Source organism: Arvicola amphibius, chromosome 6 (genome assembly GCF_903992535.2).
Source record: "Arvicola amphibius chromosome 6, mArvAmp1.2, whole genome shotgun sequence".
Taxonomy (NCBI): Eukaryota; Metazoa; Chordata; class Mammalia; order Rodentia; family Cricetidae; genus Arvicola; species Arvicola amphibius.
In genome coordinates this window covers 107547068-107678546 of record NC_052052.2, presented here as the reverse complement: position 1 = coordinate 107678546, position 131479 = coordinate 107547068, and the positions used below count along the sequence as shown (strand labels likewise).

The 131479-nt window shown below is 46.7% G+C and overlaps 1 protein-coding gene across 3 annotated transcripts; it reads left to right on the top strand.

Moving 5' to 3' along the window:
• Window positions 1-17387: 17387 nt before the first annotated feature.
• Pfkfb3 (6-phosphofructo-2-kinase/fructose-2,6-biphosphatase 3) lies at window positions 17388-102638 on the top strand. Of its 3 annotated transcripts, none has more exons than XM_038332997.1 (16): window positions 17388-17512; window positions 83310-83435; window positions 84776-84872; window positions 87201-87267; window positions 87724-87798; window positions 88628-88684; window positions 89838-89962; window positions 91510-91717; window positions 92067-92213; window positions 92370-92474; window positions 93843-93972; window positions 94295-94357; window positions 94469-94533; window positions 95095-95181; window positions 96059-96232; window positions 101737-102638. In XM_038332997.1, exons 1-16 carry the CDS (start codon window positions 17497-17499, stop codon window positions 101782-101784), a joined length of 1590 nt encoding a protein of 529 aa, XP_038188925.1. In that variant the 5' UTR covers window positions 17388-17496; the 3' UTR covers window positions 101785-102638. The 3 variants fall into 3 exon arrangements, with proteins under 3 accessions (XP_038188925.1, XP_038188924.1, XP_038188926.1); XM_038332996.1 differs by lacking the exon at window positions 17388-17512 and adding an exon at window positions 76035-76466; XM_038332998.1 differs by lacking the exons at window positions 17388-17512; window positions 95095-95181 and adding an exon at window positions 76035-76466 and having other exon boundaries at window positions 101737-102637.
• Window positions 102639-131479: the final 28841 nt, after the last annotated feature.

Below are 131479 nucleotides of genomic sequence, written 5' to 3'. Positions count from 1 at the left end.
ATTTAAAATATATAACAGGGTAGCTGATGCAGACTTTCGATAAAGCTGGAGAGTTCAGATCAACAGTATGGAAAAATGAGTTAAAATTCCCTGTAAATATTTAAGAATGCTTTGAGAAAAAAGTATTTTTAAAAATTAATTTTATAAGTGTTGTTTAAATTTTTATTTTATTTTTTATATGTATTTATTTATTATATATACAATATTCTGTCTGTGTATATGCCTGCAGGCCAGAAGAGGGCACCAAACCTCATTACAGATGGTTGTTAGCCACCATGCGGTTGCTGGGAATTGAACTCAGGACCTTTGGAAGATCAGGCAATGCTCTTAACCGCTGAGCCATCTCTCCAGACCCTTGTTTAAAATTTTAAAGGAAGTTTGTAGACTATGTGTTTTTTTAGCCCAATCTTATATAAACTTGCTTTGTAGGTGAGGATGACCTTGAACTCCTGATCCTCCCGAGTGCCGAGGGCTCCTCTCCCACTTTTCTTCTCTCTTTCCCTCCTTTTCCTGTTCTTGTTCGTGAGAAAGGCTCTTCTGTAGCCCAGGCTGGTGTGAACCTGCAGTGTAGCCGAGGCTGACCCTGAACTCCTGATCTTCCTGCTGTCATTGTCCATGAGCTGGGACCCGGGCCTGCGCTGCTCCATAGGACTAGACTGCTGCATTTCTGCATAGTGCCAGTCACCAATGTCTCTCTCGGTAGTGACTCAGTTGTTTTTAATGTCCTGGGGGTGGAGCTTACGAAGTATACTACCTCTGAGAGATATCCCTAACCCTAAAATTCTTCCTTTTTTCTAATCAAGTTAGTTCTAATCAAGGTAGAAATGTGGAGTTTAAGTCAGATCTAAAGGCTTAAAATGATCACTGCATTGAATCTGAATAAAGTGAACAGTAAACTGGGCGAACTCACCCTGAGCAGTCTTGTCTCCATGAAGGCCACCCTCCACTATGATGAAAATTACAATTAACCTGTTTAGTGTTTTAAAAATAACCTGCTCACGACTCGTGGCCAGCGACAAGTATTCTTTGCGTCTTACGGGGAAATAAACACTGGCAAGTTTAGGAAGAAGTGACCACAGCAGAAGTTCCAGCAATACCCCCCTAGGACAGTGGTTCTCAACCTTCTTAATGCTACCACCCTTTAGTACAATTCCTTATGTTGTGGTGACCCCCACATAAAATTGGTTTCATTACTACTTCATAGCTGTGGTTTTGCTACTGTTATGAATTATGATGTAGGTTTATGTGTTTTCTGATGATCTAACGCAACCTCCATGAAAGGGTCAGCTGATCCCAAAGGGCTTATTACACACAGGTTGAAAAATGCTGCCCTAAGGCATACTGATCTTTTTTTAATATTTATTTATTTATTATGTAAACAATATTCTGTCTGTGTGTAGGCCAGAAGAGGGCACCAGACCTCATTACAGATGGTTGTGAGCCACCATGTGGTTGCTGGGAATTGAACTCAGGACCTTTGGAAGAGCAGGCAATGCTCTTAACCACTGAGCCATCTCTCCAGCCTGGGCATACTGATCTTATCAGCAGAATGGACTTGGTCACAGTCTTAGTCTTCCCCCCCGCCCCCACTGGCTTGGTTCTCTTGTTTACTTTCTGTTTGGTTTTGGACAATTTTCATGTCACACAGGTTAGTCCTGAACTCCCGATCCTCCGGATTCTACCTGCTGAGTCTTGGAATGACAGACATAAGCCAGGTTTCTATCTGTCAGCTAGATTGGTCACTGAAGTGTCCTTATTACAGGTGGGCTGAAGCTTCACAATCAAGAAATGTCTTTTCCTCATGGAAGTGATGAGGTGATAAAGTGCAGCCTCCAGAGCTGTTTTCCTCCCCTTCCAGAAGGCAGCCATTCTAGGAAGCCACAAAGCAGAGAGGAGCAGCCTCTCCAGCCCAGAGATGGCGAGCCTAATTTCTGGGAAAAAGGCAGCCGGGCTCCTTAGCTGTAAATAGGTCATTAAGACTCAATTTGCTAAGCCTGAAGGCTCTGGGCTCCCAGGGGAACTAACCCCAAAGGACTGTTGACGTCTTTACCTTGGCATGTGGCTGGAGGAGAGGACAAGGTGCCCCAGAGAAGGATGCTGTGGTAACAGCAAGTGAACAGAGAGATGTGGGACTCTCCTATGCCCTTGTCTGGCTTAATATCCAGGTCAAGTCTCTCCCCTTGTAGAAGCCAGTTCTGTTGTAAGGGAAAGTCGGATGAAGCCTTGCCTCTGAATCAAAAGTTTGTCGGGACCAGGCCTCATGGGGCAGGCTTGTAATCCTAGGCACTCAAGAGCTGCTGCAGAAGGATCAGGATTTCAAAGCCTGCCTGAGTGACTTAGCACGTGCCTGTCACAAAATTTCAAAAGGAAAAGAATGTAGAGGGTATAGTGTGGGGCTACAGCTCAGTGGGGGAGCCCTTGCCAAAGTTCTGAGGGGTTCTTATCACGGCGAACACACATGCACACACACACATGTACACACACACACAGGCATGCATACATGCACAAACACACACACAGGCATGCACACATGCACATACACACACAGGCATACACACATGCACACACACAGGCACACACATGCACGTGCACGCACACATACACTAATAATTTTTTACAGTTGTTGGGATGCTATAAAAGTAACCCTGTGAAATCTCCCTGTAGTATCACACCGCAAAGAACATGGCCAAGAGTCAAGCTACACAATGAGAGGAAACAGTGCAAATGACATCTCATCAGGAAGTAGGTATCTGAATATATAAAACTCAACAGCAAAAGCAATCCACCCAACAGTAGACAGTAAAACTAAGTAGACACTTCTCAGAAGAGAACAGACAGAGGGCCCACGAATAGATGTTTATTCAACATCACCTTAGGGATGATAAAACTCAAGGCCACTAGGAGGTACCACCTCATCCCAGTCTGAATGGCTGTTCTGTAAGTGCCTGTGAAGATGGGGAGACAGGGGAGCCCTTCTGTGCTGTCAGTGGGCCTGTGAGTTGGCCATAATGGGCAACAGTGTGGAGTGGAGGGGCCTTAAAAACTAATAGACATGCCATCTGGTCCAGTATCCCCACTACCAGGTGTATCTATTCAGTGAAAATGAAAGCGATACGTATGCATCATGTATTATTTTATTTGTTGTTTCTGCTGTGTTAGATAGGGACGCAGCGTGGCCTCAAATTCCTTATGTAACTTTAAGACGACTTTGAACTTCTGATCCTCCTGCCTTTACTTCCCAAATGCTGGCCAGCAGGCCGGTGCTACCATGTTCCATTGATGTGATATTGGGTTTGGGACATGCTAGGTAAGCACTTTACCAACTAAGCTATAGTCAAGACTAACCTCAAACTCTTAGTGATCCTCCTGCATCAGTTTCCAGAGTATTAGGATAATAGGTGTACCAGAGTACCCTGTTGAAATCAGTATTGTTATTTTTTGTCCTTGATGATTTTTTTTTTTTTAAGACAGGATCTCACTCTGTAGCCCTGGCTGGCCTGGAACTCAGTAAGTGGACCAGGTTGGCCTTGAACTCACAGAGATCCACCTGTTTCTACCTCCCAATTGAAAACACATAGCACCACTCCTGGATCTTGGGAATGATTCTGTTTTGTTTTTTGGAATAGGGTCTCAGGTAGCCCAGGCTAGCCTTGAACTCAATAAGCAGCCAAGGATAGTTTCAAACTCCTTATCTTCCTGCCAGGAAAACAATAGTCGGAGCATGAGCTCTGGTCTGTGGTTTCATCAGTACAGTAACAATGACTGCACCTCTCATAAAAGTTTTCATCACAAAGAAGTGGGCACACCAGCCCACGCCTTTGATCCCAGCAAGGAGGCAGAGGCAGGTGGATCTATGTGAATCCCAGGCCAACCTGGTCTACATAGTGAGTTCCAGGCCAACCAACTGTGCATAGTTAGGACCATGTTTTAAAATAACAATAAAGGAAGGAAGGGAGAGATGGGGTGAGGGGGAGAAAGAGAGGCAGTGGGGTGAGGGAAAAGGAAAAGGAGGACCCAGACATAAAAGTGGATGTCTGTAAGCCCAACACACTGAAGGCCAAGGCAGAAGGATGGCCAGCAATTTCGAAACAGCCTGGGCTATATAGTGAAACTTTCTCTCCAAAAAGAAAAATCCCTAAGAACAAGGCAAATAAATGAAAAGGAGGCAGGCACATTCAACCTGGGGTCAGCATCACACACTGCATGTGTGGGTCAAGACATCAGGTGACCCCATTAATGCATGCAATTTTATGTTTTTATATCCCAGTTAAATGTTAATTCATAAATAAGAAAGAAAAAGAGAAAACCTGGGGCCTTCTGACCTAAGGAGGGCTTCCTAAGAGTAGACAAAGGGCAGCCCTGAGTTGTGTGTGCCCTGCCCCTCTCCGTGGCTCCATCCCTACCAGGGCCCCATCCTTCTGTTTGGTGAGATTTCCAAGTGCCTGGTAAGCCCTGTAGAGAGTTCTAAAGAACCTTCTGTAGGCGCTCTTTCTTTCTGAGGCAGGATATTGGTCCAGGGGCACGCATTCCCAGGAGCACGTGGTTAGGCTGCACCTGCAGGATCTTCATTCATTCAGTTCCACCTCCAGTGACCCTCCAGCTGCCAAGGGCTCCAGTGACCCTCCAGCTGCCAAGGGCTCCCTGCATGCATGTGTTGCTCAGAAACTCATGGCAGGCACACATACAAATGCGGAAGTAAATAAATCTTTAAAAAGAATCTGTCTCTAGAGACCAAATCCTGACTTCTGAAACTTCTGCACAGGGGAGAAAGGAAAACTAATTGAATTCTTCCAGTCAGGGATGTACATAAAAATTGATATGGATGGATAGATATAATATGGATGAATTGATTTACTAAGCCAAGAGTCTTGACATGTATCCCAAACAGACCCTGAACTTGCTATGTAGCCCAGGCTGCTCTCAAACTCATGAGCCTCTTGAGTATTACAGATATGTGCCACTACCCCGGGCTCAGGATTTGAATTAACCAGGAGGATTATTTAAGAGAAAAGGGATATGCTTTCTGTGAAGCCAGGTCAGGCTGACTGAGGACGTGGAGAAGCCCACAAGCCACTCACTGCTGCCTAAGGCCCATTTCCTCCCAATGTAAACTAGCTGCCAATTGAGAGCTGACTGTTTTCATAAATCACGATCAGAAGAGGTTAGAATTCTAATAGGAACTCCGCATTTACAGCCCTTGCATCTGTACCTAAATCAGCTAACCTAAAGGGTTTTGCAGATGTAATTAAAGTCAATTAAGGAACAATTGACTTTAAGATTTTCTGAGGCTGAGGGCTAAAGAGTTAAGAGAAAAAAAGGTCTAAGGGTAAACGGGATTACAGCTCAGTTGGTAGAATGTTGGCTTGGAGCGCACAAAGCCCTGGGCTCCATCCCCAGCACCTCATCATGGTATAGTTTGCCCATGCCTGTAACCTCAGCACTTGGGAGGTGGAGGCAAGAAGATCAAAAGTCAACTTCAGTGCAGGAGGCAGAAACGAGTTGGAGGCCAACCTGGGCTAGAGGCTCTGTCTAAAAGGAAAAAAAAATATTGAAGGAAATGCTGAGTCCCTTAAAGCATGTTTTTCTCTAGAAGAATTCAAAATGTAAATTGGATAAACTCAATACCTGACTCTTGGAACCAGAATACCACGTGGCAAGAAAACACAACTTCCCGGGTGGCGCTGGGCTGACAGCACATGAAAGGAAGGGGGAGAGAAGTGAGGTGCTTCTGTTTTGTTCAAACAAATCTCAGGGCTGTGATCTGTTGTGTGGATTAGTATACCCCAGTGAGGGATGCTGTAGAGAGGTGATCAAGAACCTGGGGTTTTCCTCCAGTTCTGTGAGGCCTAGAAACAGCTGTGTCAACAGAACTTCACCAGAAAGCCAGGAATGCAGATTGCTGGGGGGGTGGGGATTCCAGCTACCTTTAGAGAATTAATTTAAAGGTCCACTCAGACTGAGACCCTCTATCCTCAGGACCTTGTGGGAGCTGGGCCTGGTAACTGTGGCCTATAATCCCAGCATTTGGGAGGCTGGAGGAGGATCACAAGTTTGAGGCCAGCCCAGTTTGCATGATAAGGCCCTGTCTTAAAATAACAACAGCGAAAAGAAACAAAATCACTGAAGACTAGAGTTGCAGCGCAATTGGTGGCGAGTTTGCCTCGGCTGTGCAAGCTTAATCCCAACAGCAAGTAAGCAGGGTGTCTGGCACTTGCCTGTAATCCCAGTGTTCAAGAGGTGGAGACAGGAGGATTAGAAATTCAAGGTCATCCTTGTAACAGAGCAAGTTAGAGAAGCCTGGACTAGGTCTCAAAACAAAGAATTATAGCCCTCAGGGCACAAATCATCTCACCCAAGGTGACAATTCTGCAGTGGTAGAAGGAGAAAGGGTGGAGGAAGCCTGGGGCCCAGCCCTGTCTCCTCGAGATCCCTGGCAATTAGGTTAGATTTTTCAAACACTGCTGTGCCGAGCCAGGGTCGCCCAGGGAGCAGCGCAGCCTTCTGATCGATATGCATTAGACTGGGCAGATGTGGCAGTGGCATAATTGACAGTTCAGTGAGTAATGATGAAATTACATTCTCTGACTCATACTATATTGTCAAGGCCTAAGGACATAGTTTCAATTAAAAATGGTTTCGAATCCATTCTCCGTGTCTGAAAATCATCCGAGGCTATGTTCATACCTCTGCTGCCTTCCTCCAATGCTGACCACGCTAACTCTGTCTTTCCACTCTGGAAGGCCCAATAGATTCACCCTTCATTGGCCCATCCCATCATTGGGCGTTTCACTCCCTCCCCCTCTTTCTCTTTTCTTCTCCTTCCTCTGTTTCTTTCTGGCTGTCTCTCATAGCTAGGTTGACCTTGAACTCACTGTATAGCCAAGAATGACCTTCTGTTGTCCTGTTCCTGCCCTTGGAATGCTGGGATTACAGGCATTGAACATCCTGCTTGGGTTGTGGTTGTTTTTTGTTGTTTGTTCATGTGTTTTAAATGAGCTAGGGATCTAACCCCAGGATCTGTGTGTACAGGGCAGGCACTCTTCCAATAGAGCTCCATCCCCAGCCCTCACTGGGTGTTTTCTAAACCAGCCCCTCCTAGCAGGTGTCTTGATACTTTCTTCAAGGACATACCAGAAGCATTCTTTGAGTTATTAAACACTGCCAACGATTTTTATTGGCCAATTTCAATTGGTAGCAAAAGAACAAGTGTTCCCAGGATTTTGTTTGTTTGTTTGTTTGTTTATTAGGTATACAATATTCTGTCTGTGTGTATGCCTGCAGGCCAGAAGAGGGCACCAGACCTCATTACAGATGGTTGTGAGCCACCATGTGGTTGCTGGGAACTGAACTCAGGACCTTTGGAAGAGCAAGCAATGCTCTTAACCACTGAGCCATCTCTTCAGCCCTGTTCCCAGGATTATTTTTTTCTTTTTTCTTTTTCTTTTTCTTTTTTTTTTTCTTTTTGGTTTTTCGAGACAGGGTTTCTCTGCAGCTTTTTTAGAGCCTGTCCTGGAACTAGCTCTTGTAGACCAGGCTGGCCTCGAACTCATAGAGATCCGTCTGCCTCTGCCTCCCGAGTGTGTTCCCAGGATTATTAAACAACAACTAAAATCAGAGGTGCTGCCCGTTATTTGAACATGGAATGGAACAAAGCCAGCTGCCGTGTTCTTTGTCTTCTGTTCCCAACTAAACAAGCAAAGGAGAGAGATGGGGATATATTGGTCTGAACCGTTTTCACTCATAACCCTTCTGATACTAATTGTGTGGGGGTTTCCCTTCCAAGAACTCGGCCTCCAACTCTCCGGATGCCAGGTGGTCATCCTATGATCTTGTCCAATTCTGATGATACTCGAAGTTAGTATCAGAAGCCACGGTTTGAAGGCTGAGCATAAGACCCAAGAAAGTATTAGAGAAAGGGGTGGCCAGAGAGATGGCTCAGAGGTTAAGAGCACTGACTGCTTTTCCAGAGGACCTGAGTCCAACTCCCAGAATCTACATGACAGCTCACAACCATCTATAGTTCAGTCCCAGGAAACTGATGTTTCTCTTCTGGCACTGTACAGACACACATGCAGGTAGAACACCCACATATATAGAATAAAACAATTTAAAGAACTTTAAAGTATTTGGGTTGGGGGCTGAAGAGATGGCTCAGAGGTTAAGAGCATTGCCTGCTCTTCCAAAGGTCCTGAGTTCAATTCCCAGCAACCACATGGTGGCTCACAACCATCTGTAATGAGGTCTGGTGCCCTCTTCTGGCCTGCAGACAGAATATTGTATACACAAGAAAGAAAGAAAGAAAGAAAGAAAGAAAGAAAGAAAGAAAGAAAGAAAGAAAGAAAGAAAGAGGGAGGGAGGGAGGGAGGGAGGGAGGGAGGGAGGGAGGGAGGGAGGGAGGGAGGAAGGAAGGAAGGAAGGAAGGAAGGAAGTATTTGGGGCAGTGATATCTAGCCAGATGACTTGAATTTGATCCTTGGGCCCCCCCCATGTGAAAAGGAGAGAGCCGACTCCCACAAGGTATCCTCTGACCTCCATATGTCTGTGGCAGGTGGGTGCCCACACACATACACACAAACACAAGTGAAATAAATGTAAAAAGAAAAGAAAGAAGAGTGTTGAGTGCCTAGCCTACCCACACTTCTGTCCAAACTGGCTATAAAATTACATGTCTTGCTGGGCGGTGGTGGCGCACGCCTTTAATCCCAGCACTCGGGAGGCAGAGGCAGGCGGATCTCTGTGAGTCTGGTCTATAAGAGCTAGTTCCAGGACAGGATCCTAAGCTACAGAGAAACCCTGTCTCAAAAAATAAAAAAAGAAAAATCAGATGTCCCTCTCTTCTTGATTTCCATGTTCAGTTACCTACTAGAATAACTCAGAACCAGAGATGGCCATTTACTTGTATCACAACTTTTTATTATGAAAGGTTTGAGTCAGGAGTGACCACTGGGAGATGGATAAGGATAGCTAAGTGTGGGAGGGGCAAGGAACTTCTCTGCCCTCTGGGCTTACCAGCTGGGAATCAAATGGGATTTTATCCTAAATTGCTTAAATGGAGGCTTTCTTGCATAGCCATAGTTGATCAAAGCATTCGTCATAGGTGATCAACTGTTCTTGCCACTGGTCCAGGGACTTGGACTGAGGGTACCAATCCCCCACTCATATCTTTCCAGCCACCGGCCATCTCACTGGCTTAGAAGTGACCCTCATCAGTCTGAAGGCCTAGGCTGAAAACTTAGATGAACGACCAAATACTCTCTGTATGCCTTACAATGTGCCCATCAGCAATGTAGCCTATGAATGAATGGGTTCACTGAGGTAGAGGTGCCAACTGGGGGGAATGGTGCATCTCAGGAGACACCAACTCTGGCTCTACTACGGCAACCGGGATGACACACCTGATGTGTGCATTCTGTGTAGCAGGCCCCCAGACCTTAGCACAACTGGCTCCATGATGGAAATGCCATTCAGGCTGTAAAACAAAGCACAGAGACAGCACCACCGCTAAAACAAAACAAAGACCTAATCCATCAAAATCCGTAGTTCTGGGGATGTCTCTAAATGTACTATAGCCTTCCTCTTTTACTTCTGTAGTTCCACCTCTGGCTAATTGTTCTTGTTAACTGAAGTATGTCAATGCAGGACATGCTTTTGTGCTTAAAAGCTCACCCTGAGAAACGCTTGGAGCTACATTAGGATCCTGAACACCCTGTGTGGTTGCTGGTGGGCTAATAAAGACTTTCTGTTGACTTAAACCCTTGTTCGAGCAGTCTTCTCTGGTGGATACCCCACAACAATCCGACTGACATATTCTTTTTAAAAATTTTTTTAATTATATTTATTTATTAAAAATTTCCACCTCTTCCCATCCTCCCATTTTCCTTCCACTCCCCCCACCCGTCCCCTCCTCCTCCCTCTCCAGTCCTAAGAGAAGTCAGGGTGCCCTGCCCTGTGGGAAGTCCAAGGTTCTCCCCGCTCCATCCAGGTCTAGGAAGGTGAGCATCCAAACAGACTAGGCTCCCAAACAGCCAGTACATGCAGTAGGGTCAAAACTCGGTGTCGTTATCATTGGCTTCTCAGTCAGCCCTCATTGTCAGCCACATTCAGAGAGTCCGGTTTGATCACATGCTCGTTCAGTCCCCTGACATACTCTTTTTAAAACATTTGGTGTGTGTGTATGTGTGTATGTGTGTGTGCATGTGAATGTGTGTGTGTGTGTGTAGAAGTCAGTGGAAAACTTGTGAAAGTCAGTCCTCTCCTTCTACCATGGGGCAGACATCCAACCCTAGAAGTCCGGGCTGGCAGCAGGTGCTTTTACCCACTGGGCCATCTTTCCGGTTCTTGACATACTCTTTATCTGGATCAATTGGCCGGAGATGAAGTTGTCGTCAGTGACAACCAAGTCCATGAGGCTAAGTCCACATCCACTTCACAGCAGGGGAAAGGTCAGAGGGAGTAGAGAGTCACTCACAGCATGGAAGCTGGATCTCTCCAATAAACCTCAGCCTCTACTCCAGAGACAGACTGGAGTCCTTGCTTCCAACAACAGTGGTCTGACAGCTCATCTGACCTGTTCTCAGGCAAGATCCCTTTGCTGTTAGCTCAGAAAGTTTCACAGCTGAATACAATGGGTCAAAGCCAAGCACGTAGAAAGAAAAAGTGAGAGCAGAGAAAGATTCATTACCTGCAGTAGGAAGGCAGGTGCAGGCAACTCTTCCTGGAGCAGCATGCTCCTCGAACAAAGCAGGTGGGGAAGCTTTATCCTAGGATCGCACATGTTCAAGAAAGGACTTCATGAGAGGCTCATCCTGAGCATGCTCCTAAAGGTCATAGTTCAATCAGGGAACATCATGGATGCACATTTTTAGCTTACGGTCTAGCACAGATATTTGAAAACCTATTCTGGCAGATAGGAGCACATCTATCTGGTCATGCTTAGCTCACACAGTAAAGATGGCGGACTACACACCCACCGGCATGTGCAACTCAAACCAGAAAGTTCTAGCTGGGAAAAAGTACTTTGAAGGTAAGACTTTGCCCTTAGAGGTGCCTGTCCCATGCAGCTGCTAACAAACCTCCATTTGAGACTCACTCCTCATTCTTGAAGGGATCAGAATAGATGTTTCTCTGAAACAAGGGGAGGGCCCTGTACCTTCATAATTAGCTGAATGTAACTTGTTTTGTTAAAGTTACACATACCTATCTGTATATGTGTAGGTATATGGGCAAGCAAGCCTTGGCACATGTGTGGAAGGCAGAGGACAGCTTTTGGAAATTTGTTTTCTCCGTCTGGAATGTGAGTCCTGGGACTGAATTCAGGTCGTTAGTCTGGAAGCCACCTTTGTCCTAAGATAAGTCTGCTTCCTTGCTGGCTCAGTTTCCACATAGGCATGTGTTTCAGGGCTCGTTCTCTGTGGAAGCATTCTATTGATCTATTTCTTTATCTATTTGTTCGTTTGCTTTGGTTTTTCGAGACAGGGTTTCTCTGTAGCTTTGAAGCCTGTCCTGAAACCAGCTCTTGTAGACCAGGCTGGCCTCGAACTTACAAAGGTCCACCTGCCTCTGCCTCCCGAGTGCTGGGATTAAAGGCAATTAAAGGCATGTGCTACTACCACCCGGCTTGTTTGTTTGTTTTTTCAAGACAAGGTTTCTCTGTGTGACAGCCCTGGCTGTACTGAAATTCACTTTGTAGACCAGGCTGGCCTCGAACTCACAGAGATCTACCTGCTTCTACCTTCCCAGTGCTCAGATTAAAGGTGTGCACCACCACCACCTGGCCCATATAGCATTTTTATTTATTTTTTTTAAATTTATTTATTTATTATGTATACAATATTCTGTCTGTGTGTCTACCTGCAGGCCAGAAGAGGGCATCAGATCTCATTTCAGATGGTTGTGAGCCACCATGTGGTTGCTGGGAATTGAACTCAGGACCTTTGGAAGAGCAGGCAATGCTCTTAACCTCTGAGCCATCTCTCCAGCCCCCATACAGCATTTTTAAAGGGCCAAGCTTGAGTTTCTCTTTTCGGGCAGCTCAGATGCAGACAAGAGCAAGAGGTAGACATTTTAATCAGTTTTTATGAGTTTTTGACACAGTTTGGCCATTGTAACCTTAATTGTTTTGTGGGATGACTGAGTTTCCATGCTGTATGTCACCTCTGTTTTACTCCTGGCATTTGGAAAATTCAACACATAGTCTTTCAAATAAAAGTGGACCCCATTGTCTTTTTTCTTCTTTTTTTTTGGTTTTTCGAGACAGGGTTTCTCTGTAGTTTTTTTAGAGCCTGTCCTGGAACTAGCTCTTGTAGACCAAGCTGGCCTCGAACTCACAGAGATACGCCTGCCTCTGCCTCCCGAGTGCTGGGATTAAAGGCATGCGCCACCACCACCCGGCTTCCCATTGTCTTTTAAAGTCCATTTTTGACTCTTCCTGTTTTTTCTGTCCTGCTTTTATCTAGCCTGTATAAGTATCCACTGGGGCTGGAGGGGTAGCACAGTTGGTAGAAAGCTTGACTAGCATGTAGTGTTGGACCCTGAAGTCCAACTACTAGGAGGAGTCGCCCCCAAGAGACCATCTCTCATACCACAGTTGATGTAAAAGCATGAGGATTTTATTAATTCTGTTGCGACAGGGTCCTTCAGCATTCGAGAAGCCAGAAAGACCCCGAATAGCTGGTACAGGCTACTTTGAAAGCAAAAAGTCACAGAAACAAGGGGGAAATCTGGGGGTTGTTTTTTTTTTAACTATTGGGATTGGCTTATTCAAAGGGCTATTACCAATAGTTGGCAGGAGAGAGGTTGCAAGATCAGGTGAGGTAAGAGGGAACATCTGTGAGTCATCCTAACTGTATCCGAGTAACTGAGTCAATATCCCCTGACCAAGGCCAAGGAACTGAGTCAACATCTAAGGGTTATCTTGCCCCAATTCTAATAACTGAGTTCTGTCTGGAAAACATCCACAAGGACACAGGGAGATGGAAAATCCCCAACCTTCTAGTACATGCATGTGAAGTTGTTAGGTCCTTGGTTCCCAGGGGAGGGGGGAAAGCACTAAGGCTGAGAGGCCTCAGAAATGGCCTCAGAGTTCTATAGTAGGAAGCCCTGGACTTGACTCCCAGCACCACATAGACTAGGCATGGGAGGACATACCTATAATTCCAACACTTGGGAGGTGGAGGCAAGAAGGTCAGAAGTTCAAGATTATCCTCAGTCACATAGGAAGTTGAAGGCTTGCCCGTGCTGGAGATCCTGTCTCAAAAAAGAAAATGGGGAAAAAAAATTCATTAAATCGAAGAGATATTAAATTCTCCTGGGACAGCCGGCATGGCTGTAAACACCGTGTGTCAAGCTCTTTCCAGGCAGCACAGCTTTGACTTGCTTTGTCTTTCCCAGCGGGTACAGGTGGCTCGCTGATATCACTGCTCTAGCAATTTGGATGTGTGAGCTTTACTCTGGTCTTCTTTAAACGTGAAGTCTTTGTTACTCCTAGGAGCTGGCCTACACTGTGTCTTTCTCTGTAAGTTGAACTATAAGCAGATTTAACGATCGCTTAGGCCAACCTTTCTAGCTTATCTTGTTCTTTTTGCCTCCCGATATCTTCTTCTGTGTAGGATGTAGCGGATTTATAGAGAAGCAGAGGTGTACACAAAGGCAGCTGGGGAATTCCGTCAGCCCAAACCGCATGCTTGGTGGCACGATCTCTCAGTATTTACACTTTTGTTTATTTTTTTATATTTATTTATTTATTATGTATACAATATTCTGACTGCATGTGTGCCTGAAGGCCAGAAGAGGGCGCCAGACCTCATTACAGATGATTGTGAGCCACCATGTGGTTGCTGGGAATTGAACTCAGGACCTTTGGAAGAGCAGGCAATGCTCTTAACCACTGAGCCATCTCTCCAGCCCCTTTTGTTTATTCTTGAACAATGAAATATGATCATATCTAGTGTTATTTCCACCCTCCGACTCCCATTTTATCCCCTCTACACATCCTCCTCCCCATCCATCCCTTTTCTTCTTCTGATAACCCACTAAGTCTAGCTAGTGCTGCCCGTGTCTGCACAGGTGTGGGACTATCCCCCCTCCCAGCCTAGGAATCCCACCAGTGACACGCCCCCAGATAGAATGATTCTCCCTCCCCAAGCAACTCTCAGCTGCTAGTAACTCCTCATGAAGGCACAGGGTCTGAGTGTGATGTCATCTCCCCAGCTGGGCTGGGGTTTGGGCTGGCACTTGGGTCCCTGCTGGGCAGGTAACCACAGCTGTTGTGAGTTCCTGAATTTAGGAGCCATGTTGTGCCCTTAAGGCAGCATTTCACAGAGTTCTTCCCACCTCCTCAATGTCCCCCACATTATGACTGGGGGTGTCTTCTCATTTTGAGTCTCCCCTCTGATGCCTTTGCAGCGTCCGGCTGGTACTTTGATGGTTCATTACCACCTGGAGCAGTAAGGACCGCCTTTCCTTACTCAGTTTCTTTCCGATGGCCTTCAGGAAAATCCGCCTCTTTGCAGAATTAACAGGAATCATAAGAAAGTACATCTACATCTGTCTATACAGTTAATGCCCTCTCTTTTCTTAATTTTGGTGCCAAAGTCAGGTCTGTTATCTCAGCTGAACGGAAATTCTGTCAGATCAATATGTGACCAGTTTGACATTTACCATTAGCTGTGGAATTGCCCATGTCAACATACCCTTGGGCTTGAGTATATATAAATTATTAGCTCCAAGCAGTCCTGTATTTGGGACTCTGTCATCGAATACGTACAAGTTTAGAGAATGACTAGATTAGGTGTCTGGCAATGTGCTTAAAGTCAGGTGTAACTGTTCTGGTATTGTAACATTTACCTACTAGATGGTCATTTTGCTTCAGATGATTGGGAACCTGGCCTGGGGTCTAGACTGTCCGTGACCACCCTGTAGTCTAGTAGATCCATGTCTGGGGGTGGGGGTAATGAGACACTTATGAATATATAGAAGTGTGTGAGGACTAAAGGTGCATGAAGACCTGGGTTCAAGTCCTAGCTCTGTGAAGTGACTTTGGTGGTGTAATGCTGTGAGTTCAAGGCCAGCCTGATCTACAGAGAGAATTCCAGGACAGCCAGAGCTACAGAGAGAAACCCCATCTTGAAAAACAAAATACAAAAAATATATTTGACTCTAATAGTTAGTAAAATTCAATATTTCTCTCTAGTTATAATAAAGGTAACCCAATGTTCTTCAAAGGAAATCTAGACTGTACTAAAGGGAGTCAGAGAGGGCATGGAACCTTTAACCCCCAAAACAAATGAAAAAAAAAAGGGACTAAGAGAAAAACAAAATAAAACAAAACAAAAAACAGAGAGAGTAAAGAAAGATTTCTTTCTTTCTATTATTGGTTTCTCAAGACCAGGGTTTCTCTAGGTAGTTCTGGCTGTCCTGGAACTTGCTCAGTAAACCAGGCTGGTCTTGCACTCAGTCAGAGGTCTGCCTGCCTCAGCCTCGCTAGTTCTGGGATTAAAGGCATGTCCCACAACTGCTGGGTGGGAAATATTTCTTACCAGCAGCAGATAAAGAGCACTTAGGGGTCATTTCCAAAGCAATGCCCTCCTTGAACAAAGGAAGCTTGGGGACTTGGGACGGTGGCTCTGACTATCCTCCTGTTTCACCTCCTAAGGGCCGGCTGGGGCTGAGTAGTACATCCTCATATAAGAAGGCTCTTCCAGGGCAAGCACATCCCTGAGCATTCTCAGGTATGGGTTACAGTCTTCAGTACGCTCAGTTTAAGGTTGTTCAAGAAGGAAAGATGGTGGACATATTGGGATGCAAGCTTAATTCAAGTAATGGAGGAGATGTTAGGAGCATTTGGGGGACATAAAGGTGGCAGATGGTAAAGCCTTTGGGGGTGAACAGCTTTCATTGTAAAAGTTTTAGTTGAAAAATGTAGCACAGGACACACATTTGACCCTGATTCACCTACCTTGCAAAGCAGTGAGGTAGACCTCAGGACAGTGACTTCCTTCTCTGTGGCTTTGCCTTTCTTCAAAATGAAGGATGGAGTTTCAGCTAAAACCTGTAAACCACAGCGGACTGAGACACTGATTCTACTAAGAAGAAGAAAGGAAGACAGGAAAGCCATCCCCACACTCATTCCCCCCCACACCCCACACCCCCACACTATTGGAATGTTCAGCTCACCTGGACAGGTCTGTCCATTGCTGGAGAGCCAGCCTCTTGTCATTTGAATGGATGTTTTAAATACTAGAAGTTCCGTGACTCTTGCTTTCTTCAGAGTGCAACATAGAATAATTTGTTCCAGCAAGGCATGGTGGTGCATTCCCGCAATGCTCTCAGGAGTGTGAAACAGGAGGACCAAGAGTTCAAGGCCAAGCCTATGATTTGTGAGGACCGATCTCAAACAAAAACAGGAAAAGGAATGGAGGGAGAAAGGAAGGAAAGAGAAAATATACTGTTGTTTCCTTAGACAGAAATGAACTTTCTAAGGTCTCGGAGTGTCTCACAGGCTGGTTTTGAACTCCTGGACTCAAGCAATTCCCAGCTTTCTATGTGCTTTGACTACAAACTGAGAATTTTTTTTTTTAATTTTTTCTTTTTTTTTTCTTGTTGGTTGGTTTATGAGGTTTGACTGTGTAGGCCAGGCTGGACTAGAAGGGACAGTGGTTCTGCCTCCGGGTCTCAAGTATTAGGATTAATTAATTACCAGCCTGATAACACTATATTAGGCTTGATTAGTTAGTGAAAACCTTAATTAACCAAAAAGAGGATCCTGCTTTGGGACATTTGGATCAACCAACTATCCAGCCTGAAGAAAGGAGCCTGCTGCCTCCTCCTTCTGGTTCCCTAAGCAACACTCTCTGGACAGATTATCAAACTGTGGGTAACGAGCTGTTTCAGACTCTGAGGAAACAAACCATTCACCCCTGTGGATTTAAAGATGAACACGTTCATCAGGTATGCCTTGGTGTAGGTGCTAAACTAGCTTAGCACGAATACTGTTAAGCATGAGTTTTCCTAGGCTGCTCCTCTCAGCCTATATTTAGTGCCTATACAAGTCAGCCAGATTTGAACGCCCCAACTTCATTAAGGCAAAAGAAGATAAAATTACTCCAAGTTCATTCCTTCTCTACACCTCCCGAAGGAGCTGATGGATGAGCTAATTTTCACCCACTTCTAGATGGTTTTCCTCCATGGTTGGCATCTGCACAGGCAGGCGTCACCTCCAAGGCTCTAGGCTCAGGGTGGGACCTGGTCGCCCACCCCGGGCTCCGGGCCGCCGCCTGCAGGCGCTCAGAGCTCACGGGTGACGCGACTCCCGCGCTTCCTGCTCCGCGGCGGGGCCTCCTCCGCGCCGTGACGTGCCAGGCTGTGACCAAATATGTCCCTTTTCCCTCCCTCGCCGGCCCCATCGCCCGCAGGTCGCCCCGAGCCTCGGGGCTGCCACTTGGACGTCCGCCTGCCTAGGTGTCGCGGGCCAGTACCCCGCGCGGCGTCCCCGACGCGATGCCCTTCAGGAAAGGTAGGAGGTCCCCGGGTTCCCCCCCAGGTGCGGAGACCCTTGTCCCCTCGGGGGTTCCGCCTTGCCTCCTCCCATCCCGCACTGGCCATCCTGCCGCGCGTTACGCCCCTTCGCTCTGCGCTGCACCCGCCAGTCCTGCACTGTCCCCCTTCAGTCTCGTAGTATCCGCCGCTACACCACGTGGATGCGGGAACCCCCGCTGGACTGGGAGGCGGATTGCGCATTGCTAGTACTTCTAGCTAACCCAGGAATCCTACTGCGTCCCAGCCCCGGGATGCAGACAGAACACCGAACTGGGAATTTTAGGGTTTGTTTCTGGGAAACTTGGGTCATTCGGTTGGCCTGAGCTCGGCAGCATGGGGCGCATAGGAGGGCGACTGCAGAGCGGGGGAGGCCGCGTCGTATGCACGGCAGATCCAATGCTAGCCCTGCGTCTGCGTTGTCACCCTAGGGAAGTCATTTTTACCCCGCACTTTCAGTTTCCTCCGCGGCAAAATGGGCACAGGAAGAGAGCAGGCTGTGGGAGGACCCGCAGGCGTGTATAAAAGAAGCGAACCGGTGGTCCGCTGAGGTCGGTCTGGCACACATGCAGTGCCCGTCTAGGCTTTGCAGAATCTGCCCACTGCCACTGCTGCATCTGAGCTCTTTCACCTTGGCGTTCTGCCCTGCAGGCGGGCAGATTCCCCACGGCTCACTGCGGGGGTCGTCAGAGTATTTGGTCCCATTTTACAGGCAGGGCTATGAAGGTCTAGTGTCAAGCCACTGCTTAGAGCTGGGCTGGACTCGGGGCACGATGGTCAAGTTAAAACCTTGAATGGAAGTGGGAGCAGCAGAGCTGTAGACTCTGACCTCTACATTCTTTTTTTTTTTTTTTTTTTTTTTTTTTTTTTTTTTTTTTTGGTTTTTCGAAACAGGGTTTTCCTGTAGTTTCTAGAGCCTGTCCTGGAACTAGCTCTTGTAGACCAGGCTGGCCTCGAACTCTTAGATCCGCCTGCCTCTGCCTCCCGAGTGCTGGGATTAAAGGCGTGCAACACCACCGCCTGGCTTGACCTCTACATTTTTGTTTGTGTTGAGAGGTGCTTCAGGAGAGACCCGAGGCTCAGCAGGACTTGGTGGCACGTGCCTGTAATCGGCAGCGCTTGGGCAGGTGGGGGGAGGGATGAAGGCAGGGAGATCAAAAGTTTAAGGCCATTCTAAACTACAAAGCAAGTGGGAGGCTCCTTGGGCCACTGGAGACCTTGCTCAAGACAAACAAAAAACCGCCTAAGGCTTTCCCACTGGGCAGTGGACTTGTGGGTAGAGACCTAAAGAAAGCCTGGCTCTCCAGGTGTTGAGACTGTGGAGTGTGGCTCTCCCAGCTGCCTCTACCCACCTTTCTTGCCAAGCTTCTCTTCTTTCATCATTCAGGTGAATGGGCAGGTTATTTTTGTGGTTGCTGGGAGGCTATGGTGGCCTTTGTCCCTCATAAGCAAGCTAAGGTACCAGAGGGCTGGCTCACAGGCCTCTGCTGCTGGAGATATGCAAATGAGAGAGCTCGGTCAGAAAGCGGGGGTGATATATTCTCTCTGGTCAGCTGACGGTGGACTAAACCCACAGTCACCGTCCTCAGGGTCTCTGTTGTTCCATGGATAATGTGACCACTCTGTCCCTGAACTGTCTGTCCTGAGGGTGTCAGAGTCCCCATCTCACCTCATTAACTGCTGTGTGAAGAGTCATTGATCACAGTTACTTCTCTCATGTTTATGAGCTTATGGTCTCTGGTGGGCAAACTGCAAGAAGGCAAGAGGGTCCGTTAGTCATCACAGTGCTGAGGGATGACAGAATTAGGTTGTTCAATTATTTTATATTTGGCGGGGTGGGAGGGGGTTGGAGGAAGTCGGGGTAGGGTGGTGGGTTGAGATAGGGTCTCACTATGTAGTCCTGGCTGTACAGGAGCTCAATATGTACACCAGGTTGGTCTGAAACTCACTATCCACCTGCTTCTGCCTCCCAAGTGCCAGAATTAAAGGTATGAGCGACCATACCTGACTCTCAGTGACTTTAAAATAAGATTTTGCTTTATAGCTTGCCGTGGTAGTACATGCTCATTTTCCTAGCACTTGAGAGGTCGATACAGATTTTTAAAGATAGGATAGTGTGTTGCTCTGGCTGGCCTCACACTTGATCAGAAGCTGGCCTTGAACTAATCCCTCCCCCACCACCACCACCACCACTCAAGTGCTGGGATTGCAGGCCTGGGCTGTCATTCCCAGCCCATAGTCGTTTATTTATGTTAAAAAGGATTAAGTTATTTAGGGCATTATTTGATTATAAAGGGAAGCTATTTGTCAACCGCCAACCAAATTAGGCTCTACTTTTGTTCCTAGTGTTAATGTGAAGAAGCTTTGCTGAACTGCGTGGAAAGGGTCGTTTTCCCATTTCGTGATTACTTTCTGAAGGTTCTAGCGTGTGAGAAACTGCTCGGAGGCTGTGCTGTCTGGATCTCCCAGATGCTTGGATTTGAGCCAAGGCATAGATTCTGGTGGACTTTGAGTCTGAGGCAGAACTTCCTTGTATGTTAAGTTGTGAGCTTAAAATTTTATTTATTTATTTATTTTGTGTATGTGACTATACACACACACACCGTGGCACACGTGTAGATGTCATCTCAGGAATCAGTTCTCTGTCCACCATGTGAGTCCTGGGGGTTGAACCCAGATTGTCAAGTTTGGCTGCAAGCATCGTTTACCACTGAGCCACCCCGCCGGTCCCAAGTTACAAACTTAGCAGGTTTGTTGGCAGCAACCCAGCCAGTAGGAACTGCTGGAAGCCTAGGTGTGGTTTGTGTTGGCATCCTGATGAGTCATGCTCTGTGACATGGTGAGTTATGAAAGGGACCACTATTTCCCATTCCAATCCTGGGCAGAGGTGGGAGAGCATATGTATACAGATATCTATATATTTTTTTTAATTTTGAGCCATCTGAACATATCAGCTATTCAGAGTATAGTTAAAGTTAAGATATGAAAAAGTCTTTGCTGTTTTCCACCCTAAACCAAGTGCAATCGGATGGATGAAGGAGGCTTTCTCAGTGAGCCAGAGGCCAGGAAGGGCTAGTTGCTAAACCTATCCTTTGATCTACTTCTGTCTTTAGTGTTTATTATTGTTGTGTGTGTTTGTGTCTGATGGGTGTGCATGAATGTGAGTGCATACCGAGGTTAGAGGGCAGCTTTCAGAGCTGGTTCTCCTTCTCCTGTGCGTTCCAGGGATTTAGCTCAGGTCTTCAAGCTTGTGCGGTAAAAGTACTTTTACCTGCCGAGTTATATTCCTGTCCCTCTTCTTATGTCTTGGCAATCGTAAGGCCTGGGACCAGTACTATAGGAACCTGGAGGAAACGCATCAGATAAGCTGAGAAGAGTCCTTTGAAGCTGAAAGATTGGGTAGGACATAGGAAGCCCTCAGAGATTAGCGAGAATGCTGGGTATCTACCTCAGGCCCAAGATGCTGAGGGGGCAGAATGGCTGTCTGACTGAATGGCCTCTGTGGAGGATGCTGGCATGGCATCTGGTGGGCTGCCAAGAGACCCCATTTTCCCGTGTCTCTGTTCTCACGGCATTGGCAGCTATGAAGCCAGGAGCAGGATGGTAATAGATACTGCCCATGCAGATTAACCTGCCTTGCTGTAGTGCAGGGTAGATGTGTTCAGTGGTAGGCAGCAGATTTGTTGGAACCGTACATATCAACTTTAGGTCCTGCCTCACCTTCAGGAAGCACTTGTAACAGCTCCTGAATTCCATTAGGGCAAAGGTGAGCGATTGCATGCCAAGTCATCCATTTATCCTTGAAACCGTGTGCCAGCATTTTCCAGGTATTAAGGAAACAGATATGGGGCTCCCTTCCTGGAGTTCCTCTCCTATGCTATTGAGCGAGTGCCAAGATGAGAAGGTCAGAGGTTGGCACAGGGCTATGATTCTAGGTCTGTTGGTAAAATTCGTGCAGAGCACACACTAGACCCTAGGTCCAAGCTCCAGCAGTACAAAAACTGAGTGGCGGTACACACCTGTAATCCCAGCCCTGGAAAGGTGGAGGACCATACAAAATCATCCTTCCTAGCCTGAGCTGTCTGAAACCCCATAGAAGGAGGAGGAGGAGGAGGAGGAGGAGGAGAAGGAGGAGAAGGAGGAGGAGGAAAATTCTGAACACAAATTGCCGTGTGGTGGCAAATGTCTGTAAGCTCCATTCTTAGGAGGCTGAGGCTGGCAAATCTTTGTGAATTCAAGGCCAGACTGAGTTACATAGCAAGACCCTGTCTCATAGAATCAAAACTGTGCACGGTGGTGCAATCCTACAATTCCAAGCCTTGGGAGGCAAGAGCGAGATTTTAGCAAGTTTGAGGGCAGCCTGGATTACGTGCGGCCCTGTCTCAGAACAAACTAAGAGCAAAGAAAGTAGCAGCATCTTCCTCCTCTACTCTGTCTAACACTGCCTCTAATGTGTACGAAGATCAAATAAGCAAGTAAAATAAGAAGCCTGAGCAGAGAGCCAGTTCTGAGTTTTTGTTTTTAAAGGATAAAAGCCCTCCACTCCCATCCCATGCCTGCTAAGGAAATGAGACTCTGGACAGAAAGAGCTGTGGACAGACAGAGCTGTGGCCTGGCCAGCTGCCATGGGTGAAGACAGCCTCTCACTGGATGTGGTATTGTGGCCTAGTGAGGGCCATCCTACCTTTCTGCTGTGGACTGCAGGGGTAGGGCACTTGTTTTTGGTGTCATTGTTTTTGACATTTGTAATATGGGCAGAGTGGGTGGGAAGGCCAATGCTCCTCATACTCTCTGAGGCCCAGGCAATAAGTGACTGTCAGGAAAGCAGGATGCTTGCATCGATCGACTAGGCATCTTGTCCTTGACTGGTCTTCAGGGTGACCACGGCTGTGGCGAGGGAAGATCTTCGGTCCCAGGGCTGACTGAAGAAGCAGGACCTGGCTTAAGGTTGGCTTGAGTAAGGAGAAGTTAGGAAACATGAGATTTGAGAAAACAGAAAGGGGAACAGGAAACATGTCAGCTAGACCCAAGAGGAAGTCGTGAAAGCTGTGGTTAAGCCAGGGAGCCACTGTGGAGGGAGGTTGAGGTGGGACTTCCACAAGAACTTGGCACCTCGATGCCTGGATCTTCCAGTATGAGGAGGTTGGTTATATGGCTCAGTAGAAGAGTGCTTGTCTCACATGCGAAAAGCTCTGGGTTCTGGGGTTCCATCTTTAGCATCACAGAGAAGGAGAAATGGGGGAGGGGGAGAAAAGGGGGAAAATATCTGAGTCTCATAGGCGACAGAGTGTGGCTTAGTCTAGAGCAGTGGTTTTCAACTTGTGGGTCGTGACCCCTTGGACCACAATCAGATATTTACATTACCATTCATAGCAGTAGCAAAATTCCAGTTATAAAGTAGCAATGAAATAATTTTATGGTTGGGGGTCACCACAACTTGGGGAACTATAGAAAGGCTGCAGTATTTCAATACAACCTGAGAACCACTGGTCTAAATCCTGGGCTCTTGACTAAATTTCTGAGGTTCCTTTCAGGACGAGTGTCCGTCAAACAATAGTGTTTCAAGTGTTCTTGCATGGGCCCATCATCAGAAAGGACAATAAACAGCAGGAGAAAGTTCCAATAGCAATAATGGGCTGGGGACGTAGCTTACTGGTAGGACACTTGCCTGTATGCCTGAGGCTGGAGTTAGAGCCGCAGCATCATAAAAACAAGTCATAAATGCTACACACAGCAGCAGCTCACGGCTATCACGGCTATAGTCACCAGTGCACAGGGGGGCTGGAGGATTCCTGACAAGTTTGAGGTCAATGAGGGCTAATTAGTGAAGTTCAAGGTAAGCCAAAACAGAAAACAAACAATCACAGTCCCTCCCCCCAAATAAAAAGAAAACCCAGAGCCATGGAGATGACGCAGTACATAGGGGTCCTTGCCACACAAGCGTGGCCTGAGTTTGATCTCCAGAACCTGTGTACATAAAGGTAGAAAGAGAAAACCGACTTCAGAAAGCTGTACTGAAATCATTGCACACATACGCATCACACACACACACACACACACACACACACAGAGAGAGAGAGAGAGAGAGAGAGAGAGAGAGACTCACACACTCCGCACACACACACAGTAATTAGAGTTAAGGGCTGGAGAGGTGGCTGGGTCATTAGGAGCATTTACTCCTCTCAGTCAACTGAAGCTCAATCCTTAGCACCCACGCTGTAACTCAAGTCCCAGGTTCTGACGCCTCTCCTGGGCTCTCTGGGCTCCTGCACATGAACTCACACAGACAAGGATGCTAAGTAAATCCTCTTAAAAATTAGAATGCGGGCTGGAGAGATGGCTCAGCGGTTAAGAGCATTGCCTGCTCTTCCAAAGGTCCTGAGTTCAATTCCCAGTTACCACATGGTGGCTCATAACCATCTGTAATGAGGTCTGGTGCCCTCTTCTGGCCTTCAGGCATACACACAGACAGAATATTGTATACATAATAAATAAATAAATATTAAAAAACAATTAGAACACGTCCAGAAATGGCAGATGGCGGTGCAGAGGCAGGCAGATCTCTGTGAGTTCGAGGCCAGCCTGGTCTACATAGTGAGTTCCTGGAAAGCCAGGGATCCAGGGCCCCAGAGAGACCTTGTCTCAAAAGGAAGCGAAGAAGAAAGAGGAGGAGGAGGAACTGTGGCCCACCCCTCGCAAACAAAAACAAAGGTTGGTCATGTGATTTATCCCTGCAGCCCAATACTCCAGAGGAAGAGATCAGGAGTTCAAGATTGTCCTCTGCTGCATATCCAGTTACAGTCTGGGCCATGTAAGAGACCCCCTCTCACAAAGTTTAAAACCAAAAAAAATAAAATAAAATAAAGAAAGAAAAGAAAAGAAGTAGATTTTTAAAACCACAAAAGTAGTCAAGTTCAAACTCCTCCAAAAACAAATAAAAACAAAGTAAACAAAACAATCCTCCCTCCCCGGCCAAATCCTCCCAGCTTCTTTCCAAGTGCTGGGAACTAATTGTAAGGTGCTTTGTGTGAGTTCCCGATCCCTGTGTTCACTCTCAGAGATGCCTGATGTTAGCATGACCGGTTGAGACATAAGTAAAAAGAGGCTGGGAAGGGTTAAGTAACTTGCTTAAAAAAAAGTCTCACACAAATTATGTGAGGAACAGAGCTGGGGCAGAGACCTTTGTAGTCTGCCTTTTCAGCATGGGCCAGAACTGTCACATGTAGTGTGGTGTGGCCTGGCATGGTCTGATCTGGTACGACATGGCATGTATGGTTTGCCATGGCATGGTGTGATGTGCTGTGTCAGGCAGACCCAAGTGATGCACCAAGCCTCCATTAACAATCAAGTTCTCTCTATAGAGAAAAGTAGAGAAACAGCATCAGATGCTGGGTCTCTCTGAACCTGGGAGAGATGTGTGCCAGCCCATGAGAGGTACTCGTGGTCCCAGTTCAGGACCCCTTCTGTCTTCCTAATATGGTACAAAGAGCAAATCTCAAGACATCCTTAAGGAGGGAGGCGCTTTAGCCGTTAATACTCTCATTGGATCCTGGACTCCAGTGAAGCGCATCCATGTAGGGCTCCTTAGGAGGCCACATTCAGGGAACTACTTCTTCAGAGCCTTCTGGGTATGGATTGAGCACCCTAGACTTGTGTATATGTGTGTGTGTGTGCGCACGCGCGTGTGCGCGCTTGTGTGTACGTGTGTGTATACTTGTGTGTGCATGTGTGGGCTTGTGTGCAGGAATGTGTGAAACTGGAGAGCATGCTCAGTGTCCCTCCTCAGGTGCTGACCATCTTCATTTTTGAAATGGTTTCTCAATAGCCTGTAACTGTCCAAGTATGCTATGTCTGGTTGGCCAGTAAGCCCCAGAGATCTGCTTGTCTCTGCTCCCCCAGCCCTAGGGTCACATCTGTCATCTACAAAGTTCACATTTGAGAACCACATAATCAAATTATGAAAATAAATAAACACCACAAGAAATCTCATAATGTTTTAATTTAGTTTATGATTCTGTCCTCAGCTCCATTCATAGCTATCGTTGGCTGCATGGGGAACCTGTGCCACAGGTTGGACACACCACATCTTGGAACTCATTCAAGTAGGTTTTCTTCTTGTAGAGAGTTAAAATTCCAATTGCTCGTGAATCCTTGAGGATTATGGGTTTGAAATTTCCAAGCTGCTGTAAACTGAGTCTTCGTTTCACTGTTCCAAGCCACCAGAACACCCTAGGGGTGAGCCCCTTCTTCCTCTCCATCCCAGCACTCGGCACAACTACCCACAGTCTCACCGTTGCTTCAGTGTCTGCCATGGATGCCTCTCACTCTGTATCTTCCTGTCCTCCTCCATATTTATAGGGGCTGGGGAGATGGCTCAGTGGGCAGTAGTACTTGCCATCAAACCTAACAACCTGATTTTGATCCTTGGGATCCACAGGAAGATTGCCTGCACAATTTGTCCTCTGACTTCCACGCATGCATCATGGTACAGGGGATGTAGTTCAGTTGAAACAGTACTCACAGCGCATGCATGAAACCCTGGGTTTATCCCCAGACCACATAAACCAGTGTCTATAATTCTAGCACTCGGAAAATGAAAACAGGGGAATCAGAAGTTCAATGTTATCCTTGACTATACATCAAGTTCAAGACCAGCCTGGGGTACGTGAGACTGCCCCCAAAATTAACAGCGGGGGAAAGAAATCTCAAACAATCACAGATGTCATACAAGAAGAGCAAGAGCAGAAGCAGGCAGGCGAAGACTCTCTTCTTGCTTGCCATTCTACAGGAGCTGTGTGGTCTGAGGGAACGCAGTAGCTTCACGTCTGTTACAACCATCTACTAACCCAGTCCCTCTGCCGTACGAGTTCCTGAGTGACCACCTGTAGGGACCACACATTCAGTCTGTCAATAAGCTGCAGACCAGTCAGTCTGTCAATAAACTGCAGTCTCTTGCACTCCTGTGAGATGATTCTGAGAGTCGCTTATGCAGGAAGAAGCCGTGGAGTGACCTGGAGCTAGGAACCTAGACCCTGACGGGTCACCTCAATCAGGCACTGTTTGAGTGACCTCAAGGAAGCCACTGAGATCACTGGACTCCATTTACCTATCTGTGGAAGAAGGAAGTGAGCTAGAGTTCTCCCAGCCTTCTGAGGTCAGAGTTTTCCAGTTGCTTAGAGCTGTATCACATGTAGACACCATGTGTTTGGCCTTCAGAGCTTCATGGCTAAACTGAAGGCAAGAGAGAAGGGAGGGGCTTTGTAGGTGCTGCAGCTCAGTTGATATTGTGCTTGGATAGTGTGCACAGAGCCCTGGGTTTTTCACCACAGTACCAAGTGAGTTGGTGCTTATCTGTAATCCCTGCAGAGCAGAGGAAAGCAGGAGGGTCTGGAGTTCAAGGTCATCCTTGGCAACAAGAAGAGTAAAACATTGGACTGAGCTACTTGAGACTGTCTCAAGGGTGGATGGTGTGTGTGTGTGTGTAGAGATTCCATTTGTCCTTTTGTCCTCCAAAGGCTTTGTGCTGGGTGTCGGTCAGCATCTGTAGGGGAGAAGCCGAGTGTCATCCGAAAGGCCCTGACTCTGGTGTCTGCATTCCTTTGACTTTGACTTGAGAACTGAAATTTACATCATGAATATACTTTATTCCTTCACTGAGTCTGCCTGCAACTCTCTGGCTCTCAGATCAGGCTGTCCTCTGTTGTTGCTTCAGGTAGCTTCAGGACAAAGCACCCTTTGATAGGATTCCCCCAGGCTAAAGTCTTTGCTCAAGTCCCTCCTGCTGTCTAGGGAGAAAATGACTATGCATTTTTACACTTGGCTAAAAAGTTGGAAGTCTTTGTGTTTTCTTTATATGCCCAATGGCAGGCAACTTGAAATCTACAGAAAATGAAAAAGAAGACCAAACTGCTCACTATTTCTTGTCCTGAGGAGAAATCGATCACCTAAGATTTCTTGCTTAGGACTCAGGGTGAGAATGTAGCTCAGGTGTTAGAATTCTTGTTTACCATGCACCAAGTCCTGGGTTCAATCCCCAGAGCCTCATAATCTGAGAGTGGTGGTGTACATTTATCCTAGCTCAGGAGGGTCAGGAGTTCAAGGTCATCCTTGGCTACACATGAGGGTTATTATCACCACCACCACCACTGCCACCGTCACCGTCACCGTCGTGGTCGTCGTCGTCATCATCATCATCATCATCATCATCATCATTTGAGACAATCTTTCTGTATAACCCATGCTGTCTAGAGACTCACTATGTAGATCAGTCTGGCTTTGAATTCACAGAGATCTGCCTGCCTCTGTCTCCCAAATTCTGGGATTAAAGGAGTGCCACACCGTGTCCCCAGACTTCAGAGAGAATTTGAGACTAGCACAGGTTAGAGACCCTATCTCAAAACCCAAGAAGCTAACCCCCTTCCGTCCAAAAAGAAATGGGGAGGGAGCAACGATGAGACGGAGGCTGAGGAGGAACAGCTCCGCCCTGCTGAGCGCTGTCTGTCTTTCTGTTGCCCAGTAACTGTACATACAACCCCCCACCACCCGGGGGCGGGTCTCAGGGACTAAACAAGCACGCCTGGCTCCAGGGTGTCACAACCTTTAGGGGAGGAACTCAAGGTACTTCCGAGGAGTAGACAGGCTTAGGGTTACCCTGCCCTCTCCCAGAGCTCCTTCTTCAAGTTGCTTCAGAAGCCCTCCTCACGGACCGCTCAGCAAACAACTTCCACCTCTATTTTTGCAGGCGGGAAACTGTTTTGATCCTCTGTCCGGAGGAGGATTTTCCAGAGTCTCAAGTGCCTGATGCGGAAACACTGAGATACCAAAATGCTTTTAAGCTGGCTGCTGTAGTGGCGTTGGTTGAAGCTTTTCTCTACAGTCTCTCCCTGGGGCGGCTTCCACCAACCCAGTGGTACTGCAGGGATAAAGGGTTAATCAGTTAGTGGGAGGCAAAGGGGAAGTTGGGAAGATACCTCAAAGGAAGCGTGGACTTTGGAACCGGAAGAGAGAAAGTGAAGGTCTGCAGTGGGTTTGAGTAAGATACCGGCTCCAGGGAAAGGCTGCCCTTTGTACTGAGATCTGTGCCTGCTGGGAGCCAGATGCCAGCTTAGATCAGTAGGCACCGAAGCTTTGGTAGCTGGAGGACAAAACTGCACGCAGAATTAATTCAGTCAGCATCTTACGTAACCCCTGTTGTTCACAAACTCAATTTGTAGCAAGGGACGGCCTGAACTCCTACCTCCTGCCTCCACCTCTCCAAGTACTGAAGTCAGGTGTGTGTCACCATGCCCAATTTTACTGCGGAACTTTTTCTTCCTTTTCTTTTCTTTTCCTTTCTTTTCCTTTCCTTTCCTTTCCTTTCCTTTCTTTTCTTTCTTTCTATTTCTTTTTTGCATGGAAGTGTCCATTTTTTTTTATTGATTTTTATTGAGCGCTACATTTTTCTCTGTTCCCCTCCCTGCCTCTCCCCTCTCCCCTTTAACCCTCTCCCCAAATCCCCATGCTCCCAATTTACTCAGGAGATCTCTTTTTCTACTTCCCATGTAGATTAGATCTATGTAAGTCTCTTAGTGTCCTCATTGTTGTCTAAGTTCTCTGGGATTGTGGTTTGTAGGCTGGTTTTCTTTGCTTTATGTTTAAAAACCAACTATGAGTGAGTACATGTGATAATTGTCTTTCGGTGTCTAGGCTACCTCACTCAAAATAATGTTTTCTAGCTTCATCCATTTTCCTGCAAAATTCAAGATGTTATTTTTTTCTGCTGTGTAGTACTCCATTGTGTAAACGTACCACATTTTCCTTATCCATTTTTTGGTGGAGGGGCATTTAGGTTGTTTCCAGGTTCTGGCTATGACAAACAATGCTGCTATGAACATAGTTGAGCACATGTCCTTCTGGCATGATTGAGCATCTTTTGGATATATACCCAAAAGTGATATTATTCAGTCTTGAGGAAAATTTCCTAATTTTCTGAGAAATCACCACACTCTGACATCCAAAGGGGCTGTACCAGCTTGCATTCCCACCAGCAATGCAGAAGTGTTCCCTTTTCCCCACAACCTCTCCAGCATAAGATGTCATCAGTGTTTTTGATCTTGGCCATTCTTACAGGTGTAGGATGGAATCTCAGAATTGTTTTAATTTGCATTTCTCTGATGACTAAGGATGTTGAACATTTCCTTAAGTGTTTCTTTCAGCCATTTTAGATTTCTCTGTTGAGAGTTCTCTGTTTAGGTCTGTACTTTATTTTTTTCTTTATTGGATTATGTGTTCTTTTGATGACCAATTTCTTGAGTTCTTTGTATATTTTGGAGATCAGACCTCTGTCTGATGTGGGGTTAGTGAAGATCTTTTCCCATTCTGTAGGCTGTCGTTTTGTCTTGTTGACCATGTCCTTTGCTTTACAGAAGCTTTTCAGTTTCAGGAGGTCCCATTTATTAATTGTTTCTCTCAGTGTCTGTGCTACTGAGGTTATATTTAGGAAGTGGTCTCCTGTGCCAATGTGTTCAAGTGTACTTCCTACTTTCTCTTCTATAAGGTTCAGTGTGGCTGGCTTTATGTTGAGGTCTTTGATCCATTTGGACTTGAGTTTTGTGCATAGTGATAGATATGGATGTATTTTCATTCTTCATGTTGATATCCAGTTATGCCAGCACTACTTGTTAAATATGCTTGCTTTCTTCCATTTGATATTTTTGGCTTCTTTGTCAAAAATCAGGTGTTTGAAGATGTGTGGATTGATATCCGGGTCTTCTATTCGGTTCCATTGGTCCTCTTGTCTGTTCTTATGCCAATACCAGGCTGTTTTCAGTACTGTAGCTCTATAGTAGAGTTTGATGTCAGGGATTGTGATGCCTCCAGAAATTCTTTTATTGTACAGGATTGTTTTGCTATCCTGGGTTTTTTGTTTTCCATATGAAGTTGAGTACCATTCTTTCGAGGTCTGTGAAGACCTATCTTTTCTGTGAAGACCTTCTTTCCTTTCCTTTTTCAGTTTTGGTGGTGCTAGGAATAGAACCCAGGTCCTCAAACATGCTAAAAAAGCATTCTGGGGCTGGAGAGATGGCTCAGAGGTTAAGAGCATTACCTGTTCTTCCAAAGGTCCTGAGTTCAATTCCCAGCAACCATATGGTGGCTCACAAACATATGTAATGGGGTCTGGTGCCCTCTTCTGGCCTGCAGGCATACACACAGACAGAATATTGTATACATAATAAATAAATATTTAAAAAAGCATTCTGCTACTGAACACATCTCCAGTTCTCATTTTTACTCTTAAAATTCTTGCGACAATCCCATTAAGTTGACAGGTTGCCTTTCAACTCATTCTATAGGTGGAGCAGGCTTTATTTTTTCTGCTTCAGTCTTCCATCAAAGCTGATATCATAGGCCTGTGCCATTAGATTCATCTTACTGCAAAGCTTTTCAAGACCATTTTAAAGGCAAGGTGTGGTGGCACATGCCTTTAATCCCAGCACTTGGGAGGCAGAGGGACGTGGATCTCTATGAGTTCCAAACCAGTCAAGGATACATAATGAGACCCTGTCTGAAGAAAAAGATATTCTTAAGATTCATTCATTTATGTTGAAATTTTTTGAGATGGAGTCTCTTTACATAGCTTTGTCTGTTCTGGAACTCACTGTGTAGATCAGGTTGTCCTTGAACTAACAGAAATCTGCCTCCCTTTTTCTTCCAAGTGCTGGAGTTTAAGACTTCTATCACCATGCCTGGCAATTTAATTTAAAAAAAAAACATTTTGTTGAGATGTTATTTATTTTTATTTTAGGGATTTTGCATACATGTACATCTGTGTGCTATGTGCAGAGAGTGTCCAAAGAGGCTAGAAGAGCATGTCAGACCCCTGTAGACTGGAGTTACAAAGTTATGAGTTGCCACGTGGATTCTGGAAACCAAACCTGAGTCCTCTGGAAGATCAGCCAGTATTCTTACCCACTAAGCCAGCTCTCCAGCTCCTGCAATTTAAATTTTAAAACACATGTGTGCATTGCCTGTGGAGGTCAGTAGAGGGCAGAGGACCCTCTGGGATTGGAGTCACAGATGGCTGTTAGGCCCATTGTGGGTAGCCCTTCGCCAATCAGCTGACTTTCCAGCCTTGTATGTGTGTTGTTTGTTTTTGAGACAGGGTCTCACTGTGTCACCCTGGCTGGCCTGGAACTCATTTGCTATGTACATCAGCCTGGCCTTGAACTCACAGAGCTCCTCCTTCTGTCTTTCAAGTGCTGAGATTAAATGAACGTGCCACCACATTTTACATTATGTGTCTCTGTATGTGGGTATGTGTATGAGACTGAAGGTATATCAGGAGGCCAGAAGAGGGCATCAGAGCCCTGGAGCTGGAGTTACAGGCGGTGGCAAGCAGCTTGATATGGGTGCTGCATAATATTGAACATAGATCCTTTGGAAGGATCACTCTGTACTTCTGAACTATCTCTCTGGCTCACTGCAAAACTTTTTTTTCCCAAAGATTTATTTATTTATTAACTATACAGTGTTCTGGCTGCATGTATGCCTACGTGCCAGAAGAGGGCACCAGATCTCATTACAGATGGTTGTGAGCCACCATGTAGTTGCTGGGAATTGAACTCAGGACCTCTGGAAGGAAAGTCAGTGCTCTTAACCTCTGAGCCATCTCTCCAGCCCTCACTGCAAAACTTTTAAGAAAGCTTGATGCCCCAGGAGTTCTGATGAATAGTTTTGTTTGCTGATTTGGGAAGATGTTTCCTGAAACAGCGTATCCTTAGGCTCTATGTACCCTGCTATTTTCTGGTGTATTCCATTTCATTGACAAAGACCCTGGTTTTGCTTCAGTAAATTGACTCCAAGGCCACAATGGTCTGTAATTCATCATTTTGAGGTCACTCTTTCATGAGCCAGCTTATCTGCAGAGGTCGGAAGTATCAGCCTCTCTTCCCCAGCGTCCAGCTTCCTTGCAGCTAAAGTTCTGGCTTAGGCACCGTAGAGAGTTCTATGAAGGTTCAGTCCCCACCTTGTGGTGCTAGTGAAATATGGCACAAAGGTGTAAGTCTTTTAATTATTACTATTTTTTATGTGCACTAGTCTTTGGCCTGCATGAATGTCTGTGTAAGGTGTCATCCCCTGGATCTGGAGTTACAGACAGTTGTGAGCAGCCATGTGGGTGCTGGGAGCAGCCAGTCCTCTTAACCACTGAGCCATCTCTCCAGCCCCAAAGGTGTGGGTCTTAATGGCAGGAAGTTAAGTCACTGAGGGCACACCCTTGAAGGGGATATGGGAACCCCAGCTTCTTCCACCTCCTCTCTTTGCTTTCTGGTTACCATGAAGTGAGCCATGGGGCTTTGTACTGACGGCTCCATCACAAGCAAGAAAGCAATAGAGCCAAGTACATATAATCTGAAACCAAAGTAAACTTTTTCTCCTTGTGTATGTAGGGGGAGGTAGGGGTGGGAGTAGAACAGGCAGGGTGGGGTTAGGTTAGAGAAGAGGCTTAGTGGCTAAGATCACTTGTTGCTCTTCCAGAAGACCAGAGTTCCATTCCCTGCATCCATTTCAGGCAGCTCACAGCTACCTACAACTCCAGCTCCAAGAGATCCATCAACCCTCTTCTGGCCTCCACAGGCATGCACACACACACACACACACACACACACACACCCCACACATACAATTTTAAAAATCAATTTATAATACACTCACAAGTTGCTTGATGTATACATTTTGTCATGGAGACGGAAAGTTGACTAACATACCGAATGACTAGTGAACCAAGTCTGAGGGTCAGCAGTGAGGGTGCAACGGTGACATACAGCAGATAAAAGTCATCCCTGAGGAAATGACACCAGAAGAACATGAACACTGAGTGTGTCCAACATGTATAAGTGCTAGAGAGAAAAATAAAGCAAGAAGAGGAAGGAATGTACGGAGGCCGCTGGGTGACGAGTGGACAGAGTCGGGGAGGAAGGAGGGATCATGATAAAGACCAGGATGTGTTGCAAGTGGGGAAGCACCAGGCAAAAGCCTTGTGGTGGGCAGCTGAGCACGGAGGAGCTAAAGCTACTGTTATAGAGGAAAGGGGGACAGAGTGTGTGGGGGGGTGCTCAGAAGGCAGTGGGAGGCGTCCATAGGTTCTCCACGACCACAGTAAAACCTTCACCTTTGTGTACATGGAGAGATGAATGCCTCGGATGGTTTGAGTGAAGGCAGCTGTGGTGGTTTAAATGAAATTAGCCCTTGTAGGCTTACATACGTGTATGCTTAGTCCCCAGCTGATAGCTGCTTGGGAAAAATTGGGGAGGTGTGGCCTTGTTGGAGGAGGTGTGTTGTTGGGGGTGGGCTTTGAGGCTTCAAAAGCTCTCCTCAGGGGGCTGCAGAGATGGCTCAGTGGTTAAGAGTACTGACTGCTCTTCCAGAGGATCCGGGTTCAATTCCCAGCACCCACATGGCAGCTCACAACTGTCTGACGATCCAGTTGCAGGGGATCTGACACCTTCACACACACACCAATGCACATAAAATAAAGTTAAATAAACCATAAAAAATATTTTTAAAAAGCTCTCCTTAGGCCCAGTCTCTCTCTCTCTCTCTCTCTCTCTCTCTCTCTCTCTCTCTCTCTCTCTCTCCCTCCCTCCCTCCCTCCCTCCCTCCCTCCCTCCCTCCCCCCTTTTCTGCGTCTGTGGATTAGGATGTAAAGCTCTCAGCTACTGCTCCAGCGCTATGCCTTTCTGCTTCCCACCATGATGATACCAGACCAATCCTCTGAAACTGTAAGCAAGCTTCCAGTAAATGCTTTTTTTTTGTAGGAGTCGCCTTGGTTGTGGTGTCTTGTCATAGCAGGAGAACTAAGGCACAGGATGCACTCGATGTTGTAAATATACTTTCGGTCGGTAACCACTTTCCCGAGAAGGAATCGTGGAGTCAGGGGTGAAGCAGTTCAATCAGGTAGGAGTTTCAGGCACAATGCAGCAAGCAGACGGTGGTTTAGGCTGGAGATAGCAGCACTCTGTTGATGGATCTGATGTGGGTGGGAGCAAGTGAATCACCAGTGCCTCCCACAACTGCCTCCTACCTGAACTTCAGAGCTGTTGGGGCCACTGATGCCTTCTTTAGCAGCTGCACTAGAGTCAAGGTGGTAGACTTCAGTGTGCTGAGTGAAGTCTTCATTACAACAGAGGCGCCTGCTGTCTTCATCTCTGGGGTTGCCTTCAGTCACCTGTGAGGTCACCATGACCTGTCTGAGCGGCTGTGCCTCTGAGGTCCTGTGTTTGATGTTTTGAACAGCCCACATGAGGTCAGTATAACCCGCCTGTGCAGCAATTTAGCTTCAGCTTCAAAAGGACCGCAAGATTCAGCAAATAGCCTTCCAGAGAGAATTATTAAACTTTTGAGTCAGTCACCCTGTAGACTTCTTTTGTTGATGTCTTTTTATTCATCCCATGTGTATACGTGTGGGGTATGTGTACATGTGTGTTTGCATACGTGTTGGTGCACATGTGTGCAGGCATGCGTGCTTGTCTACAAACATGTATGTGAGGGCCCAAGGGTGATGTCAGGACTCTTCCTCGATTACTCCACCTTACTCATTGAGGCAGGGTCTGTCAGTCAAACCCAGAGCCCTCTGGTAAGGCTGCTCTCAATAGCTAGTTTGCTTTGGGGATTCTCTGTCTAAGCCTTCACAGGCTGGAATTACAGATATGCTACCATGCACACCAGGTATTTATGTGGATGCTGCATATTTGAACTCTCATCCTCTTGTGTGTGTGCAGTAAGCGGTTTAACCACTTACTAAGTCCCTACCTAACCTTTTAAAGAAGAAACTAGCTTGATGAAGTGATGAATGCCTGTAAGCCTAGCACTTGGAAGACTGAGGCAGGAAGATGAGTTCAAGGTCACTCTCAACCGTAGTAGTGGATTCAAGGTTAGCCTGGGGTATTAGAGACCCTCTCTCAAAAACAAAAACAAACAATAACAACAAAAGCTTGATAGCTCAGGCCTGTAATCGGCTGAGGTAGGAGGTTTTCTGAGTTTGAGGCTAGCTTAGGTGGTGAGTTTGCAGGCCACAAAAAGACTCCAGTTTGAGACCCTATCTTAACAAAGAAGAAACTGAGGTTCTAAGGCCAGAATTTAGAGCCCCTTCGCATTCATCACTTGGGAGGTTGAGGCAGGAGGATCAACACTTCTAGGACCACACAGTGATACTGTGTCTTGAAAGAAAACACCAGTAGGAGTGCCGGGGATGTAGCTCAACGGTTATCTAGCATGTGGGACGCCCTAGTGCCCAAACAAAATATAACAACCCCCAAAACAATAAAAACCAAACAGAAATGAGATCTTGAAGGAAATACTACCATCGCCCACCCACGCCCACCTGGCTGTGGTCCAGCTCTTCTCATTAGTCATGCTCTTAGGTGCTGCAGAAAAAGGAAAGAGAAGAACCTCTCCAGGCTGGGGGCTAAGGATCACTACTAAGAGTTCTAGAAGTCTCTGTGTGGTGTACTTCCATGCACTACAAATGCCATCTTGCAAGAAAGGAGTACAGCATTTAGTGTTCCCATTTTCTGGGTGTTTTTGAGAATACAGTAGTCAGTTGCCAATAGCCAGTCCTTCCCTGCATTTGCATAAACTCTGAAGAGAAGGGAGAAACCCAAGCCACGATGCTGGCACCAGCTCAACCTAGTTTCAAGTCTCCCAGGTTCACCTCCAAACCGAGTGACCAGCTCATTCTAATTTGTGTTAGATTTCCCTCCTATCAGAAACCGTAAGTTCCATCAAACTTTCAGTCCCGGGCAAACCAGCAGCACATAACTGCAATCTATAACCAGCTAACCCACGGGCTACCCCTGGATGGCCACATCCTACAGAAGTGGGCTTTGAAACCTCTGTGTTTGAACAATAAAAAGGAAGAACCCAAGTTAATTCCATAGCTTTGGGTTGTAGGATCAAAATGACAAAAGATATGACAAAGGAGAAAATAAATGCCCCCCCAACAGACTTAATAGAAGAAAATCAAAACAGTGACTGAAGAGATGACTTAGTGAGTGAGCATGCTGGCCACATAACCTTCCGATATCTCTGGCACCTACGTAAAGAGTTAGGTGTGGCCATGGGCACCTGTGACCCCAGTGCTGTGGAGGGCAGAGACCGTCTGCGAGCAGGTCTCCATGTTCAGAGACAACCCTGTCTCAAGGGAATAAGGTAGAGCATGACAAAGGAGAACACCTGATGTCCTCTTTGACTTTGGTACATGCACCCAAATACATAAAGAAATAAACAACAAAATCAAAATAAGAGTTGTTTTTTATTTTCCTTTTTTTTTTTTTTTTTGGTTTTTCGAGACAGGGTTTCTCTGCAGCTTTTTTAGAACTAGCTCTTGTAGACCAGGCTGGCCTTGAACTCACAGAGATCCGCCTGCCTCTGCCTCCCAAGTGCTGGGATTAAAGGCGTGTGCCACCACCGCCCGGCGAGAGTTGTTTTTTTTAAAGCAACTTGTTGCCTCATAATCGCCTTATAGTAGCAGCTGTGCATGGTGTCATGCATCTTTAATGGAAGATCTCTAGGAGTTCAAGACTAGTCTGCTCTACAATGAGAGTTCCAGGCCAGTCAGAGCTATGCAGTGAGACTGTTTCAAACAACAGTGAGAAAATCACCCTCTTACACGAAAGTCAGTGTGCAGTCTGCCAGGAGTCTGACTGGATGTTGTTATGTCATTTCCTGTAGCTGAGATGTCACTGAGGAGGGGCCAGAGGGAGTTCGTTTATAGCTGAGATCACGTGTTTCCAGATGCTGGTTTATATGGAAGCTCTCTTTATTAACTCATTAGACTGAGCGGGTCACAAGGTCTCTACTGCTTTATAGGAAACTAATTTATTCTCGAACCTTATACAACTCTCAAATGCCCACTTCAGAAAGAATCCCCATCAGTAACAACAACGGGTATAACACTGCAGTGTTAGGAAACTGAGCAAGGAGACAGTCTTTTTTTTTTTTTTAAGATTTAGTGTACATTTATTCTTAACACGTGGAACATATAGTATAAAGATTTCATACTGAATAAATGATATTTATTAAGCCAAAAAAGGAGGAATTTACATCAAGTTTCTAGCTGAGACCATCGTTTTTTAAATTCTGTGGCTGTGTACTTCTTCCTGGCTTCTGTTAGAAGGAACTGGATGACGGATAAAACCTTTTAAAGACCAGGCTGTAGGCTGGTGAGGTGGCTCTGTGGGTGAAGGCACTCGCTGCAAAGTCCGATGACCTGAGTTGGACCCCTGACACCCGCATAGTAGAAGGAGAGAATGGACTCCATAAAGTTGTCCTCTGGTCTCCTTATGTGCCTTTAGGCACATGTCCCCTACCCCTATACATAAGTAAAAGTTAAAAACAAAACAAAAACCATTTCCCAAGTTTGATGGTGTGTGCCAGTAGGATATGCCGAGGAGGCAGAGACACACAGAAATCACAAGTTCCATGCCAGGCTATACCTCTGGAGGAGCTGTGAGTAAATATGATCACAATGACATGTATATGAAATGCTCAAAAAGTAAAAGTCATGCTGTGTGATCTGGGTAAGGTGGCTCATACCTGTAACCTCAGCACTCAAGAAGATGAGGCAGGAGGATTTCTGTAAGTTCAAAGCCTGCCTGGACTCCATAGCAAGTTCCAGGCTAATCTGACTTTTGTTAGGCAATGGCACTTATTTCTGGGTCTCAGGATTAGCTGTGGGTTAGAGTCTATGGGGTTGCATGAGGCTTCTGGTATAGATGAAGGATGCTGTCTTCCAGACAACGATTTTAGATGTGCAATGGTTGAAAGAGCACCAAACATGTCTGGTGGTATTTCCTTCTAAACTTGCCTAGCTCATAGCTAATATATGCAATTCCAGAATTCAGGAGTCTGAGGCAGGAGGATTACTTGTGTGTTCAAGGCCATCCCGACCACCGTGACCAGATTCTGATTGCTTTAATTAGGAAAATAAAATCCCTAATGATAACATCAGATGACCCCCCAGGAGCAATGGCATTTTGTAAAGGGCAACCGGTGAGGTCAAATACCAGAGCTCCTGGGGCCTCATAAAGTATCTGCACAGATAGGCAAGTTGAGGAGGAAATACCAACACAAATATTTGGAGTTCAGTTATTGCCCAAGTTAGCATATGATACTTTAAAAAACAGAAGGTAATTTTTGTATCTGGGCATGGAGGTGCACATCTATAATCCAGCTCCAAGGAGGCTAAAGCAGGAAAACTTTGGTTGGAGGCTAGCCTGGGCTACATAGCAAGATCCTTTTCTTCCTTTCGTGAAGAAAATAATAAAAGCAAGGTACAGAAGGCCAGCCTGGGCTATATAGCAAGATCCTGCAACCCCCCCACACCATGAAGATAATAATAGCAAGGTCCAAAGACATGTATGTATGAAAATGTTACAATGAAACCCATTATTTTGTATGTCCACTAAAAATTAAAAACCTCATTTTTAAAAAAAAAGTTATTTTTTTGAGATGGAGACTCATGTAGCTCAGACTGGCTTCTAACTCACTGTAGTATGATTCTGAACTTCTGATCTTCCTGCCTCCACCTCCCAAGTGGTGGTCTTACAGTTGTGGACTACCATCTGGCTTCCAAAAATTGAGTTCATTTACTTACGTGCTCATTTATTTATTTAGACAGGGTCTCACCACCTGGCTTGTCTGGAGCTCCCTATGTAGGCTAGGTTGGCATTGAACTCCTAGAAATCCACCTGCTTCTTCCGCTTAGAGTGTTGGGATTAAAGGCACGTCTGGTTCAAAAAGTAACTCTGCCACCCAAAACAAAACAAACACCGCTGTAGACTGGATGTCAACACTTGGAACGTTTTTAGTCTGCCTACGTTTTCTGAGAGTAGGTATAGGTGTGGGGGCGAAGAAGAAGGCTTTGTCCTGAAGTGGTTCCCAGGGAAGAGGACCTGGGAGAACCTAGGCTGGGGAAGGGGAGGAACCCGGTCTCAGAGACCCCACACGGGGAGACAGGGACTCTGTCCTCCACCATATTCATACCCAGAAAAGCGCTGGGTACCACTGCGCAGCCTAGGCACAGAGCTTCGCTGGTCCCATCATCCTGGAGAGGTCAGCCTGGGACTCCCAGTCGCTGGCGGAGACAGGGCGTGGCCTAGAGACAGGGCCGCGTGGATTGGCTGAGGCTCACGACCCACAGCCCACGAGCTGGTCAGTGCACGCCCCTCCCGTCCGGGGCCGAGCCGCACGCTTAGTTCACGTGCCCCTCGGGGCGCTCAGCTGTCCCACGCACGTGTGCGTGCGCTGCCGGGATGGATGGAGGGCTCGTAGCCCAGGGGCTTCCCGCCGCCACTGGCAGGCTGGGTCGCTTTCCTGGCAAAACGAGTTTTCCGAGAAGCCCTGGGAGCTGCAGCGCTTTGTAAATAACTAGAGGAATCCTCCGGAGCTGGGTGTGGCCGGGGTGGGCGTGCAAACCTCACAGGAGGAAAACAGTTACCGGGAGAGATCTTTAAAAAAGAAAACAACAGCAGGAAAAAAAGAAAGAAAGAAAGAAAAAAAAACTATGCCGTCCCCCTTAAATTAATTAATTAATTTTGAAATCTTGAATTTGGGCGATTGCCTAAGAGCACAGAATGTTTTTAAATCTTAGACAGTAGTACAATTGCTTGGCAGCAACGCGTGCCAACCCCTCTGATCATGGACGCAATGTTCTGCAGGACATTTGTGTAAATAACCCACGGAAACCGCTGTAGGAAAACAGTCTCCCGACCACCACCATCGATGTTCGCTTTGGTCCGGAAACGACAAGGTCAAAGTTATCACTGGTAGGACATCAGCTCTGGGAACCCGGAGAATGGCCCTTACCCTACCCTATAAGCCCATAGGACCTACAATGCATTTTGTCTGTGATTACACACAGCACTCAGCTAAGAGGACAGGAAGAGTTGCTGAGCTGGTGAGGGTGGAAATGTCATGTGAGGCTCACTTGTAAGCACTGAGGATGCTTTACTCAGGGCAGGAGAGGGGAGGCCGATGACGTCTATCTGCTAGTATTTGGAAGCCTGTGTAAACAAGAGGTTTCACTGGTCTTGGGTGTAAATTTGTAAGATACAAATTTGAGGTCTGTTACAGAAAAAGTATAGATTTCTGTCCAGGAACCAGATGCAGCTAGATAGATGTTCATGTTCATTCATGAGGGATGGGTGGCTAAGACTCAGTTTTCCTCTTTCATACCCCAAGCCTTTGTGTCTTCATAAAGCATCTATCTTTACAGAAGATATTTGCGAAAAGCAACATTGCCAGGAGGGTTTCTGCCTTGATTTATCACTTTGGACTGCAAGGTTTGTCCAGCCCTCTTGAGCTATGTTGCTGATTTATTTGCAGGTGGAAATGGACTGCCCAGCGCTAAGAAAGGATGCCGGTTCCCATCTCACCAGTGACAGCCCCCTTCTGTGGTGGCTTCTCAGGTCCTTGTCCTTACCTTACTGAGAGAATGATCCAGAGTATGGGTTGAACAAATACGACAGGATCTTGATACCCACAGCTGTTCACTGTTTCCGCTACCCGCTAGCTTTAATTTTCTACCCCTTCCCCTCCACACAGCTAATGAGATCTGGAAGACCTGGGACAGAAGGAGTGATTTTGGTCTGAGATTATGGTACCTGGAAGGCAACACCAAGTCTAGTGCCCTACAAGGTCACGAGAGTCTGATTCAGCTCTGTGGTCCTTAGGTTGTGTGATATTTCAGACTTGAAGGGATGTCTAAGTAGGATGGTATGCATGTATAATCCTAGCAGGTCGCAGGAGGATCAGGAGTTCAAGGCCAGTCTTGACTTCATAGCAAATTAGAGACCAGTCTGGGATACATGAAACCTTGTCTTAAAAAGATGTATACATATTACCCATGGTCTCAAAAGTCAGAAACAGAAGGATTGTCATGAGTTGAGGCTGGATTGGGCTACACAGTGTGAATCCCAGGTCAGCCTGGGGTACAGAATTTAACATGAACCTGTAGAGGTGCCAAATGTTTTAGATAACTTTTTCCTTCTTTGGTTTTGAGACAGGTACTCATGTAGCCCAGACTTTTAAATAATTAAGAACCCATTCTGATAATACCAAAGTTTTTTTTTTTTTTTAAGTTTGTTTGGTTTGTTTTTGCTGTGGTTGTTGTAATTTTTTCCCCCCTGAAACAGGGTTTCTCTGTAGCTTTGGAGCCTGTCCTGGAAATAGCTCTTGTAGACCAGGCTGGCTCTGAACTCACAGAAATCTGCCTGCCTCTGCCTTCTGAGTGCTGTACACCCTTTGGTTTGGTTTTTCTTCTTTCTTTCTTTCTCTCTTTCTTTCTCTTTCTTTTTTTTTCTTTTTCTTTTTCTTTTTCTTTTCTTTCTTTCTTTCTTTTTTTTTTTTTTGCTTAGAAGGGTTTACCTGAGGCAGCATCCATACCTGGTCACCTCTCTACACTGACTACCGTTTTTGTTTTTGTTGGTTTTTTTCTTTTGTCAAGACAGAGTTTCTCTGTATATAGTTGGTTGTGTTGAAACTCACCCTGTAGACCAGGCTGGCCTTGAATTTACAGAGATCTGCCTGCCTTTTCTGGGATTAAAGGTGTACAACACATCTAATGGTTTAAATAAAATGCTTCAGGTCCCCTCATGGCCCCACTCTGGGCAGCGGATCCCAGGCAGGGAGCTGTGTGGCAGGTGGGTGACCGAGAGTAACAAGTCCCAGGCAGGGAGCCTAGGCAGGGAGCCACGTGGTGGGTGAGAGACCAAGATGGATAGGCACACCATGCGGAGTGAGGTTGGATATTTATTTACTGGGTTATGGAGGGGAAAGGGAAAGGGGGGAAGGGAAGAAGGGAGAGGAGCAGAAAAAGAGAGAGAGAAGGGGGAGGAACAAGTGAGGAGAAGGAAGCGAGGCAGAAATGCCTCTTCAGTGGAGAGAAAGAAAGGAAGAAGCTCAGACTGGAAGCGGAAGGAAGATCCAGGGCTTGTCTCTTAAAAGGACAGGACAGACCATTACAACACAGGTCAGACTGAGTACTTGTTTGTTTTGTTTTTGTTTTTAAGAGCACCAGAAGTAGTGTTGACCTGCTGGGTCTTAGGGAGAACATATTTTCCATTCTTACCCTTGGGCCTGGACAAGTTAATGGGTCTCTAGGTTATAAGTAGAGCAGGATCCTCTTTAGTGAGTGGAGGGGTATAGGCAGCTCAACACTAAGCCACCATGACGTCATTGGGAGTCTAGGAGGCTGGTATCATCACTGAATACAGAGTAGACTTCCTTTGCTCGAGAGACTTGCTTTTATTGAGAGTGAGTGAAACTTCTGACTGGTGGCTTGGAGTTGTGGTGAGGAGAAGAGAGGCGGGAACTGCTGGGATCTGTAGAAAGACTTATAGATACCATGGAATCTTATTGGGGATATAAGCTCAGTCGCTAGAGTACTTGCATTCAAGAAGCCCTGGCCCACAGCCCTAGCACTGCAATACCTGGGAGTGGGGGCACATGTCTGTAATCTCAGCACCCTGGCCGACCAGGTGTTCCAGTCATCCTCTAATATCTAGAGTATTTGGGGTGAGCCAGAGGAGAATGAGACCCTGTTTTAGAAACAAACATCTATGTGTAGTGACATACACCCTTAATCCCAACACCAGGAAGATAGATACAGGTGGATCGCTGTGTGTTTAAGGCCAGCCTGGTCTAGATAGTGAGTTCCAGACCAGCCAGAGCTACACAGTGAGGCTGTGTCTCAAAAACAAAAAAGTCACTGTCGTAGGATTTTTATTGGTGTGAAGAGACACCATGACCACAGCAACTCTTATAAAGGAAAACATTTAATGGGGGATGGCTTACAGTTTCAGAGCTTCAGTCCATTATCATCATGGTGGGGAGCATGGCAGTGTGGAGGCAGATGTGGTGCTGGAGGAGTAGCTGAGAAGTCCTACATCTTGCAGGCAACAGGAAGTCAACTGAGCCACTGGGCCGTATCCTGAGCACAGGAAACCTCAAAGTCCACCCCCACAGTGACACACTTCCTCCAACAAGGCCATGCCCACTCAAACAATGCTACACCTCCTAATAGTGCCACTCCCTATGAGATTATGGGGCCAATTACACTCAAACTACCACAGTCACGTAAACATTTGGCACTGTTCAATGTTCATGCTTAGGAAAAATCCCAGATGTTGAGCAGGAGGGTCAGAGACCAGAGGAGAAACTATCCCTGTCTACCTCCCAAGTGTGCATTTTTGCCCTTGCATGTGTGTTTCCTTGAGGCTTTCCCAGTCTCTTTCAGGTTCCAGACCTAGAATGTTAAGATTATGGTTTTTTTTTTTTTTTTTTTGAGGCAGGATCTTGCTGTGTCTCCCAAGCCAGCCTTGTACTGTGTATGAACCCAGGCAACCTTGCCCTCTCAGTAATCCTCTTGCCTCAGCCTCCTGAATGCTAGGATTATAGGAAGGCACCTCTTCACTGGGATCTATGATTTTGCTTTTAAGCAAAAGAGCCTTATGTACCACAGCTCCAGAAATAGATATTAGGCTCAAGACAGGATGTGGCATTCCCAAAAGCAATCAGAAAGGCTCTGAGCTCTGTTGTCACTTTGTCGTGAGTGACTTACTAGATCGTTTGATGGTCTCGGAATCAGAGAGCAGCTAAAGTTAGCCTAGCCACCTTCTAAACCCTTCCCATTCCTCTGCTGTATTTTGTTTGCTTGGTTTGGGGTCGATGTTTTTTGAGACAGGGCTCCTGTAGCCTGGACTGGCCTGGAATTTACTATTTTCTTGGTTTTTCTTAAACTCATATCATTGCTCAACATTTTTTTCTTGTGTGTTTATTTTTTCTTAAAAAAGTTTTTTAACGCTGGGCATCATGGCATATCACTTTGATCTGAATGCAGAAATAGCCCAATCTCTCTAGTTTAAGGTCAGCCTGGTCTATATGTAAGTTCTGGGACAGCCAGAGAGACCCTGTCTAAAAACAACATTTCTTTTAGTATGTGTCTCTGCGTCTATATGTATAGAAGCTGGAAGAAGGCACCAGCTCCCCCAGAGCTGGAGTCACATACAGGCTGTCACAAGACCTCTTTTTGTTGTTGTTGTTTTATTTGTGTTTTTGGTTTTTGAGACAGGGTTTCTTTGTTTACTCCTGACTATCGCTGAACTCATTCTATAGACCAGGTGGGCCTCAGACTCAGGGATCTGCCTGCCTTTGCCTCCGGAGTATGGAGATCAGAGGTGTACCACCACCACCCATATGTTTTTGTTGTTGTGTTTTGTTTTTTAAGACAGGGTCTCCTGGATGTCCAGGAACTAGATGTGTAGCCCAGGCTATCCTGAAACTCACGATTCATCTGCTGCAGTCTCTGAGTTCTGACATTATGGAAATGTGCCAGCATCACCCTTAACTCGCCTTCTTAAGTTTGTTCTTTTCCAAATGCGAGCTTTATTGTGTACACAGTCACTCAGTGCGGTACACATCTTAGTGGAGGTAATAATTTGTTATCAGTGAGCCCCGTTCAAAGCAAGAATGAGATAGCAGAGTTAAGCCAGCACTTCCAGATCTGGAATGCCTGGAAGCCACTTGTCTATCATTTCAACTGCTAGTGTTCCACGTCTGGCCGGAGCCCAGACTTCCAAAAGTTGGAAGACTGACTCAGAAGGCATGAGTTGGGTGCCTTTGCCTCTTTTGCCATGTCTGAGTCATTGAGGGAAACCCAAAACCACTGAGTGTCAGGGACAGGTGCTGTGACGTCGGCTGGAATGCTGCGGTCCTGTATTTGAGGCTGCAAGGAAGTCCCTGCTTGCTCACTCTGTGAAATCATCAGCGCATTTGCTAGGACTGTTCCCATCGAGGATGGATCATGTATTTCCCAATGTTGGTTTGCGTCATGGTCCAAATGGTTTGTGTAGCCCATTGCAGCAGAGGGAAAAGGCCCTGCTTGTGCAGTCAAAGAATTGAACTCTGCTGTAGTGAGGGGAAGGAGGCGGGCATGGGCTGTCTCCTTGGAGTAGAAACAAAGAAGTCAGGAACAAAATGGTGTTCCCCTTACCAGTCTGTGTTGGGTCAGCTTGGAAGCCTGATTCTTCCCCTCTGCCTCAGAATCAGCAAGTGTGAGAAGACAGTAAGATGCCCACAGCTTTCTATGGCACCGAGATTAGGAGTACATACAAGCACCGTTTCTTCATATCCAGGAGGCAAGGCTTATTCATTACTGCTTTTCAAATGATACTGAGATACTGAATGTGTAAGTGACTTATCTAACTGCTAAATGACACAACAGTGTTGTGTGATGTGACTTCTTATGGGAAGACAAAACACACTCATCTGGTCACCCCAGAAGGAGAACCCACGACAGACATAGTCGAGCTTGGTGAATCAAGAGTTTTATTGGGGTTACTTACAGGAGAATGGCTGGGGGTGGCTTACAGGAGCAGAACTGACTCTAAGACAGCTGCATCTTCAGAGCCCGCCATCCTGTGACAGCTCACAAGGGCTGAGACACCTGAAGCACACTGCACAACCTGCAGGCAGCTCAGCAGGTCAGACAGTGTTTTCTAGGTGCCCCATTTGGTCTAGTCTCCACCAGGCCGGGCTGCTTTCTGCTTCTTCCAGGCATCGGGTCTGATCTGAGAGTCTCCTTTGCAGCTGAGCTCTGCTTACTCTGGCATGGTGGGGCCCTAGTGAATCTGGTCCGTTTCAGAGAGTTTGTAATTGTTTATCTTGCTACTTAAGGAGCTCAATGTTTCAACCTCAGAGGAAACTGTTAGACACAAACAGGCACCAGTCTTTTGATCACTGATCAGTCTATTTTATTTTTTTATTAGGCCTCAAACTCATGAGCCTTCTGCCTCTGCCTCCTTCAGCAAATCCTACCATGCACCACCACAACCGGCTGCTCAGTCTATTTTAATTAATTGTGAGTATCCCTCTGTGTATCAGTGTGTGCATGCATGTATGTGCATGCACGTGTGTATGCATGTATGTATGTCTGTGGTGTGTGTGGTGTGTGTGTGTGTGTGTGTGTGTGTGTGTGTGTAGGCATGCACATACCAACGTGCTCATGTGGAAATCAGAGGATAGCTTGGGGGAGTTGGGTCTTTTCTTCCGTCAAGTGGAATCCTGAGATGGAACTGAGGCTGTCGGGAGCACACACACTCCAGCTTTGTTCCCCTCCCTCTTTTTTCAAAAAACAAAAACAAAAACAAAAACATGGGTTTCACTCTGTAGCCATGGCTGATTTAGAACTCTCTGTATGGACCAGGTCTCACTCAGAGATCTGCCCGCCTCTGTTTCTGTGCTAGGATTAGAGGCTCAAGCTAGAATACCTAGCCTAGGTGTAATAGGCATCTTTCTGGGGATACTGCTACATGGCTTGACTTTTGGAGATTAGTTACATACAATATGTCCAGTCCAGTACTGTCTTAAGATTTCTAATCCAGCATGGAGGAGATAGAAGGAGGAGGATTTTCATGAGTTTTAGGCTAGCTTAGGTTGTAGGATGGGAACCTGACCCAAACCAAACAAACAAAAGAATCAAGATGGAAGGCAAGTGTAATGGTCTGTCCTGTCCCTTTAAGAGACAAACCCTACCCACTTCCCCCCTTTTGTCCACTGAGGCAAGCAGATCTTTCATCTGCTTCCAGCCTGAGTCCTTTCCCTTCTGTCTCTTTCCCAAAGAGGTAGCTGCTGCTGTGGCTCCTCTCCACTCTCCCCTCTCTGTCTCTCTGTCTCTGTCTCTCTGTCTCTCTCTGTCTCTCTCTCTGTCTCTCTCTGTCTCTGTCTCTCTGTCTCTGTCTCTCTCTCTCTCTCTCTCTCTCTCTCTCTCCTCCCTTCTCCCCTTACCACTTTCCTTTACCCCTCCATAACCCACTAAATAAATACCCACTTTCTCTGCATGGAACATCTCTGTCTCTCACCCACCACAGCTCCCTGCCTGGGACCTGCTGGCCCTTGTGTCCCGCAGGCCACTTGGGGATCCACAGGATTTTATTTTTACCATAACAGCAAGGACCAACACTTGAGTGTTGACCTCAACATGTGCACCACACACACACACAAACACACACACACAAACACACACACACACACACACACACACACACACACACACACACACTAAAAAAAACCAAATAGATTTTAAAAATTAAAAATACAAATAAGGAAGAAAAGAATTTTGAGATGAGAATTGGCACAGCACTCAAAAGACTGAGGCAAGAGGTTTAAGAGTTCAAAGCCAACCTGGACTATATAGTAAGCCCCCATCAGAAAAAGAAAAATAATTCACTGATGAGTATAATACAGACCTTGGCTGTAAAGAACTTACAATCTCTGGAGGGGAAGAGATGAGTAAACTCACTAGACTCTTGGGTGCTGTGGTGGGGTAAGCTTGGGGATTCTTAGGATTTCGTCACCCTCAAGGGATGTTTAAGAAGGTTTACTGGTGAGGGTGTCCAGACTGAGCCCTGTTAGGTGAAATGACAAAGACTGGGGTGCTAGTTAGAAGTCAGTGTGTAAGCATCAGAAATAGCTCAGTGAAACCAAAACAGAAATGCTAAAACATCTGAAACTGAGTAAAGATAATTTCAATTACTTATGTTAGTAAACTGTTAGGTCTTCAGACGACACAGGCTGGAGTCATCTGAAAAGGGGGTCTCAATTGAGAGACTGATAGACCAGCTCGTGGGGATGTCCCTGGGGAATTGCCTTGATTGTTAATTGGTAAAGGAGGGTCTAATCCACCGTGGGCGGCACCATCCCGTAGGCCAGGCTTCCTGGACTATAAGAAAGCTAGCTGTGCATGAGCTTGTGGGCAAGCCAGCAAGCAGTGTTCCTCCATGGTTTCTGCTTCAAGTTCCTGCCCTTATTGCTCTCAGTGATAGACTGTCATGGGAGGTATAAGTCAAATAAATCCTTTTCTCCCATAGACTGCTTTCTGTCTGAGTGTTTTATCATAGTAACAGATGAAGGTCCAGGCAGCCACTTACCGTGAAGTGTTCCTCTTTGAACTGGTAGATAGTCTTCTGAAATTTTCGTAGCTATTTATGTAGGGACTCCTTTTTCTGTTGCTTAGTGTTATGTAACATTTTTCATCTTTTTTTTAATTTCAAAAACTATCTCTTCATATCTGAATTATGTTTTATATAGTTAGACTTGTTATTAAAACTATGATTGTTTTTTTTAAATATTTATTTATTTATTATGTATACAATATTCTGTCTGTGTGTATGCCTGCAGGCCAGAAGAGGGCACCAGACCCCATTACAGATGGCTGTGAGCCACCATGTGGTTGCTGGGAATTGAACTCAGGACCTCTGGAAGAGCAGGCAATGCTCTTAACCTCTGAGCCATCTCTCCAGCCCAAAACTATGATTGTTTTAAAATTTGTTTTGAGATAAAGTCTTTTTTGACCGTGTAATTAGGCTGGTGGCCTGGAACTCACTACGTCTCAAAAAGGTTGGCCTTGAATGTGCAATTCCTTCTGTCTGTCTTGGGTTCTCACTGCTAAGATTACAGGCTTGTTGCCACCATGTCTTGTTCAAATTTATGTCTTTTAATTAGAGTGTTTAGATTATTTATTGATGCAATTATTAACTACCTTTAAATACACAAAACCCCAAAACTCTGAGTGTCTTTATTCTTCCTGGAGTGAAATGTGTCATGGGAGCGGCAGCCTTCTTCAATATGTTCTGAGCTGAGCAAGTCTGGGCTTAGCTATGACTTGCTCTCTGAGGATTTCCTTGGTGATGGACCCCGAAGTATGGAGCTTGTAAAGGGAAGTCTTCAGATTTTGGACGTTGGTCTTCCAAAATCTGTTCTTTTTAAGGGGCTGGTGGAGCTGGGGACAAGCATGAGGACCTGAATTCATAGCGCTAGAACCCTCAAATAGAGGTGAGTCTCAAGTGCACTTGTAACTTCAGTGCTGTGGGGACTGGAGACAGAGGGTTGCTGAGGTCTCTGGCTGCTGGTCTAGTTCCACTTCCAGTTAGAGACCTATTTCATAGTAATAAGGTACGGAGGGGTAGAGCAGGACACCCACTGCACTGGGGTTGGTTCTTCAGGCCTGGACTCCCAGCACTTAGAAGTTCAAGGACAGGCTTGGTTTCGCGTTGAACTCAAAACCTGTTTGGGCATAACTTTATTCCCAGTACTTGGGAGGTAGAGGTAGATGGAGCTCTGTAAGGCCAGCCTGGCCTACATAGCAAGTTTCAGGCCAACTAGAGGTATATAGTGAGGCCTTGTTTTACAAACAATAATCAAAAACTAACAAAACCAGGCCTGCAGATATAACTCAGTTGGTAAAATGTCTGGGTTCCATTCCCAACACACAAGCTGGGCAAAATGGTTGAGGGCTGTGTCCCAGAGTCAGGGTGTGGAAGTAGTGAGATCAGAAGTTCAAGGTCATCTTTATCTATATAGTGAGTTTGAGGACAGCCTGGCTTTATGAGATACTCCCATTTTTTAAAAAAGTGTGTGTATGGGGATGGGGGCTGCTAGTAGTTGGAGTTAGTCTTGAGAAGACCTGCCCTGCTGTCCACAGGGCCCTCAGGCCTTTCTCCTCTACTCTCTTTCTGGCTGGGAAAAGCACACTGACATCTTGGTGACCCCTTAAGATAATGAAAGACGTGTGAAGTTCCAAGGGATTTAGTGATAAACCGTCTTATCTCAGTGTGGCTTCCACACTGGCTGGAAAGAATGCTGGCAGGCCTGACAAAACACAAGGAAAATCTCAGCGCATTGCCTTCATCCCTCGCCCATCCCTGGTTTACCTAGCTTGGCACACCCTGGATTTGGGAAATGTGACTCTTCCCTTTCTGTGTTTGTATCGTCCAGATGAAGGCATTCCCCAGGTAAACACCTGAATGCCCCGGAGATGTGTCTTGCCACCAGGCAGACCCGACAGTTCCTCTCCCAACAGGTTTCTCAGCTCCCTCAAGAAACCTAGGAGATGATGGGAATGGACTCCTTTGTGGTCAAGCCCTGAGAAGCCCAGTTTCCAGCACACTGTATTGGAGCAAAAAATAAAGGGATCAGAGATATTACACCATGAGTCACCTGTTCGGATATTAAACCACAAGCTGTTCTCTTGACGTCTCCTTGTGGTCTGTAGGAAACAGGATGAAAACATTCATTCATCTAAAAAGCTGAGGTAGGGGCTGGAGGAAAGGTAACTAACTCCCTTGATATCTGCCTAACACAGAGCTGCAAGTTCCATCCCGGGCATTGAATAGACATGCATGTGACCTCAGCATTTGGAAAGTGGAGGCAGGAGGATAAAAGTTTACTGTCATTGTCTTAGTCACTGTTCTATTGTTGTGAAGAGTCACCGTGACCAAGGTAATTTTTATTTAAAAAAAAAAAACAAAACATTTAATCAGTGGCTTGCTTACAGTTTCAGAGGGTTAGTCCATTACCATTCCCGTATGTGTGAAGGTGGAGCTAAGAGTTACATTGTGATCCGTAAGTAGAGGGAGAGACAAGACAGACAGACAGACAGATGGGCAAGACAGACATAGATAGACACTGGACCTGGCATGGGCTTTTGAAACTTTAAAGCCCATGCCCAGTGAAATACCTTCTCCAATAAGACCACACCTCCAGATCCTTCTCAGATAGTGCCACTTCCTGGTGTTTAAGCATTCAAAAATATAAGCCTATGGGGGCCAGTCTTATTCAAACCACCACAGTCCTGATAGTGAGTTTGAACCCAGTCTGGGAGAGTGAGGCCATGTTGCAAACAAATAAATAAAGGGCAAAGGTGTTGGGCACTGGAGAAATTGATCGATAGATCCCCATGGCGTGATGGTGATGTCGGGATACATGTGTCTGGTCACCCTAAAACAAGCCAGTGTAACAAGCTCCTGTCCCTACCTGTTCAGCCTCACTGAGACACTCAGTCTCACTAGTCACCATCCCCTACAGCTATTCCTACAATCCTGACATTACCTTGAGGGTTGAGCAGGGGACAAAACCTACGCCATGCTTCTGCTCACTCTGCCCTTCTTCCACCTCACCTCACAGAACATTCCCCAGGAAGCCTTCCTTGACTACTCAGGTAGAGGGTGAACATTCTCAGTCGGGACTACAAAGGGAGACTCTGTCTCAAAAATAAAATGAAATAAGGAATGGGGAGACAGTATAGGAAAGCAGGCTTGAGCATCCCTTGTAGAGGTCATTTGATGAACACTGAAGTTCCATGTTGGTCTTGGAGGCAGTAGGGAGCCATTGTTAGCTTCCAGGGGAAGAGAAGGAGAGGGCAGGGCTGAAAATGGAGTCTTAGGAACTTAGATTGCATGCACAGAGATGAATTAGAGAGGCCATAGGGAATGTGATGGGGAACCTGGGGTGAGAATAGGCTCTCAGAGTTAAGGTGAATAGACACCTGGGAGTCTGAGGTGGACTATGACTGTGAGTTCAAGTCCACCCTGGGCTTCAAAGTGAGACCTTATTTAAAAAACCGTCAGAGTGCCAAGTGGTGGTGGCACACACATGCCAGCACTTGAGAGACAGAGGCAGGAGGATCTCTGTGAGTTCAAGGCCAGCCTTCTCTACAGAGCGAGTTCCAGGACAGCAAAGGCTACACAGAGAAACCTTATCTCAAAAAACCAAACAAAAACAAAAAATAAAAAGCCCATTAGTTTGGAGACAGTAGAATATAGATAATTTATAAAAGAAACTTATGAGCTAAGATTTAATGACTTTAAGAATGTTCAAGAAAAAGCCCCAGACTTCCCCAGGTTGACTTTTCTCCAAAGTGCCATTTTTCTGGTGATCCCTCTGATCCTAACATTCTCATTTCTAAGGTGAGGGTTCATTCTGACCTAACACATCACTAGGCAGGTTGTTTTTCTCTCCGAGACCTGTTTACAAGAGGAAGTTGACACTTGGCTGTCCTGTCCTGTCTCCCCTTAACTTGTTTCTTATTTCAGCATCAGGGTTCTTAGAAAAGCCACTGTCAGTAAATAATAAACAACTTTCGATTTCCCTCTGCCTCACAATGCTGGGTGCGCTTGGCTGAAGATATCACACCAGGTGGCAGGGGACACCCGGCATCCAGCTCAAGTTTTGCCGGGTGTGGGATTCTGCACCCTGGGCTCATCTCCCAGACCCATTGGCCAAGAGCTATCTGTGGCTTAACAGCCAAGACCTTGGCCTTGTTGGGCTTGTTTTTCAACCTAGGATCTTGGGTTCCCTGCAGACGTGGACAACAGCAGAAGCCTGAAGCCGGATATGGTGGCTCAGGCCTGTGATCCCAGCATTTGGAGGCTCAGGCAGAATCGCTGTGACTTAAAGGCCAGTCTGTGCTACAAAGCTAAGCTTATGTCACAAAACCCTCCAAAAAGAAGAACCAAACAAACCAAAGGCAAACCAACAGCAAACAAGAACAACAGAGGGAAGAAAGAAATCAAGCAGGGCGTGGCCATTTATGCCTGTAATCCCACATTTGGGAAGTGGAAGCAGGAGGATTAGGAATTAAGGGTAACCTTAGCTCAGCTTCTCTGTGTGTTCTGTGCACACACCAGCTGCATCTCTTTGGTTCCCAGGCATAAGGTGAATGCGTCTTTCTAGAGAGGAGAAAGCTACAAGCTACTCTTCATGTGGTGATAATTCCTAGGAAATTGAGACATTTCAGCACTTCATTTCCCCGCCCCTCTTCCCCTTTCCCTTCTTTTTGGCTAATTCGTTTCTTTTTTCTCATTCTTTATCAGCTCTTTGAGAATGTCATACATGAGATGCACTTTGATCATATCCACCCTCTCCCACTCCCCTCAAGTCCACCTTTGCCTCTACTCATCCAACTTTGTGACTTTGTGTCTGTTTTTGGCTTTTTGTTTGTTTATTTTTTAATACATGGAGTACAGTCGGCGCTGCCCATATCCTCTTGAATTATATCCTTCCGCTGGAACATGGTCGATCTACCAGAAGCCTTTCCCTTAAGGAAAATGGATTTTCCCCTCTCCTGGCAGCTCCCGGTTGCCAGTAGCTCTTTATATAGGGTGGGATTTCAGGCTCACTTTCCTTCTCCATGCTGGGATTTGGTTTGGCTTGAGCTTGTGAGGGTCTTGGACATGCGTCTCAGCTGCTGTGAATTCATGCGTGCAGTTGCCCTGTTGTGTCCCAGAACACTGTGTCCCCGTGTCTTCCACTGCCTCTGGCTCATAGAGTCTTTCCAATCCCTCTTCTGCAATGATTCCCAAACCTTGGGAGGAGGTAGGTGATATATATGTCTTACATTTTTAGGAGTGAGCCTTCTAGTCTCTTATTCTCTGTGCTTGACACATTGTGGATCTGTATTAATCACCATCCACTAAAAGAAGAGTCTTCTCTCATGAGAGTTGAGAAATGCACTAATCTATGAGTATAGGAGCCAGTTTAATACTTTTTTTAAATTTTACCATTAATTTTTAAATTTTTTTAAATTTTAAATTTTTAATTTACCAGTAGGTTCTTCCCTAGGGCCTATGACCTGTCTAGCCGCAGGTTCTTTGACCCGACATCAGTGCCGGATATAAGTTTTATCTTGTAGATTGGGTCTAGACAGGGTCTCATTCTATGACTCAGGCTGGTCTTGACCTCTTCTGCCTCAGCCTCTCAAGTGCAGGATTATATTTACAAGACTTTACCTATGCCTGACTTTATCTCTCAGTCATGCTGCCACTGCATGCCATGTTAGCAACCTCTCCATGGCAACAATCTCAGCCACTTCCATAGGCTCTGCCAGCATCCGTGTGCCTAGAAGTGCCTGGAACTGTTGCAGTGGACAGGGGACTAAGTATTGAATGCGGAACTCACTCAAGTGTAGGTAATTACACTGTTGCTGGCGTCATCTTTTTTAAGATATTAAAAAAATACCTAATAATTTAGCAACTGGGAGGTGTTGGCAGCAGGATCTGTAGGAGGTAAAGGCCAGCCTGGCCCTCCTCCTCCTTTTGTGAAAGAAACAAAACCTACCTTTCTGATATACAAATCAGATTTGTTCCCTTCTGTTCTGAAAAACTCATATCTGTAAGAGACAGGACTAAGGGCAAGAGAATGCTGGAAAATTCCCTGGTAAATACCCAGAGAGCAAGTAGGAGGAATGTTACAATCCATGGGTACAATTGAGGGCTGCTGTGAAGACCAGCAAAGGGGCTGCAAGAGGGAGAAGAGAAAGAACCCATCCCCAGACTTCCAGTCTTCACTCTACGGAGGCAGATGAAGGAGCAAAGGCCACTGAGGGTGACAGGCAGAGACTCTGTTGTCTGAACATGTAGAGAGCGGGCCAGCAGGGCTGGCGATGTAGCTCAGTTGGTAGAGGGCTCGCCTAGCATACATGAAGACTCCAGTTAAATCCCAAGAACCGCATTAACTGGGCATAATGGCACATGCTTGCCATCGCGATGCTTAGGAGGCGGAGGTAGAGGGATCAGAAATCTAGCTGTGTATGGCGCGCACACAGAGCAGGCTACCAGAACAGAGAGACTCAGAATTATCTACATAGAAATCCAGGGCCAATCAAAGGTGCTGGCTTCAAGGGGCAGAGTGCTCAAACCCAGTGTTTGTTCTAGATTTATAAATCCTGAGATAACTGCTAAGTCACTGGAGTGACAGCCAGGCGTGTGACCATCTCGAGAACAGAATCTGTAATTCAGCCGCAAGGAATTCTGAGAAGTACTCTGGAGGCCCTGGGTTCCATCCCCAGAACTGGGGGCAGAAATCAGCCTCCTGACGTTCTAATGCTATGTCTCTGATCGTGACTCTCGGGAGGGAGGCAGGAGTCAGGCTTTACTAGGTGCTTCTCTCATTGCCGTGGTAAGTGACAAGAGCAAAATAAGCAAGAAAGGGTTTATTCTCACCCACAGTTTGAGGAGAGAAGGCCGTGGTGAGTTGGCCACATTTCATCTGTAGTCAGAAAGCAGAGGGAGGTGGATGCTCACTATTGACTTAATTTCCATTTTTTTTATTCAGTTTAGGACCCCAGTCCGTGGAGATGGAGCCACTCACACTTAGGATGGTTTCCCTCCCTTTTTGGGAAACATCCTCACAGTGTCTCCATGGTGATTCCAAAGCCAGTCAAATTGATAATGATACCTAGCCATCACACCAGGGCTGCAAGGGGCAGGGGTAGGGGTGTAGCGTTGGACTGAAGATACAGATTCAGTTGGGGAATAGGAAATGTTCCAGAGATGGGTGGTGGAGATGGTTGTTGCAGAAAAATGTGAATACACTCAATACCTCTTGGCTGTGTGCTTAAAGATGGTTATAACAATACATGCTATGCCTGTATATTCACCCATAACAAGAATCCCAGCAAAATGGAAGATGAGTTTGGAGTCCTAGCTAAGTATGCTGGTATGTCTATAATCCCAAAACTAGGGAAGCAGAGGCAGGAGGATTGCTACAAATTCTAGGCCATCCTGGTCAATATAGTTCTTTCTAAGACAGCCAAGAGAGACCCCGTCTTAAACAAAAGAACAAACAATCAAACCAAGCAAATAAGCAAAGCCAGTCTTGGTTCTTAGTTTCTAGCTTCCTCACATCTTGCTCTTGCTCCGTCTTCTTCCTTCAAGGGTGTTGTCTCCGGCCAGAGACCAGCCAGTCCTCACTCCTTCTCCCTCATCTTTGCATTTCTCCATTCCCAGCGCACATGCATGTGTACCTGCACACCTCCCCCTGTATACAGGCGGAGGCTCCCAACGTCTGCACCCTAGCGGCAGGTAGGTCAGGGACTGAGGCTCATGGTGAAGAAAGGAAAGGCAGCCAATGGTCAGAAACAAGCTGCTTTGTATCCAGTGCTGGACAGGAGCAGGGTGGAGTGGGATGGCGCAGTTGGCAGCCTGTCTGTCTTAGCGCTGCAGCAGGGATAACTAGGAGTCCCCTAAAGAACAGACCTTCACTTCCCCAGGTTCTCCCAGGCTAGGATTCTACGCCATGGCTCTGTGTTCCACTTGGAAGCACAGTGGGAGGCAGAGCAGCAATTGCCAGCCTGGAGCCCAGAAACTCGGCCTTGGTTGTATGATGCAACATGTAGCCCATCCGGGCCTTGTTTCTGCTGCCGCAAGCCAAAACGGAGAGCCTTGGTCTGGGGGAGAGATGTCCGTCTGACTCAACTGGATCATGCCCAAACCGGCGTGAAGTTTGCCGTCAGGTCAGGAGTCTGGGGCCAGGGTAGGAGGACAGAGGGTGCAGCTGGTACCATGCATTTCCCAACTCTCCAGAGGTCCCGCTTGCTTTGTAGCAAGTGTACTGTGGATTCTCACGGACCCACTGGTGTCTCAGGTTCTGAGTGTGGAATTGCAGAGACCCTGCAAGCATACACACATCGGTATACCAGACATGCTCAGACAACCCCTTGCTTAGGAGACTGTGACCTTCCTAGCCATACCTACATTTCCTCTTGGGGATTTCCAGTAGGGCTGGCAGCGGGCAGTTTCTCTGGAAACTCCCAGGGAACTTAGCACCCTAAGAGTGTGTCTAGTCTTCTCGCAGGTCAACTCCGTTTTAGTTCTCAAAATCAAACCAAAAAGAAAAACATTTTTCTCTTTCAGACAGAATCTCTCATAGCTTAGGGTGGCCTTGAGCTGAGCGTGGCTGAGGGTGACTTACAGGTCTGGACCATCATGCCTGATTTTTACGATGGGGACTGAACGCAGGACTTTGTGCCTGCTAAGAAATACTCCACAAACTGATTTATCCCTCCTGTCCACCTTGTTTGGATTTTTGAAACAGGGTCTTGTTATGTAGCCTAAGCTGGCCTTCAACTCACAGCAATCTTCCTGCCTTAGCCTACTGGTTACCTGGATAACACATGTGGACCCACCACCTGGATAGCTCTCAACATATTGAGACTAGAACAGCACCAAATGTGATTAAATAGCCAGGAGGCCAAAGTCTTGCTTCCTGCAGGTCTCTTGTGACAACTCAGATGACTGGAGATCACCTGTGGCTTTGGGGGTGACCTGTGGACACATCGCCGTCAGCAGCCTACAAGGCCTCTCAATTCTTCCCATACTTCCATTGAGTCTGCCAGTGTTTGGGAGAGGGTTATGGAGACAATTGCTAGCCTCCTCAGTAATCCACGCCGGAGGCATCCAGGTGGGCTGCTCCTCAGGCGGCAGGCATGTCTGTTTTCTTAAGTGTTAATGTGAGGCTTTCTCCCAAGATGTTTATCAGTCGTAGATGATAAACCTGAGTGGGGCTCAGGTTGTTTTCTGAAAGCATTCTTTGACCACGATTGGAGAACAACGGGGTGGCTCCATGGTGAAGCTCTTTGCCTAGCAGGTGCAAGGGCTTGGATTTCAACTCCAACATTGGAAAAGAGAACAAAAACCAGCAGCAAAATCTAAGTCAAAATATGGTAAAAATGACCATAATTACATACACTTGTAATTCATCGAGTGTGTGTGTGTGGTATGTGTGTGCATGTGTGCGTGTGTGTGTGTGTGTGTGTGTGTGTGTGTATGAGAGGGGGTGTACCTGTGTATAGGTGTGTGTATTGTATGTGCAGGTGCACCTGGCTCAGTCACTCTGCTTTATTCCCTAGAGATCTAGTCTCTCACTGAACCTGGAGGTAGGCTGCCAGGCAGCAAGCCCCAGTGGTCCTCTGTCTCCACCTCCCTTACACTGTTTTGACTACACCCTGCTTTTTATGTGGATACTCACTTTGATCTCACTTCCTCATGCTGACTCAGCAAGTGCTCTTATCCACTGCACCATTTCTCTAGTTCCCACATTTATAATTCAAATTGGGAGGCTGAGTCAGAAAGATCAGTAGTTTGAGGCCAGCCTGAGGTACACGGTGGGCTCCAGACCAGCCAGGGACCACATAGCTAAAACCTGCCCGAAAACAAATGCCAATCTTTTAGATTTTAAAGTAATTTTTCATCTTAAACAACCAACAAAAATCCCTCATATGCATACAAAACAGCCCAAAGAACTGGGAAGAATGAAATATAGAAGTAGAAGGCAGCACAGCGGTGGGGCAGTGGCTCCTATGCTTTCTGTGGTCTTCTTTATCATCTATCTGTTGTCACTGGACCTATGGTGGGTTTCAGAGCTCAGCTAAGGAACTGCATGGTGATGGGAGGCAGAGGTACTTCGATTTCTCTGAGTTCAAGGCCAGCCTGGCCTAGAAGTTCTAAGAGAGCCAAAGCTCTTTTACAGAGAAACCCTGCCTTGAAAAACCAAACCTTCCCTCTACACACACAAAAAAAGCCAATAAACAAACGAATAAAAGACAAACTCAAACCTGAAGATGCACGGTGTGCACTGGTGGTGACCTATGTTCACTATCTCAGTACTTCAGAGGTGGATGGAGGAGGACCAGGTGTTAAGGCTAACTTTGGCTGTGTAGCTGTGTAGTGAGTTTAAGTCCACTGTCTAAAAAAAAAAAAGTAATCCCTAAACCAACAAGGTGGATGATCAGGTAAAAGGCTTTTGCCCTCAAGCCTGACTACCTGAGTTCAATCCCTAGAATCTACCTGGTGAAAGGAGACAATGGTTCTAGAAAGTTGCCCTCTGACCTCTGCAATATGGACTGTGGTGGTCACTCCCCAGCCCCAACAACTCTCTTAGCTCTTTCTTGCTTCCTTGTACTACATCAACAGTGCCTTCCTTGCTTTCTCCAATTGTTAATTGATTAATTTATTCATTCTTGAGTCTCAACACTGTAGCCCAGGCTGGTCCCAGAATCTAGTATATAGTCAAGGCTGGCTTCAAGTTCACTCCGTAGCTGAGGATGACCTTGAACTTCTGGTCTTCCAGACTCCACCTGTCCAGTGCTGGGATGCAGACAGGTGTAAACCATCACGTCCAGTCAATGCAGTACTGGCGAGTGAACCCAAGGCTTCAGGCATGCGGGACAAACATCCTACCAACTGAACCACTTCCCTAGCCCCATTGCCTTTGGTTTTTATTCTGTTTTGTTTTTGAAACAGGGTCTTAGTCTGTAGTTCAGACTGAACCAGAACTCACTATGTCGTCCAAGGTGGCCTTGGACTTTTGGCAGTTCTCCTGCTTCAGCTTCCAGGGTGTTGAGATTTCAACCATACATCACCTAGTATCTGGCTAAAAGACTTACCTTTCTTTCTTTCTTTCTTTCTTTCTTTCTTTCTTTCTTTCTTTCTTTCTTTCTTTCTTCCTCTCTCTCTCTTTCTTTTTTCTTTTCTTTCTATACACACACACAACCACAAATAAAAATAACAGATCAATAAGACAAAAAGTGTCCAAATGAAGCAAAATGAGACAAAAAGTCTACAAACATACCACTGACTTCATTTCCCCCGCTCCCCTTTGGTTTTTCAAGACAGGGTTTCTGGGACTGTAAACCAGGCTGGCCTCAAATTCAGAGATTCACTTGCTCCTGCCTCCCTAGTGCAGGGATTAAAGGTGTGTGCCACCACCACTCAGCATCACTGAGTTCATTTTGTGTTGGCCAATTACTTCTGGGCAATGGGCCTGCCCTGGCTAATGTACCCAGCAAGAGTCCATAGGAAGAAACGGACTTTTCCTTTGCCAGTGGGTATCAATTGCATATAGTTTCTTGTTTAAGGGCGGGGACCCATGTCCACTTCCCCCTTTCTGGGCTGGGACCTCGCCTGTCTTCAACCTCTGCAGACCTTGTGAAAGCTGTCCCAATCTCTGTGAGTTCATATGTGTATCGGTCCTGTTGTGTCTGGGAGATTCTGCTTCTCTGGAGTGGAGTCATCCATCACCTCTGACTCTTAGAATCTTTCCACATTCTCTTCTAGGTAGATCCTTGAACCCCGAGGGGAGGCTCTGATGACAACATCCCATTTAGGACTGAGTGTTCCAAAATCTTCAAGTCTCTTCACATTTTTTGGTTACTGGTGTTTGTGTTAGTTCCCATCTACTGCATGAAGCTTCTCTGATGGGGGCTGAGTGAGGCAGTGATCTATGGGTATAGCAGTATGTCACTAGGAGTCTATTGCTGTGTTTCCTTAGCAGAGTCTTGGGCTCCCCCCTCCAAACCCTTGGCCTATCTAGTCGTAGGTTCTTGGCCACTTTAGCAGGGTCAGATATGGGTTCCATCCTGTGGAGTGAGCCTTAAAAAGACTCTTTTGGTGTTTGTTAAACACTTTCTTAGAGGAAAGTGATACTGAAAGAGACTGCGAGCATTATTCACTCAGCATCCATTCTCCTCCTCTTCCGCAGTAGAAGAATTCCTGGCAGTGGACCAGCTAGGAGGCGACTTTTGTTCCCTTATTTGCAGATAGGTGTGGGCTGTGACTCAGTCTGGCCTGGGAATTGAATGTGAAAGCGTTTCATGGATTTGGGAAGAGTTGCCATCAAATGAAGGAGCAAGTGCTTTTTTTTTTTTTTTTTTTTTTTTTTTTTTTTTTTTTTTGTCTTCTTCTGCTTTCTCTGATGGCCAGATGGCCTTTCATATATGCTACCCAGTGTACATGGTGCAGCCCGATGGTCAGTGGATGGTGGGATGGGACAGGTTTCCTGCCACTGTGGTAGAAGGAGATATCACCAGTTTTACTCATTGAAGGTCTTTTATTTATTGCTGCCAGCAAATGCCAAGTCCAATTAAGTGTATTAATCATTATCTGTCACTATTTTTTTGGTGTTAAGAATTGATCCCAGGGCCTGGTACATGCTAACCAGATGCTCTAACATTAAGCTATAGACTCAGTTGTTTTGTTCTGTTTTTTTGTTGTTTGTTTGTTTGTTTTTGTTATCATTGTTGTTTTGTTTTTCTTAAATGTGGTCTCTCTTAAATGTAGCCCAGATTAGCCTTGACTTCCTGATTCTTAGGCCTGGAATTCTGAGTGCTGGAATTACAGACCTGCACCACCGTACCTTGCTGGAAATGGAACCCTGGAGCTTTGTGTATGCATTCAAGCACTCTAGCAGTTGAAATACAGCCCTAGTCTTGCTTGGTTTTGATTTAGACCTTGAAACTTACTACTAAGCCCAGGATGAACTTAAATTCTGTTCTACTTGTGTTTCTGTTGTTGCTATAAAATATCTTGACCAAAGAGCAACTTAAAGAAGGAAGGTTTTCCTTTCTTTGGCTTATGGTGCCAGGTTACAGTTAATCATTGTGGGGGAAGTTAAGGCAAGAGTTAAAGCATCGTATCCACAGCCAAGAGCAGAGAGAATAAATGAGCAGATCCTTGCTCTCAGCTGGATTGCTCCTGTCTTACATTGTTATGGACCCTCTGTGTAGGGAATTGGTGCTGCCTATAAGGGGCTGCATCTTCCTCTATCGATTAACAATAAGTCAGTCCCCCCAGTCATACCCAGGCAAACCTGATCTAGATAATTCCTAAAACTCTCTCCCCAGATGGTTCTAAATTCTGTCTGTTTGACAGTTTAAACTAAGCAGCACAAGTTCATAGTAATCCTTCAGTCGCAGTTTATCAAGTGCTGAGATTACAGCCTTCAAGGTTGGTTTGTGAATCATCAGAGAGATCTCTGTTTATTGTTTATTTATGAGCCATAAGAATTCTGACTAGATTGAAGGTGTTCCAAGTGGAGGAAGAGCCTTTTGAGGAATATCAATGGAGTTTCTGACATTTTGTGATCCATGTGAACTTTAACATTTTCAAATTTTGACTTTCCATTTTGTAATAATTTCAGATTTACTGAAATGTTGCAAAACAGGGCTAAGTATTTCCAATAGCCTTTACCCAGATTCTACAGATATTAGCATGCTGCTCTGACTTTTTAATGTTGTCTGTCTTTTTGTCTGTCCACCTGTCCTCTGCCTCTAAACATTTCAGAGCATATTTCTTCAGAACGAGGAGAGGGTTGAGCATGGGAGCTCACACCTGAAATCCCATCACTTTGGAGTTTGAAGATGGGTAAGATTGCCGAGAGTTCAATGCCAGCCTGATCTATGTACTGGGTTCTAGGCCAGCCCACTCGATAAAGTAAGATCTGGTCTCATAAAACCAAAACCGAAATCCCAAACCAAAAGTGAGACCAAGCAAAACCAAATAAAAACCAGGAAATGACTTCACCCAGAGCCCTTATCTTACAGGTAGACTGCTGAAGTTTCCAGCGTCAGATCATTGTTCTGTGTTTACAGAAGGCAAACACATTTTAGCAGACGTGGGACTTCTATCCAGGATCACACTTTTGGGGACCTCGCGTCTTCTTGTGGAACTGTCTTTCCTCCCTTGTGTGTGTGTGTCTCACACCCTTCGTTGAATTTGAAGAGTGTTGCTGTATGTTTTTAAAAGTAATTTTCAAAGTCTTATTTTGTGGTGAAAACATGTGATACAGAAGTGTCTCCTTTAACATTTCCAAGTGTTCGTGTCAGTGGGCTTGAGCTTATTTACCTCATTGTGCCGCGGAGTGCTAGAATGTTCTCATCTTGCAAAACCGAGAGTCTCCCCTCATTTTCCCTCCTCTCTCAGATCCTGGCAGTCTTCATTCTAGTCTGCCTTTTGCCTTAATGAATCAGACTGCTTAAGTATCTCAGATAAGTGGAATCATACACACACACACACACACACACACACACACACACTTGTGATTAGCTTATTTTGCTTAGCCTAATGTTCTGGAGGCTAATCTATGCTCTATTCTTTTGTGGGATGAGTAATGTTTGACAATCTTATTTGTTTATTCATCCTCCAGTGAATACTAGCTGTCTCTGCCTCTTTGCTATTTGTATGTAAGAGCTGTGTAATGGTGCTTTGAATATGAATGTGCAAATAGCAAATACCTTTCTCCCAGCCTCCTTCCCTGGATCCCTCCCTCCCTCCCCTTCCTTGAGGTCAAACCAAGGGCTGTGTACTTACTAGGTAAGTGCTCTCCCACTGAGACACATCCCACCTCCATTTTTTTTGTTGTGTGTGGTAGATTGTATCCTTGGATGCTGAGCCAGAATATGACTTTTCTTCCTTAGGTTGCTTTCGTCCTGTTGCTTTTGGTAACAGGAAAACAGCTAAGTCAGGGACTGTGATTCCAGCACTTGGAAGGTGGAGGCAGGATGATCTGGAGTTCAAGACCAACCTTGGCTACTTGATGAGCTCTTGTCTCAGAAAGCTAAAACAAATTTTAAAAATTAGAAATGGAAACTGTGCTATTTCTATGTGCGGTTTGAACCCCATGTCTCCCTCTGTGAATTCCTACCTACTAGCAAGGATGGCTTCAGCCATTGCTTTTCAAAGGACTTGTCAAAGGAAGGTCTTGACCAGTGACTTCTGTACCCTTGACTACCAATTAGTCAGTTGTGTTACTGTTGTGTGTGAATCTACAGTTTCCTACTAAAGCTCCCGTGTTAACAACTTTTTCCGAATGATTGGAACTGAGGGCTCTGACACTATCTATAGAATAGTTTCATAATCCATTAATGGGAAATTAGGAGGTAGGGCCTGGTAGGAGGAAGGAGATCACCGGGGAATGTCCAATCTTATCTCCAATCCCCATAGTATCTCTGTCTCTCTGATCTCTCTATGTCTCCTTTCTATCTGCCCTGCTCCTCTGTATCTTTTCACTTCTGACACTGTCTCATTAGGACCAGAGGATTCTATTAGGCAACGGGTCTGGCTGATCTGGAACCAGAAGCTAAAATAAGCCCTCCCCTTTTGTGTTGTTTGTGTCTAGTGTCTTGTCACGGAGATGCAAAGTGGTGAACACAGTCACCGCGTGCCCAGTCCGCAGTTTTATATCTGGACTCACTCTGGATTGCACACATGGATTCCAAGACAAACGAATTCTTGAGAGCAGAGATTTGTCTTGTTCAGGTCATAGAACTGGTGAGAGGTTGAGGTGGGTCACCCAAGAATTCAGAGATTCCCTTATTTGCAGGGCTGGTTGGAGACCAGTTGCTTTGACTTCCAGCTGTTGTGAGTGTGATCTGGGTGTCACGGCGATGGTGATAGGATAGATTGACAGCTCTCCAGCCCACTGCTGCTCTTCTCCCAAATACATTTTTCTTTGTATCGTCTAGCTAGCACTTCCTTTCTGGTCATGGAACAAAACAAAGGGCACAACTCCTTGGAGCTGGTGATATAGGTCAGCAGGTAAAAGCACTTGATACAAGTCTGATGGCCTCAGATCAATCCCTGGAATCTGTGGTAGGAGAAGAGAGCCCACGCCCAAATGTAGTTACTCTCCGATTTCCACATGCAAAAAGATAAGACCTTGAGTCTTTGTAAGAGGTTGCTATTTTAGCTATAGTCTTACTCTTGGGGGAAGTGATGTGTTGAGATAGGGTCTCACTCTGTAGCCCAGGCTAACCTGAAACCTACTGTGTAGCCCATACCAATCCCAAACTCATGGCGATCTTTCTAACCGGCAGGATTAGAGGTGTGAGTTACCAAGCTTGCAATGTAGCCAAGGGTGACGTTGAACTCCCGATTCTCTCGTCTCCACCTTCCAATGCTAGAATCACAAGCATGTGTCACCCTGGCCAGCATCTACAGTGCTGAGGTAGAACACCAGGGCTTTGTGCATTCCAGGCAAGCACTCAACCAACCGAGTCATGAGTTTTGTATCTTATATCTAGTTTTTTATCTGCTCCTCACAGGGAACAACCTGATAGCTCTGCTCTGGTGATAGATTGATTTTTTTTTAACACTCTCTTTAAAAGTCATCATGCAGGATTGAACGGGCTCTTTCTTATCTCTGGCTGCTCCAGACTGTCCCAAGCCCTACTCTCTACTCTAAACATTACGCAGTAATACAACCCAGCTGGAGTCAGTTTTCTAACATCTAGTTAGTTTTGCTTTCCAAAACCTGCAGGGTTTTTTTTTTTTTTTTTCATGATCCAGCTCTATTTTTAGGCTGTTTTCCATTGGGAGAAGGAAGAATTGTACAAGGGGAAGAGCAGGGGAAGGGCGCTGGCCCTGTTTGTCAGCTGGGAGTTGCACCACAGCACGTGTTTGCACCACAGGCACAGGCAGGCCGCTGGCCTTGCGACACTGCCCTCCCCTGCCAGTCCCTCTGAGCAGAGCTGGAACTCGCTTTTCCCTACTCAGCAGAAGGTGGGCTGTTTTGCAGTTCGTGTTTTCCTCAAGCCTGGGTTAGTTAGCAACTTCAATTGACTTGACTGTGACTTCTCCCACCCCAGTCTGCATTCATGCACCAATAGTGAGAGAGAGTGTGTGGTGTGTGTGTGTGTGTGTGTGTGTGTGTGTGTGTGTGTGTAGGTTAGAAGGCAACTTCTGGAGTTGGCTCTCTTCTTCCAGCACGGATTCAGGACCAGGAGCATAGAGCCAGTGCTCTCACCAGCCAGGTATCACCTGCTGGCTGAGCTATCTCACCAACCTGGTATCAGGCATAGTTTCTTCTCTGCTCTTCCATGCCTGCTGGCCAAGCTTTGGCCATGACCTGAGGCTGGATCATAACCATAAAGTCTCTTAACCTGCAAGACTTAGTCCCTGGAATTGTTTCCCCTTCTCCTTCTCATTGTAGCTTCCGTCTCCCCTGCCTTTTCCTCTTCTTTCTGAAGGCAAAGTCCCACTGTAGCCCAGACTGGCCTGAAACTCACAGTGACCCTCCTGCCTTGGCTTCTCAGATTATGGGGTTACAAGCATAAGACACTACACATGCCTAAAATTGCTTTTCGTTGCCGCAGGATTTTTGTTGTTATTGCTTTGAGAAAGGGTCTCATGTAGCCCTGCCTGGCCTCAAATTCACTGTGTTGTCTTGTCTTGGTCAGTGTTCTGTAACTGTGAAGAGACACTATGACCATAGCAACTCTTATAAGAGAAAGTATTTAATTGGGGCTGGCTTACAGCTTCAGAGGTTAGTCCGTTACCATCGTGACAAAAGCATGGCAGCACACAGGCGGACATGATGCTGGAGAAGTAGCTCAGAGTCCTACAACTGGATCCACAAGCAACAGAGAGAGCCACTGGGCCTTGCTCAAAGCCCACCCCCTCCAAAGGCCACACCTCCTAGTTCTTCTCAAGTAGTGCCACTCCCGATGACTAAGTCTTCAAATACATGAGCCTATGGGGGGGGGGCATCCTTATTCAAACCACCAGTCCTTGATCTTCTGATCCTGACCTTTTCAAGTAGTAGAATTACAGTGTATGCCTGCTGGAGAGTCTCGCTACATAGTTCAGCCTGGCCTTGAATTCATTATTCTCTTGCCTCAGCCTCCTGAATGCTAGGATCACAGACACTCACCATTTTGCCTAGATATCATTGTTGTTTTTTTGCATCATGGTCTCCTGTAACCCTGGTTAGCTTTAAACTTACTGTACAGCTAAGGATGGCCTTGGACTCCGGATCCTCCTGCCCTCACCTCCCCAGTACTGAGATTACAGGCATACCCTACATCATCTTTATATGGTGCTGGGGGTTGCAACTAGGGCTTTCTGCATGCTAGATAAGCACTCTGCCAACTGAAGCACACCCTCAACCTTGGTTGCCCACTTTGTGAGCCATGTCCCATGTGTACCTCTTAGAGTCCTCTGTGACCATCTCTTTTTTTAAGGTTGCTCTTAGAGAGGAAGACTAAGGGAAGAGCCACAGATTGTCTTTGAAGATCTTCTTCAAACTCGAGAGATGGACTCGGACACCATCCTCTCCCCAACTAATATCCACCATCCACTCTATCCTGGTGTTGGGTGGCAAAACTTTTCCTGGGGAGACGCAATACACAAATTTTTACCCCAGATAGGGAACTTCCCAATAATAAACCAAAGTAATGATCCCACCAAAGTCCAACTTAGTGAACTAATGAGTTATATTGGGGTTCCTTACAGGAACATGGGGGAGGAGTTAAAGGAACATAAACAAGTCAAAGACAGCAGCATCACTAAGGCCTACCCCAGCATGGGTAACAGCTCACAAAGCTGAGAACCTGGAGCACACTACACAGCCTGCAGGCAGCTCAACAAACTGGAGAGTGTCCTTTTCAGGCACTTAGTTGGTCTAAATTGTTTTTTAGGAAGCTTGGCTGGTTTCTGCTTCTTCCAGGCAGCTGGTCTGGTTTCTTTCTGAGTCTTCTTTGCAGATTTTCTCCTCCCAGAGTCTTATTTATTTATTTATTTATTTATTTATTTTTGCAGCATAGCGTGTCTGAAAACCTTCTTTGCAGTTGGGCTCTGTTTCTTCTGGTATCAGGGAACAGCGACTCTGGTGGGTTTCAGGGAGTCTTGAAGGTATTTTTTAGTTGTTTTTCTGCCTGCTAAAGGAGCTCCTCTGCAGGATTGAAATGTTTTCACCTTGGTGGAAACTCACACAGCACCTGGATTTCTCCAGGTGTAGCATCAATGTCGATGCAAACTCCACCCACCCACCATGTACATACATGCCATTTGGAGAAACCAATGCTGTGGTCAACACATACAGTCACCATCACACAGCGTTTGTTTATTTGAAGTCAGGCTTGAACTCCTGACCCTCGTGATTTCACTATGGAATGCTGACGTTACAGATGTGTGCCACCACTCCTGGCACCACGGAATTCTTCACTAACGTCCTGTCAAGTCCAACCTCTCAGTGTCAGAATCCACACAACTATATACTTTCTCCCTGGGGTTTAAACAAAATGAGTTATCACTCATTGACAAACATTAAATAATTTTAGCTGTTAGCAAGGCATGGTAGTGCGTGCCTTTGATGCCAACACTCAGGAAGCAGAGGTAGGCGGAGTTCCAGGCCAGCCTGGTCTACATAGTCAGACCCTGTTAAAAATATAAAGGGAAACACTGTAAATGGATCTCTTTGTTTGAAATAACTATAGACTCTCAAGAGTTTGAAGAATAACACATGAAGTACCATGACCTTTTTGTTCAGCTTCTGATTGAGACATCTTATGTAGCTCTAGTATAATATCAAAATGAAATTGACCTTGGCCTAGTACTGCCATTTGAACTGTAGAACATTGCATTTTGGAAAAGCATGACTATTCTGAAGGTATAATACCTTTGTTTTCAGGGGACAGCAGTTCAAGACAGCGTTTCTCTGAATAGCCTCTGGCCTCGAACTTAGAGATCCCCTGCCTCTGCCTCCCGAGTGCTTAAAGGCATCAAAGGCGTGCTCCACCACCTAGCTAACCCTGGTTAACACAGATCTCTGTGTCTTGACGGGCTGAAGAGGCTGGCAGAGGGTTAAAAACCTTCTCAGAGTAGAGTGATGTGTGAAGGAGCACACACAACACCTACAGAAAGCTTTAGTAGCATGGACCTACGCAGAGTGTCGTTAAAAAAGACAGGACCCTGTCTGGCATGGTGGTCCGTGTCTATCATTACAACAATTCAGGGGGCTGAGACAGGACCTTGAGTTCAAGGCTAGTCTGTGCTGCATCTCATGAGCTAATTTCAAAATGTGAAACAATACCTAGGCCCTGGGGATGTAGCTCAGTTGGTAGAGAGTTCGTTTTCTGTGCAGGAAGTCTTGGATTCAGCCTTCAGCACCACCTAAACTAGACATGGAGGCATATGTCTGTAATCCTTGTACTTACGAGGTAGTGGCAGTAGAATCAGGAGTCCTGTGTCAGTGCTGGAGATTGCTCAGTGGTTAAGAGCACTGGCTGCTCTTCCAGAGGACTCAGTGGGTTCAGTTCCTAGTACTCCTATATATGGCTAACAGCCACCTGTGACTCCAGTTCCAAGGGACCCAGCACATTCTTTGGACTCTGTGGTCACTGTGCACATTGATGCACAGCCGTACATGCAAGCAAAATACCCATACACAGAAGGAGAGAGGGGGGATCGTTCATTCAGTGTCATCCTTAGGATATATATAGAGTTCAAGGCCAGCCCAGTCTATAGGAGCCTTCTCTAAGAACTCCAGATAAGTAAATGAATAAAAGTATAGCAGAGAGGTGTGAGGTGTGGGTGAAGACCTGTAAACCAGCACTCAGGAAGCCAAGGCAGGAGAACTGAGAGATTCATGCTTGCTTGAGCTACATAGTGAGATACGGTCTCACAAAACCAGAATATTTAGGTTGGAGAGTTGGCTCAAGGGTTAAGAGCACTTATTCTTGCAGAGTTTCAGAACCCACAGGGTGGCTCACAGCCATCTGTAACTGCAGTCGCAGGGGATCCATAGCCTTCTTCTAACCTTCAAGGGCACCAGGAGCACATACGGTGCATAACGTGTATGCAGACATACATACATATGTGCATACATACATACATACAAGGAGCTCATATATAAAAATAATAAATAAATCTAAAACCTTTTATAGAATAGCAACAACAAATAAAAGTAAAAACACCACCAAAATAAAACAAATTTAAACAACAAAAGCCAGGCATAGAGGCTTTTATAATTTTAGCACTTGGAAAGTTGGCGCAGGAGGATCAGTGTGGCCTGGACTACAGAGTAAGAACTGTCACAAATAACAACAAAACAAAACACTCAAAAAAAAAAAAACCCAAAAGCAAACAACCAACAGCCTTCCCCCAAATAACCCACCTACCACCAACACCAACGCCCCCCCCCATAACAATAAAAACAAGGAAACATTGATTGGACCAGGAAACTTGTTGGAGGTTTGATTGCCCCTCCTCCCCCACAGGTTGGCAAGTGCTCACCCACTGAGTGGACTTGTGTAAATTGCACAATCTGAATTGATTCATCCAGAGCCAGGATGTGACCACAGTAGACCTTCTTCACTCTCTAATAATGCAACATTTAATTCAGATGGGAGAAAAAAGTAATGACATATGTAAAAAATAAAGAATCCTTTTTTCAAAATGGATTTTTCTCAGTGCAGTTTTAGGTTCATGGGGAACAATATTTTTATTGCCCAACCACCTCTATCTATGTCTCTGTCTACATTTCTCCTCTAAATGTGGTTGGAATCTTAGTGCGTGCTCCCCACATCCCACACACATTTGAAACAGGGTCTCACAGAGTCTCACAGGAGTCCATCCTGGCCTTGGACTTCCAGATAGCCCAAGGAGACTTTCATTTTCTTTCTTTTCTTCTTTTCTGAGACAGGATCTCTCTACACAACCCTGACTTTCCTGGAATTGGCTACCTAGCCCAGGCTGACCTTGAACTCACAGAGATCTGCTTTCCTCTTCCTCCCAAGGGCTGGGATTACAGGCAGGTGCCACTACACCTGTAGGGAAACTTTCTGCTCCAGTCTCCACCTCCCTGAGTGCTGGGATAACAGTAGTGGTTCCTCCTCGTGCCTGGCAACTTCCAGGTTTTGAATATACATAAGCATATAACCTGTGAACTGGATTCGGGAGCCTCCTATGTCATCCGTGCAGCTAGCCTCCAATCTCTATTTCCATTCGTATACAAGTCACAAATATTTCTTTAATAAAAGTCACCTGGCAGGAGGAGCTCTGTAAATTTGAGGCCAGCCTGGTCTACAAAGGGGGTTCAGGACAGCCAGGGCTGTCAACATAGAAAAAAACCCTATCTTGAAAAACAAAACAAACAAAAAGTCACCTTCCCTCATCTTTGGGTGATGGGCGGTGACGTAAAGGTTTGGTTTTGCTGTTCATTTGATGTCTTGCTTCACTCTCTCATACGCGGGATCTTTCAAGCAAGCAAATAATGACACTTGGGGTCTAATTAGCAACATGAGATTGCTCACAGCCTGCCGGAGCTTGTTCCCTCCATCCCTCCTTCCCTGGGGAGTAGGTGTAGGCACCAGTGTGGTTTAAACATTTAACTCTAAGCAGTTGGTGCAAGAACAGGGAAATAGAGTTGCTTGTTGCTGTTGTTGATAGCCACAGCTTGGCAGCACTGGTAAGGGTTAGGTGACACGGGTCAGAGAATGGGAACAAAGGTTATGGAGGAAAAGTACTTCCACGTCCTTTTTGCTTAACTAGACCCGGCTCACTGACTTCACACATCGAGTTCTCCAGCAGGTGTGTGGTGGCCTGTGAGTATGAGAATATATCATTTTAGGTACTTGCTATGCTAAACACCATGAGGCCTTTCTCTTCTTTCATGCCAACAGCTTAACTGGTCCAGGTGAAAGGACTGAATAACAAACAGTCCAGTCTTCCCTTGCTTAGGGTTGTTGTACTCATCACCCTGGGTCGTGGTGGGTCTGTAACGTGACCACCTGTGAAGCTATCTGCTTCTGTGCCAAGTATGTGATCACTTTACACACACACACACACACACACACACACACACACACACACACACTCACTCACTCACAGGGCTGGAGATGTAGCTCAGTTAGTTGATGGAGTGTTTGCCTAGAATGCCTAAAACCCTGGATTTGGTTCTCAACACCAAATAAACCAAGCATGATAGTTCGTGCTTGTAATTTCTTGGCTAAATATGGAGTTTAAGGCCAGCCCAGGTTATATGAGACCCTGTTTCTAAAACAGAACAAACCAGCCACAAACACACGGTCTTCCTAACTTCTTCCTTTCTTGGTCTTGGCTTGATTCCTCGACCTTTCTAATCTCCAATCTCCCCTTTATTCCTTCCCATAAACAAGGGGTGGCAGGCTGTGGAATGCAAACTAGATTGTTCAGTAGTTTCTTTTGGCTTTCGTGGGGGCCCAGATTGTAACTTAAGAGTCTAAGGGAAATTGTCAATCAGTTCTACCAATTGGAGTCGCCTGACTTTAAGAATGCCACCTTGAAGAATGTTCAGATTCTTGGCAGCCTCTTCTAAAGGGCTGAATTCATAATATCCACCGTGGAGATGGGAGAGTTAGTGAAGCCCCAGGGGACTACATCTGAGCCAAAGATAAGGGTGTTTTAGCAGACCAGGAGGAGGCAGGAGGAAGACTAAACAGCAAACCTAACCAGGCATTTTTGGATGTAGTTGCAGCCAGTTGTTCCTAAGGAGTATCTTTCATATTGAAGCAATTTTACCTCCCATGAGGACGCTCATTTACCCGTGCTTACAAGCTGACCGAATTCAGCTGTGTCCTTCACGTTCCATCTACACCTAGATATCTGGAAGCCTATAGGGGTTAAGTCAACTTCCCCTTCCCTCTTTGGTAGCAATGGTGACTGGAGAACTTGGTCTTTGTTCTGGACACTCACTGCATTGTTGGCACCTGGGCAGGGAACATGCACCATTTGAGAATGCTTAACTGCCTCCTGCTTTGAGGTCTGACCTTAAGTCAAGAGGTTTAACATCTCCTTAGTCACCAATCTGATCACAGGGGAGCGCCAGTTCAGGCTTTGCATCCACTACTCGGGCCATCCTTGGAGACTCATGGAAGTTTCCCTTGCTTCAGGCTTCTACCTGACCCTGCAAAGCCCCACTTTCCTGTCATCTCTCTCAGCTCTGTCCTCCTCTGCCCACCCCACCAATGCGACCCCTCAAGTTCGGCCCCAAGTCTAACCAGGATATTTCCTCTATTTCCCCTCCCCAGGGAGATTCATGTTTTCCACCTTGGGTCCTTCCTCCTTACTTAGCTTCTCTGGGTCTGTGGATTGTAGCATGATTATCCTTTATTTTATACCTAATTATTATACCTAATATCCACTTATGAGTGAGTCCATACCATGTTTGTCTTTCTGGGTCTGGGTTACCTCACTCAGGATTTTTAATTTTTTTTTTTTCTAGTTCATTCATCTGCCTTCAAATTTCATTGTTTCTAACAGCTGAGTAATTCTCCATTGTGTAAATGTACCACATTTTCTTTATCCATTCTTTGATTGAGGTGGCATCTAGGCTGTTTCCAGGTTCTGGCTATGACAAATAATGCTGCTGTGAACATAGTTGAGCAAGTGTCCTTGTAGTATGATTGAGTATCCTTTGGGTATATGCCCAAGAGTATTGCTGAGTCTTGAGGTCGATTGATTTCCAATTTTCTGATTTCCAAAATTGGCTGTATAAGTTAGTGTTCCCTTCCTCCACATCCTCTCCAGCATGAGCTGTCATTTGTGTTTTTGACCCTAGCCGTTCCCACAGGTGTAAGATGGAGTTTTAGTTGTTTTGATTTACATTTCCCTGTTGGTGAAGGATGCTGAACATTTCTTTAAGTGATTCTCTGCCATTTGAAAAAGGTGCTCTGTTGAGAATTCTCTGTTTAGGTCAGTACCCCATTTTTTTTTTAATTGGATGACTTAGTTCTTTGATGTCTAGTTTCTTGAGTTCTTTATTTATTTTAGAGACCAGCCTTCTGTCAGATGTGGAGTTGGTGAAGATCTTGGTTGTCATCGGAGAACCTTCAGCCAGTGACTGATGGAGGCAGATTCAGAGACCCATGGTCAAACCTTGTGATAGGGGAGTCCTGTTGAGGAGAAGGGGGAGGAAGTATAGGAAAAGTGGGATCAGGAGCATCTCAGGAAAACAGAAACCAATAGTCGGGCTCCTGGGAACTCATGGAATCTGAACCAACAACCAGGGAGCTTGCATGGGACTGACCTGGGACCTCTGCAGACATGTGGCAGGTGTGTAGCTTGTTCTGTGTGTGGGACTCCCAACATTAGGAACAGGGGCTGTCCCTGGTGCTTTGACTAGCTCTTGGGAACCTGTTTCTCATGCTGGGTTGCCTTGCCCAGCATCTATACAGGGGGAAGTGCTTGGTCTTATGGCAGCTTGATATGCCCTGCTTTGCTGAAGTCCATGGGAGGCCTGTCCCTTTCTGAGCCGTTATGGAGGAGGAGGGATGAGGGGGGTGACGGGGATGAGGAGGAGGGAGTGGGAGGAGAGAAGGGAGGGGATGTAAAATAAATTAATAAAAATAATAATAAAAAGAAGAAAAATAAATTTAAGCAAATGATGAAAGCTATAAATAAATAAAAATTGATCTCTACTGGTGCCATTCCCACCCTGTTCTCCATGAACTCCCAGCAATCTCTTCCTAAGCTTTGAGGTGAAGGAATGCCATCCGACCACTGGACTGGCTTGTGGGTGTCTGCAAAATCTCAAGTTGGCAGCCAAGGGCATGGAACGGGCCTGTAATACCAGGCTGAGAAGGAGCAAGCTCTAGGCCGGCCTGGAGTACGTAGGAAAGCCCTGTCTCAAACAAAGAAAACAAACAAAACCAGTGGGAATTTGAACATGTGTCCAGGTGCACTGTGGTTGCTGGGGAGCAGGAATGGTGCAGGGTGTCTCCTGGCAGGGATGCACCTTCACCTATCCCCACCCCAACGCCCTGCTTCCTGCTCCGCACCCTGCAAACCCAGTGAGGGGGACCCTTGCAAGAGACACGTACACTCGGTGTTTTCCTTGTCGAGTCAGTCCACTCTGATTTCAGGAATGGAGCGGGACTCACCCTTGGGCATTCTAGGGTGTCACCTCTGGCATTCGCTCTCACTGCAGAAAAACAAGTTCAAATGCAGCGCACCGGGTTTCTGAACAGGTGCCCGAGCACAGACACCAGACGGTCAGCAAAGCTGTCCTGAGAGTGGGGGCAGGCTCTGAGGAGGGTGGCACAGGAGGGTGGGGTGCGGGAATGGGGGTCAGAGCCCGGAGGCCTTCAGGGTCTACTAGCCAGGTGGGCGACTCTGAGCACCAGGTCTCCCGGGTTCTCCAGGCTGCTGGAGAAGGCGGAGGTCCCGGGCGGGGCAGGCTGGGTTGGGAGCAGAGCAGCTGCGCCCGCCGCCGCCTGGGAGCCGGCGCCCTCCCAGCAGAGCATGCAGGACGTGCGCGACGTGTGGCAGCCTCTGCGCAGACTTTTCCACTGCAGTGTGGGGTTCCGTGAGCGCCTCCAATCACAGCCCAGCTTCATCGCGACGTGTACAGCTCGCCGCTAGGCAGGGCAGGGCAGTGCTTTCTGTGCGGAGGCTTCACTCGCTAAGGACACATTTAAAGTGCCATGCTTGTCCGCAAAAGGACCCCCAGATTGTCGCTGAATCAATGGCTTCTAGCAGTTCACTGACTGCCTGTCGTGTATCGCCAGCCTATGCAAAGTGCGAATATCGGGAAAGGAAGCGGGGGTTTGTTCACATCAAACTAAAAGTGGCAGGGTGTACCGGAGGAAGTGACATTTGAGTTTAGGATCTGACTACCTATCGACTATAAGCCTCGGAGCTTACAGTCCGGTAGTGAAGGTGGGAATAGGCTCTACATTTTATTCATTACTTGCAGAGATAAAGATCTATGAGCTATGGTCCATGTTGAAAGGGAACCTGAAGATACCAACTCCTCCCCTATACCCCAAAGTTCCGTTTCTATTGAACCTCCTTTACTTTTTTGCTCTCTCCAAGTGCCTAGCTATGCGGGACTGGGTGAGGGGTGACAACACTGCTCAAGCTTAGGTTTCTAGGGCATTCAGAAAAAAAAAAGTGCTCGTGCCCTAAGATGGCAGTGACAGCAGTGGCAGAGGACATAGTGGGTGATGACGCACAGGTATTAACAGGAGGCAGATCTGACCTGGGTTTTCTCTTGAACTGTGCCGACCCCAAAGCTTGGAACTGTGAAGCTCGCTATTGGGGCCCCACTGCTTGAAAGGCCGAATTGGGAAGATACCTTTTAAAACAGCATCTGGAGATGCCTTTAGGGGATAGGCTTAGCGAAGTAAAAGAGGACTAGAGAATCAGACTGGGTTGCAGGAGCCGAGCGTGCTGCCCTCGCCTGCCCGCAGAGGGCGGCAGCAGGCTATTTCTTGGCCTTGCCCACCCTTCTCTCCACGTGAAAGGGGGCTGGGACGCAAAGAATGCGGCCCGCCCCGAGGCTGACGCGCCGCGTTACCGGTCAGATCTTAAAAGGCCGGGCAGTGCGTGTGGCATCCCGATAGAGCAGAAGAGGAGCAAGTGGCAGTGCTGGGTGGCGGGAGCGCGGCTGTCACTGTGCTGGAGCATCCCTGAGCTTCTGAACAGAGCCGACCAGTCAGCCAGCATTGCGCGCCGCCGCCAGCCCGCGCCGATCTCATCCGTCTCGTGTCTGCTCAGGCGATCCTCCAAGACTTCGCACAAAGCACATTTTTCAAAGCAGCGCAGGGGAGCGCCCAGCCGCGTGCAGGCGGACGCACCCTTCCTGTCCTTTGTTCCGGGGGGATCTGCAACTGCTCTTCTCCCCAAGTCGGAGTCTCTTCTCCTGGGGTGGCGGGTCGCCGAGTGCAGCTACGAAAATGCCTTTGGAACTGACTCAGAGCCGGGTGCAGAAGATCTGGGTGCCTGTCGACCACCGACCCTCGTTGCCCAGAAGTGAGTGCAGCTGCGCGGGGGGCTAGGTTGCAGACTGCGCCGCGTGCAGATCCCGGCCATTGTGTGTGCAGCGGCTTTGTGCCGGTTCCCCTCTGCGGGAAGCGCACTCGTGCCGGTCGGCCGGGCGAGGCGGGGGTGGCGGCGGGCTGCGTCTCCCGGGCTGGGCTGCAGGGGCGCTGTGGTTCCGGAAACCTTCAGTGTGCCTGGCCTGGCCTGAGATCATGGAGCCAGCGCCTCCCAGAGGCTGAGAAGACCCGGCGCCCCGATTGCACCTGGGGCTCGGCCGCGGTCGCCACCGCCCCTTTTCTTGGGCTCTCCTCAGGTTCATTCTCTCTCACTCTCCCTCCCTCCTTCGTATCTCTCTGTACCTCCGTCTATTCCCATATTCACCCTCACTCCGGCGATTGCAGGCTCTTGGTTTCAGGGATGGTCTATGGGTTTGCTGGTGGTGTTTCACAGGTGCACTCATTTATCCGGAACCCGGAATTTGCTGGCGGTTTGCCTTCGTGACCCACCTGTTGCTGCCGGTAAACGATTTGGGAAGGTTTCGTTCAATTCCATCCCTAGCTTGGGAAAGGTACCACTGGAGAGACGATTGGAATTGCTCTAAGGCTATGTGTTCCTTCTTGGCAGCACGCCCAGGAGCCCATGGGGGTAGACAGAAGAGAGCTGCCTAGCTGGCATGAGGCTCAGACCACATTTGTAGCTTGAGTTGTAACCATGGAATCCAGTGACAAAGCCGGGAGGTGGGTTTCCTGTCACCTTGGGGACACTTGAGCGCCGGACTTCAGGGTAGGCTTCTCCATTGCCACGTTTGACTGGATAGATGGTCATCACAGGACATGACAGCTCTTTTGGAGCATTGAATGCCTGAGTCACCAGCTTCCCTGCTGACCTGAGCCCAGCTTCTCTGTGATGCAGTATGAGACACCTCCAGCATGTCTTCTCTGCTGGACCTGAGGGCGTTGGTGGAACCCGTTCCTAAGGCAGGGCTCCTTTTCTCTTTTGACAAGGAAATCAGGGGCAAGGGCTTGGCAGGTCTTCTTTCCTAAACCCTGTCAGACATGTTTATGCACTGGGTCTGCCTTTATAAAAATGCTCCAGGGAAGAGCCAAACCTGGTGGCACATCTATAATCACATTGCGCTGGAGCCGGTTAACTGAGGAGGCTGAGGTTAAGAGAACCATGAACCTCGGCTGAAGAGTGAGGCTCGACCCAATAAATAAATAAATAAACAACAACAGCAAACCAGGAAAAGTTGGTTGAGACCAAATTTAAACCCCCTGAACCCACACCCTCACCACCACCCTCCCATCCCCTGTGCCCAAGACAGGGTTTCTCAGTAGCTTTGGAGCCTGTCCTGGAACTCACTCTGTAGACCAGGCTGGCCTCGAACTCAGAGATCGGCCTGCCTCTGATTCCCGAGTGCTGGGATTAAAGGTGTTTGCCACCACCGCCTGGCCCTTCTGGATTTTTGATAAGGAAAATTGTAACACAGTTTTGGACAGAACTTGGTCACCCAAACCAATGACCGGCTTCATATGTATATATAAAGCCGGGAGTTGCATGTGTGTGTGTGTTCTTCCCTTGTTTGGGTCTTCAGGAACCATGGCAACTTTTGCAAGGACCCTAAACTCAGTGGGGCTGACTGTAGTAATATTGAGGGACATCACAGCCCATCTCTGTGCCCCTCCTCTGGGCTTCAGAACCTGATCATTAGATTCCGTGAGCTTGCACGTCTGTCACGGAGTTGAGGGATTTGCCAACGGTTGCTGTCAGAGCCGTTTGGAGTCTGAGGTGTGTGGGTCTAAAACTGACGGATTAAGGTGACCAGTTCACCAGCTTCTGTGGTTCTTCCGTGTGACACTGGGGTGTAGCCTCAGACACATCCCTTCACATGCGAATATCTGCAGCCAGGGTAGTGACTGCATATCCACATTTTAAGTCCGATCTTTCCTATACTCAATTTGTTTCTGACTGCACTAGAGAAAAGAAATGGCTTTTGTGTTGACATTGGGAATCTTGTGGACTTTCTTTTTCTTGGAGACAAGGTCTCTCTGTGCCCTAGCTGGCCTGGAACTATGTAGACTGGGCTGGCCTCAACTCAGATGGAATTAAAGGTACATGCCGCCACACCCAGCCTATTTTCATTCACCTAAACTTTTTTTTTTTATTTTTATTTTTCAGACATGATCTGACTTGAATTCACTATGGTGTGGAGATGACCTTAAACTTCTGATCCTCCTGCCTTCCCAGATGCTGAGATTATAAATGTGCACTACCATACATGGATTCCTTGGTGCTGGGGATTGAACCCAGGGCTTTGTGAATATAGCCCTGTTAGCTCCAGCCCTGTTACCATCTTTATATGTGGCCTTCACATCAGAGATTGGCAGCGAACTCCTGAGGCTTATTGCTAGAGGGCATGAAGAAAATTGTCCCTTTAAAACTAAAAGAATAATCATAAAGAACAGACAACTCCCAAAGGCCAGGCATAGTGCTGCATGCGTTTAATCCTAGCCCTCAAAAATGAGGGCCAGGCAAGTAAATCTCTGAGTTCAAAGCCAGCCTGGTCTCCATAGCTTGTCTTGAAAACAAAACAACTGAGTATGTTTGCCTGTGAAGCACAGTAACGCAGTGCTAAGTTTCCTTACCAACATTGTGATTAATGCTTCTTGCAAAACTGGAAGCTTCCGTCAGTTTTAACCACAATCCAGAGAGACTTGACTGTATTTGCAAATTAGCTTAAGTGATCTTCAGTTCTACTAGCAAGAGCTGCTTTTCCTGTTACCTCCACTGAATATCTGCAGCCTGCTACATAGTAGGATGCTGCTACCTGCTTGGAACCCTAGTTTCCCCGGTTTCAAGAAGATTATGTTTTTGTATATGTAGTGTATCTGGGCTGTGAGCTATCCCAGCCTTGGGCAGTGTGATGGAAGGCTTGGGTTATAATCTACATAGGTACAAAGATCCCATTGCTAATGCAGCAAAGGGGCATTAAGACTGGTTACACAGAGTTACCTTAAACAGCAGCTACAAAGAACATCTGCTTTAAAAATACTTATTCTGACGAGGGTGACACATGCTGCGGGGACGATCAGACAGGATAGCTCTGTGAAGTTGGTTCTCTCCTATCCTTACGTGGGTTCTAGAGATGGAACTTAAGTCCTTGGACTTGAGAGGCAAGCAAAGCCATCTTGCCAGTCCTCAACTTTTTGTTTTTCCCAAATACATGGGAGTAAGATACCAGTTTATCTTTGGTTAGGATTTAGAATAGACTGCATGTGAAGGAAGATGGGTATGGTTTCAACATCTTATAGAATTCTATCTGTTGATGCCCAGCCAGGCATATGCATAGCAGCCATTTCAGGTGAGTTATGTGGTGGTTCATAGGGTGGCTTTTTGTGAGTCTTACTTAAGGAACCATGCATGGCTTTAACTATGGGCAATACTTTTAGTATGAATCTTCCCAAACTGCAACAGGGCCTAGCTCTCTTTAGACAATGGGTTTTCCCCTCATATATTGGTTATTCTCATTGCTGCAACAGAAGGGACTTCTGGAAGGAAGTATTTATTTTGACTAATTTGAGAGTCTAGTCCATTGTGACTGGAAAGTAGTGGAATTTGAGGCAGTTGATCTCTGCATCGGCAGGCTGGAAGCAGAGAGATTTGAAAGTTGGTGTTCAGCTCCCTTCCTCTTTATTCAGGCCTACCCACACCCGTGGAATGGTGCCATCCATAGTTAGCGTGGGTCTTCCCACCTTGGTTAACCCAGTCTGGAGGCATTCTCATAGATACCCCAGGGGTGTGTTTCCATGGTGATTCTAAATCTAGTCCAGTTGACAAATGGTGATCAACCATTACACTTTAACAGAACATCTGTGCATTCCTTTATCTGTATTTAAGTTAATACCTAGATTTGTTGCTAAAAAAAAATCTGGTATGAAACATTGAACATTAACTGGGTGGTGGTGACTCACCTTTAATCCCAGCACTTGGGAGGCAAAGGTAGGCAGATCTCTGAGAGTTCAAGGCCAGCCTGATCTACAGAGGGAGTTCCAAGACACCTGGAACTAGACAGAGAAACCCTATATCAAAAAACACAAAACAAAACATTGAACATTTATATAAAAGGAAAGGAGACATTACGTTTGTCTTAGGAAAACTTAGGTTGAACTCAATAAATTGAGTTTGTTGGGAAGAAATAGCAACGTTAAGGATTGGATCCAGGAAGTGTTGTGAGATGGAGGATCAGGGGTCATGGCTGGTGTTTCTTTTCTTTTCTTTCTTTCTTTTTTGTTTGTTTTTCAGGACAGAGTTTCTCTGTGTAGTGTTGGAGCCTGTACTGGATCTCACAGAGATCTGCCTGTCTCTGCCTCCCGAGTGCTGGGATTAAAGGCTTATCCTGCCGCAGCCGCCACCACCACCACCTGACTTTGGTATCTTTCTCTCTCTCTCTCTCTGTAAAGATTTATTTATTTATTATGTATGCAGTGTTCTGTCTGCATGTATGCCTGCAGGCCAGAAGAGGGTGCCAGATCAGATGGTTGTGAGCCACCATGTGGGTGCTTGGAATTGAACTCAGGACCTCTAGAAGAGTAGCCAGTGCTCTTAACCGCTGAGCCATCTCTCCAGCCCTGGTGTCTCTTTCTCAATGGTAAAAATGTTTATGAAGAAAAGAACCTGGGGCAAGGGGCAGGACATTGTATGTTCAGCGAGACCCTTGAACTGGGTTATAAGCTGAAAAGGGGCTGTGAGGGGGATACTAGATTCATCTGGAACGATTTGTGCATCTTTCCATGCACAAGATGTCTGGGTGACAAAGCTACCCTTGGTCTGGCAGCTCTTCTGAGTGCCTCAGCTTTGGGCAGTAGGAAGAATGACTTTTACTTTGTCAGCTAAGAGTGATCTAGGTTCATTTGCTCTTGAAACCCAGCAGCACTCTGCTGAGTCTATGGTATTGCCTTTTCTCTTCCAAAGTGTCTATTGTTGGAGGTTTGTTCCTGCGATTCGTAGATGGACTTAATCCCTGATCTGATAACTCAGCTGGCTTCCGCCTCTGCATCCCTGACACAGTTCCAACAGAAACTGCCCATGTACACATGCATGTATGGGTGCCTGTTTCCAGGCATCTCTGGGTGCTTTTGGTAGCAGTGGTTCAGTGGAGTCATCAGGGTGGGAGAAGGGGCTATTGGCTGGAGGGACAGGAGCATCTGTCTTCAAGGTAACTGTTCTTTCCAGGGCCTCTAGAATGCATTCATGGGGAAAGTCTCTAAGGCTGTCTTTGGCTTCTGAATTCCTTATCTAGATAGTCTCACACTCCTCACTCAGGTCCCCACTATCAAAGAGATCACTCACCCCTGCTTGTCCTGTTGCTTCTATTCAGACCCTAGTCTGCAGTTCTGGAAGCAAAAAAATCTACCTTAGTGTCCCCCTTTGCCTGTAGTTCCCATGAGCCTCTGTCTAAATCTGACATCTGTCTAGATTGGTGGCGTGATTCTCATCTTTTCCTGCAGGCTGTGCAGCCTGTGTCTGGGACGGGAGAAGGCCAGCTGGGTTAGGGTTGGCAGACGGCCTCTTTGGCTTGTAAGCTTACTTGTCGCCAGGATGCAGGAGTCGCCCAAGAGTCTCAGTGGCAAAGAGACAGCCAAGGAAATACTGGAACTTTAGTTTGTCTAGCGGGATTCTTTTGGCTGCTTTCTGAAAACCTCTGTCCCTGGTGTTCTGTCTTATTGAGATTCTGAGGATATATGGGGCACTCATTCATCACAGGCAAGAGTATCTCTGGAGAGCCTGCCTGGGACTTAGTGACTAGCTTACTTAGAAGCCTCTGACTGGCTACTACCTTGGCAGACTCAGGCGTCCCTCTGAACCTGGCATCCATCAGATCCTGGCAGCAGGATAGAGGGGGTTGGTCAGGGAGGATGTGAGAGGCACAGGCATGGTGCCCAGCCAGGGTCCTAGCATTCTGTGTCCCTGACCTACTTTTACTTGATATTCTTACTGTTTAATTCTTTTTTTCTTCAAGAAAGTCTCTGTGGATTTCTCTCTTGGTTTCTGGGGCTCCCCTCTGTCTGCTTCCCACCTGTTTGTTCAATTTACATGCTGAATTAGGAAACCATCTTCCCCTAATTCTACCCTCCATGGCATTAGGGTCCCATCCTTGTATCCCTAAGAAATGCTCTTATATTATTCTGTTAGGAACTGGAATTACTGTCTGGGACTCAGTGCCTCCATATCTGATTGTGCCTTATGTTTGGAACTGCCAAATATTGCCTGAGAACTGAAACTGAACTGTAAGGTCAAGGGGTGTGGTCACTAGGTGGGGGTGAGGTGAAGTGTGCAGTCCCATTGGGTCATCAGATGGCAAAGACTTTGGGATGTGGAATGACTTCATAACTTGAGAGTTATTATTATTATTATTATTATTATTTTTGGTTTTTCGAGACAGGGTTTCTCTGTGGCTTTGGAGCCTGTCCTGGAACTAGCTCTTGTAGACCAGGCTGGTCTCGAACTCACAGAGATCCGCCTGCCTCTGCCTCCCGAGTGCTGGGGAGAGTTATTATTTTTGTTTGTTTCTTTAAGAATAGTTTAACATTGTTGCCCAGGGTGGCCTGGAACTAACTCTGTGTAGCCCAAGCTGACTTCGAACTCAGCTATGTTCAAGATCACTTTGAACACTCACCTTGAACACTCTTGCCTCTGTCTCCCAAGGACTGGAATTATTGACATGTGTCACCATACCCAACTTTGGTCCTATTCCTCAAAAATCTGTCTTTGGGCAGAGGACTCTGGCATTAACTTTTGCTTTTTGATTGATGACTCTTCTCTTGGTCTTTCCAGCCTGTGGGCCAAAGCTGACCAACTCCCCAACGGTGATTGTGATGGTGGGCCTCCCAGCCCGGGGTAAGACTTACATCTCCAAGAAGCTGACTCGCTACCTCAACTGGATAGGTGTTCCCACAAAAGGTAAACCAGGACTCGAGGCCAACAGCTGGCACTCTCAGGGTGGCCGCTCACAGGCATAGCTGTCCTGGGTCCTGGAGTCTGATCCTGTTTCCCAGTCCTGTTAGCTCAGTTCACCTTCGCCTTCTTCAAGCTCCCTGTGATGACCTCATATTCTGCGGGTCGTTTTTCTTTGAAAGTCCCATTACATGTCACTGCAGCCTTCTTTTAGTGACTGTTCTCCCCAGCTTCACGCTGAATACTATTGATAACATTTGTATACACCCCTGCCCTGTCTTCCCAACTAAATGGGAAGTATCCTGAGGAGAGGGATTAGCATCCCTCGCTGTGCTGAGATTTTTGTTTTTTAATACTGGTGCTTGACTCTAGGTCTACATATGTTAAGCAGTAACTATTAAATGTGATCTCATCATCAAAGGTGTGTCAGCAGGAACATGGCTAAATTAGACATGGCAGGGGTAATTTAGAGTTAGTAGCTCAGCAAGTAGGCAAGGCTGACTGTTCAGTGAGACCCACTTATGTTTGGATACCTTATTTGTCTTAACATTTATTTATTTCATTATATGTATGGGTGCTTTGATTGTGCACGTGCAAACACACACACACACACACACACACACACACACACACAGAGTACATGTGTGCCTCATGCCCCAGATAGCCAGAAGAAGGAGTCAGATCCCTTGGCACTGCAGTTATAGATGGCTGTGAACCTCCATGTGGGTGCTGGGAATTGAACCCTCACCCTTTGTAGAGCAGCATGTGCTCTTAACTGCTGAGCTAACGCTCCAGCCTGTCTTGTCTTATCTATCTTGTCTTGTCTGTCTGTCTGTCTGTCTGTCTGTCTATGGTTTTTGAGACAGTGTTTCACAGCTCAGTGGTCTCCAATGAGCTATACTATATCAGAAGCCACTGAACTTCTGATCTCCCCGTCTATATCTCTGTGCTGGGATTACAGTCATGTATCACCATGTCCAATGCTTTTGGTTGGTGCTGGGATCCAGCCCAGAGTTTCATTTATGCTTGGCAGGACTCTAGCAGCTGAGTGACATTCTTACTCTTACAGTGTAACTTTTTTTTACCCAGAGTCTGTTTTTGGTTGACAACCCTGGGAAGTGGGATCGGGATCTGGTCCCTAGGAGACAGCTTCTGGTCCAGCAAGAGTCATGGGTGCTATCCTTTGGTCTGGACCTTGTTTCCCAGACTGTAACCTGGGGATGACAAGCCTGGACTGGGACGTCCACACTGTTTCCATACAAGATTACTTATCCAGATAGGTAGTGACTGAGAAGCCGTTTGTTCCTGATGGCTCATCCAGGACTGTCCTTGTCTTTCCTGTCCAGTGTTCAATGTGGGAGAGTATCGACGTGAGGCTGTGAAGCAGTTCAGCTCTTACAACTTCTTCCGCCCTGACAACGAGGAAGCCATGAGAGTCCGAAAGTAAGCCTGAGCTGCCATGGGTTTCCCGTGTGCGTGTGTGTGTGTGTGTGTGTGTGTGTGTGTGTGTGTATGATTGTGTGGAGGCCTGAGGAGGAGCTTGCGTGTTCTTTGGGCACTATCCACTTTATAATAAAATAATACATGTAGGTGAGTGTGTATGTGTGTCCACATGTGTGGAAGCCTGAGGACATTAGATAAATTCCTCTATTCTCTGTCTTCTGAGACAGGGTCTCTTTAAACAATTGTTTTATGTGTATGGGTTTTTGCCAGCATGTATGTTGTTAGTGCCTGGTGCCTGGGGAGGCCAGAAAAAGACATCAGATCCCCTGGTGCTGGAGTTACAGGAGGTTGTAGTCTTCCAGGTGGGTGCTGAGAATCAGACCCGGGTCCTGGAAGAGCAACAAGTGCTCCTAACTGCAGTCATCTCTCCAGCCCTTAGTCAGGGGCCGTTGATGAACCTGGAACTAGCCTGGCTGGCCAGTGAGCTCTGGGGACCAGTTCTAGGGTTACAGAAAGTGGCGTGATGTGTGGCGTTTCGATGAGTGCTGGAGATGCAAACTCCTGTCCTTGTGCACATGTGGCCGGCAGCGCTTTACCAAAACTGAAACAGCTCTGCAGACCTCTCTGGAGAGGTAGGGTCTGTCACTGTAGAACTAGTAGTCTAGACTGGCTTGCTGCCGGTGAGCCCTAGGGTTCTCCACCTCCCTGGCACTGGGGTTACAAGAGCACACACCCAGTCCAGCATCCGCTGCTTCCTACTCTCCCTCCTCCTTCTCCATGTAGGTTCTGAGAATCCAACCCAGGTTGTACTATGATCTGAGCTCTCTTCCCACCCAGTGGCTTCCTTTGTTGTGAAGCCAGGTTCTGTAAGAGGAAGAAAAGGCCAGTCTGCACGCTGGCTCTTTGCTGGTGGCCTCAGACCGAGCTAGTAGTAGGACAAGTCTCTTGGCCTCTCTGCCACTGGCTGCTTTGAACTGCTCCCAGGAGTAGGAACTGAGTCTCCCTGAGGCGGTTCAGCAGCAGCCAAGCACCGGGAGTGAACAAAGCCCCTTTCTTTGGAAACCATCAGTTTGCATTTGCAAAAGAATTCTTAAGCTGCAGGTGACAGGGTGGCGCTTTTCAGTTCTGCAGGTGCTGGAATCAACTCGGTATGGGAAGAGATCCCAGTCTCTGGTGCCAGGCCCAGCCCTAGGCATGCCCAGTGAGGTTCTCTCTGTGCTCTGGCATCCGTATTTACTTTATTAGTACTGTTATTAGTTTTGTTTTAAGTTAAGGTCGTGTTATAGAATCCTGGATGGCTTGGCACTACCTTTTATAGCTCGGCTTGGCCTTACACACGGATCTGTCTTCCTGCCTTAGCCTCTGCAGTACAGATATTATAGGAGTATTTGGCACCCTGTCTGCCTAGCACTGATTTTTATTTTTATTACTGATTTTTGAGATAGGGCCTTATGTAGCCAAGGCTGGCCTCGAGCTTTCTGTGTAGCTGAGGATGAACTTCTGGTCCTCTGGCTTCCGCTCCCCAGTATGAGGATTATGGACTGTGTCACCAAACCTGATTTTATACAGTGCTAAGGACTGAACCCGTGGCTTTATGCAAGTTCGGCAAGCACTCTACCAAGTAAGCTAGATCTCTTGCCCTTGGTACCAGTTCTTTAAAGCTCCCTAGGTTTAATTTTTAAGCTGAGCATGGTGCACTGTTCCTTATAATCCCAGCATTCTGGAGGTTAAGGGCAGGAAGTCAGCAAGTTCTAGGTCAGCCTCAGTTACCGAGTAGGTTCAGAGTCAGACTGGATAACTTAGTGAGATCCTATCTCAAACTAAAATGAAAAGGGGCTGGAGTTGTTTGTCGTAGAACACTTGCTTGGCGTGTTCAAAGGCCTTGATTTCAGTTCCCAGGACCACAAAAGAAAAGCAAAGAGCAAAAGGTTAAACCATTAAAAAAAGAAGGCCATGCATGGTATCTGGTGCCTGGAATCTCCACACTGGAGGGACTAAGGTGAGAGGATTGCTGGGAGTTTGAGTCCAGCTTGGCTACAGAGTTGGGCAGCATAGCTGGAGGCAGTCTGGTCTGAAAAAAGAAAACAAAACAAAACAATCCACAAACATTTCTCAGGGAAACTGATCCCATTGTGTAGCCAGTCTGCCTCCCTCAACTGTGTGGAGGTGGATGTTTGTGCTGGTCCCCAGGTCAAGGGCCCCTGGACCTAAAGAGGCCTGGTTAGCACTGAGCAGCTTGGAACGGGAACATCAGTGTGTGTCAACAAGGGATGCGACTGTGTGGCTGGCCCTGCTCTGACCAGTGCTTTCCCTCCTGTGTGTTTGCAGACAGTGTGCCTTAGCTGCCCTGAGAGACGTCAAAAGTTACCTGACGAAGGAAGGAGGCCAGATTGCAGTAAGTCTGGGGGCGCAGGAGCCTCTGTCCTCGTGGGCCCGAGCAGTATGGAGAGCTACTGCAGAGTGGCTTTAAGGGCCGAGGGAACAAGTGGCCCGAAGCAGCTCATGACTCAGGAGTCTGTCTTGTGATGGATGTTGGGATGTAGCTTTATCGCTCACCTGTGCAGTGGGCATCTGGGCACCACCTCTACTGTGTTGCTTCCAGCCACAGCAGTCAGGGGCCACTGCTTGGTCCCTCATTGTATGTAACTGCTTGCTAGTTCCCCCGTTTCCCTGCTGTGCTGGAGAGCTGTGGGCAGAGAATGAGGAGGGAGCGTTATGGAGGGTTAGGGGATAGGACACCTTGTCTAGAAGGAGGAATTTGGGGCTTATTTCTGGAAACAACAGATTGAATTCCTTGTGGTTTAGGTAAGTATAATTTTTGGTTTTTCTGAGCCTCCTTCTTCTCTATCAGGTTTTTGATGCTACCAACACTACAAGAGAGAGGAGACACATGATCCTTCATTTTGCCAAAGAAAATGACTTCAAGGTGAGCCAAACTTACCTCCCCCAGCAAATGCCAAGTGGAAAACACCTTGGGAGCTGCTGATTGCCTGACTCTGGCTGGCTTCATCCTCTTTCTGTCTCGAGCTGTTGTTGAGGCAGGGTCTCACTCTGTAGCCCAGGCTGCCTTCAGACTCACAGCAATCCTTCTGCCTCCATATTGGGATTGCAGGTGTGACCTTCCACTCATGGTTCGTTGTCCACATTTTACTGCCTTAAAACAACGTCTTTCTTGTGGCAGGATGCCTAGGGACAGTGAAGCCCTCCCTCCCTCCCTGGCGGAGGGTGAAGGCCGTGGCCATGCAAAGTTGATGTTTTATGGAGTGATACTTTCCCAGTTCTTCTCTTCCTCCTTATGAATATTTTGGTTAACAAATAGGGACAAGGGTTTCTGATGCCAAAGCACAAAATCATGGGTTTTGCTGAGACATTTTCATACATGGGCATCATTATACTTTGTTCCTATTTGCCCTCCCTTCTTCTCTTGGCCCCCCTTTTACTGATTTACTGGTCCTCTTCTGCTCCCCAAATAGTCCCTTGGATTCTGCTTTCAGGGTCCATGTATTCCATGCCTGTTGTTCTTTACCCCTCCCTTTAGTCTTCTTCCTCTGTCATGATACCTGTCCCCCTCCCCCCACATTTAAATCTAGGTTTTGCATGTAGATGGCAGCATGAGTCTGTCTGAGTCTGGCTTACTTTGCATCTCCCCAGTCCCATCCTTTTCCTGTTGGTTTCCTTTCTTGTGTCACAGAGTGACATCAAGGTTGGCCTTTTGTGGGTTGTTTTTACATGTCTGCCTTGCTTCCTTCCTCCAGGTATTTTTCATTGAGTCCATATGTGACGACCCTACTGTTGTGGCCTCCAACATCATGGTAAGATAATTAGGAAGCCCTGTTTGTATATCACCATTATAATGGGAGGCCATTTGCAGTCTCGGTCAGGGGCTGGACAGTGACTAAACCCAGAGAAGCAGGCACCCTGCTCCACGTGTGGTTGAGTGTCTTCAGGTGGATACCGGGGCGGCAGAAGTACATGGGGATATTAACTTAGCACAGCACAGGCTGTGACCTGGACATGCTCTCACGGGTCATCCATTCCTAAGGACTTTGAGGACATACAGCAAGTGTATGTCTTGGCTGGGACATGGTAGATAAAGGAGGTAGGCAGGAAGTAGTTTCATACATGGGCAGAAGCCGAGTGATGGTGGAGTAGCCAGGGATGATGGGCAGCTCATCCCATCGTATAGCGGAGGCCATCCAGATGTTCACTTTCGCATACTGAACCTTGGAGGCTTTGGCCTACATAAAAGCATCATTCCCTAGCAGGGACCTGGGAAGCAAAAGTGCATGATGGTGCCTGCTTAAATAATTCCAGCACTTACTGGACAGAGAGAGGTAGGGGGTTTTAGGAAGGTTTGAGGCCATCCGGCTTTACGTAGCAGGTTCCATCCCAGTCAGGGCTAGATAGTAAGACCCTGCCTCAAAAGGCCAAAACCCATCAGAGTTGCCTTCACATCTACCCCGGGGTTCTCGGCGTAATTGTCCAATTATAGGAGACTCCTTGTCCAAGAAGAGCAGCTCCAAAAAGGTAGAGGCACCGGATCTAGTTAGACGTCATCACAGAGACCAGCCCAGGTGGATGCTGCTTCTGCTGGGACAGTTGGAGAAACCCTGCCCAAGAGCAACACTTAATGTGTCTTTTCCAACCAAAGACCTGCTCTCAGTGTGCCTCTGTGGGGTTCTGCTGAATTAGACTGACCTGCCTCAGTGTATGGTCCAAATGTGTCCCTTATGGGTTCTCTGTGAGTATCCCATGTCTGTCCTTCATGGGCATCCTTCTTATGTAACCATAAGGCCATGAGTCAAACCTCCTGAGCCACATTTTTTTTTTCTCTCTGAGACGCTGGGTAGGATAATCTTTATTCTGAGAATTGCTGGGCTTTTCCCGTTTGAAAGTCCACATCTGACTTAACTAAGCAGAAAGCCTTCCAGTGTGATTCATCAGCTGCTCTTTGTGATGTTACAGGAAGTTAAAATCTCCAGCCCGGATTACAAAGACTGCAACTCGGCAGAAGCCATGGACGACTTCATGAAGAGAATCAATTGCTATGAGGCCAGTTACCAGCCTCTTGACCCTGATAAATGTGACAGGTGATTCCCAGAGGTTACCACCCTCAATTGTCCACAGGGGGGGCTTGATATGTCTTCTTGAAGTTCCCATAGAATAGCTCCCAAATGTGTCTGTAAATTCTGAAAATAGCTTTTGGAGGGTCCCTGAGGCCCTGCATTTGGTGATGGAGCTATTTGCAGTTGGCTGCTGAGGGAGGGAGGGTCCCTCTCCTTTGGGACGTGACTGCTGGTAGGTTGCCCATGACCCAGTGGATGGTGCATACAGGGCTGAACTGATAATAAAACACATGAGACGTGGGCTTTTAGAGGGAAAAAGTAGTGGATGGGCAGGTTCAGAATAAGGGATAGCTCAGCAGTTAGGAGTACATACTGCTTCTCCCCATGGCTGGAGTTCAGTTCCCAGCAGCCACATCAGGCAGCTCACAACCAATTGTAATTCCAGCTGCAGGGGGTCAGATGCCTCTGGCCTCCAGGTTTCTGCACTTGCATGCACATACTCACACAGATGCATGCATACATACATACATACTTACATACATACATACACACATATATATATATAAAATTAAAAATAATAAAAAAAGAAGTCTTTAAAAGCATAAATGTATAGTCCAGGTGGTGGTGGCGTACCCTTTTATCCTATCACTTGGAGGCAGAGGCAGACAGATCTGTGCGTTTGAGGCTAGCCTGGTCTACAGAATGAGCTCCAGGACAGGCAAGGCTACACAGGGAAACCCTGTCTCAACCCCCTTACCCCCCCAAAATAGTATTAATGTATGAAAGTGTCTTCTTCAACTGTTTTACCTTAAAAAGATATTCACTAGGTGTTTGTTTGTTTGTTTTGATTGGATCTCACCATAGCGCAGACCGGGCTGGAACTAGTTATGTAGATTTACAGGTCTCCCTGCCTCTGTCTCTCCAGCACTGGTATTAAAGCTGTGCCACCATGGCCAGCTAGGTTTGCTTTTCTTTTCTCCAAACATCTATACATTTATTTATTTATTTTTTATTTGCTCGCGTTTGTGCTTTGTGCCTGTGTGTGTGCATGCATACATATGTACCGCAGCACACACATGAAGGTCAGGGGACAACCTTTGAGAGGCCTTTTCCTCTCCTTCTACCTTGTGAGCCCAGGGCAAAGCGACCTCACTCGGAACCATGCCACTAGTCTCTCCGCTTTACTTTTGGACAATCTCTCACTGACCCTGGAGATCACTGGTTTGACTGGCTAAAAAAAGTGAGTTCCAGGCAACAACCTGTCTCTGCCTCCCCAGCTCTGGGATTACAGACCCAGAGCTTTTAAAGAAGGTGCATCTGAACTTGATGTATAAGACTTAAGCTTGTACACTACTGGGAGGCTGTCTGTCCAGCTGTACTACCTGGCTTGAACAGCCCGACCATGGGAACTGTTGCCTTTGTTTCCTCTCTGACTCCTAGAGAAGACAACAGTCCCTGCTCTGGGCTCCCAGGAAGCAAATATTCTAGAAGCAGGCTAGGCCTAGGGTCAGGAATCCTATCCTGTGGGCCAGGGCGGCCACAGTGTGGTCCTCAATGATGTTTCTTTGCAGGGACTTGTCGCTCATCAAAGTGATTGACGTTGGCCGGAGGTTCTTGGTGAACAGAGTGCAGGACCACATCCAGAGCCGGATTGTGTACTACCTGATGAACATCCACGTGCAGCCCCGCACCATCTACCTGTGTCGGCACGGGGAGAATGAGCACAACCTGCAGGGCAAGATTGGGGGTGACTCGGGCCTGTCCAGCAGAGGCAAGAAGGTAGGGAGAGAGAAACAAACGTGGGCTGCAGACTGAGTGGAGTCAGGGGGATGATGGGGTGATTGGCTCCCACCAGTAGAGTAGAGGTTCCTTGGGAGGGTACGATGTTGTGGTTTATTTATTTATTTGCTGTTTTTGCCTTACTATATTGGGTGCATTTGTGTGTGTCTGTATGTGTACGTGTGAGTGTGGACTAGGAAGGGGAATTAAGAGTCAGGCCTCTTGGACTCTGATAAGGTATAAGTGGCACCGGAGGTTTGGGTGGCCTTGGTGGCTCCCAGGTGACCATGTAACATAACCTATGGAAGGACCTGGAGTTGGGGTGACCCCTATCTCCTCATTTCCTCAGTTCGCAAATGCCCTGAGCAAGTTCGTGGAGGAACAGAACCTGAAGGACCTCCGCGTGTGGACAAGCCAGCTGAAAAGCACCATCCAGACCGCAGAGGCCCTGCGGCTTCCCTATGAGCAGTGGAAGGCGCTCAACGAGATTGATGCTGTGAGTCCCGGGCCCGTGTGGCTGTGGGGAGGCCTGGCAAAGAGTGGAAAGTTCTCTCCAGGGCCCTATGGCATGCTGGTGGCTTCCTGAGATCCCCCTTATTTGAAGTGGAGCTATGGGTGAGTTCCCTGGCGTGACTATTAGTCTCTCTGACAGGGTGTGTGTGAGGAACTGACCTACGAGGAGATCAGAGACACCTATCCTGAGGAGTACGCACTGCGTGAACAGGACAAATACTACTACCGATATCCCACAGGAGAGGTGAGCAAGAAAAGGCCCACATGTGTGTCTGTTGGCCTTTCTTTATAATGGTCATGAGCTGTTGTATGTGTTGTCTATGGAGGTGGCTGAGAGAAGGCCTTGGGGGCCCTAGCAGGACCAGGTGAGTGCCCACAAGGCCTCTATAACCCACCTCATCTCTCACCAGTTCTGTGAGCTCATTTCTACTATGACTTTGGTCTTAAAGCTCACTAGAGGGAACCCCATAAAAGTCCCAAGGGAAACGTGTTGTATTTCCCACACGGGACAATGAGAAGTCTGGGTATCTGTCTCTGATGATGTGTGTGAGCAAAGAGGATGGCTGGTGATTCGCTCCAGACCAGGCTTTCCCCTGGATGGCAGGAGACATGATAGACAGGCTGGCTGTGAGGATGCCGTGTTAGATGGCTTGTGCCAGGTCTAGGCCGATGTTGGTAGAGGGAATGGCTGAGCAGGCAGCGACTCTTGAGTTGGAATGAAGTGTGCTGAGCCGCCGTGTGGTACTCTGGGCATTGAGCCAGGTGGCTGTGTTGACACCTAGTGGGTGTCCTTCTGAGCCTTTGTCATAGTTCCCATTCCTGGAGGGCCACCATGCTGTTTTCTGATCTCTCTCTGGTCTTCACTCGCTGTAACTCTGGTTCGGAGGAGGAAAGGCACAGAAGAGTCAGTATAAGGAAGAACTTCTGCTAGTTTTTCTGTCGCGGCTTTGCTCTCATGGTGTAGCTCAGACTGACCTTGCTTGCAGTCCTGTCCCTTCCTCCCCAATTGCTGGCATTCCAGATGCACACCACCGTACCTGGCTCCATTCCTGTTGTTTGAAACAGGATCTTTAATGTGTAGTCCAGGCTGCCTTGGGCTGCTACCAGTCCTCTTGCTTCAGCCTTCTGGGTGCTGAGGATTATAGATGCGCACCAGCCGTATTCCGAAAGGAAGCTGCAGATGTGTTAGCGGTCAGTCCAGTGTCTCCTAGCTCTGCTCACCACAAATTCCTTGTCTCTAGAGTCACCTGTTCTAGGCGGTGAGCAAGAGGAGCCGTTCGGTGATGCTTAGTGTCTTCCACTTGACATACACATTTTCAAGGTTCTCTCCTTTTGTGGCATGTGCCAGGACTTCATTGCTTTTCACAGCTGCCCGAGTAATAGTCCATGATAGCCTGACAGAGTCTGATCTCTCTCCAGTGCTCAGGAGGAAGGAGCTCAGACAAACAGGATTCGAGGTTTCTCTCATGATTCTTAGGGGTGGTAGTTCATTACATGCAGGGCTGAACACTTAGAAGGGTGGATGTGTGTGTGTGTGATGGGCTGCGAGTGATTACAGGATTCTTCCCTGCCTATCCTCCCCTAATGTACTATCCCATCCCTTTGTTCTCAGTCTTACCAGGACCTGGTCCAGCGCCTGGAGCCCGTGATCATGGAATTAGAGCGCCAAGAGAACGTGTTGGTCATCTGTCATCAGGCTGTCCTACGCTGCCTGCTAGCCTACTTCCTCGACAAGAGTGCAGGTATTGAGGGCAAGCCATGCCCAGGAATGAAGGAAGAAGGAAATGGGCCTTGAGTGCATGTGGCAGGGGACCCATCCTCTCTGCTTTGTATCTAAATATGGATCTGCCTCATAACCTGCTGAGGGGTCTCTACCTGCTCCCTACGGGACAGTGTGATGCTCAGTGGGCTTCATCACTTCATGAACCCAGCCCGAGAACCCTCAAGCCTTCATGTGACCCAGGGCTAGGCGTGAGGCTCTCACAGTGAGCCTAGGGATGCCCCTGAAAGTCTCCCTTCATGTCAAGTCTCTTATTTAACATGACAACATATGTCTCGTTTCAGAGGAGATGCCATACCTGAAATGCCCCCTTCACACTGTCCTGAAATTAACACCTGTGGCGTATGGTGAGTAGCAGCCCCTACTGGGCCTTGGCCCTGAGGCTCCTGGTGACTGTGGGGCTGCCGATGAGGACGATCTCTTTAACAGAAGCTGTCTTCTCTGTCTTTCACCTTCAGGGTGCCGCGTGGAGTCCATCTACTTAAATGTGGAATCAGTGAGCACACACCGGGAGAGGTCGGAGGTGAGTTAGGCTCCGACGCGTGGGACCCTTGGGAAACCCTGGATCTAGTTTTCTTCTGGAGGGTTCTGACTGAGTTTCTTTGGTGCCCACTGGCCAGCTACCATGCTCCATACCTCTGTTCCTAGCCTGTCTTTTCTGTGACTTCATGGGATTGGTTCCTTTTCTTTCTGTCCACACTTTCTCTCTGTCCCCGTTTCTGCTTGACTGGGAAGAGTGAGTTAAACAGGGAGTTAGTTCCTTCTCTCAAACATGGCCCTGTAGCTGTTGCTGCCTTCTCAATAGCCCCAGGAGGCTGGCACAAACAGGATTAGCCGGCCAGCAATACCGTGTGTGCACTTCGTTCACAGTTAGGCCGGGCTAGAGGATAGGAGTCCTAAGGGCTGCTGAGCAGTGGTCTGCAGGAGACTCAGTGCCTGGCTGTTACTTTGTTCCACATCAGGGAGGTCTGAGATTTTTTGGGGGCGGGAGGGTGTGTGTGGTCATGTTGAATCCCTTACTGGGCAGATTGCGTATCTGTCCAGGTCTGCGTTGTGAAAGTGGGTTTAAATTTGCTTTATGCAGGCTGTCAAAATACAACACTTTGCCAGTGTAGTCAGACCTTCCTCTTACACCGAACTTGACTTTCTGTCTGTGGAGTCCGAAAAACAGGTGACTTCCCCATTCCCAAGAAGCTTGGCCGTCAGACATTGGTAGGAAGGGTCCATGGGTATCAGCCAGTTCACTGCCCAGCTTGCACTGTGGACTTCACTGGAAGAGGACTGTGTCCCTGGGCTGCCTTGCCCTGTCTCCTGGCCCCACCCCTATCAACCAAGGCACCTGGAAGGTGTGCTCATTTAGCTGAATGAGGACACCCCAACACTGGGCTTAGACATGAGATGGGGTCCAAGGGCCTCAGAATACTTCTTTATTCGATGCTGGGGCTGACGCTGTCCTGGGCTTTGAGGTGGTGGGCCATGCACTGGACCCCAGGCACCCGCTTTCCTGTCTTGTCATCCTTCATTGGAAGGTCGACATCTTGTCCTGGCTGACAGACTGCTGTCTGTTTCCTGCACCTTTGGTCTCCTGCTCTGCCTCCTAGATGGAGGCTGGGTACTGTTTGGGGGAACACAGTGTATTTCATGGGTGCTTGTGTGTGCTGCAGACCCAGGTGGAAGGCAGTTAGCCCTGATACCTTCCCTCTCCCACACCTGTGATCTCAGAGCCAACCGTCTCTCCTGGGCCCTCTGTGGGTGGGGTTAGCTGGGAGTAAGGTTCTTTATTTTGACCCCCTTCTCTGCTGTGGTTGTAATTATTTTTTTTCCTCCCCTGCTTTGCACATAGCGAGAAGTTCTGTGCCAGCAACAGTTCAGGGTCAAGACCACTCTCCTGAGTGTTCCCTACAAATCGCAAGGAGAATGTGTGCGTGCGTGCGCGCGTGTGTGTGTATGTGTGTGTGTGTGTGTGTGTGTGTGTGTGTGTGGCTTTTCTACCTCCCTCCCCACTCCTTGTAACTGTCGCCTTCTTTCTTTTGTCTTTGTCTGCTTAGGATGCAAAGAAGGGACCTAACCCGCTCATGAGACGCAATAGTGTCACCCCACTAGCCAGCCCTGAGCCCACCAAAAAGCCTCGCATCAACAGCTTTGAGGAGCATGTGGCTTCCACTTCTGCTGCCCTGCCCAGCTGCCTGCCCCCGGAAGTGCCCACGCAGCTGCCTGGACAAGTCAGTGATTCTGCTTTAATTACTGCCTACAGGGGAGACGATCCCCAGACCTGGGAACTGTGTTTGCGTTTGCGAGTGAAGATGTGTGCCTGTGTTTAGGGTGGGCTGCGTGTGTGATGTGCAATAGACCGTGTTTGTGGGTGTGTAGTGTGTGTTCATGCAGCGGGCAGAACACGAGATGCCCTCTCTGAAGATCTTTCCTGGTCAACAGTGACTCTGTCTATCCTTCCTGAGGTCATGGTCTTTGCCCTTTAATTAGCAGAATCAGGCAGAGCAAAAGGAATTGTAAAATGTTCTGCACATTTGTGAATAGTTACCTCTAGGACAGTCTGTACTTTAGCAATGCCCAATCCGGGAGTCTACATGTGTCTTCTTATCCTATAGCTAATGCCTTTCCTATCACCTCTGTGACAGAAAAAAGCTGAGGTCCCACAGAGGAACCTACCCTCTCTCCATAACCAGTATAACCCCCCCCCCCACACACACACACCAGAAATAGTCAGAACTAGAGAGGCAAATTGATAAAACTCTTTCTAGGCAACTGTGAAGACCCAAGTTCAGATCCCCAGAACCCACGCAAAAGCTGAATGCAGAGGGACGTGCCTATAAAATCACTAAGCTATGTGTAGAGGGACATTCACTGGCGGTGAGATGGGAGAAAGCTGAGTGAGGAGGGACGTGCCTGTAAAATCACAGGTGGAAAGATGAGAGGTACAAACAGATGGATCCCTAGAGGCTCATAGGCCAGTTGGCCTGACTTACCTGGTGAAATTCCAGGACAGTAAGAGACCTCCTCTAGAGAAAAGGTAGAAGACTCGAGGATTGACATCCGAGATTGTCCTTTAATGTTCATTCACGTGATGCTCGTGGTCATCGGCATCCCTGTACATGGATGTACGTGTGCACGGTCTGTGTACACATAACATACGCAGGATCAGACCGCCAGGATAGCCACGTTTTCACACAGCAGGTAGATTATTATCAGAGTAAAAACAGACAGAACCCAGCAAGATTCTCTATTTCGCTAGCTTGAAAGGTCAAAGGCTGGAAGTTTGGCCACTGAGCATGAAAATTTTCAGAAAACCAGATAGACAAGAACCTCTGCAAACATGAAATATAGACCATGCCCCGATGTCTGGCGGAATTCATCTCCATGCTAGGCAAACTCTCGCTGTGTCTGCTGCCTACCAGCGCTTCTGTTGACCCCCGATCTCCCTTTGACTTCCTGAGGTCTGGGTTGTGGTATGGAGAGAACACGGAGGCCTCCAAAATTTATTTAACCACCTCAGGCCTCTGATCTGTGGGATCAAAAAGTGGCTTGGACAAGGTGATCGGTGTGGTACATGTGATTGGGGTCTGGCATGAAGTAAGATGACAGATTCGCTGAGAGCCAGGAGACCTGGCTTGGATTGTAGCTCTGCCACCAACGTGAGTGTAAATCCCCACCCCCCACTTCTTTGGCCACAGGATCTTGGTTCAGGCGTTGTCTTTTATGTAGTCTCAAGTTTATGGTCGTCCTCTCTCTGCCTCCCAAGTGTAGGGTTTTGTTGTTTTGTGGAGAACAGGGTCTCTCACGATGCTTAGAGATTGGACTCAAACTCACTACAGAGTTGAGGATGACTTCAAACTCCTGATCCTCCTCCACCTCCCAAGTGCGCTGCCGTGCCTGGCAGGTGTAAGATTTGAGTGGCCAGGCTCAGTCTCTTTAGCTTTGGAGATGGGCTCAGGACTAGGTGGGAAGACTCTGGTGGATATTCCTTTAGATCTGAGAGTTTTCTGTTATAGCCAAGCATAACTAATTGCATCACCATGCCACTCGTCCTGGTGCATTGTGGGAGTCTTTTGTTGCAGAGGCCTGAGGAGATTAACCTGGGCCTGGGACAGGGGCATCCAGAGCTACACTGATCTGGTTAAAGACACTGGCAAGAGTCCAGTCTTATCCCCCACTTCCCAGATGCCTCTGAATTTATTAGGATAGCCCCTCATGATTGCCAGATCCTCAGGAATAGATGTCTGGGATCTATTGGCTGGGTCAGACATGGGATGTGTGGGGGTGGGCTCATCTCACCAGCTGCCATCTGGCCTCCTGACTGACTTTTTCTCTCTCCTTACCTTGTCTCCCTGCAGCCTTTGCTAGGGAAAGCCTGTCTGTAAGTATTTCTTTCTCGATAATTCTGTCACTTGCATTCGCTCTTGCCTGTTTGCCTGTCTGTCCCCTGCTGTTTAGATATTTAGGCTGAAGACAGTTTGGGTAGACTCTGAGGTGGTCCACAGAAGAGAAAGAGATGAGAGGAGAGAATCCCCAAAGCTGATAGAGAAAGGGTGCAGAAAGGGCTGTGTTGTGGCCAAACTGACAATGTTCAGCAAACTCCAGTGCCATCAGCCACAAAGTATTACTCCCCAGTCCCTCTTGGGGTTCTAGGTTTTGTCTTTAATGGTCACAGGCTGGGGCCTACGTACTGTCAGATTTCCCTGGTGGGGTCAGATTTTGATGGAAAGTGAAACCAGTCCTTGCTGTCATTTCCTGCATGTCCTCTCTCAGAGGAGCATCCTTTTATTGGGAAAGCAATATTTATCCAGAGCCTAACATCCAAACATGGGGACCTGCTGTGGTGGCCTGGAGGTGTGCCTGCCAGTCCTACCTGGGGACAATCTTTAGAGAGACATCCATGTAGAAACTGTACTTGATGATCCCACTTTACTGCATCCTCAGACCCCACTGAGGCTGTGTCAAGCTTGAGAAAGAGGAGTGGTCCAGCATTTGGAGCTATGCAACCACAAAACGGGAAGGCCCAGCCATTGTATCTCTCCTTAAATAAGAGATGGGCAGGGCAATCCTCATCCTGTTTAACAAGTACGATCAAGTGACCTCCTTGCACACCCACCAACTGGTAGGCAGTAGAGGCAGGCCTCAAAGAGACCTTGTGTCCCAGAAAGCTAGCTTCTTACAAAGGCCTAGGTATGGTTTTTCTCTGATTCTTCTGTTTTTTGTTTTGTTTTGTTTTTGTTGTTGTTGTTATTTTTTGGGACAGGGCTTCTCTGTGAGCTTTGGAGCCTGTCCTGGAACTTGCTCTGTAGATCAGGCTGTTCTTGAACTCACAGAGATCCACCTGTCTCTGCCTCCCAAGTGCTGGGATTAAAGGCGTGTGCCACCACTGCCCAGCATCTCTCTGGTTCTTGAAACCTGAAGGGTACATCGAGTAGCCGCTGGCCTGTGGGTTAGCTCCCACAGCCTCCCTTGCAGCCTCCTCCCGGGGGAGGGGCTGGCCTGGCTGTCACCTTCCCTCTCAGAAAGTGACAGTGTCTATCACCCACCATCCAGTGTCTATAGTTTGAGGACCAAGGGTTCTCCTTGCAGAACCTTTGGGTTGGAACTTGTGGCTCAGCTTATCTACTTCCAAGATGAATCTAATAGTGCTTTTGGCTGAAATTCCTTAGTTAAGCAAAAATGTCTCCTATAGACTCATCACCCCAGGTAGGGTCAGATTCTATTCCTGAGACCCAGAATCTAGTCCAGCCCGATCCTGTGACCAAAATTAATCAACTATCTTTGACTAAGATAAGACAACTACAACGATACTATCTAGCCTGGAACTTACTGTGTACCCGAGGCCTCAAACTCAAAGCAATCCTCCTATCTCACCCTCTGAGTGCTTGAATTGCAGCTATGCATACAGCAGCTTATCTGACTTCCAGAATTTATTTTAAAAGCCAGACTAAACCAACTTTGCTACAGCAAAGGGAAGTTAAACCAGTCTTAAGGGAAGTTAAACCAGTCTTAAGACTTGAACTTCCTTATCTGTAAATGGGGATTGCAGCCCTGTAGGGAGCTTCGATGGTGAAAATATGCATATAACTCACGGCAAAAATGTGGCACCTAGGAGGGTCCTGATGGTGATGGGCATCTACTCTACGTAGAGTGCTTCAGGCCAGCCTGGGCTAAATGAGACCTTATCTCAAACCCAAACAAAATTGCTTTTGTTTTCTCCTTTCCAACCTTCCAACCTGTTTTTTTTTCTTTTTTCCCCCCCACTATGCTTGAAAGACGAAGTGTCTGTCACATTTTTTCAAAGTTTTCTCCTTACTAACCTGGGAAAGGTAATCGAGCTGTGCATGTCCCTCTGTTTCCTCCTGCATCTGGGTCATGGCTTTCAGCCGAAGGGGACTGTGGTCTGTGCACAGATTGGCCATTGTGGAGTCTGTGGCTCATGTGTCAGTGCTGGGTGGTCTTTCAAGCAGTGCCATTGATGTGGGATCCTTCCATCTCTGCCTCTGTGTGTTCCGAGCCGGGGGTCCCTGGGGGAGCGATGTGGACATGGCTCACCATGTGGCTTTCCTGTCGCTGTCACATTGTCGTCATGTGTGAATGCTAGAGGCCCCGGGCTGGAGGTGTGGCAGGAGAAGTGGTAACCCTCTCCTCTTAGATCCCACTACATGGCCAGGGCTCTTCCTACACATGTGGTCCAGGGCACTGCCAGAAGGACCCCTGTTTCACACAGGGCGCTGCTGCCTGGATCCCAAGTCTCGCTCAGATGAGTGGCAACCCTAGGGCAGACCAGAACTAAGTGTCCCTTCACTTGACATCTGCAACTAGGCTCCTTCATTCTGTGGCTGAGAGTAGTTCTTGCATTCCTGCCTACCTGAAATCCACCGCTCCGTGATCCTGCCCCTGGAGTTGGGAGGGCCCAGACAGAATACTTTTATTGGACATTTCTTTTTCGAAGGGTTAGATTTGGGGGTTTTAGGGAGAGATGCTTACCGGCCAGTGGTAGTAGTCAAGGCAAGGGACTTAAAAACATTTTAAAAGGGAACTTGATACCAGCTAATATTTTGTGAGATTTCTTGCTAGGGGTACACAGGTCAAGACTCAGCAGACTTTAGTGATACAGTCCCCGCTGGGCCTCCATTGTACGGCTAGCCATCCCACTTGTCTCTCGCATTCTGTGGGGCTTTGTGCCCAGTCTTGCCGCCCCCCCCCGCCCCCCGCTTGTATCTGAGTGCAAGGTTCTGTTATCTGATCCCAGAGAGCAGCTCTTCTGTTCCAGACAGTCCCAGCTGATCTTGACCTGGCTGTGACCAATGAGAGAGGGCTGTGTGGCATGGAAAGTGGTCCTCAGTTCCTAAAGGGGAGGGTGCATGACGTTCCTACCTGTGCCTCATGGTCTCTTGTCCTCTCTTAGAAACATTGTCTGAGGCCTGTGGTAGCAGGCTCCCGAGTAACATGCCTGTCTTCTCCATGCCCTGGTGGCTGGAATCTAGAGCCCAGTGCTAAGCAGAGTCCTGGCCTGTCTCTCTAGCTTCTTTCTGCAACCTAGGGTATTTTCTGTCATGTTCTGAGACCTACTTGGGCTCTTCCACATGTTTGTGGTTATCCTCTGCCAGGGGTGTGTTCTTTCGGGGGATGGAGGGCATAGGTGTCTTGTGGCATGGCTTTGAGCCTTTTGCTTGCGGCACAGTGAGCACCAGGTCCTGACCCTCCCTTCCTCTCTCTCTCCTGGTAACAGAACATGAAGAGCCCCCGGAGCGGCACTGACTCTTCCCAGAAGCACTGAAGCTGAAACATGGGTTCCGTTCCATTTCTACAGCCTGCCTTGTGCCCGCTCATCTACCTGAGGCCAAGCGATCCCAAGGACTTCCGGACTGGGGGAGAATGGACTGTCTGCTGGGTGAAGAGTAGCAACACCGCCTGAGATGTTGGGGTGGCAAAGACAACTAGGAAGTTGGCCAGATCCCAGCTTCCCATGGCAAAGCTGCAGCCCTCCCCACCCTCTGTTCTCCTGGGACTTCCAGGGTGTCTGACCTCACAGACCCTACTGAAGCATGGGAAGGACTGTAGTTCTAGAGGAGGTGAGGTCAGGCCTCTCAGTGGATGTCACCATGCTGTTCTGGTTTGTTTCTTTGGATGCTGGCCCACCCGGCATGTTGATAGCTGAGAGACAAGACTGGCAGAGAACCCTGAAGTTCAGAGTGAGTTAGACCCCAGATGCTAGAGGCTCAGGGATGTTCAAACACTCGCCTGGCTTTTATACATCTTGGCCTGGGAAGAGGCCTCAAAGATAAGGGACTTGGACAAATGCTGCACTGGGTGTGGCCGTTCTCCCGAGGCTCACTGGTCAGCTGGGCAGTAACATGCCCTGGCTCTTCCACGCATCCACATGCCTTCTAGGTCTCGACCTAAGGGACACGCTGGTTGCATTGGTGTGGAAGGAAGCATTTTGCTGAAAAAAGAACCAGGACCCCCTCTTCCTTGGGGCTCTTAGGCTTTCTGCTCTCCAGCCTGGGCCTGGAGGCACCTGAGCAAATCCTGTGGCTGGCTGTTTGCTGTTTTGCACTTTCTTTCCTTTCTTCCTCTCCCTCCATTCCTTCCTCCTTCCTCCTTCCCTCCCTCCCTCTCTCTCTCTCTCCTTTCTTCCTTTCTTCCCCTCCCTCCCTCCCTCCCTCCCTCCCTCCCTCCCTCCCTCCCTCCCTCCCTCCCTCCCTCCCTCCCTCCCTTCCTTCTTTTTTCTATTTCTTTTTGGGCAGAAGTGTGACCTGAAAGTCTCACTTCACTTCAGGAACCGAGATGGCAGGGTGTTGGCCCTTGGAGGCTTGGAGCTGCTGAATGGGAGGGATCTGTGAGATGGGGAGGCTCAGAGTCTTCAACTTTGCTCACAGTTTCCAAGAGGAATGGTGGCCCAAGTAAGGCTTGTTCCAAGCCACTTGTTCCTAGAGCTGTCTCCGTGTTTTGGTCTAGTATCTGTTGTATGCCTGATACTACCCTGCTAGGCATCTCAAGGAGTTGCCAAGAATAGAAAATTGTCCTTGTCGTCTTCATGATGTCTGTGACATTTTTGCGTGGGTTGAAAGCAGTGCTGATGTAACTACCTATTGTTTTTGTCTGCCTGTTTCTCCTCCTTTAGCTACCCAAGTTCTGGGGGAGGAGAGGATATCCTAAGCCTGGAAGAAACCATTTGGAAACTCAGTGGGTTTTGCCCAAATGAGCCTTTTATAAGGATGCCCCACAGCTGGTGCTGAAGGTCACTTGAGTCCTGGGGAGCCTATCCTCTCCAGGTTCAGGTCCTGAGGTGACACAAAGACGTGCTTTGGATGCTCCAAAGTCATTTCGTGCTTCTCACAGCTAACCACTCAAGTTCTCAGTCCAGCCCACTACCCTTTAAATCTGTGGTCACCAGAGTAAGACGTGAACTGTTTCCTCTTAGTGACTTGAGTCTTGACAAGGATATCTGCAGTGCAGTGCAGACTTGTGCCCGGGTGTGCACAGGCAGGCAGTACTTTAGCCTAGGGGCCTGCAGTGTTGCATTTGGAAGGTGGACAGGATCTTAACTGTGTAACCCAAACTAGCCTCAAACTTCTAGCAGTGCTCCTGTCTCAGGCTCCCAAATCCAGCACTGGGGTCATAAGCATGAGCCACTGTGTCTGGCAGTGCGACTTCGCACTTGGAGGTAGTTCCTTAGGTGTCCGCTTCTGAGCACATCTACTCTCTAGTTACAGAACTAACTCTTAGAACATAGAGAGTCTCAAGGCTGGGACAGGTAGGGGTGGTCACCCGTGATTAACGTGAGTCAGTACATCAAGTGAAAGCTTTGCCCGGTGTGTTTTGCTTTCACTTTCTTTGAAAGGGTGGATAAGATTGGGCTCAGGAGATCTTGAAGGGGGTGGACACAGCTTGATTTGAAACGCAGTGGCTGGATTGGCGGGGTGGCATCACTCACCGAACTTCCACACTTCCACCCCAAAGCAACACAATAAAATGGGGACCAATGTTTTTTTAACTTTGCATATTTGTTTTGGGGGTAAATTTCTCCCATTCCCTTCAACCATGGGCAACACCCTTCATTTATGGGGAGGAGAAAAACTGTTGGAACCACGCCAATGATATTTTCATTTGTAATACTTGAAATTTATTTTTTTATTATTTTGATAGCAGATGTGCTATTTATTTATTTAATATGTATAAGGAAGCCTAAAAATAGAAAGCTGCATAGATTGGGTTTAATTGTTCATTGGTTTGGGGCCTTTCAATGTGTGATCGATGACTTTCTTCATGTTCTGTGTATTTGTCTCTCCATGACCTGGGAAGAAGCTATGCAAGCTTTCAAGCAGGATACGCCTTTCAGAAATTTGTATATTTTGCAGTTGCTAGAATAATAAAAACCTGGTTGAGATATGCCAACAAAACTCACTCCTGGGCCTTTTGCAGGCACAAGTGGCAGTTTTCCTTCTAAGCAGCGTGTGTGTGTGTGTGTGTGTGTGTGTGTGTGTGTGTGTGTGTGTGCGCGCGCGCATGCATGTGCGCACGTGCACACGTGTAGAGGTCAAAGGAAAACTTGACAGAAGTCGATCTCTTCCAGCCTCCAGAGATTGAACCCGGGTGGTCGGCTTGTCAGTGCCTTTACTTGATGAGTCAGCCATCCTGGCTGGCCACAAAGGTCTTCTTGGCCACTGTTCTGTCAGCTCCTAGCAGAACCATCAGTTATTTTCCTTTAAACAGGACACAGCAGATTGTCAAGTTTGTACATTTGGGAAATAAATAAAATGTGTTAATTTTAAATTAACAGACTTTTGCTGTTGGTTTATTTTTCCTTTTCTTTCTTTAATTTTTTTCCCCCACGGAGTAATGTAATATACATAGCTCAGGCTGGCATCAAACTTCTGATCTTCCTGTCTCGGTATCCCGAGTGTTGGGATTATAGGCAGACAGCACCACACCTAGCTTAGACTCAATTGAAAAAAAGATCCTGTTTCCATGTGTGTGCCGGTGTGAGTGCCCACCTGGAGAGGTCAGCTGACAACTTCAGGTGCTGATCCTTGCCTTCCACCTCGCTTGAGACAAAAGTCTCTTGATTGCCGCTGAGTATGCTAAGCTAGCTAGCCCACAACCCTAGGATTCCCATCCCCTCACCCCCCATCTCACCATAGGAGCACTGAGACTCAGCTTTAGGTGGGGTCTGGGAATGTGATGTGAACTCAGGTTGGTACAGGAGTGCATCTAGCACTTTCCTCACTGAGCCGACTCAGTCGCTCTAGAATTGGAGGTTGAGTTTAGGGATTCACGAAGACTAGGTAAGAGCTGGACCACTGATGCCTCCCACCAAGCTTGATGACCTGTACCGTGAAAGAAACTCAGCTCCTACCAGTAATCCTCTTGCTCCCACATATGCTGTGTCAGTGCACCTGTGCCCCTCTTCCCCCAAATAAATGATTTTTCAAACTCCAGCAACATTTTTGTCCTTGGTGTTTTTTTTTTTTTTTTTCACTTCCAAGAGTCAAGGTCTTTACAGATTGAGGAAAGTTTAAGGCAGAATGAGAATGAGCATCCACTTTGAACCGTACACATCGCAGAAGTTGCCCTGATGTCTAAATCCTTCCACTCTTCTAACCCTAGCAGCCTTGGGGCATCTCCATGCTGAAGTGACTCCTGGGGTTGTCTGGAAGCTGCAACGAGACAGACCACTGTAGACTTCCATGCTTTCTGACTCCTAAGCAGCCAGGTTGGATACAGGGGATGGAAAGAGCTTTGCAATTTGCTCCCATCTTTTAGGTCATCTTCTGAGAGAATGAAAAGATTGCTAGGGCGGTGGACAGGGCACTGCTTTGCTTCTGCAAGGCCCTAAGTTTGATCTCTAGCATGCTTTTTTCCCTGATGAAATGCAGTTTAACATACATTTAAAAAATGCTAAGTGTGATGGAGTATACCTGTAATCACAGCACTTGAGAGTCTGAGGAAGGAGGATCATGAATTTGAGGCTGGCCTGGACTATATAATGAGAGTCTGACAAAAGTAAAAATGAATAAACAATAACCCCCCCCCCAAGAGGTATGGGTAAAGAAAATATGGCTTTGTAGACACTGAAATTTTTTTCAGCCATAAAGAGCAAAGAAATAGAAAGCAAACCAGGCTACAGTGCACCACGGCAGGGTGCCGCACAGGTCAGAGCCTGAGGGAGCTGGTCACATTGTATCTGCAGCCTCAGATACTTACTCAGTTTGCTTTCTCCACTTTATTTAATCTAGAATCCCTTGCCCAGGCAATGGTTCCTCCCACAATTAAAATGAATCTTCCCATATAAGAAAGATAACCCCTAGCAGACAAGTCCAGAGGATCATCTACCAAGTGAGTCTAGAGTCCATCACTTTGACAACACTAATCATTACACTATCCAAGAAACAAGAAAACTAATGGGAAGGTGACAGCTTTCAAATGAGAGGGTAAGGGGAGAAATATGCTCAAAGTATATATCTAGATGAAAATGTCCTTGTGCAACCCAGGACCATATACTATGAATACATGCCAATTAAAATATTAAAGAACAAGCAATAGTCTGATATGATTTTTATTTTTATTTATTTGTAAAAAAGTAATTTTATTTATCAATGATTACATCAATCTGTCACCCCTAGATCTAAAATCCAAAACAGGTCCAAAAAAAAAGCAATTTCAGAAGCACTAGTAGGCAGGAAAAAAGTCAAAGAAAACAAGCAAATGCTCATAGGCAAGAAAATGCTCATATACAGAACCGTAACCAGCCCTTGGGAAGTGGAGACAAGAAGTTCAAGGTCGTTCTATGCTAGCTATGTATTGAGTTGATAGTTAGCCTGGGGTACAGGCAACCTTTGGTGGGTGTTAAGAGAATCGGAACCACAACCCCCAGCCTAGAGGAGGCAGAAGTTTTTGAGATGGGACCCTGTGGGGTGTGGCATGTGGGGTCTCCTGGAGGACCCCGTTAGAGACTCAGAAACTTTCTGCTTTGTCATCTTCCATGCCATTACTGTCCAGTGCCATCTGTCTTGGCATCCAGGAGTTTACGGATGGACCCCTCCGCTCCCATAAGCCCCCAGTTTCTAGAAAGCCTCCAGCATTTTGGCGCGTTCAGTGAAGCCGGGAGGCGGCAAGGGGGTTTGGAGTGGCTCTGTAGGATGACAAACTCTCTGGATGGCAGAGTCAGCAAGTGTGCTCAGAGCAGGTTGAGGACTCCGAGGAATTGATGGGAATGAGCCTGAACCGCCAACTTGGTGGACGCGGCTGCAGCTGGCTTTGTGGGAAGCACAGGAAGGAGGGTTATGGCGGCCAGACTCCCGTAAGCAAGCAAAATGAGGACGCATCTCCTGCTTCAAGGAATGCTGGATGAACCAAGTCTCAACTTGTTCCTCCTTCAGGTTGAGTCTGGTGGCCAGGACCCTTCGAGGTCTGGGTATGGCTCCATCTTGAAGTGTTTTTCCAGTTTCCATAGCCGTTCCCAGCTGTACTCCTGGTCAAGGGTACCCAGCATATAGGGGTGCAGGGAACGCAGAGATGATCCCATCTTTTCTGCAGCTCACTTTAGATGTCACTACCCTGCCCACCAACCCTTCTGCCGATATGATTTTTAAAACCCCACAAACACACATTAATGTGTGTCATATGATACTCTGGTCTAGTCAATGTTCCCCATTCCTTAAATGGTTGACCAAGTTTTCCAGTATGATTTGTTAAACAATTGCAGGTAAAGGTGGTCTCAGCTGTGCTCGGTGAAGAGATGAAAGGGAGGTGGAAAGCCCAAAGAGGCAGCAATCTTGCCTGAGGTTTCTCCTGAGCTCAGGGCAGGAAGCCATCTAGATTCATTTTCTCTGCAATGAACATTTATTTCTAGGCAGCCCCATGCTTACTCCATGAGCTTACTCCATCTGACTCACTGAAGCCTTCCCATCTTATTCTGTCAGCCAAAGCTACGAGTTGTGGACACGACTTTCTGCCCTGGGGGGTGAGAGTATTCATTGTTCATTTGCCCTGGTGATTGATGTGTGCCTTGTCCTTTGAACAAAGTGCTTTACCCCACAGCTAATGAGGCCTTGCTTGGGGACAGCCCTGACCATGCCAGTCCCCACTGATCAGCCTTTTTGACCTCTCTGCTGGGATCCCAGCCAAACTGGATTTTGTCTGAGTGGTTAGATGCCACCACTCATCGGTTTGAGTTCAGTTGTTTTTAATCAGAGTTGCATAGCACAGTTGCCAAGCAAAATCTCGCCCTGGGAGATTTATGTATGTATTTATGTGTATGAGTTTCTGTGGTGTAATGTACATGTGCACAGAGGTCAGAGGGTCACGTTAGGTGTCCTGCTGTGTCGCTTTGCCTTATTTCCTTGAGCAGGGGTCTCTCATTGAATCTGGAGATAGGGTAGCAGCCACCAAGCTCCTGTGAGCCTCCTGTCTTTGCCCTGTACAGTGTTGGGATTACAGGGCGCATGTGGCGTGCTCTGCTTTTTTATGTGGAACTGGGAATTTAAACTCAGGTAGTCAGGCTTGTGTAGCAATCGCCCTTTCCCACTGAGCCACCTCCCCAGTCTCTGTTGAGAGTTATAATGTGCAGAGCCAAGGCATTCTGTATTGTAGGAGGACTTACAGTGTCCTGTGTGGTTCTGAGAGAGAGATTGGTAGACAATCAACGGTCCAGAATGAGCGTTATAGGTAAGTTAAGAGTGGAATAAATAGAGCGGAGCTCGGCGCGCCCAGTCCAAGCGAGCACACCCCTGCTTCTAAGCGGTAGGGGACTTTTTCTTTCCACTAGACCTCCAGCCCTTCTCTACCCTGCATCTTGCTCGCTCTCCATTCCCCAGTTCCCAGTCCGGCCAGCGCCCCGGCCACCTGCCAGCCCTGGACCCCAGTCATGCGTCCCCAGACTGCCTGCTCCAAGACCAGCGCCGCCATGGGGGTGGAGGGCTGCACCAAATGCATAAAAAAAGAGTGGAATATATTCACCTCCATGAGGCATTTAGAGTGATTCATAGAACATTAGTTCATATAACAGAATGGTGATGGCCAAGAGCTGGGGGGAGGGAACTATTTCTATTGTAGAAGATAGAAAGTTCTAGAGAGCTGCTTGTATAAGATATCTCTGAAGCCAATGGTTGGTACAGTACTGTGTACTTTATTTTTTTTTATTGATTTGATTGAGCTCTACATTTTTCTCTGCTCCCCTCCCTGTTTCTCCCTTCCCCTTCAGTCCTCTCCCATGGTCCCCATGCTCCCAATTTACTCAGGAGATCTTGTCTTTTTCTACTTCCTATGTAGATTAGATCTATGTTTCTCTTAGAATCCTTGGTGTTGTCTAGGTTCTCTGGGGTTGTGATTTGTAGGCTGGTTTTCCTTGCTTTATGTTTAAAAACCACTTATGAGTGAGTACATGTGATAATTGTCTTTCTGGGTCTGGGTTACCTCATTCAATATGATGTTTTCTAGCTCCATCTGTTTGCCTACAAATTCCAGTACTTTATCTTTTAACTTTATTTATTTACTTTATGTATGTATATGTACCTGAGTGTATGTCTGTGCACCATGTGTATACAGGAGACTGAGAAGGTCAGAAGAGGTTTTAGATCCCCAGGGACTGTGGTTGGAGTTGGTTGTTCCACCACGTGGATGTTGGGTACTGAACCTGGGACCTTTGGAAGAGCAGTCTTAACTGCTGAGTCCCATACTGTGCCCTTTAAAATATGTTAAGAAGATGGACTTCAAGTGAACTTCTTAATACACATATGAAAATCCTAACAAACAGAACATCTTGCAAAGCCCCTGTCCCCGCCCCCCAAGAGCACAAGGAAGTCTGGGAGGAGATGGGTGTGCTTGGCATCTTAGACAGTGTGGTGTTACCAGGAACATACGCAAACCTTTTGGCAGGTGGAATGAATTTCCTTACGTGACCCCAGCTGGTCTCAAAGTTGTGATTCTCCCACTTCAGCCTAAGTGTTGGGATTGAAGGCATGCACAACCACACCCAGATAAAGTTTTTGGTGTAGATCAATTATCCAGTAAAAAAAATCTTTTTAAAGAACACACTGAGATATACACAAAGTTAAAAAACAAAACAACGGCAACAAAAATGGAAATGGACTATGGGCTGGTGAGATGACTTATTTTGTAACATGCTGGCTGTGCAAGCACGCGAACTGGAATTTGGACCCTCAGTGTCCATATAAGAAGACCTGGACAAATGGACCTCAATAAGTCGGGTCATTCTAGCTGAACCAGTGAACCTCATGATCAATAAAACGATCCCACCAATCAAAAAAATAGGGGGGGAAGACTGAGGAAGACATTTGATTGCCAAAATCTGTTCCTTCCACCCCACACACAAGCATTTCCTCTCTCGTCTCTCTCTCTCTCATCGAAGAGAGAGAGAGAGAGTTCGAGACCTCTCTTCTTCGCTCCAAAGGACCCAAAAGAAGACTTCCCCCTCGATCAGAAAGAAAGGAAGAAAAAGAAGGCAAGAGTTCAAAAGAAGCAGCCCTCCTTCCAAAAGCTCCTTCCCTCCCTCCATCCCTCCTTCCCTCCTCCCCTCCCTCCTTCCCTCCCCGCTTCCTCCTTCCCTCCCTGCTTCCTCCTTCCCTCCCCGCTTCCTCCTTCCCTCCCCCCCTCACACACACACACACACACACACACACATTTGCTAAACACCCACTGGATTCTTTTGCCAATGAATGTCAGCTATTTAGTGGACCCAGGATAGAGGCAGGATCTAATGTGGAAAAGATGACCTTTTGCCTTCCATTCGAGGAGCTCATCACCGTGTGGACATGGTTTCTTGCAAGGCCAGTGTGCCTCTTCTTTCCACACAGCTCCACCTCATGCCTCTCCTCCAGTGTCTGTTTCCTTATCACATGCATCTTGAAGTCAGGTAGCCAGAGATGCTTTTCTGGCAGAGAGAATGCTGAAACAACTCAAAGCATAAAACCGTCTTCCAGCCCCTCAGGACAGAAGTCTAGCTTGGTTTCTTAAGTTCTTCCCAAACTCTTGAGTTCTAGTAATCCCCCTGCCTCGGCATTCTGAGTATATGAAACTATAGGCACACGTCACTATTTGGCTTTCTTCTAGTCTTTTTCTTTTCTTTAAATTTTATTATTAATCAATTAATTAAAAATTTCCTCGCCCCATCACAGTTCCACTCCCTCCCTCCTCTCCTCCCAGTTCTTCCTCTGTCCTTACTCCCCCCATCCACTCCCTCTCTCTTCTCTTCAGAAAAGTGCAGGCCTCCCTTCTGTATCAGTCAGCCATGGGATAACAAGTTTCAGCAAGAGTAGGCACCTCTTCTCCTTTAAGGCTGGATGAGGCAACCCAGCAGGAGAAAAAGGTCCCAAGAGCAGGCAACAGAGCCAGACACAACCTCCCCCTCCCAATGCCAGGAGTCCCACAAGAAGACCAAGACCTCCAATTGCAGCACATGTGCAGAGGACACAGGTCAGTCCCATGCAGTTCAGGGTCTGTGAGCCCCATGAGCCCCAAGGGCCCAGGTTAGTTGTTTCTGTGTCCCCGCCCCATGGTGTCCTTGGCCCCTCTGGCTTCTGTAAGCCTTCCTCCCTCTCTTCTACAGGATTTTCCAAGGTCCACCTAATGTGTGGCTGTGGGTCTCTGCATCTGTTCCCACCAATTGCTGGATGAAGCCTCTCTGATGACAACTGGGCTAGACAACCATCTGAGTATAGCAGAATATTATTAGGAATCATTTCATTGCCTCCCCCCCTTTTGCCAGTCATGTTTGGTTCTATTCTAGGTCTCTGGGATATTCAACCTCTGGGTCCTGGCTCTCCAGGCAGTGTCATCGAATGGGTCTCAAGCTGGACCGGTTACTGGTTGGCCACTCCCGTGATTTCTGCGCCACCTTTGTCCCAGCATATCAGGTAGGGCAAATTGGAGGTCAGGGTTTATGTGGCTGGATTGGAGTCCCAATCTCTAACTGAAAGTCTTGCCTGGCTGCAGGAGATGTCTGGTTCAGGCTCTATATCCCCCATTGCTAGGAGCCTTAGCTAAGGTCACCCTCATAGATTCCTGGGAGTTTCCATTGCACTAGGTTTTTAGCTTATCCCGGAGATGCCTCTGATCCCAGTTGTCTTTCCCAGTACTCTCTTCCTCTGTTCTCCTGACCTGATCCCTTCTGTTCCCATGTGCCCCGCTTCAGACCTCTCCCCCAGTCCAACTGTGATGTCTGTTCTATTTCCTCTTCACAGTGAGAGTCATGTGTGTCCCCCCCCCCCCCACACCCTGCCGCCTTGAGCCTTCCTTCTTCTTAGGAATTTTCCTAACGCGAGCTCTCTGCCAACGCAAAAATCTCAATCAAGCCAAATCACAACAAGCCAAATTAAAAAAATATCGAGATTTAATGGGATTCATGTGCTCTCGAATGGCCCTGAGGGGGAACCGGGGAGCCCTGAACACGACCATGGGGTGTGGGGGGGTAGGGATGGAGGAGATGGGGTGGGAGGGTAGTGAGGTGGGGGAGGGAGAGACCACGAGGGAACTTTCCAGGAAAGCAGTTTAAATAGACTCGGGGAGTGGTTAAGATTTCGGCGGGCTGTCTTGACACTCCTCCAGGGAGGAGTCAAGGCTTGGCCGGCACAGAGAGTGGGCCTCCAAAGATGGAGGCCGGAGACCAGGGCTTACACTTGTTACTTAGCTTTTTGGGGGTATGTGGGTTGTTGTTGTGGAATATTATTTATTTGTGTAAAGGTGTGTTGCATTTGTTTAATGATGTAAGGATGTGTGCTCAATTGTGTAAAGATGTGGTGTATTCTGTTTCACTTTGCCTGCCTCAGACACCTTATTGGTTTAATAAAGAGATGAATAGCCAATAGCTAGGCAGAATAGGGAGAGGCGAGGCTGACAGGCAGAGAGAATAAATAGGAGGATAAATTTAGGCAAAAGAGAGAGGAACAAGAGAAGAAGAAGAAGAGAGGAGAGGACCAGGGAGACTCCCAGGGCCAGGTAGCCGCCAGACAGCAGACACAAGCAGTTAATGTAAGACATACAGAAAGAAGGTTAAAAAGAACCCTGAGGCAAAAGGTAGATAAAGAGAAACAAGTTAAAACAACACAAAACAAAAAATCTTAAGTATGGCCGAGCATTTGTAACTAATAAGAAGTCTCCATGTCATGATTTGAGAGCTGGTTGGTGGCCCAAAAGCCTGGTACAGATTGTAGCAGCATGGTTATTCTCTACTATATGGCTGATATCTACCTATAAGTGAGTACACACCATGCTGTCTTTCTGGGTCTGGGTTACCTCACTCAGGATGATCTTTTCTAGTTCCATCCATTTGCCAGCATATTTCAAGATGTCATTGTTTTTAACAAGTGAGTAATACTTCATTGTGTAAATTACCACATTTTCCTTATCTGTTCTTCAATTGATGGACATCTAGTTTGTTTCCAGTTTCTGGCTATTAAGGATAAAGCTGCTATGAACATAGCTGAGCAAGTGTTCTTGGGGTATGGTAGAGCGTCCTTTGGGTATGTGCCCAGGGTCTTGAGGTAGAACAATTCCAAGTTTTCTGACAAACAGCCATACTGATTTCCAAAATGACTGTACAATTTGCTCTCCCACCAGCAGTGGAGGAGTGTCCCCTTGTTCCATATCCACTCCAGCACAAGCTGTCACTTGTGTTTTTGAGCTTAGGCATTCTGACAGGTGTAAGATGGAATCTCAGCCCTAGTCTTTCTTTAAGCTATCTTTAAAATTATTTTTTGAGCAGTTTTTTGTTTTTTTGTTTTTTTGGTTTTTCGAGACAGGGTTTCCCTGTAGTTTCTAGAGCCTGTCCTGAACTAGCTCTTGTAGACCAGGCTGGCCTCGAACTCAGAGATCCGCCTGCCTCTGCCTCCCGAGTGCTGGGATTAAAGGCGTGCGCCACCACCGCCCGGCTTTTTTGAGCAGTTTTGAATTTCCTGAGCAGAAACTCTCGTGTTTCACAAAAGCATAATCATTTCTGAAAAGGCTCAGAATTCAGGGGACTTCAAGAAAATAATACTAGACATTTATTATAGCTTACATTAATATGATAATATATGTTCTTTTTTTACTGAAATTTGAGTCTTCTACATAAGTAATCAATCTCCACCGAGAATCCATAAACTCCGTTTCAGTCAGTGGTCAGGATTATTCTTCAATGTCTCAGTTTTCAATTCTACTTCAAGTTCTTTAAGGCTGTTGTCTTAGTTTCTTTTCCTGTGGCCGTGATAAAATACCCTGACAAAAGTCACTTCAGAGGAACAGGGTTTATTCCAGCTCCTTGCTCAAGGTTCATAGCAGGAAACTAAAGGACCCCAGGAGCTTGAAGCAAACCGGTCACATCATATCAATGTTCAGAAAGCAGAGAATAAAGAAGCACATGCATGCTTACACATTCAATTGTTCTTCTTTATATAGTCCAGGATCTCCTGTTCAACTAGTGTTTCTGCCCACAGTCAAGATCTTCCGGCAGCAATTTTAATATCGTCAGCACAACCCCTATAGGATGCCCTGGAGGCTCAACTCTCAGGTTCTGCTAGGTTCTGTTTTGTTGACAACTTTGCAGAGGCTTAAATGAAGCCAGGCATGGTGATGCAGGCCTGGAGTCCCAGCAATTAGGGTGTAGAGGTAGGAGAATGAGGAATTCAAGGTCATCTCAGGGTACACATAGAGTTTCAGACCGACCTGGGCTGCAAGAAACCTTTTCAAAACACCAGAATGAAAAAAAAAAAAAAAACCAGAGCTTATGTGGAACCACTTCCCTGCTTCTAAGGTTTTTGCCTTCATCTAAGACAGTGATTCTCAACCTTCCTAATGTTGTAACCCTTTAATCACGTTGAGGTGGTCACCAACCATAAAACTATTTCCATTGCTATTTTATAACTGTCATTTTCCTACTGTGATGAATTGTAATGTAAATATCTGAGTTTTCCAATGGTCTTAGGTAACCTCTGTGAAAGGGTCATTCAACCCCCACCCCCAAAGGGGTCATGACCCACAGGTTGAAAACCACTGATCTAAGACCTCACCATATGCTCCCTGGACCATTGTCTAATTCTATATCTAGTCTTTTGTTTAAATTTTCTTTTAGGCAGGATCTCACATTGTAACCTAGACTGGGCTAAAACTGACTATGTAACCAAGATAAAGTCAAACTCATGACAATCCTCTTGAGTGCTGGGATTCTAGGTTAGGTGAGACCACACCTTGATCTTCTGGTCACTCCTTCTTTCTCTGTATCAACAGGCTCTCAGACTTTAATAGGCCCCACAGAACTTAGCACAACTGACTCCATGATGGAAGTACCATTCAGGTCATAACACTCAGCATGTAGACAGCATCACCTGCCAAAACAAAAACAAGCATCTGATCCATTAAAATCCATAGTTCTAGAAAGTCTCAAAATGTACTAGCCTTGCTTTTTGGCTTCTGTAGTTCTGCTTCGAGCTAACTGTTCTTGCTAAGCCAGGACATGGCTTAAAAGTTCACACTGAGAAAGGCCCAGGGCTACACTGGGATCCTGAACACTCAATGTAGTCACCAACTGTCTACTAGAGACTTTCTATTGGCTTAAACCTGTGTCCGAGTAGACTGTGCCGTGACCTTCTCATCAGATATCCAAGGACCTCTATTGTTGAATGTTTTACTCTTTTGGCTCTTTAGTCTTTTGACTTCTTTGGGGGTTCACCACCCAGCTCCCAAATAAATCACACACAGAAGGCTTATTCTTAGTTATGAATGCCTGTCCTTGGCTTGACTTGTTTCTTGCCAGCTTTTCTTAACTTAAATTATCCCATCTATCTTTGGCCTCAAGACTTTTATCTTTCCCTGTTCCTCTATACCTTTTCTTCCCTTCTTATGCTGTGTCTGGCTGTGTAGCTGGGTGACTGGATAGCTGGCCCCTGAAGTCCTCCTCCTTCCTCTCTCGTTCCCAGATGTTTTTCTTCTTATTTATCATCTCTGTCTGACAGCCCCACCTATTCCTCTCTCCTGCCTTGCTTTTGGCTACTCAGTTCTTTATTAGACCATTAGGTATTTTAGACAGGCACAGTAACACAGCTTCACAGAGTTAGACAAAATGCAGCCTAAACAAAAGTAATAATAATATTCTTCAACAGACCTTTAATACTTTATTTTAATATCAATTTAAATGCCACTGAATCAGATATACCTCCAAAGTCCAGGTCAGAATCCCCCACCACACACACACACACACACACACACACACACACACACACACACACACACACACGGGGAGGGGTAGAGAGGGGAGAGAATATCAAGTTACTTTTCAGACTTAGAGACAGGACTGAATCTTAGGAATGACAGGCTTTGGGTCATCTCCCTGCAGAGGGTGGCACTGGAATGATAATTAAGAACCTAATCCTATGTGCCAAGTGCTTTTGGTCCAAGGTAGACAATTATCCCTTGAGAGATGTCAGTTGAAACTAGGTGGAATTTGTGATCTGCTTTATTTGGCCTAGCCATATCTGGTGGCAAATCCCCGGACTGACTGGCTGATGTATTTCCAGGCAACTCCCAGCCAGCTAGGCAGCACCGATGAGTCACCAGCTCACAGGGATGGGAGCCGAGCTGCACCTTCATTAGCAGCAGGCTTTTTGTGGTGGCGGTAGGTGCTGCGGGGAAATCCAGTGACCAAGAACTCCTCATAACGGTGTTGTAGTTCAGCACTCTCGTGTAACCTCGGAGACCAGGTCACCTGTTCTCAGTGTTCCAGTGTGTTACACACCCAAGTCTGTTCGGCCCCTTTTGGTATGCCAGTCATTGACATGGTGAGCCCAAAGAGAAAGAATCTATTCTTGAGGTGGAAAAGATTGTGGACAATGGTTGGAGGAGCATTAATGGGGTGAAGAAATAGCATTCTGAGGCATGAGGAGAGGTTATTGCAGGCAGAGAAATCAGGTAGCTGGTGGCCCATGCTTCATGAGATGCCTCATGGGAAACTATCAGCATTAGCGCGTGGTGTGGAGGCCGTTTTAGTTTTCTATTGGCAGAAGGTCACCCATGGGATGCTTTTACAAGCTTAAGCAAAGGAAAAATGATTTCAACAAATGATTTCTGAGAAAGACAGAAATAGCCTCTATGTTCCAGAAGAACATTTTAAGCAACTGTGGTCTGACTGGGTTACCAGAGCGCTATCCAGGGAGCAGGCTGGTGTGAGCTGAGCCACTTGACTGCTCAGCCTGGTGATAGAGCAAGGTGCTAATAGCAAGTGTAGCTAAAGGGCTTGCTCAGGTTTGCCCTCCATTTCTGGTGTTTTCTCCTCTCTGATACCTCTAAGTGGAGCTTGGGTTTTCTAGGATGCTTTTCAGGGGTTCATCTGTATAAAAGCAACCTCACTTTTTGTAGTAACTCCTTTTTTTTTTTCTTTTCGAGACAGGGTTTCTCTGTGGCTTTGGAGCCTGTCCTGGCACTACCTCTTGTAGACCCAGGCTGGCTTCGAACTCTCAGAGATCCGCCTGCCTCTGCCTCCCGAGTGCTGGGATTAAAGGCGTGTGCCACCACTGCCCGGCATAACCCCTTCTTAAATCAGGCTGAGAACTTTACCCACATTTGAAAAGACTTCTTCCACTTTGCAGAAATAAAAACATAAAAAAATTCAGCAATGGGTAAAGGAGTTGCTACCAAACCTGATGACTTGAGTTCCATACCAAGGACATACATGGTGTAAGGAAAGAACAGATTCTTCAGGTTCTCTGGTTTCCACACACGACTCTCTCTCTCTCTCTCTCTCTCTCTCTCTCTCTCTCTCTCTCTCTCTCTCTCTCTCTCTCTCTTACACACACACACACACACACAAATACAGAAGTGTAATAAAAATTTGATTTTTTTCTTTTTTTATTAAATTTTATTGAGCACTACATTTTTCTCTGCTCCCCTCCCTGCCTCTCCCCTCCCCTTCAACCCTCTCCCAAGGCCCCCATGCTCCCAATTTACTCTGGAGATGTTGTCTTTTTCTACTTCCATGTAGATTATATCTATATATGTCTGTCTTAGAGTCCTCGTTGTTGTCTAGGTTCTCTGGGATTGTGATTTTGGGGCTGGTTTTCTTTTTTTTATGTTTAAAAACCACTTATGAGTGAGTACATGTGATAATAGTCTTTCTGAGTCTGGGTTACCTCACTCATAAAACTTTGATTTTTAAAAAGACAAACCTCACATTCACCCCAGAGGGACCAACTACAGTGAATTGCTCCCAATGTGGGAGTACCCCTGAGACAAATCTTTCATTATTAATTCCAGTGTTATAAATCCCAGGGACTTCTGTCTTCTCTTCTTTATTGAAGACAAAGGCTGGATAGTTTATTGAGGACAACTGAATAACTAAGGCTATCGCCTCAATTCTTAGAACTTTTGGTATACAGATTCTTCACACTGTGTGTGTTGTCTGTACATGTTCAAATGGATGCTACATGTGTGGGTCATACGTCATCCTCAAATAGCTTTTTCATTCTTTTCCTCTCCTCTCCTTCTTCTCCTCTTCCTTCTTCCCTTTTTGCTTATTTTTTTCAGACAGGATCTCACTATGTAGGCCAGGCTTCCCTGGAAATCACCGAGATCCACTTGCCTCTATCTCCAAGAGCTGGGTTAAAGGCGTGTGCCGCCATACCTGGCTTTCTCTTATGAGACGGCGTTCGTTACTGAACCTGAAGTACATAGGTTTGACTAGGCTGCCTGGTTAATGAGCTCCAGGAATCCTCCTGTCCCAGCACTGAGGTTGCAAATATGTATCTCTGCACCTACCTTTTATCTGGAGCCGGGGGTCAGATCTCAGGTCCCAAGGCTTATGGAGTAGGCACTTCCCCTGAACTTCCCTGTGCTCTTAAGGGCTATTAAAGACCTCGAGGAACTAAATCAAAGTGGAAGATCTCTATATTTTGTGCATATGAAATTAAAATGACAATTAAAAATCTACTTACTTTTTATTTGGAAATAAATTATTGTCTTTCATAACCATGTGTTATATATGCAAATTTTATGTGACTAGCCATGATTTCCTAAACAGAAACATGTGGGGAAAATAACATGGACACGTTTGTAAATCTCTCCCTAGTGTATTTTCATACTGATTTTGTCTTCACTGTGTTGTGATCAATGTTGGGGCAGAAGCTGGAGAAGACCTGGCCTCCTGCAGACAGTTGGAAAAGGAGGAATTTCAAATAATTATAAATATTCCTTTTTGATCTTCGACTCGGACCGAATATATTGTAGTTTTGATTTATTTTGAGACAGGGTAGCAAACTTACTATGTGCCCCAGGCCGGCAAGTTCACCGTTGCATTTCTAATGTGGAAAACAAAGGGATCAGACTAGTTAGTTGTACCCTTCATGCTACTAGGTGTACTATGGTACAATGCCTGTAGTGTGGTGGCTGCACTACGAGACAATTCACGGGCAGGGCAAGGGCCTGAAGATTTAAACACACACAGACACACAGACACACACACACACAGACACATACACAGAGACAGAGACAGAGACAGTGACACGGGTCATCCTTGAATTCCCCAAGAATGCCCTCTTCATTGTCAGCTTATATAGGGGTCTGGCCACGCCCCAGATCTTGGGATCTTTCAGCTGCAGGCCTCACCAGAAACCACTCCCCTGCCACCAGGGTTTATGCTCAGAGCAGCTGCAGGCTGCTCAGAGCAGAGGAAAACAAGTTGTTTACAGAAAATGCAGGGTCTGGTGGTCTGCAGTCCCCAACAGTTTTTCAAAAATCTTACTTTCAAGTTGCAGTAGCTATCTGGAAGTGTTGTAAAAACAAGTATGAATTCCAGCATAGTCTGATCCCTGCATGTACTGTAAATAAATTATAGAAAGGAGCATAGCAAAACTGCGAGTTAACATTAGTGCAATCCTATTCCCCAACACTAGCTTTATTCAGGTTCCCTTGCTTTTCCTCTTTCTGGCCTTTCCAGTTCCAGGACCGAGCTGTCACATCTCTTCAGAAACCTGAAAAATGTGACAATTCCTCAGTTTTCCTTCTCTTACATGACCTTGTTGTTCCAAAGAACAGCCAGGCATTTTGTATATGGTTTCTTAGTTCAAGTTTGCTTCTCATAGTTTCTCATGTGAGGACAAAATACTGTTGTATGGGTTTTGGTGAGGAGACTACCACAAAGGGGATGTGCCATCCTAGGGTACCATATTTGGGGGACAAACTCCTCACGGTTGATGTGAACTTTGATTATTTTTACTTTATTTTGCTATTGCAAAAACCACAAATTTCCCTCTGATCTTCCATTTTTTTAGAAATATGTCATGTGTAGTTCAGTTGATTGTCAAGGAGAAAACAATTCTCCCATCTGATGACTGGCAGTAGCAAAGAATGTGTGCCTAGATTTTATTCACTTTTTTTTTTTGATACTGGGTTTCATGTAGCTCAGGCTAGCTTCAAGCTTACTATGCAGTTAAGGCTAGCCTTGAAACTCCTGACCCTGCTGCCTACACTTCCCAGCTGTTGGAATTAAAGATTTCCACCAGTCTGTCTCTGTGGATATATTTTTAAAACCAATGTAGTTATGCGTATTTTAGAGGAGTCTTCTTTGAGGATATCCAAATATCCTGTACTCCTTGAAGTCTCACCCTCTGATTTGAATGTTTGCTAGCTATGCTCCTGCAGCAGGAAGGAGGAGCCTTCTTATTGTAGTATTCTGAGTGATTTCTGTTTCTTCTTCTATTTTTGTTTGTTTGTTTGTTTTTTGTTTTCGTGACAGGGTTTCTCTAAGCTTTGGAGCCTGTCTGTCCTGGACCTAGCTCTTGTAGACCAAGCTGGCCTCAAACTCAGAGATCTGCATGCCTCTGTCCGAGTGCTGGGTTCAAAGGCATAAGCCACCACCACCCTGCTTCCTTTTCCTTTCTTTACATCTAGCACTTGCAGTTCTTCCTAAGGGACATAGTCTCATTTTTTTTTTTTATTTGTTAGTGGAAAGGAAATAACCATGTCACTGTGGACTAGTGACTCTTTCTTGCTGATGGGCTCTTTGGTACCTGAATCAGCTCTGTGGCTTTCTGCCTTCCAGGATCTCAGCTTCCACCATCCACAGCATTTAAGGTGTATTCCTGACTGAGAAAGGCCTGATTAGAGCATGTGGTCACCTCTCAGAGTGACAGCAACTGCTTCAGTTCTGTTTGGACCCATGGGTCAACAGCATTTTGACTTTCCTGCTGTGCTTAACTGTTATGACACTCTTGGTTGCCGAGGTGGTCTGGTGGTAGGTATAAAAATAGTCTCAGTTGTTTAAAGCCACAATAATAAAGCTGGAGAAATGGCCCAGCTATTAAGAACTTGCTGCTCTTCCAGAGGACACAGGGTTTACTTCCCAGTTCTCATAGGGTGGCTCTTTGGGGCTTGTAACTCAGGGGATCTGACGCTCCCTTCCCATCTCCATGGGCACTGCATGCAGGTGGTGCATGTGTATACCTGTAGACAACACACACACATAAAATCTTTTAAAAAAAAACCAAAACATCAAAATGTAGTGAAAACCTCTGAAATCTCAGCACAAGAGAAGCTGAGGCTGGCTAGTTAGATAGAGGGTAGCCTGGGTCAGGTAGTGAGACATTGTCTCAAACAAAAACAAAAGCAACCCCCACCCATACATCCTGCAGACTCAGTTACTGCCCAGTCTAGATGAGTGAATTGTAGTTATTCTAGTGAGATTCGGGAGGCTGTCCCCCACCAGCAAGTATCTTTGGAATGCTTGCGACACGCAAGTCATTGTCATGCCAAAACTTAGAGGCAGAAAATGTGCAGAGACTTGGCACTTCCTTGTCAGAAGTAGGCAGCTAGCTGATTCACTGCAAATATTCAAGTCAACAGCCAAGGCAGTTGTGTGGAGAAAGCAAAACTTCAGTCTCATTAAAGGAAAACAAAAAGCGGGTCTTTTTAAGAAGGTATAATATACAGGGTGGGGGAATGTAGCTCAGAGTTTGTCTAGCCTGTGAAAGGCCTTGGGTTCACTGCCTAACTCTACAAAGAGAAAACAATAACCCCCCAAACCCAAAGGCCTTTTGTCTGACACATGTTGATACTTTGCACAAAATTTTCTGATGGTTAGAGATGGAGCTGCCTGTGGTTGGTCGGTTCTTTGCAGCTAGTCTTAAGACAACAAATGTAGCATCTTTGGTAAAGCTCCAAGATTTGGGATAATAGAATTCAAGACTTTTTTCACTTTGTTATTAAATCCCATAATGCACCAATCACTGGATGAAGTTACTCAGGACTGACAATTATGTATAGAGAGAAACAGAAAGTGGTAAAACCAGGTGTTAACACGGTCTCTGAAACAGCAGAGACAAAGCCACTCTGCTCTGTGGGTGCCGTCACATGAATTCCATTGACTAGAAGTGGTGGTGTCCTTTGAGGTCCCCCCTTAGAGCTGAGGCTTCGACTGGGACCTGCTTTCTGACTCCTCTTCTTCTCCTGTGTGGTTCACTTGGCAGGTTTCAAATGGACCAGAGAAGAAGGGGAGAGCAAAATCACTCTTCTGTTCTCCTATAACTTTAGGGGCTGATTGTCTATTTATTTTGTTTCAGCTGTTTGTACCATTCCAGGCCTCAGGAATGGAGCGCAGAGCAGGTAGTAATTCACCCAGGAGGACTGTGGGTAAACTTGGCATGGCAAATACAAGGGCAAGGAGCGTCAGTGAAGACCAAGATGTCTTTCCCATCACAGGCCACTGGAATATGGATTTGAACAAAGTGGATGGGAATAGCTGCAGATATTCTGGTCTTTCTGAACCAATTTATGGCTTACTCATTAAATTTTTTTTGAGATTTTATGTGTAAGAGTGTTTGCCTGCACGAATGTGTGCGCACTGTGTGTATGTAAGTATGCATATAGCGAGTCAGAAGAGGGCATTGGATCTCTTGGGACTGGAGCTACAGACAGCTGTCAGCTGTGGATGCTAGGAATCAAACCGGGTTGGTCTTCTGAGAGAGACGTCAGTGTGCTCTTCACAGTTATTGCTCCAGCCCCATGGCTCACTCGTTTTCAGAGTTCCGATTCTGACCAGGCCTGCAACTGTGGGCACAGAAAGAGGAAAGGCTGGGTGAAAGCAGGTGTTCTGAGCCAGGCTGGACTCTTCAGCATACTTGAGTCCAGTTGGGAACCTCGGCCTTCTCACACAGGAATAAATTAGCTCTATCGTATCCGGAAAAGCGATTCTTGGTCCTTTAAGTTAGAAGCTCTCAAGGGATTAGGATTGAACAAGAAGATGCAGAGGGCAGTTTAAGCAAAGACATGTTGAGTCTAGGAGAGAAGCCTTCCCCACTCAAAAGTGGTGCTGCCAAGAAGTCAGAGAGCTGGGTTACCTCGGGTCTACTGATCCACTCATTCAGGATTTATGGAGATCCTGCTATTGTCCTAAGTAATAGGAACTTTTGCAAGAGACGGGAGAAGGCTTGGAGATGTGGGTCATTTGGGAGAGTCCTTTCCTGGCGTGGGTTTGATTTCCAGAACCTCATAAAACCAGATATGGTGGCATATGCCTATAATCCTAGCACTTAGAAGGTGGAGCCAGAGGATCAGAAATTCCAGGTCATCCTGGGCTATGTGATCACCCTTCCCCAAATGAATGAGAATAGAAACAAAGTATTCACTCGTGTGTGTGTGTGTGTGTGTGTGTGTGTGTGTGTGTGTGTGTGTGTGTGTGTGGTACCTGATACATTTATTTGGTTTGTATATTTATGGTTAATATAAGCCTTTAAAACTGATGCTTATGCATCAAGAAAGATAAGATGGCAAACTTCTATCAAATATTATGCTTATAAGATTTAACTACTTAGGGCAATTTAGCATTCAGAAATTACTTATTTTGAAATCTCTTATTTTTACAAACAAAAAGGCTGTACTTTTTCTGTGTGGCTTTGAAGAATAGAATTAGAGCCACCCACGGGGGTTTCGTGTTGGGGTTATTTATCATCAGGAAGGGTGCTTGAAGAAAAGCATCAACTCTTAACAAGGTGTCCACACGCGCCATAGGAGCTCCTTAGTCCTAGAAGTTCAGATGGCTGGAAGTCAGACGGTCAAGACCTCTTAATGCAACTGTCCCCTTTGCTGATGAGAAACCAAGGCTCACAAAGAAACACGTCAATGTATGCAGCTGTCACTTAATGACAGCTCTGGATCTCTCCCTTTTTGTTGAGCACCTTCCCTGGAAACAGTATCCCACCCATGGTCCTCTGCCAGGAGCAGCTACTGCTATTGGCCAATGAGGAGACAGCTCCCAATTAGTGGACAGATTCTATTGGCCAATGAGGAGACAGCTCCCAATTAGTGGCCAGATTCTCATTCTCTCCATGCAGTCTCTTCAGCCTCCTCTTTCTCCCCTTTGGCTCCAGGTGGCTGCTTTTCCATGGTCTCCATCCACCTGGCTAGACCCAAGGTTGCTCAAAATCTGTCTTGTAAAGAGTAAATATGCATTTGCTTCCTGGCCTTTGGCTAGGGTCAGCTGTAATCTGTAATAACTGTGCAGTTAGGTTTTTTCTTTTTTCATCTAGACATAAGTTAGAGAGCTAGAGTCATCTGGAAGAAGGGAGCCTCAACTGAGAAAATGCCTCCATATGATGGCTATAGGATAGTTTTGTAATTGATGGGGGAAGGTCCAGCCCATTTTGAGTAGAGCCACCCCTGGGCTTGTGGTTCTGGGTTCTATAAGAAAACAGGCTGAACAAGTCATATGAAGAGACCCATCCATGGTCTCTGCTCAGCTCCTGCCCCCAGGTTGCTGCCTTGTTTGAGTTCCTGACCTGATTTCCTTCAGTGATGAACAACAGTGTGGGAGTGTGAGCCAAATCAACCCTTTCCTCTCCCAGCTGCTTTGGTCATGGTGTTTCATCCCAGCAACAGCAACCCTAAGCCAATACCTATTCCATTAGTTTGATATCAATCCGATCTGCCTGTTGTCCAAGGATAACATGTTTTTTTTTCAGACTGTGTCTCAGGTAGCACAGGCTGGCCTTCAACTCACTAATTGAAGACAACTTTGAGCTTCTGAGCCTCTGTTTGCATCTTCAACAGCAAGGACTACAGGCATTAGCCATCACACTAGACTCATGTTGTGCTGGGAATCGAACTCAGGGCTTCAAGGATTTTAATCAAAGAACTGACTTACTGAGCTACATCCTCAGTTTATACTAAATGACTTTGGACAAGGAAAAGAGACAAGGAACTTGCTGTGTCCACTCCACACACTGACCTGGTCTTGGACTGATTCCCAGAGCATTGCAACATCTCAGGGGACTTAAAAAAATAAATAGTTTGCCATGGTACATTAATGAAGAAAGCTTGGCAGTTTTTCCTCAAAGAAAAGTCTGAAGCAGTTTGTGTTCAAATGAAAAACCACAGAACGTAATCCTTTAATCCTAGAACAATCAGTTTTGACAGCAGCTGATCAGAGAAACATGTTAGTTTTGTAAGTTGGGTGCCAACTCTTGGGAAGACAACAATTTGCAGATGAACCCCAAAGTCTGATACACATCTGGTTGCACAGACATGGAAACGTCATAGGTCCCACAGTAGATAGGGGGCTGAGGCAATTATAGAGCCAGGCCATGGCAAACATTGACTTTACTCGTTTAATGGAAGATGTCAGAACAGCTGTATTTGAGCATGGTGCTGCCTGTCTACCTGTGCCATCAATTATCTTGATATAGTTCTCCCATGAAGGACAATCTATCTTTCAGGGTACCCCCCCCACTCCTCCCTCTTTCTCTCTTTTCTTCCCTCTTCCATTGTAAGATCTACCGACTCTTCCTTCTGTGCTTCCTAAACAAGACCTTACTTCTGGTGTTTGGATGCTGGCACACCTCATGGTGGCCAGCCTTCGTGTGGGGTGGACAGCTTTAGTTCAGCACCTGAGGGAGGAAATGTTGTCAGCGAACTTAAAAAGAAGCAACATTTCTTTGCTTTGCAGAGCCAGATCATGACCCCACATGAGAAGACTTCATCTCTCAGGCAGGCTGATTTTAACTACACAACAAAGCCCTCTTCTTGTCGGGGAAGAGAGAAAAGGACTTCAACAATTAGCCCTCTAAGATGTTGCTCTAAAAAAACAATAGGGAGGAAATAGGCAGGGACATCCATCCGCCCACAGCTTTTTGGCTAACCCTGGCCAAGGCAAAACAAAGGCAAACACATGCAGTTGGTTCAAGAGTTCAGCTCTCCCTGCAATATGAGAAAAGATTGGCTTCTGGTCACATCCCTCTCCTCCTGGTCTAGGCCTCTCCATCTCCCATGCGATGTATCACTTTCTAGACCAAATCCCAAGGTCCCCTTTTTACTTGGGGTATCTCACATGACCTTGCCTTGCCTTTCCTGTGAGCTGGAAGAAGTGGCTTTAAAGAATGAGAAAGAATAATAATAAATATTTGGCTGCTCGCTAGGTATTTTAGTCTCAGAACACCTTGTTCCACCTTCCCTGCAACTTTATGAGCTAATCGTCTCCCTTGCTCGAACCTGTTGTATCTAAGGATGTGACAAGACTTTGCTCAGGGATTTAAAAAATGTTGCTGCTGGTGGTACAGGTTATCGCAGGCACATCAGTAAACAAACCGTGTGACCATAGCTACCAGGGAAGTATGAAGTCGATGTCTTCCCTGTTTTGCTGGATCTGATTTCATTAGTCAGTAAGTTTTCAGTAAAGCAATCCTGGGGGAACAGAGTCTAATGAGATGAGGAAACGTGTCCTTTTTGTTTAGACTTATTTATTGATTATTGTTGTTGTAGAGGTAGGGTCCCGCAGACCCTGGGCTGCCTGCCAACTCATGTTGGATGACCTTGAACATCTGATTCTCCTGCCTCCACCTCCCCAGTGCTTGGACTAGAGGCGTGCACCACTTCCCCTGGTATATATGGTGTTGATGATGGAGCCCAGAACTTTGTGTATGTTAGGCAAGTACTTCACCTACGGAGCTACACCGTCAGGTTTATTCATTTATTTAAAAAATTAGATTGGCATACAAAGTAATGGGTTTCATTGTGACAGTTTTGTACAACTAACTTGTCCCTCTTCTCCAGGGCCTTCCCTGTGTTCCTGCTCCACTCAGTCTGTGTCTTCCTTCTTTCAATATTTCTCTGGGAATCGTTCATTTCTAGTTTACATTCCGGGATATTGTAAAGGTGTAAGATGTCACCTTTTCTGGTTTGGAAATGATATTCTCTCCTTTTATTTTATGTACTTATTTTTCATTTATTAATTATTGTTTTGAGGCAGTCTCACTCTGTAGCCTAGCTTGGAACTCCCGGCAATCCTCCTGCCTCCTTCTGAGTTCTGGGATTGCAACACGTGCTGTTACACTGGGTTTCTTTTCTTGATGTGTAGACCTTGTAGGCTTTTGTTTTAAATTTCAACTGGTTGTAATGGTGTGTGCCTTTAAACCCAGCGCTTGAGACACAGAAGCTGGCAGATCGTTGTGAGTTTGAGGCCAGCCTGGTCTACATAGTGAGTTCCAGGACATCCAGAGATGAGAAGTGATTCTATCTCAAAAATAAAACAAACAGCAACAACAACACACAGACACACAGCTACACACACAAACCCAACAACAAATTATTTCGTCTGTTACTGAATACTTGAACACTGACCCTGGGGATGTCTTAGCACATTTACTGGTTATCAGCTACTTGGAAAGCACTGTGCTTCATGCTGTGGAGGTGACAGAGAGAATCTAGAAGGGGCCTGAGGGATGGCAGGAGTGAGTTGACCTGAGTTCTTCATTTTGGTCACACTCCAGAGTCATCTGTGGTCTTTCCGGAGGGTGAGCCTTACCCACAGAGTCTGTCCGGGTTGGTCCAGTGGATCCTTTGTTCAGGCTTCGTGGGTGTTTTTTAGAAGTTCCCTAGGCTATTTGAATATGCAACAAAGGTTAACAACCTTTGCCCCGAAGTAACCTGAAGTATCTTCCAGGGCTAATATTTCATAAACTGAAGTCAGTGTGAGGAGATCCCAGATGTTCAGAGGGCAGGGAGAGGGTGGGAAGATCTTACCTCCCAGAAGGCTTCTCTCTGAGTCTGTGGTAGCCCTGGTCATTTACACCTATCCCCTGGGGCATTGCCTCTGGGGACAGCACCTGACTCCCCTCACCTGGGAAGAGTACCCCCCTCACTGGAATTATCGGAATCCACAAATCTTAAATGACTTAAAAGTTTTTTTAAATAAAAAACATTTTATCTACGCCATGTGTATAGATGATTTGTCCACCTGTGTGTCTGTACACCACAAGTGTACCTGGTGCCCATGAGCACTGGGTCTCTTGGAACTGGAGTTACGAATGGTTGTGAGCCATCATGAGGTGGCTGGAAATGAGCCCAGTGCCCAGTGCTGCTGAGGTCATCCTTCTAGCAACCTTCTAGCAACCTTCTTTCCTTGGGTGGAAGGGAGGGGAGGGAAGGGGGAGGAGGAGAGGAGGAGATGGAAATCTTGAATAAAAAAATGAGAAAAAAAAATAGAGACAGAATCTTTCTTGCTATGTAGTCAAAGCTGGCCTCAAACTTCTAGGGTTTCTCCCAGGGCTGGGTTTACAAATATAATATATATGTGAAACAACTCAAATGGTCCTTGATGTGGACTGGATTAGAAAAATATGGTACACAAGTCCAGGTACGGTGACACACACCTTTAATCCCCGCTCCCAGGAGCAGAGGCAGGTGGATCTGTGTGAATCAGGCTGGTCTACAGAGTGAGTTTCAGGACAACTAGGACTACATAATAAGACTCTGTCTCAGAAAAATACACCCCCACCTCAAAACCAAGCAAACAACAATAAAATACAGCTAGATATGGGTGGTACATCCTTGTAATTCCAGTCCTTGGGAGGCAGGGAGCAGGAGGATTTCAAGTGTTTGGCCAGCCTGGGCTATAAGAAAAAAAACCTGAAAAAATTGTGATTATAGTATGGAAAGTTTATTATCGTTATAACTAGTGAAATAGATACACGTGTGCAAACCTGAAAGCATCTGAAGTACATACTACTGCAGAGTAGATAACATCTTTCCATCTTCTTTGCAGTGGACACACAAAAGACTGGGAAGGCATGTAGTATGCTATCAGTAGATGTATTTAGTGTTGTAGAAGTTGACCCATTTTAATATCAGCCCTGGGTATTTTAAAATAATTCTGCGCATTATTCTCATACATGTATGTAGTATATTTTGATGATGTTCATGACTATTCCCCTGCTATATCTGTCCCACTTCCTTTGGTATTTGAATCTTCTTCTCCCCAAAAGGTTCCCCTCTTCCTAATTTCATTTCCTTTTTCTTCATTTTATAATCTACTGAGCTTAGTTAGGGTTGTTTGTACGTGCAGGGCGTGGGGTTATTTACTGAATCGTGGACAACTTACCCTGAAGAAATTGACTCCTCACCCCCAGCAGTCATTAACTAAAGGTCCTTCATGTATTCTGTAAGTTTCTCAGGATCTTTTATAGTATGAGCATTTACATCGGTTGTGTGCTTAACAACCTTAGATTCTCATCTTTTGAAGGAGACTCGAATTCAGGTTCCATTTACATATCTGCTCTTGAAGCTGGGCCCCCTGTGGAAAGCCAGAAAATAAGCTTGCTGTCTTTTTAAGAAAACCAAAGTGGCCTTAGAAAGCAACATTAGTGGTACCAGGAGGTTATCCAGTGAGGTACACATTCTGTTACGGTCAACAGTCTTGCCACCATGGACAGCAGGATATGGTACCCCCTACAGGGCCTGGGTAGGATCCAGGCCAAGTGGTAGCATCAACAGGCAGGTGGTGAGGATGCTCTGTGCTGTGAGCCGGGAGTTCTCTACCTTTTCCCATCTTAACTGCTGGTGTAGAGATGAGAAAGGAAATGAAGGGCTGCCCGGCCCAGTGACGGGAGTGTGTGTGTGTGTGTGTGTGTGTGTGTGTGTGTGTGTGTTGGGGGTGTCAGTGATGGCAGTTTGTGGTATAGCTAGGCTGTCCAGGGATCCACCTGCCCCTGGTTCCCTAGCACCGGGACTGCAGGCACACCCCTCCCCACTTTTTAGGTGTGTGGTGAAATCTAACTAAGCCCCTCATGCTTGTGCAGTGAACACTTTGCCTACTAAACCTCTTCCCCGGGTTCCAAAGGGTCATTCTTTAGTTGTTTAGCATCCAGAGCTTGGCCAAGTCAGAAATATGATAGCTACCAGAACCCTTAGCGCCTGACAGTTGCTAGGCCTGACAGCTCAGGCTCAACCTGTCGTCTTCAAGAGACAAATACTGTCAAAAAGTGGAGAAAATCCTTATTCCGTGTCATGACGCTGAGAAGAAGAGCAAATAAAATGACCCTTGAAGTCCGTATCTGGAGTCCTGACATGAGATTTAGGTCTCCGCAGAGGGCTAGAAGTATCTATAACAGTCCTGGTCAAGTATGGTTCTGTCCGTATGGACCCATTATGAGCACAGCTCCTAGTCTTTCTTGCAAGGTCTTCTGACAAGTTTCCTGGACTGTGAAATCCTTTCTGAGTGACATTCTACCTCTCTGACTGGCACCGGGTCCTGGAGGGTTCCCGGTCATAGCATGAGATTCATGGAGAAATGTCAAGTTCTTGGAGTCATTGTTTCAACAGTCTGATACCTGAAGGAAGGGCACACAAGACTGCTACTGTGGTGACGGGTAGATCGGGCCTTGCCCTGAGCCAGCTGGGATGTACATTTGGGAGTGGAGAACACTGCGTTCTTTACATCAGTCATGCTGGTGATGCTCCTGATGCTAACATGGCGTGACAGTGCCCCTGCTTCTTCTACAGGGTCTCTAGGCTGACAAATCTGACCCCAGCAGTCCAGCAGCAGCAGCAGCAGCAGCAGCAGCAGCAGCAGCAGCAGCAGCAGCAGCAGCAGCAGCAGCAGCAGCAGCATAATTAAAGAAGGTGCTGGCAAGGATGGCAGGGCAGCCTTGACATTTAGTCTGTTGTCTTCCTGTGCTCTCTGTGTTTCTAATAACATTGGCTCCTGTGTTTTACTGGAAAGAGCCCCGGGCCAGGAGTAAGAGAAGCAGGCTACAGCCTCCGACTTGCTAATAATGAGCTGGTTTGGACTGAGCTGTGTAAACGTAGAAAAATTTCTGGTCTTTCACTACCCCTCATCATGACTCAGTCTCAGGCTCTCTTCTGAATTCAAGAGGCCAAGGGCTATGTATGACCTTTGAACTCTGTTTCCTATTGCCAGTATCAATGCTGGGGGCTGGGGCTGGGGAGGGAGGCTCAGTCTGTAAAGTGCTTCTTTTGTTAGCGCAGAGGCTTGAGTGTGGTTTCCAGAACCAATGTGGAAGGGCTGGGCCTGGGTGTTCGGTGCTTGTAATTCAGGACTAAGGAGGCAGAGACAAGAGGATCCGAGGATTACTGTCATCCAGTCCAACCCAATTGGTGAGTTTCAGGTCAAAGGAGGTGGAGGCCTTCTTATATAGATGATACTCAAGGTTGTCCTTTGTCCTCTGTGTCCACACACATGAACAAACACGGACACACACACACAC

What these genes read in the sequence shown, in the direction of transcription:
- Pfkfb3 (XM_038332996.1), top strand. Translation starts at nt 76,391, where the DNA reads ATGCCTTTGGAACTGACTCAGAGCCGGGTGCAGAAGATCTGGGTGCCT. An exon ending in CCAAAGAAAATGACTTCAAG is followed by an intron (nt 87,799 to 88,627) that starts GTGAGCCAAACT and finishes TCCTTCCTCCAG; the next exon opens with GTATTTTTCATTGAGTCCAT. An exon ending in TGTCCAGCAGAGGCAAGAAG is followed by an intron (nt 91,718 to 92,066) that starts GTAGGGAGAGAG and finishes TCATTTCCTCAG; the next exon opens with TTCGCAAATGCCCTGAGCAA.